This window comes from Salmo salar, unplaced genomic scaffold (genome assembly GCF_965601325.2).
Source record: "Salmo salar unplaced genomic scaffold, fSalSal1 ptg000136l, whole genome shotgun sequence".
Classification (NCBI taxonomy): Eukaryota; Metazoa; Chordata; class Actinopteri; order Salmoniformes; family Salmonidae; genus Salmo; species Salmo salar.
Window position 1 is genome coordinate 1,295,763 of NW_027675321.1, and position 144,179 is coordinate 1,439,941.

Genomic DNA, 144,179 nt, shown 5'->3' on the forward strand with positions numbered 1-144,179 from the left:
CCTTTCTGACTCCTAACGGTAATATCTACTGTAGGAATACCTTTCTGACTGACTCCTAATGGTAATATATACTGTAGGAATACCTTTCTGACTGACTCCTAATGGTAATATCTACTGTAGGAATACCTTTCTGTCTCCTAATGGTAATATCTACTGTAGGAGTACCTTTCTGACTCCTAATGGTAATATCTACTGTAGGAGTACCTTTCTGTCTCCTAATGGTAATATCTACTGTAGGAATACCTTTCTGACTGACTCCTAATGGTAATATCTACTGTAGGAATACCTTTCTGTCTCCTAATGGTAATATCTACTGTAGGAATACCTTTCTGACTCCTAATGGTAATATCTACTGTAGGAGTACCTTTCTGACTCCTAATGGTAATATCTACTGTAGGAGTACCTTTCTGTCTCCTAATGGTAATATCTACTGTAGGAGTACCTTTCTGTCTCCTAATGGTAATATCTACTGTAGGAATACCTTTCTAACTGTCTCCTAATGGTAATATCTACTGTAGGAGTACCTTTCTGTCTGTCTCCTAATAGTAATATCTACTGTAGGAATACCTTTCTGACTGACTCCTAATGGTAATATCTACTGTAGGAATACCTTTCTGTCTCCTAATGGTAATATCTACTGTAGGAGTACCTTTCTGTCTCCTAATGGTAATATCTACTGTATTAATACCTTTCTGACTTACTCCTAATAGTAATATCTACTGTAGGAATACCTTTCTGACTGACTCCTAATGGTAATATCTACTGTATTAATACCTTTCTGACTGACTCCTAATGGTAATATCTACTGTAGGAATACCTTTCTGACTGACTCCTAATGGTAATATCTACTGTAGGAATACCTTTCTGTCTCCTAATGGTAATATCTACTGTAGGAATACCTTTCTGTCTCCTAATGGTAATATCTACTGTAGGAATACCTTTCTGTCTCCTAATGGTAATATCTACTGTAGGAATACCTTTCTGACTGACTCCTAATGGTAATATCTACCTTAGGAGTACCTTTCTGACTGACTCCTAATGGTAATATCTACTGTAGGAGTACCTTTCTGTCTCCTAATGGTAATATCTACTGTAGGAATACCTTTCTGACTCCTAATGGTAATATCTAAGGTAGGAGTACCTTTCTGACTCCTAACGGTAATATCTACTGTAGGAATACCTTTCTGACTGACTCCTAATGGTAATATATACTGTAGGAATACCTTTCTGACTGACTCCTAATGGTAATATCTACTGTAGGAATACCTTTCTGTCTCCTAATGGTAATATCTACTGTAGGAGTACCTTTCTGACTCCTAATGGTAATATCTACTGTAGGAGTACCTTTCTGTCTCCTAATGGTAATATCTACTGTAGGAATACCTTTCTGACTGACTCCTAATGGTAATATCTACTGTAGGAATACCTTTCTGTCTCCTAATGGTAATATCTACTGTAGGAATACCTTTCTGACTCCTAATGGTAATATCTACTGTAGGAGTACCTTTCTGACTCCTAACGGTAATATCTACTGTAGGAATACCTTTCTGACTGACTCCTAATGGTAATATCTACTGTATTAATACCTTTCTGACTGACTCCTAATAGTAATATCTACTGTAGGAGTACCTTTCTGACTGACTCCTAATGGTAATATCTACTGTAGGAATACCTTTCTGACTGACTCCTAATGGTAATATCTACTGTAGGAATACCTTTCTGTCTCCTAATGGTAATATCTACTGTAGGAGTACCTTTCTGACTCCTAATGGTAATATCTACTGTAGGAGTACCTTTCTGTCTCCTAATGGTAATATCTACTGTAGGAATACCTTTCTGACTGACTCCTAATGGTAATATCTACTGTAGGAATACCTTTCTGTCTCCTAATGGTAATATCTACTATAGGAATACCTTTCTGACTGACTCCTAATGGTAATATCTACTGTAGGAATACCTTTCTGCCTCCTAATGGTAATATCTACTGTAGGAGTACCTTTCAGACTCCTAATGGTAATACCTACTGTAGGAGTACCTTTCTGTCTCCTAATGGTAATATCTACTGTAGGAGTACCTTTCTGTCTCCTAATGGTAATATCTACTGTAGGAATACCTTTCTAACAGTCTCCTAATGGTAATATCTACTGTAGGAGTACCTTTCTGTCTGTCTCCTAATAGTAATATCTACTGTAGGAATACCTTTCTGTCTCCTAATGGTAATATCTACTGTAGGAGTACCTTTCTGTCTCCTAATGGTAATATCTACTGTAGGATTACCTTTCTGACTGACTCCTAATGGTAATATCTACTGTAGGAGTACCTTTCTGACTGACTCCTAATGGTAATATCTACTGTAGGAATACCTTTCTGTCTCCTAATGGTAATATCTACTGTAGGAGTACCTTTCTAACTGTCTCCTAATGGTAATATCTACTGTAGGAGTACCTTTCTGTCTCCTAATGGTAATATCTACTGTAGGAGTACCTTTGACTGACTCCTAATGGTAATATCTACTGTAGGAGTACCTTTCTGTCTCCTAATGGTAATATCTACTGTAGGAGTACCTTTCTGTCTCCTAATGGTAATATCTACTGTAGGAATACCTTTCTGTCTCCTAATGGTAATATCTACTGTAGGAATACCTTTCTGTATCCTAATGGTAATATCTACTGTAGGAGTACCTTTCTGTATCCTAATGATAATATCTACTGTAGGAATACCTTTCTGACTGACTCCTAATGGTAATATCTACTGTAGGAATACCTTTCTGACTGTCTCCTAATGGTAATATCTACTGTAGGAGTACCTTTCGATCTCATAATGGTAATATCTACTGTAGGAATACCTTTCTGTCTCCTAATGGTAATATCTACTGTAGGAATACCTTTCTGACTCCTAATGGTAATATCTACTGTAGGAATACCTTTCTGTCTCCTAATGGTAATATCTACTGTAGGAGTACCTTTCTGTCTCCTAATGGTAATATCTACTGTAGGAGTACCTTTCTTTCTCCTAATGGTAATATCTACTGTAGGAATACCTTTCTGTCTCCTAATGGTAATATCTACTGTAGGAATACCTTTCTGACTGACTCCTAAATATCTACTGTAGGAGTACCTTTCTGACTGACTCCTAATGGTAATATTTACTGTAGGAGTACCTTTCTGTCTCCTAATGGTAATATCTCCTGTAGGAATACCTTTCTGACTCCTAATGGTAATATCTACTGTAGGAGTACCTTTCTGTCTCCTAATGGTAATATCTACTGTAGGAGTACCTTTCTGACTGACTCCTAATGGTAATATCTAATGTAGGAATACCTTTCTGTCTCCTAATGGTAATATCTACTGTAGGAATACCTTTCTGACTGACTCCTAATGGTAATATCTACTGTAGGAATACCTTTCTGACTGTCTCCTAATGGTAATATCTACTGTAGGAGTACCTTTCTGACTGACTCCTAATGGTAATATCTAATGTAGGAATACCTTTCTGTCTCCTAATGGTAATATCTACTGTAGGAGTACCTTTCTGACTGACTCCTAATGGTAATATCTACTGTAGGAATACCTTTCTGTCTCCTAATGGTAATATCTACTGTAGGAATACCTTTCTGACTGACTCCTAAATATCTACTGTAGGAGTACCTTTCTGACTGACTCCTAATGGTAATATCTACTGTAGGAGTACCTTTCTGTCTCCTAATGGTAATATCTCCTGTAGGAATACCTTTCTGACTCCTAATGGTAATATCTACTGTAGGAGTACCTTTCTGTCTCCTAATGGTAATATCTACTGTAGGAGTACCTTTCTGACTGACTCCTAATGGTAATATCTAATGTAGGAATACCTTTCTGTCTCCTAATGGTAATATCTACTGTAGGAATACCTTTCTGACTGACTCCTAATGGTAATATCTACTGTAGGAATACCTTTCTGACTGTCTCCTAATGGTAATATCTACTGTAGGAGTACCTTTCTGACTGACTCCTAATGGTAATATCTACTGTAGGAATACCTTTCTGTCTCCTAATGGTAATATCTACTGTAGGAGTACCTTTCTGACTGACTCCTAATGGTAATATCTACTGTAGGAATACCTTTCTGTCTCCTAATGGTAATATCTACTGTAGGAATACCTTTCTGACTGACTCCTAATGGTAATATCTACTGTAGGAATACCTTTCTGACTGACTCCTAATGGTAATATCTACTGTAGGAGTACCTTTCTGCCTCCTAATGGTAATATCTACTGTAGGAGTACCTTTCTGACTCCTAATGGTAATATCTACTGTAGGAGTACCTTTCTGTCTCCTAATGGTAATATCTACTGTAGGAATACCTTTCTAACTGTCTCCTAATAGTAATATCTACTGTAGGAGTACCTTTCTGTCTGTCTCCTAATAGTAATATCTACTGTAGGAATACCTTTCTGACTGACTCCTAATGGTAATATCTACTGTAGGAATACCTTTCTGTCTCCTAATGGTAATATCTACTGTAGGAGTACCTTTCTGTCTCCTAATGGTAATATCTACTGTATTAATACCTTTCTGACTGACTCCTAATAGTAATATCTACTGTAGGAATACCTTTCTGACTGACTCCTAATGGTAATATCTACTGTATTAATACCTTTCTGACTGACTCCTAATGGTAATATCTACTGTAGGAATACCTTTCTGACTGACTCCTAATGGTAATATCTACTGTAGGAATACCTTTCTGTCTCCTAATGGTAATATCTACTGTAGGAACACCTTTCTGTCATCTAATGGTAATATCTACTGTAGGAATACCTTTCTGTCTCCTAATGGTAATATCTACTGTAGGAACACCTTTCTGTCTCCTAATGGTAATATCTACTCTAGGAGTACCTTTCTGTCTCCTAATGGTAATATCTACTGTAGGAGTACCTTTCTGTATCCTAATGGTAATATCTACTGTAGGAGTACCTTTCTGTATCCTAATGGTAATATCTACTGTAGGAGTACCTTTCTGTCTCCTAATTGTAATATCTACTGTAGGAATACCTTTCTGTATCCTAATGGTAATATCTACTGTAGGAATACCTTTCTGTATCCTAATGGTAATATCTACTGTAGGAGTACCTTTCTGACTGACTCCTAATGGTAATATCTACTGTAGGAATACCTTTCTGACTGACTCCTAATGGTAATATCTACTGTAGGAATAACTTTCTGACTCCTAATGGTAATATCTACTGTAGGAGTACCTTTCTGACTGACTCCTAATGGTAATATCTACTGTAGGAGTACCTTTCTGTCTCCTAATGGTAATATCTACTGTAGGAATACCTTTCTGACTCCTAATGGTAATATCTACTGTAGGAGTACCTTTCTGACTCCTAACGGTAATATCTACTGTAGGAGTACCTTTCTGTCTCCTAATGGTAATATCTACTGTAGGAATACCTTTCTGTCTCCTAATGGTAATATCTACTGTAGGAGTACCTTTCTGACTGACTCCTAATGGTAATATCTACTGTAGGAATACCTTTCTGACTGACTCCTAATGGTAATATCTACTGTAGGAATACCTTTCTGACTGTCTCCTAATGGTAATATCTACTGTAGGAGTACCTTTCTGACTGACTCCTAATGGTAATATTTAATGTAGGAATACCTTTCTGTCTCCTAATGGTAATATCTACTGTAGGAGTACCTTTCTGACTGACTCCTAATGGTAATATCTACTGTAGGAATACCTTTCTGTCTCCTAATGGTAATATCTACTGTAGGAATACCTTTCTGACTGACTCCTAATGGTAATATCTACTGTAGGAATAACTTTCTGACTGACTCCTAATGGTAATATCTACTGTAGGAATACCTTTCTGTCTCCTAATGGTAATATCTACTGTATTAATACCTTTCTGACTGACTCCTAATAGTAATATCTACTGTAGGAATACCTTTCTGACTGACTCCTAATGGTAATATCTACTGTATTAATACCTTTCTGACTGACTCCTAATTGTAATATCTACTGTAGGAATACCTTTCTGACTGACTCCTAATGGTAATATCTACTGTAGGAATACCTTTCTGTCTCCTAATGGTAATATCTACTGTAGGAATACCTTTCTGTCTCCTAATGGTAATATCCTCTGTAGGAGTACCTTTCTGACTCCTAATGGTAATATCTACTGTAGGATTACCTTTCTGACTCCTAATGGTAATATCTACTGTAGGAGTACCTTTCTGTGTACTAATGGTAATATCTACTGTAGGAATACCTTTCTGACTGACTCCTAATGGTAATATCTACTGTAGGAGTACCTTTCTGACTGACTCCTAATGGTAATATCTACTGTAGGAGTACCTTTCTGTCTCCTAATGGTAATATATACTGTAGGAATACCTTTCTGACTCCTAATGGTAATATCTACTGTAGGAGTACCTTTCTGACTCCTAACGGTAATATCTACTGTAGGAGTACCTTTCTGTCTCCTAATGGTAATATCTACTGTAGGAATACCTGTCTGTCTCCTAATGGTAATATCTACTGTAGGAGTACCTTTCTGACTGACTCCTAATGGTAATATCTACTGTAGGAATACCTTTCTGACTGACTCCTAATGGTAATATCTACTGTAGGAATACCTTTCTGACTGTCTCCTAATGGTAATATCTACTGTAGGAGTACCTTTCTGACTGACTCCTAATGGTAATATCTAATGTTGGAATACCTTTCTGTCTCCTAATGGTAATATCTACTGTAGGAGTACCTTTCTGACTGACTCCTAATGGTAATATCTACTGTAGGAATACCTTTCTGTCTCCTAATGGTAATATCTACTGTAGGAATACCTTTCTGACTGACTCCTAATGGTAATATCTACTGTAGGAATACCTTTCTGACTGACTCCTAATGGTAATATCTACTGTAGGAATACCTTTCTGTCTCCTAATGGTAATATGTACTGTAGGAGTACCTTTCTGACTGACTCCTAATGGTAATATCTACTGTAGGAATACCTTTCTGTCTCCTAATGGTAATATCTACTGTAGGAATACCTTTCTGACTGACTCCTAATGGTAATATCTACTGTAGGAATACCTTTCTGACTGACTCCTAATGGTAATATCTACTGTAGGAGTACCTTTCTGCCTCCTAATGGTAATATCTACTGTAGGAGTACCTTTCTGACTCCTAATGGTAATATCTACTGTAGGAGTACCTTTCTGTCTCCTAATGGTAATATCTACTGTAGGAGTACCTTTCTGTCTCCTAATGGTAATATCTACTGTAGGAATACCTTTCTGTCTCCTAATGGTAATATCTACTGTAGGAGTACCTTTCTGACTGACTCCTAATGGTAATATCTACTGTAGGAATACCTTTCTGTCTCCTAATGGTAATATCTACTGTAGGAATACCTTTCTGACTGTCTCCTAATGGTAATATCTACTGTAGGAGTACCTTTCTGACTGACTCCTAATGGTAATATTTAATGTAGGAATACCTTTCTGTCTCCTAATGGTAATATCTACTGTAGGAGTACCTTTCTGACTGACTCCTAATGGTAATATCTACTGTAGGAATACCTTTCTGTCTCCTAATGGTAATATCTACTGTAGGAATACCTTTCTGACTGACTCCTAATGGTAATATCTACTGTAGGAATAACTTTCTGACTGACTCCTAATGGTAATATCTACTGTAGGAATACCTTTCTGTCTCCTAATGGTAATATCTACTGTATTAATACCTTTCTGACTGACTCCTAATAGTAATATCTACTGTAGGAATACCTTTCTGACTGACTCCTAATGGTAATATCTACTGTATTAATACCTTTCTGACTGACTCCTAATTGTAATATCTACTGTAGGAATACCTTTCTGACTGACTCCTAATGGTAATATCTACTGTAGGAATACCTTTCTGTCTCCTAATGGTAATATCTACTGTAGGAATACCTTTCTGTCTCCTAATGGTAATATCCTCTGTAGGAGTACCTTTCTGACTCCTAATGGTAATATCTACTGTAGGATTACCTTTCTGACTCCTAATGGTAATATCTACTGTAGGAGTACCTTTCTGTGTACTAATGGTAATATCTACTGTAGGAATACCTTTCTGACTGACTCCTAATGGTAATATCTACTGTAGGAGTACCTTTCTGACTGACTCCTAATGGTAATATCTACTGTAGGAGTACCTTTCTGTCTCCTAATGGTAATATATACTGTAGGAATACCTTTCTGACTCCTAATGGTAATATCTACTGTAGGAGTACCTTTCTGACTCCTAACGGTAATATCTACTGTAGGAGTACCTTTCTGTCTCCTAATGGTAATATCTACTGTAGGAATACCTGTCTGTCTCCTAATGGTAATATCTACTGTAGGAGTACCTTTCTGACTGACTCCTAATGGTAATATCTACTGTAGGAATACCTTTCTGACTGACTCCTAATGGTAATATCTACTGTAGGAATACCTTTCTGACTGTCTCCTAATGGTAATATCTACTGTAGGAGTACCTTTCTGACTGACTCCTAATGGTAATATCTAATGTTGGAATACCTTTCTGTCTCCTAATGGTAATATCTACTGTAGGAGTACCTTTCTGACTGACTCCTAATGGTAATATCTACTGTAGGAATACCTTTCTGTCTCCTAATGGTAATATCTACTGTAGGAATACCTTTCTGACTGACTCCTAATGGTAATATCTACTGTAGGAATACCTTTCTGACTGACTCCTAATGGTAATATCTACTGTAGGAATACCTTTCTGTCTCCTAATGGTAATATGTACTGTAGGAGTACCTTTCTGACTGACTCCTAATGGTAATATCTACTGTAGGAATACCTTTCTGTCTCCTAATGGTAATATCTACTGTAGGAATACCTTTCTGACTGACTCCTAATGGTAATATCTACTGTAGGAATACCTTTCTGACTGACTCCTAATGGTAATATCTACTGTAGGAGTACCTTTCTGCCTCCTAATGGTAATATCTACTGTAGGAGTACCTTTCTGACTCCTAATGGTAATATCTACTGTAGGAGTACCTTTCTGTCTCCTAATGGTAATATCTACTGTAGGAGTACCTTTCTGTCTCCTAATGGTAATATCTACTGTAGGAATACCTTTCTGTCTCCTAATGGTAATATCTACTGTAGGAGTACCTTTCTGACTGACTCCTAATGGTAATATCTACTGTAGGAATACCTTTCTGTCTCCTAATGGTAATATCTACTGTAGGAATACCTTTCTGACTGACTCCTAATGGTAATATCTACTGTAGGAATACCTTTCTGACTGACTCCTAATGGTAATATCTACTGTAGGAGTACCTTTCTGTCTCCTAATGGTAATATCTACTGTAGGAGTACCTTTCTGACTGACTCCGAATGGTAATATCTACTGTAGGAATACCTTTCTGTCTCCTAATGGTAATATCTACTGTAGGAATACCTTTCTGACTGACTCCTAATGGTAATATCTACTGTAGGAATACCTTTCTGACTGACTCCTAATGGTAATATCTACTGTAGGAGTACCTTTCTGACTCCTAATGGTAATATCTACTGTAGGAGTACCTTTCTGTCTCCTAATGGTAATATCTACTGTAGGAGTACCTTTCAAACTGTCTCCTAATGGTAATATCTACTGTAGGACTACCTTTCAGTCTGTCTCCTAATAGTAATATCTACTGTAGGAATACCTTTCTGACTGACTCCTAATGGTAATATCTACTGTAGGAATACCTTTCTGTCTCCTAATGGTAATATCTACTGTAGGAATACCTTTCTGACTGACTCCTAATGGTAATATCTACTGTAGGAATACCTTTCTGTCTCCTAATGGTAATATCTACTGTAGGAGTACCTTTCTGACTGACTCCTAATGGTAATATCTACTGTAGGAATACCTTTCTGTCTCCTAATGGTAATATCTACTGTAGGAATACCTTTCTGACTGACTCCTAATGGTAATATCTACTGTAGGAATACCTTTCTGACTGACTCCTAATGGTAATATCTACTGTAGGAGTACCTTTCTGCCTCCTAATGGTAATATCTACTGTAGGAGTACCTTTCTGACTCCTAATGGTAATATCTACTGTAGGAGTACCTTTCTGTCTCCTAATGGTAATATCTACTGTAGGAGTACCTTTCTGTCTCCTAATGGTAATATATACTGTAGGAATACCTTTCTGTCTCCTAATGGTAATATCTACTGTAGGAGTACCTTTCTGACTGACTCCTAATGGTAATATCTACTGTAGGAATACCTTTCTGTCTCCTAATGGTAATATCTACTGTAGGAATACCTTTCTGACTGACTCCTAATGGTAATATCTACTGTAGGAATACCTTTCTGACTGACTCCTAATGGTAATATCTACTGTAGGAATACCTTTCTGTCTCCTAATGGTAATATCTACTGTAGGAATACCTTTCTGTCTCCTAATGGTAATATGTACTGTAGGAATACCTTTCTGTCTCGTAATGGTAATATCTACTGTAGGAATACCTTTCTGTCTCCTAATGGTAATATCCTCTGTAGGAGTACCTTTCTGACTCCTAATGGTAATATCTACTGTAGGATTACCTTTCTGACTCCTAATGGTAATATCTACTGTAGGAGTACCTTTCTGTCTACTAATGGTAATATCTACTGTAGGAATACCTTTCTGACTGACTCCTAATGGTAATATCTACTGTAGGAGTACCTTTCTGACTGACTCCTAATGGTAATATCTACTGTAGGAGTACCTTTCTGTCTCCTAATGGTAATATCTACTGTAGGAATACCTTTCTGACTCCTAATGGTAATATCTACTGTAGGAATACCTTTCTGTCTCCTAATGGTAATATCTACTGTAGGAGTACCTTTCTGACTGACTCCTAATGGTAATATCTACTGTAGGAATACCTTTCTGTCTCCTAATGGTAATATCTACTGTAGGAATACCTTTCTGACTGACTCCTAATGGTAATATCTACTGTAGGAATACCTTTCTGACTGACTCCTAATGGTAATATCTACTGTAGGAATACCTTTCTGACTGACTCCTAATGGTAATATCTACTGTAGGAGTACCTTTCTGTCTCCTAATGGTAATATCTACTGTAGGAGTACCTTTCTGTCTCCTAATGGTAATATCTACTGTAGGAATACCTTTCTGTCTCCTAATGGTAATATCTACTGTAGGAATACCTTTCAAACTGTCTCCTAATGGTAATATCTACTGTAGGAGTACCTTTCTGTCTGTCTCCTAATAGTAATATCTACTGTAGGAATACCTTTCTGACTGACTCCTAATGGTAATATCTACTGTAGGAATACCTTTCTGTCTCCTAATGGTAATATCTACTGTAGGAGTACCTTTCTGTCTCCTAATGGTAATGTCTACTGTATTAATACCTTTCAGACTGACTCCTAATAGTAATATCTACTGTAGGAATACCTTTCTGACTGACTCCTAATGGTAATATCTACTGTATAAATACCTTTCTGACTGACTCCTAATGGTAATATCTACTGTAGGAATACCTTTCTGACTGACTCCTAATGGTAATATCTACTGTAGGAATACCTTTCTGTCTCCTAATGGTAATATCTACTGTAGGAATACCTTTCTGTCTCCTAATGGTAATATCTACTGTAGGAATACCTTTCTGACTGACTCCTAATGGTAATATCTACTGTAGGAATACCTTTCTGACTGACTCCTAATGGTAATATCTACTGTAGGAATACCTTTCTGACTGACTCCTAATGGTAATATCTACTGTAGGAGTACCTTTCTGACTGACTCCTAATGGTAATATCTACTGTAGGAGTACCTTTCTGTCTCCTAATGGTAATATCTACTGTAGGAGTACCTTTCTGTCTCCTAATGGTAATATCTACTGTAGGAATACCTTTCTGTCTCCTAATGGTAATATCTACTGTAGGAGTACCTTTCTGACTGACTCCTAATGGTAATATCTACTGTAGGAATACCTTTCTGACTGACTCCTAATGGTAATATCTACTGTAGGAGTACCTTTCTGCCTCCTAATGGTAATATCTACTGTAGGAGTACCTTTCTGACTCCTAATGGTAATATCTACTGTAGGAGTACCTTTCTGTCTCCTAATGGTAATATCTACTGTAGGAGTACCTTTCTGTCTCCTAATGGTAATATCTACTGTAGGAATACCTTTCAAACTGTCTCCTAATGGTAATATCTACTGTAGGAGTACCTTTCTGTCTGTCTCCTAATAGTAATATCTACTGTAGGAATACCTTTCTGACTGACTCCTAATGGTAATATCTACTGTAGGAATACCTTTCTGTCTCCTAATGGTAATATCTACTGTAGGAGTACCTTTCTGTCTCCTAATGGTAATGTCTACTGTATTAATACCTTTCTGACTGACTCCTAATAGTAATATCTACTGTAGGAATACCTTTCTGTCTCCTAATGGTAATATCTACTGTAGGAGTACCTTTCTGTCTCCTAATGGTAATGTCTACTGTATTAATACCTTTCTGACTGACTCCTAATAGTAATATCTACTGTAGGAATACCTTTCTGACTGACTCCTAATGGTAATATCTACTGTATAAATACCTTTCTGACTGACTCCTAATGGTAATATCTACTGTAGGAATACCTTTCTGACTGACTCCTAATGGTAATATCTACTGTAGGAATACCTTTCTGTCTCCTAATGGTAATATCTACTGTAGGAATACCTTTCTGTCTCCTAATGGTAATATGTACTGTAGGAATACCTTTCTGTCTCCTAATGGTAATATCTACTGTAGGAATACCTTTCTGACTGACTCCTAATGGTAATATCTACTGTAGGAATACCTTTCTGACTGACTCCTAATGGTAATATCTACTGTAGGAATACCTTTCTGACTGACTCCTAATGGTAATATCTACTGTAGGAGTACCTTTCTGACTGACTCCTAATGGTAATATCTACTGTAGGAGTACCTTTCTGACTGACTCCTAATGGTAATATCTACTGTAGGAGTACCTTTCTGTCTCCTAATGGTAATATCTACTGTAGGAGTACCTTTCTGTCTCCTAATGGTAATATCTACTGTAGGAATACCTTTCTGTCTCCTAATGGTAATATCTACTGTAGGAGTACCTTTCTGACTGACTCCTAATGGTAATATCTACTGTAGGAATACCTTTCTGACTGACTCCTAATGGTAATCTCTACTGTAGGAGTACCTTTCTGCCTCCTAATGGTAATATCTACTGTAGGAGTACCTTTCTGACTCCTAATGGTAATATCTACTGTAGGAGTACCTTTCTGTCTCCTAATGGTAATATCTACTGTAGGAGTACCTTTCTGTCTCCTAATGGTAATATCTACTGTAGGAATACCTTTCAAACTGGTAATATCTACTGTAGGAGTACCTTTCTGTCTGTCTCCTAATAGTAATATCTACTGTAGGAATACCTTTCTGACTGACTCCTAATGGTAATATCTACTGTAGGAATACCTTTCTGTCTCCTAATGGTAATATCTACTGTAGGAGTACCTTTCTGTCTCCTAATGGTAATGTCTACTGTATTAATACCTTTCTGACTGACTCCTAATAGTAATATCTACTGTAGGAATACCTTTCTGACTGACTCCTAATGGTAATATCTACTGTATAAATACCTTTCTGACTGACTCCTAATGGTAATATCTACTGTAGGAATACCTTTCTGACTGACTCCTAATGGTAATATCTACTGTAGGAATACCTTTCTGTCTCCTAATGGTAATATCTACTGTAGGAATACCTTTCTGTCTCCTAATGGTAATATGTACTGTAGGAATACCTTTCTGTCTCCTAATGGTAATATCTACTGTAGGAATACCTTTCTGTCTCCTAATGGTAATATCCTCTGTAGGAGTACCTTTCTGACTCCTAATGGTAATATCTACTGTAGGATTACCTTTCTGACTCCTAATGGTAATATCTACTGTAGGAGTACCTTTCTGTCTACTAATGGTAATATCTACTGTAGGAATACGTTTCTGACTGACTCCTAATGGTAATATCTACTGTAGGAGTACCTTTCTGACTGACTCCTAATGGTAATATCTACTGTAGGAGTACCTTTCTGTCTCCTAATGGTAATATCTACTGTAGGAATACCTTTCTGACTCCTAATGGTAATATCTACTGTAGGAATACCTTTCTGTCTCCTAATGGTAATATCTACTGTAGGAGTACCTTTCTGACTGACTCCTAATGGTAATATCTACTGTAGGAATACCTTTCTGTCTCCTAATGGTAATATCTACTGTAGGAATACCTTTCTGACTGACTCCTAATGGTAATATCTACTGTAGGAATACCTTTCTGACTGACTCCTAATGGTAATATCTACTGTAGGAATACCTTTCTGACTGACTCCTAATGGTAATATCTACTGTAGGAGTACCTTTCTGACTGACTCCTAATGGTAATATCTACTGTAGGAGTACCTTTCTGTCTCCTAATGGTAATATCTACTGTAGGAGTACCTTTCTGTCTCCTAATGGTAATATCTACTGTAGGAATACCTTTCTGTCTCCTAATGGTAATATCTACTGTAGGAGTACCTTTCTGACTGACTCCTAATGGTAATATCTACTGTAGGAATACCTTTCTGTCTCCTAATGGTAATATCTACTGTAGGAATACCTTTCTGACTGACTCCTAATGGTAATATCTACTGTAGGAATACCTTTCTGACTGACTCCTAATGGTAATATCTACTGTAGGAGTACCTTTCTGCCTCCTAATGGTAATATCTACTGTAGGAGTACCTTTCTGACTCCTAATGGTAATATCTACTGTAGGAGTACCTTTCTGTCTCCTAATGGTAATATCTACTGTAGGAATACCTTTCTGTCTCCTAATGGTAATATCTTCTGTAGGAGTACCTTTCTGACTCCTAATGGTAATATCTACTGTAGGATTACCTTTCTGACTCCTAATGGTAATATCTACTGTAGGAGTACCTTTCTGTCTACTAATGGTAATATCTACTGTAGGAATACCTTTCTGACTGACTCCTAATGGTAATATCTACTGTAGGAGTACCTTTCTGACTGACTCCTAATGGTAATATCTACTGTAGGAGTACCTTTCTGTCTCCTAATGGTAATATCTACTGTAGGAATACCTTTCTGACTCCTAATGGTAATATCTACTGTAGGAATACCTTTCTGTCTCCTAATGGTAATATCTACTGTAGGAGTACCTTTCTGACTGACTCCTAATGGTAATATCTACTGTAGGAATACCTTTCTGTCTCCTAATGGTAATATCTACTGTAGGAATACCTTTCTGACTTACTCCTAATGGTAATATCTACTGTAGGAATACCTTTCTGACTGACTCCTAATGGTAATATCTACTGTAGGAGTACCTTTCTGCCTCCTAATGGTAATATCTACTGTAGGAGTACCTTTCTGACTCCTAATGGTAATATCTACTGTAGGAGTACCTTTCTGTCTCCTAATGGTAATATCTACTGTAGGAGTACCTTTCTGTCTCCTAATGGTAATATCTACTGTAGGAATACCTTTCTGTCTCCTAATGGTAATATCTACTGTAGGAGTACCTTTCTGACTGACTCCTAATGGTAATATCTACTGTAGGAATACCTTTCTGTCTCCTAATGGTAATATCTACTGTAGGAATACCTTTCTGACTGACTCCTAATGGTAATATCTACTGTAGGAGTACCTTTCTGACTGACTCCTAATGGTAATATCTACTGTAGGAATACCTTTCTGTCTCCTAATGGTAATATCTACTGTAGGAATACCTTTCTGTCTCCTAATGGTAATATCCTCTGTAGGAGTACCTTTCTGACTCCTAATGGTAATATCTACTGTAGGATTACCTTTCTGACTCCTAATGGTAATATCTACTGTAGGAGTACCTTTCTGTCTACTAATGGTAATATCTACTGTAGGAATACCTTTCTGACTGACTCCTAATGGTAATATCTACTGTAGGAGTACCTTTCTGACTGACTCCTAATGGTAATATCTAATGTTGGAGTACCTTTCTGTCTCCTAATGGTAATATCTACTGTAGGAGTACCTTTCTGACTGACTCCTAATGGTAATATCTACTGTAGGAGTACCTTTCTGTCTCCTAATGGTAATATCTACTGTAGGAATACCTTTCTGACTCCTAATGGTAATATCTACTGTAGGAATACCTTTCTGTCTCCTAATGGTAATATCTACTGTAGGAGTACCTTTCTGACTGACTCCTAATGGTAATATCTACTGTAGGAATACCTTTCTGTCTCCTAATGGTAATATCTACTGTAGGAATACCTTTCTGACTTACTCCTAATGGTAATATCTACTGTAGGAATACCTTTCTGACTGACTCCTAATGGTAATATCTACTGTAGGAGTACCTTTCTGCCTCCTAATGGTAATATCTACTGTAGGAGTACCTTTCTGACTCCTAATGGTAATATCTACTGTAGGAGTACCTTTCTGTCTCCTAATGGTAATATCTACTGTAGGAGTACCTTTCTGTCTCCTAATGGTAATATCTACTGTAGGAATACCTTTCTGTCTCCTAATGGTAATATCTACTGTAGGAGTACCTTTCTGACTGACTCCTAATGGTAATATCTACTGTAGGAATACCTTTCTGTCTCCTAATGGTAATATCTACTGTAGGAATACCTTTCTGACTGACTCCTAATGGTAATATCTACTGTAGGAATACCTTTCTGACTGACTCCTAATGGTAATATCTACTGTAGGAGTACCTTTCTGCCTCCTAATGGTAATATCTACTGTAGGAGTACCTTTCTGACTCCTAATGGTAATATCTACTGTAGGAGTACCTTTCTGTCTCCTAATGGTAATATCTACTGTAGGAATACCTTTCTGTCTCCTACTGGTAATATGTACTGTAGGAATACCTTTCTGTCTCCTAATGGTAATATCTACTGTAGGAATACCTTTCTGTCTCCTAATGGTAATATCCTCTGTAGGAGTACCTTTCTGACTCCTAATGGTAATATCTACTGTAGGATTACCTTTCTGACTCCTAATGGTAATATCTACTGTAGGAGTACCTTTCTGTCTACTAATGGTAATATCTACTGTAGGAATACCTTTCTGACTGACTCCTAATGGTAATATCTACTGTAGGAGTACCTTTCTGACTGACTCCTAATGGTAATATCTAATGTTGGAGTACCTTTCTGTCTCCTAATGGTAATATCTACTGTAGGAGTACCTTTCTGACTGACTCCTAATGGTAATATCTACTGTAGGAGTACCTTTCTGTCTCCTAATGGTAATATCTACTGTAGGAATACCTTTCTGACTCCTAATGGTAATATCTACTGTAGGAATACCTTTCTGTCTCCTAATGGTAATATCTACTGTAGGAGTACCTTTCTGACTGACTCCTAATGGTAATATCTACTGTAGGAATACCTTTCTGTCTCCTAATGGTAATATCTACTGTAGGAATACCTTTCTGACTTACTCCTAATGGTAATATCTACTGTAGGAATACCTTTCTGACTGACTCCTAATGGTAATATCTACTGTAGGAGTACCTTTCTGCCTCCTAATGGTAATATCTACTGTAGGAGTACCTTTCTGACTCCTAATGGTAATATCTACTGTAGGAGCACCTTTCTGTCTCCTAATGGTAATATCTACTGTAGGAATACCTTTCTGTCTCCTAATGGTAATATCTACTGTAGGAGTACCTTTCTGACTGACTCCTAATGGTAATATCTACTGTAGGAATACCTTTCTGTCTCCTAATGGTAATATCTACTGTAGGAATACCTTTCTGACTGACTCCTAATGGTAATATCTACTGTAGGAATACCTTTCTGACTGACTCCTAATGGTAATATCTACTGTAGGAGTACCTTTCTGCCTCCTAATGGTAATATCTACTGTAGGAGTACCTTTCTGACTCCTAATGGTAATATCTACTGTAGGAGTACCTTTCTGTCTCCTAATGGTAATATCTACTGTAGGAATACCTTTCTGTCTCCTAATGGTAATATGTACTGTAGGAATACCTTTCTGTCTCCTAATGGTAATATCTACTGTAGGAATACCTTTCTGTCTCCTAATGGTAATATCCTCTGTAGGAGTACCTTTCTGACTCCTAATGGTAATATCTACTGTAGGATTACCTTTCTGACTCCTAATGGTAATATCTACTGTAGGAGTACCTTTCTGTCTACTAATGGTAATATCTACTGTAGGAATACCTTTCTGACTGACTCCTAATGGTAATATCTACTGTAGGAGTACCTTTCTGACTGACTCCTAATGGTAATATCTAATGTTGGAGTACCTTTCTGTCTCCTAATGGTAATATCTACTGTAGGAATACCTTTCTGACTCCTAATGGTAATATCTACTGTAGGAATACCTTTCTGTCTCCTAATGGTAATATCTACTGTAGGAGTACCTTTCTGACTGACTCCTAATGGTAATATCTACTGTAGGAATACCTTTCTGTCTCCTAATGGTAATATCTACTGTAGGAATACCTTTCTGACTTACTCCTAATGGGAATATCTACTGTAGGAATACCTTTCTGACTGACTCCTAATGGTAATATCTACTGTAGGAGTACCTTTCTGCCTCCTAATGGTAATATCTACTGTAGGAGTACCTTTCTGACTCCTAATGGTAATATCTACTGTAGGAGTACCTTTCTGTCTCCTAATGGTAATATCTACTGTAGGAGTACCTTTCTGTCTCCTAATGGTAATATCTACTGTAGGAATACCTTTCTGTCTCCTAATGGTAATATCTACTGTAGGAGTACCTTTCTGACTGACTCCTAATGGTAATATCTACTGTAGGAATACCTTTCTGTCTCCTAATGGTAATATCTACTGTAGGAATACCTTTCTGACTGACTCCTAATGGTAATATCTACTGTAGGAATACCTTTCTGACTGACTCCTAATGGTAATATCTACTGTAGGAGTACCTTTCTGTCTCCTAATGGTAATATCTACTGTAGGAGTACCTTTCTGACTGACTCCTAATGGTAATATCTACTGTAGGAATACCTTTCTGTCTCCTAATGGTAATATCTACTGTAGGAATACCTTTCTGACTGACTCCTAATGGTAATATCTACTGTAGGAATACCTTTCTGACTGACTCCTAATGGTAATATCTACTGTAGGAGTACCTTTCTGACTCCTAATTGTAATATCTACTGTAGGAGTACCTTTCTGTCTCCTAATGGTAATATCTACTGTAGGAGTACCTTTCAAACTGTCTCCTAATGGTAATATCTACTGTAGGAGTACCTTTCTGACTGACTCCTAATGGTAATATCTACTGTAGGAATACCTTTCTGTCTCCTAATGGTAATATCTACTGTAGGAATACCTTTCTGACTGACTCCTAATGGTAATATCTACTGTAGGAATACCTTTCTGTCTCCTAATGGTAATATCTACTGTAGGAATACCTTTCTGACTGACTCCTAATGGTAATATCTACTGTAGGAATACCTTTCTGACTGACTCCTAATGGTAATATCTACTGTAGGAATACCTTTCTGACTGACTCCTAATGGTAATATCTACTGTAGGAGTACCTTTCTGACTGACTCCTAATGGTAATATCTACTGTAGGAGTACCTTTCTGTCTCCTAATGGTAATATCTACTGTAGGAGTACCTTTCTGTCTCCTAATGGTAATATCTACTGTAGGAATACCTTTCTGTCTCCTAATGGTAATATCTACTGTAGGAGTACCTTTCTGACTGACTCCTAATGGTAATATCTACTGTAGGAATACCTTTCTGTCTCCTAATGGTAATATCTACTGTAGGAATACCTTTCTGACTGACTCCTAATGGTAATATCTACTGTAGGAATACCTTTCTGACTGACTCCTAATGGTAATATCTACTGTAGGAGTACCTTTCTGCCTCCTAATGGTAATATCTACTGTAGGAGTACCTTTCTGACTCCTAATGGTAATATCTACTGTAGGAGTACCTTTCTGTCTCCTAATGGTAATATCTACTGTAGGAATACCTTTCTGTCTCCTAATGGTAATATGTACTGTAGGAATACCTTTCTGTCTCCTAATGGTAATATCTACTGTAGGAATACCTTTCTGTCTCCTAATGGTAATATCCTCTGTAGGAGTACCTTTCTGACTCCTAATGGTAATATCTACTGTAGGATTACCTTTCTGACTCCTAATGGTAATATCTACTGTAGGAGTACCTTTCTGTCTACTAATGGTAGAATCTACTGTAGGAATACCTTTCTGACTGACTCCTAATGGTAATATCTACTGTAGGAGTACCTTTCTGACTGACTCCTAATGGTAATATCTACTGTAGGAGTACCTTTCTGTCTCCTAATGGTAATATCTACTGTAGGAATACCTTTCTGACTCCTAATGGTAATATCTACTGTAGGAATACCTTTCTGTCTCCTAATGGTAATATCTACTGTAGGAGTACCTTTCTGACTGACTCCTAATGGTAATATCTACTGTAGGAATACCTTTCTGTCTCCTAATGGTAATATCTACTGTAGGAATACCTTTCTGACTGACTCCTAATGGTAATATCTACTGTAGGAATACCTTTCTGACTGACTCCTAATGGTAATATCTACTGTAGGAGTACCTTTCTGCCTCCTAATGGTAATATCTACTGTAGGAGTACCTTTCTGACTCCTAATGGTAATATCTACTGTAGGAGTACCTTTCTGTCTCCTAATGGTAATATCTACTGTAGGAATACCTTTCTGTCTCCTAATGGTAATATGTACTGTAGGAATACCTTTCTGTCTCCTAATGGTAATATCTACTGTAGGAATACCTTTCTGTCTCCTAATGGTAATATCCTCTGTAGGAGTACCTTTCTGACTCCTAATGGTAATATCTACTGTAGGATTACCTTTCTGACTCCTAATGGTAATATCTACTGTAGGAGTACCTTTCTGTCTACTAATGGTAATATCTACTGTAGGAATACCTTTCTGACTGACTCCTAATGGTAATATCTACTGTAGGAGTACCTTTCTGACTGACTCCTAATGGTAATATCTAATGTTGGAGTACCTTTCTGTCTCCTAATGGTAATATCTACTGTAGGAATACCTTTCTGACTCCTAATGGTAATATCTACTGTAGGAATACCTTTCTGTCTCCTAATGGTAATATCTACTGTAGGAGTACCTTTCTGACTGACTCCTAATGGTAATATCTACTGTAGGAATACCTTTCTGTCTCCTAATGGTAATATCTACTGTAGGAATACCTTTCTGACTTACTCCTAATGGGAATATCTACTGTAGGAATACCTTTCTGACTGACTCCTAATGGTAATATCTACTGTAGGAGTACCTTTCTGCCTCCTAATGGTAATATCTACTGTAGGAGTACCTTTCTGACTCCTAATGGTAATATCTACTGTAGGAGTACCTTTCTGTCTCCTAATGGTAATATCTACTGTAGGAGTACCTTTCTGTCTCCTAATGGTAATATCTACTGTAGGAATACCTTTCTGTCTCCTAATGGTAATATCTACTGTAGGAGTACCTTTCTGACTGACTCCTAATGGTAATATCTACTGTAGGAATACCTTTCTGTCTCCTAATGGTAATATCTACTGTAGGAATACCTTTCTGACTGACTCCTAATGGTAATATCTACTGTAGGAATACCTTTCTGACTGACTCCTAATGGTAATATCTACTGTAGGAGTACCTTTCTGTCTCCTAATGGTAATATCTACTGTAGGAGTACCTTTCTGACTGACTCCTAATGGTAATATCTACTGTAGGAATACCTTTCTGTCTCCTAATGGTAATATCTACTGTAGGAATACCTTTCTGACTGACTCCTAATGGTAATATCTACTGTAGGAATACCTTTCTGACTGACTCCTAATGGTAATATCTACTGTAGGAGTACCTTTCTGACTCCTAATTGTAATATCTACTGTAGGAGTACCTTTCTGTCTCCTAATGGTAATATCTACTGTAGGAGTACCTTTCAAACTGTCTCCTAATGGTAATATCTACTGTAGGAGTACCTTTCAGTCTGTCTCCTAATAGTAATATCTACTGTAGGAATACCTTTCTGACTGACTCCTAATGGTAATATCTACTGTAGGAATACCTTTCTGTCTCCTAATGGTAATATCTACTGTAGGAATACCTTTCTGACTGACTCCTAATGGTAATATCTACTGTAGGAATACCTTTCTGTCTCCTAATGGTAATATCTACTGTAGGAGTACATTTCTGTCTCCTAATGGTAATGTCTACTGTATTAATACCTTTCTGACTGACTCCTAATAGTAATATCTACTGTAGGAATACCTTTCTGACTGACTCCTAATGGTAATATCTACTGTATTAATACCTTTCTGACTGACTCCTAATGGTAATATCTACTGTAGGAATACCTTTCTGACTGACTCCTAATGGTAATATCTACTCTAGGAATACCTTTCTGTCTCCTAATGGTAATATCTACTGTAGGAGTACCTTTCTGACTGACTCCTAATGGTAATATCTACTGTAGGAATACCTTTCTGTCTCCTAATGGTAATATCTACTGTAGGAATACCTTTCTGACTGACTCCTAATGGTAATATCTACTGTAGGAATACCTTTCTGTCTCCTAATGGTAATATCTACTGTAGGAATACCTTTCTGACTGACTCCTAATGGTAATATCTACTGTAGGAATACCTTTCTGACTGACTCCTAATGGTAATATCTACTGTAGGAGTACCTTTCTGACTGACTCCTAATGGTAATATCTACTGTAGGAGTACCTTTCTGTCTCCTAATGGTAATATCTACTGTAGGAGTACCTTTCTGTCTCCTAATGGTAATATCTACTGTAGGAATACCTTTCTGTCTCCTAATGGTAATATCTACTGTAGGAATACCTTTCTGACTGACTCCTAATGGTAATATCTACTGTAGGAATACCTTTCTGACTGACTCCTAATGGTAATATCTACTGTAGGAGTACCTTTCTGCCTCCTAATGGTAATATCTACTGTAGGAGTACCTTTCTGACTCCTAATGGTAATATCTACTGTAGGAGTACCTTTCTGTCTCCTAATGGTAATATCTACTGTAGGAGTACCTTTCTGTCTCCTAATGGTAATATCTGCTGTAGGAATACCTTTCAAACTGTCTCCTAATGGTATTATCTACTGTAGGAGTACCTTTCTGTCTGTCTCCTAATAGTAATATCTACTGTAGGAATACCTTTCTGACTGACTCCTAATGGTAATATCTACTGTAGGAATACCTTTCTGTCTCCTAATGGTAATATCTACTGTAGGAATACCTTTCTGACTGACTCCTAATGGTAATATCTACTGTAGGAATACCTTTCTGTCTCCTAATGGTAATATCTACTGTAGGAGTACCTTTCTGTCTCCTAATGGTAATGTCTACTGTATTAATACCTTTCTGACTGACTCCTAATAGTAATATCTACTGTAGGAATACCTTTCTGACTGACTCCTAATGGTAATATCTACTGTATAAATACCTTTCTGACTGACTCCTAATGGTAATATCTACTGTAGGAATACCTTTCTGACTGACTCCTAATGCTAATATCTACTGTAGGAATACCTTTCTGTCTCCTAATGGTAATATCTACTGTAGGAATACCTTTCTGTCTCCTAATGGTAATATGTACTGTAGGAATACCTTTCTGTCTCCTAATGGTAATATCTACTGTAGGAATACCTTTCTGTCTCCTAATGGTAATATCTACTGTGGGATTACCTTTCTGACTGACTCCTAATGGTAATATCTACTGTAGGAGTACCTTTCTGACTGACTCCTAATGGTAATATCTACTGTATTAATACCTTTCTGTCTCCTAATGGTAATATCTACTGTAGGAGTACCTTTCTGTCTCCTAATGGTAATATCTACTGTAGGAATACCTTTCTGTCTCCTAATGGTAATATCTACTGTTGGAATACCTTTCTGTATCCTAATGGTAATATCTACTGTAGGAATACCTTTCTGTCTCCTAATGGTAATATCTACTGTAGGAGTACCTTTCTGTCTCCTAATGGTAATATCTACTGTAGGAGTACCTTTCTGACTGACTATAAATGGTAATATCTACTGTAGGAGTACCTTTCTGTCTCCTAATGGTAATATCTACTGTAGGAATACCTTTCTAACTGTCTCCTAATGGTAATATCTACTGTAGGAGTACCTTTCTGTCTCCTAATGGTAATATCTACTGTAGGAGTACCTTTCTGTCTCCTAATGGTAATATCTACTGCAGGAATACCTTTCTAACTGTCTCCTAATGGTAATATCTACTGTAGGAGTACCTTTCTGTCTGTCTCCTAATAGTAATATCTACTGTAGGAATACCTTTCTGACTGACTCCTAATGGTAATATCTACTGTAGGAATACCTTTCTGTCTCCTAATGGTAATATCTACTGTAGGAGTACCTTTCTGTCTCCTAATGGTAATATCTACTGTAGGATTACCTTTCTGACTGACTCCTAATGGTAATATCTACTGTAGGAGTACCTTTCTGACTGACTCCTAATGGTAATATCTACTGTATTAATACCTTTCTGTCTCCTAATGGTAATATCTACTGTAGGAGTACCTTTCTGTCTCCTAATGGTAATATCTACTGTAGGAATACCTTTCTAACTGTCTCCTAATGGTAATATCTACTGTAGGAGTACCTTTCTGTCTCCTAATGGTAATATCTACTGTAGGAGTACCTTTGACTGACTCCTAATGGTAATATCTACTGTAGGAGTACCTTTCTGTCTCCTAATGGTAATATCTACTGTAGGAGTACCTTTCTGTCTCCTAATGGTAATATCTACTGTAGGAATACCTTTCTGTCTCCTAATGGTAATATCTACTGTAGGAATACCTTTCTGTATCCTAATGGTAATATCTACTGTAGGAGTACCTTTCTGTATCCTAATGATAATATCTACTGTAGGAATACCTTTCTGACTGACTCCTAATGGTAATATCTACTGTAGGAATACCTTTCTGACTGTCTCCTAATGGTAATATCTACTGTAGGAGTACCTTTCTATCTCCTAATGGTAATATCTACTGTAGGAATACCTTTCTGTCTCCTAATGGTAATATCTACTGTAGGAATACCTTTCTGACTCCTAATGGTAATATCTACTGTAGGAATACCTTTCTGTCTCCTAACGGTAATATCTACTGTAGGAGTACCTTTCTGTCTCCTAATGGTAATATCTACTGTAGGAATACCTTTCTGTCTCCTAATGGTAATATCTACTGTAGGAGTACCTTTCTGTCTCCTAATGGTAATATCTACTGTAGGAGTACCTTTCTGACTCCTAATGGTAATATCTACTGTAGGAGTACCTTTCTGTCTCCTGATGGTAATATCTACTGTAGGAATTCCTTTCTGTCTCCTAATGGTAATATCTACTGTAGGAATACCTTTCTGACTGACTCCTAAATATCTACTGTAGGAGTACCTTTCTGACTGACTCCTAATGGTAATATCTACTGTAGGAGTACCTTTCTGTCTCCTAATGGTAATATCTCCTGTAGGAATACCTTTCTGACTCCTAATGGTAATATCTACTGTATTAATACCTTTCTGACTGACTCCTAATGGTAATATCTACTGTAGGAATACCTTTCTGACTGACTCCTAATGGTAATATCTACTGTAGGAATACCTTTCTGTCTCCTAATGGTAATATCTACTGTAGGAGTACCTTTCTGACTGACTCCTAATGGTAATATCTACTGTATGAATACCTTTCTGTCTCCTAATGGTAATATCTACTGTAGGAATACCTTTCTGACTGACTCCTAATGGTAATATCTACTGTAGGAATACCTTTCTGACTGACTCCTAATGGTAATATCTACTGTAGGAGTACCTTTCTGCCTCCTAATGGTAATATCTACTGTAGGAGTACCTTTCTGACTCCTAATGGTAATATCTACTGTAGGAGTACCTTTCTGTATCCTAATGGTAATATCTACTGTAGGAGTACCTTTCTGACTGACTCCTAATGGTAATATCTACTGTAGGAATACCTTTTCGTCTCCTAATGGTAATATCTACTGTAGGAATACCTTTCTGACTGACTCCTAATGGTAATATCTACTGTAGGAATACCTTTCTGACTGACTCCTAATGGTAATATCTACTGTAGGAGTACCTTTCTGCCTCCTAATGGTAATATCTACTGTAGGAGTACCTTTCTGACTGACTCCTAATGGTAATATCTACTGTAGGAATACCTTTCTGTCTCCTAATGGTAATATCTACTGTAGGAATAACTTTCTGACTGACTCCTAATGGTAATATCTACTGTAGGAATACCTTTCTGTCTCCTAATGGTAATATCTACTGTAGGAGTACCTTTCTGTCTCCTAATGGTAATGTCTACTGTATTAATACCTTTCTGACTGACTCCTAATAGTAATATCTACTGTAGGAATACCTTTCTGACTGACTCCTAATGGTAATATCTACTGTATTAATACCTTTCTGACTGACTCCTAATGGTAATATCTACTGTAGGAATACCTTTCTGACTGACTCCTAATGGTAATATCTACTCTAGGAATACCTTTCTGTCTCCTAATGGTAATATCTACTGTAGGAGTACCTTTCTGACTGACTCCTAATGGTAATATCTACTGTAGGAATACCTTTCTGTCTCCTAATGGTAATATCTACTGTAGGAATACCTTTCTGACTGACTCCTAATGGTAATATCTACTGTAGGAATACCTTTCTGACTGACTCCTAATGGTAATATCTACTGTAGGAATACCTTTCTGACTGACTCCTAATGGTAATATCTACTGTAGGAGTACCTTTCTGACTGACTCCTAATGGTAATATCTACTGTAGGAGTACCTTTCTGTCTCCTAATGGTAATATCTACTGTAGGAGTACCTTTCTGTCTCCTAATGGTAATATCTACTGTAGGAATACCTTTCTGTCTCCTAATGGTAATATCTACTGTAGGAGTACCTTTCTGACTGACTCCTAATGGTAATATCTACTGTAGGAATACCTTTCTGTCTCCTAATGGTAATATCTACTGTAGGAATACCTTTCTGACTGACTCCTAATGGTAATATCTACTGTAGGAATACCTTTCTGTCTCCTAATGGTAATATCTACTGTAGGAATACCTTTCTGACTGACTCCTAATGGTAATATCTACTGTAGGAATACCTTTCTGACTGACTCCTAATGGTAATATCTACTGTAGGAATACCTTTCTGACTGACTCCTAATGGTAATATCTACTGTAGGAGTACCTTTCTGACTGACTCCTAATGGTAATATCTACTGTAGGAGTACCTTTCTGTCTCCTAATGGTAATATCTACTGTAGGAGTACCTTTCTGTCTCCTAATGGTAATATCTACTGTAGGAATACCTTTCTGTCTCCTAATGGTAATATCTACTGTAGGAGTACCTTTCTGACTGACTCCTAATGGTAATATCTACTGTAGGAATACCTTTCTGTCTCCTAATGGTAATATCTACTGTAGGAATACCTTTCTGACTGACTCCTAATGGTAATATCTACTGTAGGAATACCTTTCTGACTGACTCCTAATGGTAATATCTACTGTAGGAGTACCTTTCTGCCTCCTAATGGTAATATCTACTGTAGGAGTACCTTTCTGACTCCTAATGGTAATATCTACTGTAGGAGTACCTTTCTGTCTCCTAATGGTAATATCTACTGTAGGAGTACCTTTCTGTCTCCTAATGGTAATATCTGCTGTAGGAATACCTTTCAAACTGTCTCCTAATGGTAATATCTACTGTAGGAGTACCTTTCTGTCTGTCTCCTAATAGTAATATCTACTGTAGGAATACCTTTCTGACTGACTCCTAATGGTAATATCTACTGTAGGAATACCTTTCTGTCTCCTAATGGTAATATCTACTGTAGGAGTACCTTTCTGTCTCCTAATGGTAATGTCTACTGTATTAATACCTTTCTGACTGACTCCTAATAGTAATATCTACTGTAGGAATACCTTTCTGTCTCCTAATGGTAATATCTACTGTAGGAGTACCTTTCTGACTGACTCCTAATGGTAATATCTACTGTAGGAATACCTTTCTGTCTCCTAATGGTAATATCTACTGTAGGAATACCTTTCTGACTGACTCCTAATGGTAATATCTACTGTAGGAATACCTTTCTGTCTCCTAATGGTAATATCTACTGTAGGAATACCTTTCTGACTGACTCCTAATGGTAATATCTACTGTAGGAATACCTTTCTGACTGACTCCTAATGGTAATATCTACTGTAGGAATACCTTTCTGACTGACTCCTAATGGTAATATCTACTGTAGGAGTACCTTTCTGACTGACTCCTAATGGTAATATCTACTGTAGGAGTACCTTTCTGTCTCCTAATGGTAATATCTACTGTAGGAGTACCTTTCTGTCTCCTAATGGTAATATCTACTGTAGGAATACCTTTCTGTCTCCTAATGGTAATATCTACTGTAGGAGTACCTTTCTGACTGACTCCTAATGGTAATATCTACTGTAGGAATACCTTTCTGTCTCCTAATGGTAATATCTACTGTAGGAATACCTTTCTGACTGACTCCTAATGGTAATATCTACTGTAGGAATACCTTTCTGACTGACTCCTAATGGTAATATCTACTGTAGGAGTACCTTTCTGCCTCCTAATGGTAATATCTACTGTAGGAGTACCTTTCTGACTCCTAATGGTAATATCTACTGTAGGAGTACCTTTCTGTCTCCTAATGGTAATATCTACTGTAGGAGTACCTTTCTGTCTCCTAATGGTAATATCTGCTGTAGGAATACCTTTCAAACTGTCTCCTAATGGTAATATCTACTGTAGGAGTACCTTTCTGTCTGTCTCCTAATAGTAATATCTACTGTAGGAATACCTTTCTGACTGACTCCTAATGGTAATATCTACTGTAGGAATACCTTTCTGTCTCCTAATGGTAATATCTACTGTAGGAGTACCTTTCTGTCTCCTAATGGTAATGTCTACTGTATTAATACCTTTCTGACTGACTCCTAATAGTAATATCTACTGTAGGAATACCTTTCTGTCTCCTAATGGTAATATCTACTGTAGGAATACCTTTCTGTCTCCTAATGGTAATATGTACTGTAGGAATACCTTTCTGTCTCCTAATGGTAATATCTACTGTAGGAATACCTTTCTGTCTCCTAATGGTAATATCTACTGTGGGATTACCTTTCTGACTGACTCCTAATGGTAATATCTACTGTAGGAGTACCTTTCTGACTGACTCCTAATGGTAATATCTACTGTATTAATACCTTTCTGTCTCCTAATGGTAATATCTACTGTAGGAGTACCTTTCTGTCTCCTAATGGTAATATCTACTGTAGGAATACCTTTCTGTCTCCTAATGGTAATATCTACTGTTGGAATACCTTTCTGTATCCTAATGGTAATATCTACTGTAGGAATACCTTTCTGTCTCCTAATGGTAATATCTACTGTAGGAGTACCTTTCTGTCTCCTAATGGTAATATCTACTGTAGGAGTACCTTTCTGACTGACTATAAATGTTAATATCTACTGTAGGAGTACCTTTCTGTCTCCTAATGGTAATATCTACTGTAGGAGTACCTTTCTGTCTCCTAATGGTACTATCTGCTGTAGGAATACCTTTCAAACTGTCTCCTAATGGTAATATCTACTGTAGGAGTACCTTTCTGTCTGTCTCCTAATAGTAATATCTACTGTAGGAATACCTTTCTGACTGACTCCTAATGGTAATATCTACTGTAGGAATACCTTTCTGTCTCCTAATGGTAATATCTACTGTAGGAGTACCTTTCTGTCTCCTAATGGTAATGTCTACTGTATTAATACCTTTCTGACTGACTCCTAATAGTAATATCTACTGTAGGAATACCTTTCTGACTGACTCCTAATGGTAATATCTACTGTATAAATACCTTTCTGACTGACTCCTAATGGTAATATCTACTGTAGGAATACCTTTCTGACTGACTCCTAATGGTAATATCTACTGTAGGAATACCTTTCTGACTGACTCCTAATGGTAATATCTACTGTAGGAATACCTTTCTGTCTCCTAATGGTAATATCTACTGTAGGAATACCTTTCTGTCTCCTAATGGTAATATCTACTGTGGGATTACCTTTCTGACTGACTCCTAATGGTAATATCTACTGTAGGAGTACCTTTCTGACTGACTCCTAATGGTAATATCTACTGTATTAATACCTTTCTGTCTCCTAATGGTAATATCTACTGTAGGAGTACCTTTCTGTCTCCTAATGGTAATATCTACTGTAGGAATACCTTTCTGTCTCCTAATGGTAATATCTACTGTTGGAATACCTTTCTGTATCCTAATGGTAATATCTACTGTAGGAATACCTTTCTGTCTCCTAATGGTAATATCTACTGTAGGAGTACCTTTCTGTCTCCTAATGGTAATATCTACTGTAGGAGTACCTTTCTGACTGACTATAAATGGTAATATCTACTGTAGGAGTACCTTTCTGTCTCCTAATGGTAATATCTACTGTAGGAATACCTTTCTAACTGTCTCCTAATGGTAATATCTACTGTAGGAGTACCTTTCTGTCTCCTAATGGTAATATCTACTGTAGGAGTACCTTTCTGTCTCCTAATGGTAATATCTACTGCAGGAATACCTTTCTAACTGTCTCCTAATGGTAATATCTACTGTAGGAGTACCTTTCTGTCTGTCTCCTAATAGTAATATCTACTGTAGGAATACCTTTCTGACTGACTCCTAATGGTAATATCTACTGTAGGAATACCTTTCTGTCTCCTAATGGTAATATCTACTGTAGGAGTACCTTTCTGTCTCCTAATGGTAATATCTACTGTAGGATTACCTTTCTGACTGACTCCTAATGGTAATATCTACTGTAGGAGTACCTTTCTGACTGACTCCTAATGGTAATATCTACTGTATTAATACCTTTCTGTCTCCTAATGGTAATATCTACTGTAGGAGTACCTTTCTGTCTCCTAATGGTAATATCTACTGTAGGAATACCTTTCTAACTGTCTCCTAATGGTAATATCTACTGTAGGAGTACCTTTCTGTCTCCTAATGGTAATATCTACTGTAGGAGTACCTTTGACTGACTCCTAATGGTAATATCTACTGTAGGAGTACCTTTCTGTCTCCTAATGGTAATATCTACTGTAGGAGTACCTTTCTGTCTCCTAATGGTAATATCTACTGTAGGAATACCTTTCTGTCTCCTAATGGTAATATCTACTGTAGGAATACCTTTCTGTATCCTAATGGTAATATCTACTGTAGGAGTACCTTTCTGTATCCTAATGATAATATCTACTGTAGGAATACCTTTCTGACTGACTCCTAATGGTAATATCTACTGTAGGAATACCTTTCTGACTGTCTCCTAATGGTAATATCTACTGTAGGAGTACCTTTCTATCTCCTAATGGTAATATCTACTGTAGGAATACCTTTCTGTCTCCTAATGGTAATATCTACTGTAGGAATACCTTTCTGACTCCTAATGGTAATATCTACTGTAGGAATACCTTTCTGTCTCCTAACGGTAATATCTACTGTAGGAGTACCTTTCTGTCTCCTAATGGTAATATCTACTGTAGGAATACCTTTCTGTCTCCTAATGGTAATATCTACTGTAGGAGTACCTTTCTGTCTCCTAATGGTAATATCTACTGTAGGAGTACCTTTCTGTCTCCTGATGGTAATATCTACTGTAGGAATTCCTTTCTGTCTCCTAATGGTAATATCTACTGTAGGAATACCTTTCTGACTGACTCCTAAATATCTACTGTAGGAGTACCTTTCTGACTGACTCCTAATGGTAATATCTACTGTAGGAGTATCTTTCTGTCTCCTAATGGTAATATCTCCTGTAGGAATACCTTTCTGACTCCTAATGGTAATATCTACTGTATTAATACCTTTCTGACTGACTCCTAATGGTAATATCTACTGTAGGAATACCTTTCTGACTGACTCCTAATGGTAATATCTACTGTAGGAATACCTTTCTGTCTCCTAATGGTAATATCTACTGTAGGAGTACCTTTCTGACTGACTCCTAATGGTAATATCTACTGTATGAATACCTTTCTGTCTCCTAATGGTAATATCTACTGTAGGAATACCTTTCTGACTGACTCCTAATGGTAATATCTACTGTAGGAATACCTTTCTGACTGACTCCTAATGGTAATATCTACTGTAGGAGTACCTTTCTGCCTCCTAATGGTAATATCTACTGTAGGAGTACCTTTCTGACTCCTAATGGTAATATCTACTGTAGGAGTACCTTTCTGTATCCTAATGGTAATATCTACTGTAGGAGTACCTTTCTGACTGACTCCTAATGGTAATATCTACTGTAGGAATACCTTTCTGTCTCCTAATGGTAATATCTACTGTAGGAATACCTTTCTGACTGACTCCTAATGGTAATATCTACTGTAGGAATACCTTTCTGACTGACTCCTAATGGTAATATCTACTGTAGGAGTACCTTTCTGCCTCCTAATGGTAATATCTACTGTAGGAGTACCTTTCTGACTGACTCCTAATGGTAATATCTACTGTAGGAATACCTTTCTGTCTCCTAATGGTAATATCTACTGTAGGAATACCTTTCTGACTGACTCCTAATGGTAATATCTACTGTAGGAATACCTTTCTGTCTCCTAATGGTAATATCTACTGTAGGAGTACCTTTCTGTCTCCTAATGGTAATGTCTACTGTATTAATACCCTTCTGACTGACTCCTAATAGTAATATCTACTGTAGGAATACCTTTCTGACTGACTCCTAATGGTAATATCTACTGTATTAATACCTTTCTGACTGACTCCTAATGGTAATATCTACTGTAGGAATACCTTTCTGACTGACTCCTAATGGTAATATCTACTCTAGGAATACCTTTCTGTCTCCTAATGGTAATATCTACTGTAGGAGTACCTTTCTGACTGACTCCTAATGGTAATATCTACTGTAGGAATACCTTTCTGTCTCCTAATGGTAATATCTACTGTAGGAATACCTTTCTGACTGACTCCTAATGGTAATATCTACTGTAGGAATACCTTTCTGTCTCCTAATGGTAATATCTACTGTAGGAATACCTTTCTGACTGACTCCTAATGGTAATATCTACTGTAGGAATACCTTTCTGACTGACTCCTAATGGTAATATCTACTGTAGGAATACCTTTCTGACTGACTCCTAATGGTAATATCTACTGTAGGAGTACCTTTCTGACTGACTCCTAATGGTAATATCTACTGTAGGAGTACCTTTCTGTCTCCTAATGGTAATATCTACTGTAGGAGTACCTTTCTGTCTCCTAATGGTAATATCTACTGTAGGAATACCTTTCTGTCTCCTAATGGTAATATCTACTGTAGGAGTACCTTTCTGACTGACTCCTAATGGTAATATCTACTGTAGGAATACCTTTCTGTCTCCTAATGGTAATATCTACTGTAGGAATACCTTTCTGACTGACTCCTAATGGTAATATCTACTGTAGGAATACCTTTCTGACTGACTCCTAATGGTAATATCTACTGTAGGAGTACCTTTCTGCCTCCTAATGGTAATATCTACTGTAGGAGTACCTTTCTGACTCCTAATGGTAATATCTACTGTAGGAGTACCTTTCTGTCTCCTAATGGTAATATCTACTGTAGGAGTACCTTTCTGTCTGTCTCCTAATAGTAATATCTACTGTAGGAATACCTTTCTGACTGACTCCTAATGGTAATATCTACTGTAGGAATACCTTTCTGTCTCCTAATGGTAATATCTACTGTAGGAGTACCTTTCTGTCTCCTAATGGTAATGTCTACTGTATTAATACCTTTCTGACTGACTCCTAATAGTAATATCTACTGTAGGAATACCTTTCTGACTGACTCCTAATGGTAATATCTACTGTATAAATACCTTTCTGACTGACTCCTAATGGTAATATCTACTGTAGGAATACTTTCTGACTGACTCCTAATGGTAATATCTACTGTAGGAATACCTTTCTGTCTCCTAATGGTAATATCTACTGTAGGAATACCTTTCTGTCTCCTAATGGTAATATCTACTCTAGGAATACCTTTCTGACTGACTCCTAATGGTAATATCTACTGTAGGAGTACCTTTCTGACTGACTCCTAATGGTAATATCTACTGTATTAATACCTTTCTGTCTCCTAATGGTAATATCTACTGTAGGAGTACCTTTCTGTCTCCTAATGGTAATATCTACTGTAGGAATACCTTTCTGTCTCCTAATGGTAATATCTACTGTTGGAATACCTTTCTGTATCCTAATGGTAATATCTACTGTAGGAATACCTTTCTGTCTCCTAATGGTAATATCTACTGTAGGAGTACCTTTCTGTCTCCTAATGGTAATATCTACTGTAGGAGTACCTTTCTGACTGACTATAAATGGTAATATCTACTGTAGGAGTACCTTTCTGTCTCCTAATGGTAATATCTACTGTAGGAATACCTTTCTAACTGTCTCCTAATGGTAATATGTACTGTAGGAGTACCTTTCTGTCTCCTAATGGTAATATCTACTGTAGGAGTACCTTTCTGTCTCCTAATGGTAATATCTACTGCAGGAATACCTTTCTAACTGTCTCCTAATGGTAATATCTACTGTAGGAGTACCTTTCTGTCTGTCTCCTAATAGTAATATCTACTGTAGGAATACCTTTCTGACTGACTCCTAATGGTAATATCTACTGTAGGAATACCTTTCTGTCTCCTAATGGTAATATCTACTGTAGGAGTACCTTTCTGTCTCCTAATGGTAATATCTACTGTAGGATTACCTTTCTGACTGACTCCTAATGGTAATATCTACTGTAGGAGTACCTTTCTGACTGACTCCTAATGGTAATATCTACTGTAGGAGTACCTTTCTGTCTCCTAATGGTAATATCTACTGTAGGAGTACCTTTCTGTCTCCTAATGGTAATATCTACTGTAGGAATACCTTTCTGTCTCCTAATGGTAATATCTACTGTAGGAATACCTTTCTGTATCCTAATGGTAATATCTACTGTAGGAGTGCCTTTCTGTATCCTAATGATAATATCTACTGTAGGAATACCTTTCTGACTGACTCCTAATGGTAATATCTACTGTAGGAATACCTTTCTGACTGTCTCCTAATGGTAATATCTACTGTAGGAGTACCTTTCTATCTCCTAATGGTAATATCTACTGTAGGAATACCTTTCTGTCTCCTAATGGTAATATCTACTGTAGGAATACCTTTCTGATTCCTAATGGTAATATCTACTGTAGGAATACCTTTCTGTCTCCTAACGGTAATATCTACTGTAGGAGTACCTTTCTGTCTCCTAATGGTAATATCTACTGTAGGAATACCTTTCTGTCTCCTAATGGTAATATCTACTGTAGGAGTACCTTTCTGTCTCCTAATGGTAATATCTACTGTAGGAGTACCTTTCTGTCTCCTGATGGTAATATCTACTGTAGGAGTACCTTTCTGTCTCCTAATGGTAATATCTACTGTAGGAGTACCTTTCTGTCTCCTAATGGTAATATCTCCTGTAGGAATACCTTTCTGACTCCTAATGGTAATATCTACTGTAGGAATACCTTTCTGTCTCCTAATGGTAATATCTACTGTAGGAATACCTTTCTGACTCCTAATGGTAATATCTACTGTAGGAGTACCTTTCTGTCTCCTAATGGTAATATCTACTGTAGGAATACCTTTCTGACTGACTCCTAAATATCTACTGTAGGAGTACCTTTCTGACTGACTCCTAATGGTAATATCTACTGTAGGAGTACCTTTCTGTCTCCTAATGGTAATATCTCCTGTAGGAATACCTTTCTGACTCCTAATGGTAATATCTACTGTATTAATACCTTTCTGACTGACTCCTAATGGTAATATCTACTGTAGGAATACCTTTCTGACTGACTCCTAATGGTAATATCTACTGTAGGAATACCTTTCTGTCTCCTAATTGTAATATCTACTGTAGGAGTACCTTTCTGACTGACTCCTAATGGTAATATCTACTGTATGAATACCTTTCTGTCTCCTAATGGTAATATCTACTGTAGGAATACCTTTCTGACTGACTCCTAATGGTAATATCTACTGTAGGAATACCTTTCTGACTGACTCCTAATGGTAATATCTACTGTAGGAGTACCTTTCTGCCTCCTAATGGTAATATCTACTGTAGGATTACCTTTCTGACTCCTAATGGTAATATCTACTGTAGGAGTACCTTTCTGTCTACTAATGGTAATATCTACTGTAGGAATACCTTTCTGACTGACTCCTAATGGTAATATCTACTGTCGGAGTACCTTTCTGACTGACTCCTAATGGTAATATCTACTGTAGGAGTACCTTTCTGTCTCCTAATGGTAATATCTACTGTAGGAATACCTTTCTGACTCCTAATGGTAATATCTACTGTAGGAATACCTTTCTGTCTCCTAATGGTAATATCTACTGTAGGAGTACCTTTCTGACTGACTCCTAATGGTAATATCTACTGTAGGAATACCTTTCTGTCTCCTAATGGTAATATCTACTGTAGGAATACCTTTCTGACTTACTCCTAATGGTAATATCTACTGTAGGAATACCTTTCTGACTGACTCCTAATGGTAATATCTACTGTAGGAGTACCTTTCTGCCTCCTAATGGTAATATCTACTGTAGGAGTACCTTTCTGACTCCTAATGGTAATATCTACTGTAGGAGTACCTTTCTGTCTCCTAATGGTAATATCTACTGTAGGAGTACCTTTCTGTCTCCTAATGGTAATATCTACTGTAGGAATACCTTTCTGTCTCCTAATGGTAATATCTACTGTAGGAGTACCTTTCTGACTGACTCCTAATGGTAATATCTACTGTAGGAATACCTTTCTGTCTCCTAATGGTAATATCTACTGTAGGAATACCTTTCTGACTGACTCCTAATGGTAATATCTACTGTAGGAATACCTTTCTGACTGACTCCTAATGGTAATATCTACTGTAGGAGTACCTTTCTGTCTCCTAATGGTAATATCTACTGTAGGAGTACCTTTCTGACTGACTCCTAATGGTAATATCTACTGTAGGAATACCTTTCTGTCTCCTAATGGTAATATCTACTGTAGGAATACCTTTCTGACTGACTCCTAATGGTAATATCTACTGTAGGAATACCTTTCTGACTGACTCCTAATGGTAATATCTACTGTAGGAGTACCTTTCTGACTCCTAATTGTAATATCTACTGTAGGAGTACCTTTCTGTCTCCTAATGGTAATATCTACTGTAGGAGTACCTTTCAAACTGTCTCCTAATGGTAATATCTACTGTAGGAGTACCTTTCAGTCTGTCTCCTAATAGTAATATCTACTGTAGGAATACCTTTCTGACTGACTCCTAATGGTAATATCTACTGTAGGAATACCTTTCTGTCTCCTAATGGTAATATCTACTGTAGGAATACCTTTCTGACTGACTCCTAATGGTAATATCTACTGTAGGAATACCTTTCTGTCTCCTAATGGTAATATCTACTGTAGGAGTACCTTTCTGTCTCCTAATGGTAATGTCTACTGTATTAATACCTTTCTGACTGACTCCTAATAGTAATATCTACTGTAGGAATACCTTTCTGACTGACTCCTAATGGTAATATCTACTGTATTAATACCTTTCTGACTGACTCCTAATGGTAATATCTACTGTAGGAATACCTTTCTGACTGACTCCTAATGGTAATATCTACTCTAGGAATACCTTTCTGTCTCCTAATGGTAATATCTACTGTAGGAGTACCTTTCTGACTGACTCCTAATGGTAATATCTACTGTAGGAATACCTTTCTGTCTCCTAATGGTAATATCTACTGTAGGAATACCTTTCTGACTGACTCCTAATGGTAATATCTACTGTAGTAATACCTTTCTGTCTCCTAATGGTAATATCTACTGTAGGAATACCTTTCTGACTGACTCCTAATGGTAATATCTACTGTAGGAATACCTTTCTGACTGACTCCTAATGGTAATATCTACTGTAGGAATACCTTTCTGACTGACTCCTAATGGTAATATCTACTGTAGGAGTACCTTTCTGACTGACTCCTAATGGTAATATCTACTGTAGGAGTACCTTTCTGTCTCCTAATGGTAATATCTACTGTAGGAGTACCTTTCTGTCTCCTAATGGTAATATCTACTGTAGGAATACCTTTCTGTCTCCTAATGGTAATATCTACTGTAGGAGTACCTTTCTGACTGACTCCTAATGGTAATATCTACTGTAGGAATACCTTTCTGTCTCCTAATGGTAATATCTACTGTAGGAATACCTTTCTGACTGACTCCTAATGGTAATATCTACTGTAGGAATACCTTTCTGACTGACTCCTAATGGTAATATCTACTGTAGGAGTACCTTTCTGCCTCCTAATGGTAATATCTACTGTAGGAGTACCTTTCTGACTCCTAATGGTAATATCTACTGTAGGAGTACCTTTCTGTCTCCTAATGGTAATATCTACTGTAGGAGTACCTTTCTGTCTCCTAATGGTAATATCTGCTGTAGGAATACCTTTCAAACTGTCTCCTAATGGTAATATCTACTGTAGGAGTACCTTTCTGTCTGTCTCCTAATAGTAATATCTACTGTAGGAATACCTTTCTGACTGACTCCTAATGGTAATATCTACTGTAGGAATACCTTTCTGTCTCCTAATGGTAATATCTACTGTAGGAGTACCTTTCTGTCTCCTAATGGTAATGTCTACTGTATTAATACCTTTCTGACTGACTCCTAATAGTAATATCTACTGTAGGAATACCTTTCTGACTGACTCCTAATGGTAATATCTACTGTATAAATACCTTTCTGACTGACTCCTAATGGTAATATCTACTGTAGGAATACCTTTCTGACTGACTCCTAATGGTAATATCTACTGTAGGAATACCTTTCTGTCTCCTAATGGTAATATCTACTGTAGGAATACCTTTCTGTCTCCTAATGGTAATATGTACTGTAGGAATACCTTTCTGTCTCCTAATGGTAATATCTACTGTAGGAATACCTTTCTGTCTCCTAATGGTAATATCTACTGTAGGAATACCTTTCTGACTGACTATAAATGGTAATATCTACTGTAGGAGTACCTTTCTGTCTCCTAATGGTAATATCTACTGTAGGAGTACCTTTCTGTCTCCTAATGGTAATATCTACTGTAGGAATACCTTTCTAACTGTCTCCTAATGGTAATATCTACTGTAGGAGTACCTTTCTGTCTACTAATGGTAATATCTACTGTAGGAGTACCTTTGACTGACTCCTAATAGTAATATCTACTGTAGGAGTACCTTTCTGACTGACTCCTAATGGTAATATCTACTGTAGGAATACCTTTCTGACTGACTCCTAATGGTAATATCTACTGTAGGAGTACCTTTCTGTCTGTCTCCTAATAGTAATATCTACTGTAGGAATACCTTTCTGACTGACTCCTAATGGTAATATCTACTGTAGGAATACCTTTCTGTCTCCTAATGGTAATATCTCCTGTAGGAATACCTTTCTGACTCCTAATGGTAATATCTACTGTATTAATACCTTTCTGACTGACTCCTAATGGTAATATCTACTGTAGGAATACCTTTCTGACTGACTCCTAATGGTAATATCTACTGTAGGAATACCTTTCTGTCTCCTAATGGTAATATCTACTGTAGGAGTACCTTTCTGACTGACTCCTAATGGTAATATCTACTGTAGGAATACCTTTCTGACTGACTCCTAATGGTAATATCTACTGTAGGAGTACCTTTCTGCCTCCTAATGGTAATATCTACTGTAGGAGTACCTTTCTGACTCCTAATGGTAATATCTACTGTAGGAGTACCTTTCTGTATCCTAATGGTAATATCTACTGTAGGAGTACCTTTCTGACTGACTCCTAATGGTAATATCTACTGTAGGAATACCTTTCTGTCTCCTAATGGTAATATCTACTGTAGGAATACCTTTCTGACTGACTCCTAATGGTAATATCTACTGTAGGAATACCTTTCTGACTGACTCCTAATGGTAATATCTACTGTAGGAGTACCTTTCTGCCTCCTAATGGTAATATCTACTGTAGGAGTACCTTTCTGACTCCTAATGGTAATATCTACTGTAGGAGTACCTTTCTGTCTCCTAATGGTAATATCTACTGTAGGAGTACCTTTCTGTCTCCTAATGGTAATATCTACTGTAGGAATACCTTTCAAACTGTCTCCTAATGGTAATATCTACTGTAGGAGTACCTTTCTGTCTGTCTCCTAATAGTAATATCTACTGTAGGAATACCTTTCTGACTGACTCCTAATGGTAATATCTACTGTAGGAATACCTTTCTGTCTCCTAATGGTAATATCTACTGTAGGAGTACCTTTCTGTCTCCTAATGGTAATGTCTACTGTATTAATACCTTTCTGACTGACTCCTAATAGTAATATCTACTGTAGGAATACCTTTCTGACTGACTCCTAATGGTAATATCTACTGTATTAATACCTTTCTGACTGACTCCTAATGGTAATATCTACTGTAGGAATACCTTTCTGACTGACTCCTAATGGTAATATCTACTGTAGGAGTACCTTTCTGTCTGTCTCCTAATAGTAATATCTACTGTAGGAATACCTTTCTGACTGACTCCTAATGGTAATATCTACTGTAGGAATACCTTTCTGTCTCCTAATGGTAATATCTCCTGTAGGAATACCTTTCTGACTCCTAATGGTAATATCTACTGTATTAATACCTTTCTGACTGACTCCTAATGGTAATATCTACTGTAGGAATACCTTTCTGACTGACTCCTAATGGTAATATCTACTGTAGGAATACCTTTCTGTCTCCTAATGGTAATATCTACTGTAGGAGTACCTTTCTGACTGACTCCTAATGGTAATATCTACTGTAGGAATACCTTTCTGACTGACTCCTAATGGTAATATCTACTGTAGGAGTACCTTTCTGCCTCCTAATGGTAATATCTACTGTAGGAGTACCTTTCTGACTCCTAATGGTAATATCTACTGTAGGAGTACCTTTCTGTATCCTAATGGTAATATCTACTGTAGGAGTACCTTTCTGACTGACTCCTAATGGTAATATCTACTGTAGGAATACCTTTCTGTCTCCTAATGGTAATATCTACTGTAGGAATACCTTTCTGACTGACTCCTAATGGTAATATCTACTGTAGGAATACCTTTCTGACTGACTCCTAATGGTAATATCTACTGTAGGAGTACCTTTCTGCCTCCTAATGGTAATATCTACTGTAGGAGTACCTTTCTGACTCCTAATGGTAATATCTACTGTAGGAGTACCTTTCTGTCTCCTAATGGTAATATCTACTGTAGGAGTACCTTTCTGTCTCCTAATGGTAATATCTACTGTAGGAATACCTTTCAAACTGTCTCCTAATGGTAATATCTACTGTAGGAGTACCTTTCTGTCTGTCTCCTAATAGTAATATCTACTGTAGGAATACCTTTCTGACTGACTCCTAATGGTAATATCTACTGTAGGAATACCTTTCTGTCTCCTAATGGTAATATCTACTGTAGGAGTACCTTTCTGTCTCCTAATGGTAATGTCTACTGTATTAATACCTTTCTGACTGACTCCTAATAGTAATATCTACTGTAGGAATACCTTTCTGACTGACTCCTAATGGTAATATCTACTGTATTAATACCTTTCTGACTGACTCCTAATGGTAATATCTACTGTAGGAATACCTTTCTGACTGACTCCTAATGGTAATATCTACTGTAGGAATACCTTTCTGTCTCCTAATGGTAATATCTACTGTAGGAGTACCTTTCTGACTGACTCCTAATGGTAATATCTACTGTAGGAAAACCTTTCTGTCTCCTAATGGTAATATCTACTGTAGGAATACCTTTCTGTCTCCTAATGGTAATATGTACTGTAGGAATACCTTTCTGTCTCCTAATGGTAATATCTACTGTAGGAGTACCTTTCTGACTGACTCCTAATGGTAATATCTACTGTAGGAGTACCTTTCTGACTGACTCCTAATGGTAATATCTACTGTATTAATACCTTTCTGTCTCCTAATGGTAATATCTACTGTAGGAGTACCTTTCTGTCTCCTAATGGTAATATCTACTGTAGGAATACCTTTCTGTCTCCTAATGGTAATATCTACTGTAGGAATACCTTTCTGTATCCTAATGGTAATATCTACTGTAGGAATACCTTTCTGTCTCCTAATGGTAATATCTACTGTAGGAGTACCTTTCTGTCTCCTAATGGTAATATCTACTGTAGGAATACCTTTCTAACTGTCTCCTAATGGTAATATCTACTGTAGGAGTACCTTTCTGTCTCCTAAAGGTAATATCTACTGTAGGAGTACCTTTCTGTCTCCTAATGGTAATATCTACTGTAGGAATACCTTTCTAACTGTCTCCTAATGGTAATATCTACTGTAGGAGTACCTTTCTGTCTGTCTCCTAATAGTAATATCTACTGTAGGAATACCTTTCTGACTGACTCCTAATGGTAATATCTACTGTAGGAATACCTTTCTGTCTCCTAATGGTAATATCTACTGTAGGAGTACCTTTCTGTCTCCTAATGGTAATATCTACTGTAGGATTACCTTTCTGACTGACTCCTAATGGTAATATCTACTGTAGGAATACCTTTCTGTCTCCTAATGGTAATATCTACTGTAGGAGTACCTTTCTGACTGACTCCTAATGGTAATATCTACTGTATTAATACCTTTCTGTCTCCTAATGGTAATATCTACTGTAGGAGTACCTTTCTGTCTCCTAATGGTAATATCTACTGTAGGAATACCTTTCTAACTGTCTCCTAATGGTAATATCTACTGTAGGAGTACCTTTCTGTCTCCTAATGGTAATATCTACTGTAGGAGTACCTTTGACTGACTCCTAATGGTAATATCTACTGTAGGAGTACCTTTCTGTCTCCTAATGGTAATATCTACTGTAGGAGTACCTTTCTGTCTCCTAATGGTAATATCTACTGTAGGAATACCTTTCTGTCTCCTAATGGTAATATCTACTGTAGGAATACCTTTCTGACTGTCTCCTAATGGTAATATAAACTGTAGGAGTACCTTTCTATCTCCTAATGGTAATATCTACTGTAGGAATACCTTTCTGTCTCCTAATGGTAATATCTACTGTAGGAATACCTTTCTGACTCCTAATGGTAATATCTACTGTAGGAATACCTTTCTGTCTCCTAACGGTAATATCTACTGTAGGAGTACCTTTCTGTCTCCTAATGGTAATATCTACTGTAGGAATACCTTTCTGTCTCCTAATGGTAATATCTACTGTAGGAGTACCTTTCTGTCTCCTAATGGTAATATCTACTGTAGGAATACCTTTCAAACTGTCTCCTAATGGTAATATCTACTGTAGGAGTACCTTTCTGTCTGTCTCCTAATAGTAATATCTACTGTAGGAATACCTTTCTGACTGACTCCTAATGGTAATATCTACTGTAGGAATACCTTTCTGTCTCCTAATGGTAATATCTACTGTAGGAGTACCTTTCTGTCTCCTAATGGTAATGTCTACTGTATTAATACCTTTCTGACTGACTCCTAATAGTAATATCTACTGTAGGAATACCTTTCTGACTGACTCCTAATGGTAATATCTACTGTATTAATACCTTTCTGACTGACTCCTAATGGTAATATCTACTGTAGGAATACCTTTCTGACTGACTCCTAATGGTAATATCTACTGTAGGAATACCTTTCTGACTCCTAATGGTAATATCTACTGTAGGAGTACCTTTCTGTCTCCTAATGGTAATATCTACTGTAGGAATACCTTTCTGTCTCCTAATGGTAATATGTACTGTAGGAATACCTTTCTGTCTCCTAATGGTAATATCTACTGTAGGAATACCTTTCTGTCTCCTAATGGTAATATCTACTGTAGGAGTACCTTTCTGACTGACTCCTAATGGTAATATCTACTGTAGGAGTACCTTTCTGTCTCCTAATGGTAATATCTACTGTAGGAATACCTTTCTGTATCCTAATGGTAATATCTACTGTAGGAATACCTTTCTGACTGACTCCTAATGGTAATATCTACTGTAGGAGTACCTTTCTGTCTCCTAATGGTAATATCTACTGTAGGAATACCTTTCTGTATCCTAATGGTAATATCTACTGTAGGAATACCTTTCTGACTCCTAATGGTAATATCTACTGTAGGAATACCTTTCTGTCTCCTAATGGTAATATCTACTGTAGGAATACCTTTCTGTATCCTAATGGTAATATCTACTGTAGGAATACCTTTCTGTCTCCTAATGGTAATATCTACTGTAGGAGTACCTTTCTGTCTTCTAATGGTAATATCTACTGTAGGAGTACCTTTCTGTATCCTAATGGTAATATCTACTGTAGGAGTACCTTTCTGTATCCTAATGGTAATATCTACTGTAGGAGTACCTTTCTGACTGACTCCTAATGGTAATATCTACTGTAGGAATACCTTTCTGTCTCCTAATGGTAATATCTACTCTAGGAGTACCTTTCTGTCTCCTAATGGTAATATCTACTGTAGGAGAACCTTTCTGTATCCTAATGGTAATATCTACTGTAGGAGTACCTTTCTGTCTCCTAATTGTAATATCTACTGTAGGAGTACCTTTCTGACTGACTCCTAATGGTAATATCTACTGTAGGAATACCTTTCTGTCTCCTAATGGTAATATCTACTGTAGGAACACCTTTCTGTCTCCTAATGGTAATATCTACTCTAGGAGTACCTTTCTGTCTCCTAATGGTAATATCTACTGTAGGAGAACCTTTCTGTATCCTAATGGTAATATCTACTGTAGGAGTACCTTTCTGTCTCCTAATTGTAATATCTACTGTAGGAGTACCTTTCTGTCTCCTAATGGTAATATCTACTGTAGGAGTACCTTTCTGTATCCTAATGGTAATATCTACTGTAGGAGTACCTTTCTGTATCCTAATGGTAATATCTACTGTAGGAGTACCTTTCTGTCTCCTAATTGTAATATCTACTGTAGGAATACCTTTCTGTATCCTAATGGTAATATCTACTGTATGAATACCTTTCTGTATCCTAATGGTAATATCTACTGTAGGAATACCTTTCTGACTCCTAATGGTAATATCTACTGTATGAATACCTTTCTGTCTCCTAATGGTAATATCTACTGTAGGAGTACCTTTCTGACTCCTAATGGTAATATCTACTGTAGGAATAACTTTCTGACTCCTAATGGTAATATCTACTGTAGGAGTACCTTTCTGTCTCCTAATGGTAATATCTGCTGTAGGAATACCTTTCTGTCTCCTAATGGTAATATCTGCTGTAGGAATACCTTTCTGTCTCCTAATGGTAATATCTACTGTAGGAATACCTTTCTGACTGACTCCTAATGGTAATATCTACTGTAGGAATACCTTTCTGTCTCCTAATGGTAATATCTACTGTAGGAGTACCTTTCTGTCTCCTAATGGTAATATCTACTGTAGGAATAACTTTCTGTCTCCTAATGGTAATATCTACTGTAGGAATACCTTTCTGTCTCCTAATGGTAATATCTACTGTAGGAGTAACTTTCTGTCTCCTAATGGTAATATCTACTGTAGGAATACCTTTCTGACTGACTCCTAATGGTAATATCTACTGTAGGAATACCTTTCTGTCTCCTAATGGTAATATCTACTGTAGGAGTACCTTTCTGACTGACTCCTAATGGTAATATCTACTGTAGGAATACCTTTCTGTATCCTAATGGTAATATCTACTGTAGGAGTACCTTTCTGACTCCTAATGGTAATATCTACTGTAGGAGTACCTTTCTGACTCCTAATGGTAATATCTAACTTCACTGACAAGTAGCTGAGTAGTTGCTCTGATATGTGTCTCCACTGGGTACCTCTCTGTTGTCCACTACAGTTGATAGAATGTTTTGAGTATCCAATCACCTTCAAGCAGGAAGTTGGTAGACCTGGCAGGATAATCTAAACACAGGGATATAACATGATAGCTGCATGACAACAAGTCGTGATGAGTGCAGCCTTTCAGCCTATCCCTTTATAAGGCCTGTTTGGGGTATCATTCATAAGGAAGTCACGTTATGGCTTGTACTCTGTGACCGGCCATCGATGGCCATGTAAGGTCCTTTCTTTCTATCTATGCAGTCTTTCTGTGACATCAGTGTGAAGAGTTATTCAGAGGTGGTGGGGGAAATCTATGTCTGCATCTTTATCAGAGGTTTAAAAGGGGAACTTTACATGTGTGTGTGTGTGTGTGTGTGTGTGTGTGTGTGTGTGTGTGTGTGTGTGTGTGTGTGTGTGTGTGTGTGTGTGTGTGTGTGTGTGTGTGTGTGTGTGTGTGTGTGTGTCAGTTCTGCTCTGCCCTTTCTGTGTCCAACTACAGGTGACACTATTTTAAGTATCTAATCACATTCAATCAGGAAGCTGGTCGACCTTGTTAAAGGACATTGTTCCTTTATTTATTAATCTGTGACTTTGTTATTCTTATTATTGAAGTGGTTAATAATTGGTCCCACCTATTTATTTTTTTACCAAGCGTAAGCCTATGGCAAATGATATGACATGTTTCTAATAAAATAATAAATAATCATTTTACAGAGTTCAGTATGTCTACATACTCTCCTCTAAATCTAAGCACAACAATTATGTGTCTTGTTTTTTATCTCTTCTGATATTCTTGTAATTTTCTTCTTCCTCCTCTATGTCCCTCTCTGACACTAAGGCTCCTTTCTCCTCTTCTCCCATCTCCTCTCTTCCCATCTCCTCTTCTCCCGTCTCCTCTCTTCCCATCTCCTCTTCTCCCGTCTCCTCTCTTCCCATCTCCTCTTCTCCCATCTCCTCTCTTCCCATCTCCTCTTCTCCCATCTCCTCTTCTCCCGTCTCCTCTCTTCCCATCTCCTCTTCTCCCATCTCCTCTCTTCCCATCTCCTCTTCTCCCATCTCCTGTCTCCTCTCCTCCGGTCTCCTCTCCTCCTGTCTCCTATTCTCCCCTCCTCTCCAACTGTCTCCTGTCTCCTCTCCTCCTGTCTCTTCTACTCCCATCTCCCTATTAGAGGAAAAAGTCTACGGTCCTTCCCATTGGCCAATATTATCCAATGCGTTTTGAGAAGGAAGTGAAGAGACCAAGAGGATGCAAGGAGGAATCAAGGAAGGATGAATTGAGAAAAGCCCATGGGCATGTCTGTAATACCACTATTTTACCTCTATGGTGAGTTCATCTCTCACTTTAACCACTAGGTGGCTTCATCGCCCATTGAGAGAGCGAGAGAGAGAGCGAGAGAGAGAGCGAGAGAGAGAGCGAGAGAGAGAGCGAGAGAGAGAGCGAGAGAGAGAGCGAGAGAGAGGGCGAGAGAGAGATAATGACAGTGGAGACTTTGTATTAACAATGTTGTTTTCTGTCACAACAGACATTCATCAATGGGTTTAACTCAGTCCCAGAAGCCAGGTACCTCCAAATTATGCTGCGTGACAGACAGAAAGCCTGAGAGTCTATTTATGCACCGGTTGCATCAAATTAAGGAACATAATTTAAAAAAAACATCAAAATCCAATGGTGAAATTTAAAGATATCAGCTTTTACATTGACTGCGTCTCATCCACCACATCTGCCTATGTCAGCCTTCCACATCTGTGGTGGAAGGTGGCAGAGCTAAAGCATTGTTTGTCAGACCATGAGACATCTCGAAAATCGGTCTTCCCATGAAAACGTCTGTAGAGTCCAAACGGTGTGGCCTACAAACTATTATGACCCCAGTATGTAAAGGTGTATTCAAGGCTTGTATTCTCCAATGTGTATTGCGAAGGCGGCGAGGACAGTGAAAGTATTTATACTTACAGCCTGAATTGAAAATGGATTGAATTTATTTTTCTCTCACCCACACAGTGCCCCACAGTGACAAAGTGAAATCATTTTTAGAAATGTAATTTCCATAAGTATTCACACCCCTGAGTTAATACTTTGTAGAAGGACCTTACAACTGTGAGTCTTTCCACACCTGGATTGTCCACCATTTGTACATTATTCTTTTCAAAGTTCTTTAAGCTCTGTCAAATTGGTTGTTGACCATTGCTAGACAACCATTTTCAGGTTTTTCCATAGATGTTCAAGTAGATTTAATGACTGTCTCATCTCTGTACTCCACACATACAATTATCTGTAAGCTCCCTCAGTCGAGCAGTGAACACAGATGCAATCACAAAGACCAGGGAGGTTTTCCAATGCCTCGCATAAAAGGGCACCTACTGGTAGATGAAAAAAAGGGTGAAAAAAGACATTGAATATCCCTTTGAGCATGGTTGAGTTATTACACTTTGGATGCTGTATCAATACACACAGTCACTACAAAGATACAGGCGTCCTTCCTAACTCAGTTGCCGGAAAGGAAGGAAACCGCTCAGGGATTTCACCATGAGGCCAATGGTGACATTAAAGCAGTTACAAAGTGTAATGGCTGTGATAGGAGAAAGCTGAGGATGAATCAACATCATTGCAGTAACTCCACAGAGTGAAAAGAAGGAAGCCTGTACATAATACAAATATTCCAAAACATGCATCCTGTTTTCAACAAGGCACTGAAGTAATACTGCAAAAACTGGGGCAAAGCAATTCAAATTGTCCTGAATTCAAAATATGTTTGGGGCAAATTCAACACAAAACCTTAACGGGTACCGCTCTCCATATTTTCAAGCATAGTGGTGGGTGGATCATGTTATGGGTATGCTTATAATCCTTAATGATTGGGGAGTTTTCCAGGATAAAAAGAAATGGAATGAAGCTAAGCAAAGGAAAAATCCAGCGTTCTACCAGACGCTGGGAGATGAATTCACCTATCAGCAGACAATAATCTAAAACACAAGGCCAAATCTACACTGGAGTTGATTACCAAGAAGACAGTGAATGTTCCTGAGTTGCAGAGTTCTGGGCTAGGTGGCACCAAATCGTCCCACCTACGTAACAGCCAGCTGTGGCGCGATTTTCAAATACCTTAGAAATGCTATTACTTCAATTTCTCAAACATATGACTATTTTACAGCTATTTAAAGACAAGACTCTCGTTAATCTAACCACACTGTCCGATTTCAAAAAGGCTTTACAACGAAAGCAAAACATTAGATTATGTCAGCAGAGTACCCAGCCAGAAATAATCAGACACCCATTTTTCAAGCTAGCTTATAATGTCACATAAACCCAAACCACAGCTAAATGCAGCACTAACCTTTGATGATCTTCATCAGATGACAACCTAGGACATTATGTTATACAATAAATGCATGTTTTGTTCAATCAAGTTCATATTTATATCAAAAAACAGCTTTTTACATTAGCATATGACGTTCAGAACTAGCAAACTTCCGGGGAATTTACTAACAATTTACTAAATTACTCACAATAAACGTTCACAAAAAGCATAACAATTCTTTTAAGAATTATAGATACAGAACTCCTCTATGCACTCGATATGTCCGATTTTAAAATAGCTTTTTGGTGAAAGCACATTTTGCAATATTCTAAGTACATAGCCCAGCCATCACTGGCTAGCTATTTAGACACCCAGCAAGTTTAGCCTTCACCAAAATCAGATTTACTATAACAAAAATGTTATTACCTTTGGTGTTCTTCGTCAGAATGCACTCCCAGGACTTCTACTTCAATAACAAATGTTGGTTTGTTCCCAAATAATCCATCGTTATATCCAAACAGCGGCGTTTTGTTCGTGCGTTCTAGACACTATCCGAAATGGTAAATCAGGGTTACGAGCATGGCGCATTTCGTGACAAAAAAATTCTAAATATTCCATTACAGTACTTCGAAGCATGTCAACCGCTGTTTAAAATCAATTTTTATGCAATTTATCTCGTAAAAAAGCGATAATATTCCGACCGGGAATCTGCGTTTCGGTAAATAGAGGGAAAAAAAGAAAGACGGGGGCGACCAGTGCATGCGCCTAAGCCCACTGTCCCCTGATCGGCCACTTGACAAAGGCAATAATGTGTTTCAGCCTGGGGCTGGAATGACGACATTCAGCTTTTTCCCGGGCTCTGAGAGCCCATTGGAGCCGTGGGAAGTGTCACGTTACCACAGAGATCCTTTGTTTTGGAAAGAGATGTCAAAGAAAGCCAACAAATGGTCAGACAGGCCACTTCCTGTAAAGGAATCTCACAGGTTTTGACCTGCCATTTGAGTTCTGTTATACTCACAGACACCATTCAAACAGTTTTAGAAACGTTGGAGTGTTTTCTATCCAAAGCCAATAATTATATGCATATTCTAGTTACTGGGCAGGAGTAGTAACCAGATTAAATCGGGTACGTTTTTTATCCAGCCGTGTCAATACTGCCCCCTAGCCCTAACAGGCTAAGAAAAGGAATTACTTATAAAACATGTATATGTAGGATTGTTCAATAATAACGTGTAATATGTATGCATTTAGGAACTAAAGATTAAAAAAAATGTAATTTACATAGCCTGATATTTCATTCAATCTCTGTGTCTCTCTCTCTTTCTGTGTGTGTTGACAAGGATCTGTAGCGTCAGGGGGAGCTAATGACCTCTGTCACCCCCCAACATGTGGTTGTGTTGTAATGACCTGTTACCCCCCAACATGTGGTTGTGTTATAATGACCTGTTACCCCCCAACATGTGGTTGTGTTATAATGACCTGTCACCCCCCAACATGTGGTTGTGTTATAATGACCTGTCACCCCCCAACATGTGGTTGTGTTGTAATGACCTGTTACCCCCCCAACATGTGGTTGTGTTATAATGACCTGTTACCCCCCAACATGTGGTTGTGTTATAATGACCTGTTACCCCCCAACATGTGGTTGTGTTATAATGACCTGTTACCCCCCAACATGTGGTTATGTTATAATGACCTGTTACCCCCCAACATGTGGTTGTGTTGTAATGACCTGTTACCCCCCAACATGTGGTTGTGTTATAATGACCTGTTACCCCCCCAACATGTGGTTGTGTTATAATGACCTGTTACCCCCCCAACATGTGGTTGTGTTATAATGACCCCTGTCACCCCCCAACATGTGGTTGTGTTATAATGACCTGTCACCCCCCAACATGTGGTTGTGTTATAATGACCTGTTACCCCCCAACATGTGGTTGTGTGTTGGGAGGTCGTTCGGTTACAAACAGAGAAACATGCTGATAACATTATTTTCTAAGAAAGGAATTAAAGAATATGTAAACATTTAAAGGATATAAATGGCATATATGTATTAACATTTCAGGGTTATAATAAAGGGTTTTAAAAAACACAAGTGTATTTATCTTCAATGAATGACCCTTCAATGAATGACCGCTCTTCCTGTTGCCCTATGTCACTTTCTCTCTCTCTCTCTCTGTGTGTGTGTGTGTGTGGGGGGGGGGGGAGGCCTTTGAAACAACTGTCTGAAAGCAGTAGGCTGTTGCGGCCAAGGACCTCATGACCTCTGAACCTCCGAAAGACTTCTCAGCAAAAACAAATGGGGGGTCAGAAAAAAATTATAATAAAAAAAAAAAAAATGTCAGAATTGGTTCTCAGGAAGTGTCATGATGTGGTTGTTACAATCAATCAGATCATCCTCTTAAACAAAGATGATACCTGTCCCCTACTCCCCTATAAGCAGAGAGTCCCTACATTGTCTCATTGAGGACACTGGAGCTTTGCAGCTCTGAAGACAGAACAGCTAAAAGATGATCAGGGAATCCTTTATCCCCCCATGGAGAGTTCTGAAGGTGAGTTGAAATTACAATATAATGAATGCTTTTTATATTTAAATATGTCTGTTTATAAATACGTATATATTGTATATTATATAAGGAATGTTTTTCAATAAGGTATTATATAACCATATATATTTATATTAAATGAGAGGAGGGGTTATTGATACATGATTTATTTATGTGTTAAACCAGAATGGACTAGGGCCTACACAGGGGTTAATCCCAAAATATTTTGGATAAAACATATTTATCAGGCAGTTAAATAGCAATCACTAACTCAGGGAGGCTGGTGCCACCTAGTGGACCAATGGCGCCACCTAGTGGATGTTCAGTTACATAACCAAACACCACTGGTACCTGCTAGTGGATGTTCCGTTACATAACCAAACACCACTGGTACCTCCTAGTGGATGTTCAGTTACATAACCAAACACCACTGGTACCACCTAGTGGATGTTCAGTTACATAACCAAACACCACTGGTACCTCCTAGTGGATGTTCAGTTACATAACCAAACACCACTGGTACCTCCTAGTGGATGTTCCGTTATATAACCAAACACCACTGGTACCTCATAGTGGATGTTCCGTTACATAACCAAACACCACTGGTACCTGCTAGTGGATGTTCAGTTACATAACCAAACACCACTGGTACCTCATAGTGGATATTCAGTTACATAACCAAACATTACATTACTTTTCATTTTAGATGTGTGCGTGTTGAATGTAGATACAATGTCAGCATAATAATCTCTCTCGTTTTATATCTGGTAAAAAAAGGTATATATTTTTGTAAATAGATACATATATTTTATATTATTTAAAACATCTATAGGATACCCTACATTTACCCAGGTGTTACCAGCAATAATTGATTTGGATCATCAACCATCAGAAGTGATCATTATAGAAGACAATGATTTTGAGGACCAACAGACTGCAGGTGTATCTTTACTCAGTCCCACGCCATCAAGATGCTATAGACGTGAGTCAATAATAAAATGACTAATAACAGACTACAGGTGTATCTTTACTCAGTCCCACACCATCAAGATACTATAGAGGTGAGTCAATAATAAAATGACTAATAACAGACTACAGGTGTATCTTTACTCAGTCCCACGCCATCAAGATACTATAGAGGTGAGTCAATAATAAAATGACTAATAACAGACTACAGGTGTATCTTTACTCAGTCCCACACCATCAAGATACTATAGACGTGAGTCAATAATAAAATGACTAATAACCTTCATCCGTTAAGCATTAAACACATTGTGTACACTATTTTAAAAAGCTAATCTGGTGTTTACAGCTGACAGCCCCCAGACAAGAGCACCCGAGACATTATGGGCTCTAACCGTGAATGACTTCGAGGGTATTGAAAATGACGATATTCTACCGTTTTGTACGGCCGGCTTTGACAAAACTCAAAACAGCCCAAGAATAGAAGATTTATCACACATATACACACCTCCAATCAGCTCTAGGCATTAAGTATTTAATCAGGCCCTACACCATATCGTAGTCCTGCAAAGCTCCCCAGAACCCTAGACATTCAGTATTTAATCAGGTACCTACACCATATCATAGTCCTACAAGGCTCCCCAGAACCCTAGACATTCAGTATTTAATCAGGCCCTACACCATATCATAGTCCTACAAGGCTCCCCAGAACCCTAGACATTCAGTATTTAATCAGGTACCTACACCATATCATAGTCCTGCAAGGCTCCCCAGAACCCTAGACATTCAGTATTTAATCAGGTACCTACACCATATCATAGTCCTGCAAGGCTCCCCAGAACCCTAGACATTCAGTATTTAATCAGGCCCTACACCATATCATAGTCCTGCAAGGCTCCCCAGAACCCTAGACATTCAGTATTTAATCAGGTACCTACACCATATCATAGTCCTACAAGGCTCCCCAGAACCCTAGACATTCAGTATTTAATCAGGCCCTGCTGTTGTGTAGGTGGGAAGATTTCATCCCGCCTAGCCCAGAGAGGTTAATCAGGCCCTACACCATATCATAGTCCTACAAGGCTCCCAGAACCCTAGACATTCAGTATTTAATCAGGTACCTACACCATATCATAGTGCTGCAAAGCTCCCCAGAACCCTAGACATTCAGTATTTAATCAGGCCCTACACCATATCATAGTCCTGCAAGGCTCCCCAGAACCCTAGACATTCAGTATTTAATCAGGTACCTACACCATATCATAGTCCTGCAAGGCTCCCCAGAACCCTAGACATTCAGTATTTAATCAGGTACCTACACCATATCGTAGTCCTGCAAGGCTCCCCAGAACCCTAGACATTCAGTATTTAATCAGGTACCTACACCATACCGTAGTCCTGCAAGGCTCCCCAGAACCCTAGACATCCAGTATTTAATCAGGCCCTACACCATATCATAGTCCTACAAGGCTCCCCAGAACCCTAGACATTCAGTATTTAATCAGGCCCTGCTGTTGTGTAGGTGGGAAGATTTCATCCCGCCTAGCCCAGAGAGGTTAATCAGGCCCTACACCATATCATAGTCCTACAAGGCTCCCAGAACCCTAGACATTCAGTATTTAATCAGGTACCTACACCATATCATAGTCCTGCAAGGCTCCCCAGAACCCTAGACATTCAGTATTTAATCAGGTACCTACACCATATCATAGTGCTGCAAAGCTCCCCAGAACCCTAGGCATTCAGTATTTAATCAGGCCCTACACCATATCATAGTCCTGCAAGGCTCCCCAGAACCCTAGACATTCAGTATTTAATCAGGCCCTGCTGTTGTGTAGGTGGGAAGATTTCATCCCGCCTAGCCCAGAGAGGTTAATCAGGCCCTACACCATATCATAGTCCTACAAGGCTCCCCAGAACCCTAGACATTCAGTATTTAATCAGGTACCTACACCATATCATAGTCCTGCAAGGCTCCCCAGAACCCTAGACATTCAGTATTTAATCAGGTGCCTACACCATATCATAGTCCTACAAGGCTCCCAGAACCGTAGTTGAAGTACAACGAGCGGCGTCACCTCTGACCGAGAAGTACGACTGGTCTGAAAACCTTTGGATTGATGAGCTCTTTATGGATACGCCCTGTTTTTATTATAGTTATAATTTTTTGAAAGATTATCTTATAACATTTTCAAATATTGTTATTTCTTTCAGACTCCAATCTTGCCGAGTCTAGACATCAAGAGGACAACGGGGTAGGAAACAACATCGACTCCTCTGAAAAACAGGCATCAAACAACCAAAGGTAATTTAACTAAAAAAGGCCTAACAGTGAGAAACAGAAACAGGGAGTTAGGATATATTGAAATGTTAATTTATTTTAAAACGTACTGTTTAAAAAAATATATAATAATTTAAAAAAAATTAAAAGCATTTTCTCGTTTATCACTATTATTGGTTATTTAATATTATTATTATAGATATTTTATTTTTAATACACTATTTTGTATGTATTTTTCTTTCAGACTCCTCCAAGCCCTATACAAACACAGAAGACCCAATACAACAAGAGGAAGAGGAGGAAGAGGACACTGATGACATACTGAGTTAAACACCTAAACCGGTTGATACATTCAATGGTGTTAATGTCAAGGATGATGAGGTCAATGATGGTTCTGATGAAGGGTTGAGCTATGATGAGGATGATCTGTTGATGAGGACGATGTGTTGATGATGATGATGCGTTGATGAGGACGATGTGTTGATGAGGACGATGTGTTGATGAGGACGATGTGTTGATGAGGACGATGTGTTGATGAGGATGATGTGTTGATGAGGATGATGCGTTGATGAGGACGATGTGTTGATGAGGATGATGTGTTGATGAGGATGATGCGTTGATGAGGACGATGTGTTGATGAGGACGATGTGTTGATGAGGATGATATGAGGATGATGAGGATGATGTGTTGATGAGGACGATGTGTTGATGAGGACGATGTGTTGATGAGGATGATATGAGGATGATGAGGATGATGTGTTGATGAGGACGATGTGTTGATGAGGACGATGTGTTGATGAGGACGATGTGTTGATGAGGACGATGTGTTGATGAGGATGATGTGTTGATGAGGTTGAAGTGTTGATGAGGATGATGTGAGGATGATGTGTTGATGAGTATGATGTATTGATGAGTATGATGAGGATGATGTGTTGATGAGGATGATGTGTTGATGAGGATGATGTGTTGATGAGGATGATGTGTTGATGAGGATGATGAGGATGATGTGTTGATGAGGATGATGTGTTGATGAGGATGAGGATGATGTGTTGATGAGGATGATGTGTTGATGAGGATGATGTGTTGATGAGGATAATGAGGATGATGTGGATGATGTGTTGATGAGGATGATGTGTTGATGAGGATGATGAGGATGATGTGGATGATGTGTTGATGAGGATGATGTGTTGATGAGGATGACGTGTTGATGAGGATGATGTGTTGATGAGGATGACGTGTTGATGAGGATGACGTGTTGATGTGGATGATGTGTTGATGAGGATGATGTGTTGATGAGGATGATGTGGATGATGTGTTGATGAGGATGACGTGTTGATGAGGATGACGTGTTGATGTGGATGATGTGTTGATGAGGATGATGTGTTGATGAGGATGATGAGGATGATGTGGATGATGTGTTGATGAGGATGACGTGTTGATGTATGATGCAGCTAAACAGCTTGATACAATCATTTCTGAGGTAGAGCCTCTACTGATTGAAGATATCATCAATGAGGACACTGATCAGGATACAGATCTTCAAGATAGGTTTCTCACAGCCTTTTACAGGGCTCTAAAAGACAGAGAGGTCCAGTTACTAGATAGGTTTCTCACAGCCTTTTACAGGACTCTAAAAGACAGAGGTCCAGTTACTAGATAGGTTTCTCACAGCCTTTTACAGGACTCTAAAAGACAGAGGTCCAGCTACACAAACAAACGGTTGCTTTACTAAGACGTCAGTACAGTCAAGACCTATCCATCTGGCATAAAAACATACCATGCTTGATAAGCATCAATCTGATTAAAAAACACCCAAACAAACGATAAAAGCCATATGTAACATGGATACTTCTAGAATAACGCCAGAACTGATCTCCTTAATTAACCAAATTAATGAGCTCACCCCTCCTTCAACACCACCCCCCCCCCACACACAACACCCCCATCCTATAACTCATACACATGATCACACATTATCACAGGTCCCCCCACAACTGATCTCCTTAATTAACCAAATTATTTAACCAAATGAATGAGCTCACCCCTCCTTCAACACCACCCCCCCACACACATCCACATGGCCCCTACAACCCCAAATTAATGAGAGCACCCCGCCTTCAGCAGCCACACACACACATACACACACACCCAACTCCAATAACCCGTACACATGATCACACATTATCACAGATCCCCAATGAACTTATATCCTTAATTAACCAAATGATTGAGAGCACACTGTCTTCAGCCCCCCCCCCCACACTCCTATACCTATACCTATAACTCCTATACATGAGGACAATGAGCAACCACACACCTCCTATACATGAGGACAATGAGCAACCACACACCTCCTATACATGAGGACAATGAGCAACCACACACCTCCTATAACTCCTATACATGAAGACAATGAGCAACCACACACCTCCTATAACTCCTATACATGAGGACAATGAGCAACCACACACCTCCTATAACTCCTATACATGAGGACAATGAGCAACCACACACCTCCTATAACTCCTATACATGAGGACAATGAGCAACCACACACCTCCTATAACTCCTATACATGAGGACAATGAGCAACCACACACCTCCTATACATGAGGACAATGAGCAACCACACACCTCCTATAACTCCTATACATGAGGACAATGAGCAACCACACACCTCCTATAACTCCTATACATGAGGACAATGAGCAACCACACACCTATAACTCCTATACATGATGACAATGAGCAACCACACACCTCCTATAACTCCTATACATGAGGACAATGAGCAACCACACACCTCCTATAACTCCTATACATGAGGACAATGAGCAACCACACACCTATAACTCCTATACATGATGACAATGAGCAACCTCACGTTGATTTTGATGAATTGGTAAATTGTGTAATCAATCAGATGGGGGACGGTCTTGATAGAAGTGTCCATGTTTTGCATCGCAATAAATTTAACAATACAGAGATTCGTCAGTTTTCTAATTTCACATGTATGAATCAGAGCCATGATTTTGCAGTTTTTTTATGTGATGATTTTGGATAGTCTAGGATAACTTTTAGAAAGGACTACAGATTTAGCTGAACCTCAGGATGTCTTACAGCTTGAAATATGTGGTGATAGTCTGCAGAACACAGTATCACTTGTTTTACCTCACGTCTTGTTCAATCTAATTTATCCATCATAGCTGATAGGACCTTAGAACTTGTTATACAAATAATCTGCCGACCCCTAGGAGGAGGGGGTCAGAGAAGGAAACTAGATAGTCTCACGCAATCAGAAATCATAAAAAATATGAAGACATATCTCATAAACGTTAACAATCCTGGTAATCAGTTATGTTTTGCAATATGTCTATCACATTTACTCCTTCCTGGATGTACTGCTCTAGAAGCTTTACAAAAGGCTAGTGACCTCCAAAAGGCTGTAGGTCTATGTATACAGGAGCCTGTGGCTTCTCTGACATAGTCACATTAGAACATTTGATGAACATCCAGATTGTGGTTTTATACCATAGTAGAGTTAATTCAGCTCGCTTGAAATCCCAGAACAACCCTCATCCTCATATTCTGTACTTTTATGTGAAAAACAACCATTTGTTGTATGGTATTACCAACATCAGAGCTTTCTAAGGAGCTCCCTGTGTTTGTCCAACATGTCATTCAGGCTACACCAGACGGGGGGGGGGGGGGGGGGGCACTCTAGTCAGTATAACTGTTCAGTTTGTCAGGATGAAACATGTCTGATGCAAACCGTACAACTAACACCTTGTGAGGATTCTCATCTGACATGTCGTTCCTGCTACTGCTACGAAAAACACAAACTTGAAACATGGCATCCCAAGGCATGTAAATCTGTCAGCAGTTTTGACATTAACAAGAAATGTCCAAAATATCATCGCAATTACAACGTTAAAATAGACAACCCCCAACCTCACGTATGGGGTATCCTACACTGCCCTGTCTGTAAAGGTATGTGGTATCCTACACTGCCCTGTCTGTAAAGGTATGTGGTATCCTACACTGCCCTGTCTGTAAAGGTATGTGGTATCCTACACTGCCCTGTCTGTAAAGGTATGTGGTATCCTAAACTGCCCTGTCTGTAAAGGTATGTGGTATCCTACACTACCCTGTCTGTAAAGGTAAGTGGTATCCTACACTGCCCTGTCTGTAAAGGTATGTGGTATCCTACACTGCCCTGTCTGTAAAGGTATGTGGTATCCTACACTGCCCTGTCTGTAAAGGTATGTGGTATCCTACACTGCCCTGTCTGTAAAGGTATGTGGTATCCTAAACTGCCCTGTCTGTAAAGGTATGTGGTATCCTACACTGCCCTGTCTGTAAAGGTAAGTGGTATCCTACACTGCCCTGTCTGTAAAGGTATGTGGTATCCTACACTGCCCTGTCTGTAAAGGTATGTGGTATCCTACACTGCCCTGTCTGTAAAGGTATGTGGTATCCTACACTGCCCTGTCTGTAAAGGGGCTTTGAAAAGCAAAGACACTGAAGTGGTTCAGGAAGTGGAACATGAGTGCTACCTTCAGCCATTGGATGAAGATGAACATTCAGAGACATTTGTGTTTTATGACTTTGAGAGTAATCAGCAACCAGGGGTTTATCTACCAATTGTTGTATCCACCATGACTTTCAAGGGTGAAAAGTGGTCAGCAGACAGACTCAACTGTGCTAACATTTATATAACCTCGGTAATAAAACACTGTGCTCTACTCTGTCTGAAACATTTATAAAACCCCCAGTACTAAAACACTGTGCTCTACTCTGTCTAAAACATTTATAAACCCCAGTACTAAAACACTGTGCTCTACTCTGTCTAAAACATTTATAAACCCCTGCTACTAAAACACTGTGCTCTACTCTGTCTAAAACATTTATAAACCCTGCTACTAAAACACTGTGCACTACTCTGTCTAAAACATTTATAAACCCCAAGTACTAAAACACTGTGCTCTACTCTTTCTAAAACATTTATAAAACCCCAGTACTAAAACACTGTGCTCTACTCTTTCTAAAACATTTATAAAACCCTGCTACTAAAACACTGTGCTCTACTCTGTCTAAAACATTTATAAAACCTCGGTACTAAAACACTGTACTCTACTCTGTCTAAAACATTTATAAACCCCCAGTACTAAAACACTGTGCTCTACTCTGTCTAAAACATTTATAAAACCCCGGTACTAAAACACTGTGCTCTACTCTGTCTAAAACATTTATAAACCCCAGTACTAAAACACTGTGCTCTACTCTGTCTAAAACATTTATAAACCCCCGGTACTAAAACACTGTGCTCTACTCTGTCTAAAACATTTATAAAACCCCAGTACTAAAACACTGTGCTCTACTCTGTCTAAAACATTTATAAACCCCCAGTACTAAAACACTGTGCTCTACTCTGTCTAAAACATTTATAAAACCCTGCTACTAAAACACTGTGCTCTACTCTGTCTAAAACATTTATAAAACCTCGGTACTAAAACACTGTGCTCTACTCTGTCTAAAACATTTATAAACCCCCAGTACTAAAACACTGTGCTCTACTCTGTCTAAAACATTTATAAAACCCCAGTACTAAAACACTGTGCTCTACTCTGTCTAAAACATTTATAAACCCTGCTACTAAAACACTGTGCTCTACTCTGTCTAAAACATTTATAAAACCCCGGTACTAAAACACTGTGCTCTACTCTGTCTAAAACATTTATAAACCCCCGGTACTAAAACACTGTGCTCTACTCTGTCTAAAACATTTATAAACCCCCGGTACTAAAACACTGTGCTCTACTCTGTCTAAAACATTTATAAACCCTGCTACTAAAACACTGTGCTCTACTCTGTCTAAAACATTTATAAAACCCCGGTACTAAAACACTGTGCTCTACTCTGTCTAAAACATTTATAAACCCCCAGTACTAAAACACTGTGCTCTACTCTGTCTAAAACATTTATAAAACCCCAGTACTAAAACACTGTGCTCTACTCTGTCTAAAACATTTATAAACCCCTGCTACTAAAACACTGTGCTCTACTCTGTCTAAAACATTTATAAAAACCCCAGTACTAAAACACTGTGCACTACTCTGTCTAAAACATTTATAAACCCCCAGTACTAAAACACTGTGCTCTACTCGGTCTAAAACATTTATAAATCCCTGCTACTGAAACACTGCTCAACTCTGTCTAAAACATTTATAAACCCCCAGTACTAAAACACTGTGCTCTACTCTGTCTAAAACATTTATAAAACCTCGGCCTAAGCCCACAGTCCCTTGATCGGCCACTTGAGAAAGGCGATAATGTGTTTCAGCCTGGGGCTGGGATGACGACATTCTGTTTTTTCCCGGGCTCTGAGAGCCTATGGAAGACGTGGGAAGTGTCACGTTAGAGCAGAGATGCTTTGTAAAAGATAGAGATGGCAAAGAAGTTCCAGAAATGGTCAGACAGGCCACTTCCTGTAAAGGAATCTCTCAGGTTTTGACCTGCCATTTGAGTTCTGTTATACTCACAGACACCATTCAAACAGTTGTAGAAACTTTGGAGTGTTTTCTATCCAAAGCCAATAATTATATGCATATTCTAGTTACTGGGCAGGAGTAGTAACCAGATTAAATCGGTTATAGTATAATACATAGTGGATAGAGATGGTGATTGTGTACCTAAAGTGGAGTCTAAAGTGGAGTTTTACTATCATTTTACCATAAGTAAATGCAATATTTTGGTTCTGATCCGTTTTAATCTCATCCTGAATGTTTTCAAAATATTTCTTGCTTACAGGTACATCGTGTAACTTCTCATAGTTAACAGTGATTCCGTCCCCATCCTTTCCATCTATATGAACTGTTCTCAGAACTGGTACATTACTGTCTCCTACACTTTGATAGGATATGATGTCAGTATACACCAACATGTTGTTGAACCCTGCATGTATATCCACAGGGTATGTTGTTAAACCCTGCATGTAATTCCACAGGGTATGTTGTTGAACCCTGCATGTATATCCACAGGGTATGTTGTTGAACCCTGCATGTATATTCACAGGGTATGTTGTTGAACCCTGCATGTATATCCACAGGGTATGTTGTTAAACCCTGCATGTATATCCACAGGGTATGTTGTTAAACCCTGCATGTATATCCACAGGGTATGTTGTTGAACCCTGCATGTATATCAAAAATGAATTATAAATAAATATATACATATAATATAATAATATATATATAATAAATTACCACTGGTCTGTATAGCTAGCTCATCATCCCCAACATGTAGGATAAATTACCACTGGTCTGTATAGCTAGCTCATCATCCCCAACATGTAGGATAAATTACCACTGGTCTGTATAGCTAGCTAATCATCCCCAACATGTAGGATACATTACCACTGGTCTGTATAGCTAGCTCATCACCCCCAACATGCAGGATACATTACCACTGGTCTGTATAGCTCGCTCATCACCCCCAACATGCAGGATACATTACCACTGGTCTGTATAGCTAGCTCATCATCCCCAACATGCAGGATACATTACCACTGGTCTGTATAGCTAGCTAATCACCCCCAACATGTAGGATACATTACCACTGGTCTGTATAGCTAGCTCATCATCCCCAACATGCAGGATACATTACCACTGGTCTGTATAGCTAGCTCATCATCCCCAACATGTAGGATACATTACCACTGGTCTGTATAGCTAGCCCTGTGATTTGTACATAGTTACAGGCGATATTTGGGTTCTATTCAAATTTAGAAAACCATTTTTTGGAGCATCATATATTGATGATTTAAACTCTTTATACTCCCTTTCTCTATGTTTTAGCCGGGGTCCTACTTCTGATGTAAAGGTCGTCACGGGGGTGTCAGTACTGAACAAATCCATGTTTTATTTCTTTCTTCTTTAGAGTTTTCTGGGGTTTATCTCTCTTGAGGTTTCTTGTCGCTTGTAGTGTTGACAGGACAAGTCTAACACTTACTTATACTCAGGCAGACCTACCCCGGAAACGTATTTTTCATTCTGCAGATGGTCACAAGCTCACTACACAGCAGCTCCATAAGTTCACTACACACATTATTCAAACAGTTCAAATGCAGGCCTCCCCCATTCACTACAAAAATTCCCAACTGTTCCCAAGATCACCACACATCAATTATCAGGCCATTACTTTTTATTGCAAACATTTGCTTTACTGCTGCACTATCGTGTTACATAAGCACACCCTAAATAGCATGAGGACATCTGGACAGGATGGCCTTGAAAGGGCATAAACATAAGACACATAAATAGATCATCAATCACTTTCTGACACATAGCGTCTATTATATTCTCTCTCTAGCTTTTAAATAATTTATTTTCAATCTTTCTTACCATTATCTGGGTACTTGCATTTCAATGCTAGTTAACCCATAATTTTTCTGTGGGATTGTACCATGTTTATTCTGGTGATAACTGGGATCGCTGGCTGTCTCATGGAGTGTGTGAGGGTCTCATGGTCGGGATGGCCTGAACTCAGAGCCTGATAGAATACCAAGGAAAACCACAGTAACTTACAGCAAATTTGACCCTCCATTTTCCCTAAAACAAAAGGTAATTGAACCAGGACACTTTGTCCCCAGATATAACAGATACTAAGGCTGGTTTCAGTCTGAACTCATCTCTGACCAAATGTTTAGCAGCAGTTTGTAACTGTACAGCAGAATAGCTGTGTACATAATCCTAATAATATGGACAACATTTAAACACTTAAACATTATCTTATTTTAGGGTGTGGTCAGATAGACTAGTGGTTAGAGTGTTCTTTAAGCCATCAAGGTAAAAATCTGTCGGTGCCCTTAATTTAAGCAAGGCACTTACACCTAATTTGCTCCATGGGCGCCATACTACTATGGTTGACCCTGTAAAACAACACATTTCACTGCATCTATCATACTACTATGGCTGACCCTGGAAAACAACACATTTCACTGCACCAATCCGCTGTCTGTGACAATAAAACATTTTAAAAGCTAGCTAACATAGAAAATGACAGCATTGATTATTTTTAAATTACAACAGTAAATTTAACAATGCTGTTTATAAATATTGTTGACATTCATCCAAGGACAGTTTGACTTGCATTACACTCTCACTGCAGAAAAATATTCTCATGAAATCACATGACTTCTAGTTAGAGAAAAGGATTCCTGTAAACACGGCCTGCTACAAGCAGGAAACAAGTTATGGACGAAACAGAAAAATGTGACATATCTGTTTGATAGTTACCCTGAATGATGAATGTGTGAACTATCTTGTCATCTTTTTGGCTAACCACAATGGAACATTCGGACATGAACTGGCAGAACAGGTTTCAGCAAAGTATGGAGTCATTGTTTTCAGGAAGGTGCAACCATGGTGATAGGAGAGACAGGAGGCAGACTAAGGTACAAGGGAAGCCAACTACTGCCCTACAAAGACAAACAGCATCTACACAAACAGCCACCTGAACTACTGTCCTACAAAGACAAACAGCATCTACACAAACAGTCACCTGGACTACTGCCCTACAAAGACAAACAGCATCTACACAAACAGCCACCTGAACTACTGCCCTACAAAGACAAACAGCATCTACACAAACAGCCACCTGAACTACTGCCCTACAAAGACAAACAGCATCTACACAAACAGCCACCTGAACTACTGCCCTACAAAGACAAACAGCATCTACACAAACAGCCACCTGAACTACTGCCCTAGAAAAGACAAGGAGCATCTACACAAACAGCCACCTGAACTACTGTCCTACAAAGACAAACAGCAGTCTACACAAACAGCCACCTGATCTACTGTCCTACAAAGACAAACAGCATCTACACAAACAGCCACCTGAACTACTGTCCTACAAAGACAAACAGCATCTACACAAACAGCCACCTGAACTACTGTCCTACAAAGACAAACAACATCTACACAAACAGCCACCTGAACTACTGCCCTAGAAAAGACAAACAACATCTACACAAACAGCCACCTGAACTACTGCCCTACATAGACAAACAGCATCTACACAAACAGTGAATCTGAGAAAAATGGCTTTAAAGTTGTTGTTTTTTAGTCCATGCATATCAACCCTGACCACTGATCTGACCTATGACCCCTAAAATACTGATACTACACTCTGCCTTTGTAGGACCTTAAACAACTGTATGGGTAAGGAAAAAGCAAAGTGCAGTATGTAGAAATCTAAATGTGTTGATCCAGCTTTCTTGTTGTTTTTCTGTTTGATGGAAACAGTTTGAGAGTTCTAACTACATTCCAACTATTTTTAATGGTGTTATGTAGTTGTGTTGTCATGTTGTGAATGTTGTATTGTAGTAGGCCTAACCCTCACCAACAGAGACAGCAACAGACAACACAGAGAAAGTGATGGAGAGAGGCAGAGGATGGGAGTGTACAGTAGACTGGGATTCTAATTACTGCACTGTGTGTTTGTGTGTGTGTGTGTGTGTGTGTGTGTGTGTGTGTGTGTGTGTGTGTGTGTGTGTGTGTGTGTGTGTGTGTGTGTGTGTGTGTGTGTGTGTGTGTGTGTGTGTGTGTGTGTGTGTGAGAGAGGGTGTTTAGGTACTGTAGGATTCTTTAATCAATGTGGCTCATTGGACAGGTCAGAGTCTCAACACAATTGAAAACTTACCATCAAAAAAACACCAAATGATGTAATTTCTTATGGAAGAATGGTGTCACATCCCTCCAATAGACTTCCAGACAGTTGTAGAATGTTTGCCAAGGCTCATTGTAAGAGCTGTAAAGAGAGAGGGACTCGGAGAGAGAACAGGCAGAACCTGATATGTAAATGAGCAGAGCAAACGAAAGTAACTTTCAACGACCAAATGATCATTCAGACTCTGTTTCTATTGAGAGATAAAAGGTAAGACGACGATTGTTATGTGTATTAATATAGTTGATGATAGTGTTATGTGTATTAATATAGTTGATGATATTGTTATGTGTATTAATATAGTTGATGATATTGTTATGTGTATTAATATAGTTGATGATATTGTTATGTGTATTAATATAGTTGATGATATTGTTGTGTGTATTAATATAGTTGATGATATTGTTGTGTGTATTAATATAGTTGATGATATTGTTGTGTGTATTAATATAGTTGATGATATTGTTATGTGTATTAATATAGTTGATGATATTGTTGTGTGTATTAATATAGTTGATGATATTGTTATGTGTATTCATATAGTTGATGATATTGTTATGTGTATTAATATAGTTGATGATATTGTTATGTGTATTAATATAGTTGGTGATATTGTTGTGTGTATTAATATAGTTGATGATATTGTTATGTGTATTAATATAGTTGATGATATTGTTATGTGTATTAATATAGTTGATGATATTGTTGTGTGTATTAATATAGTTGATATTGTTATGTGTATTAATATAGTTGGTGATATTGTTATGTGTATTCATATAGTTGGTGATATTGTTATGTGTATTAATATAGTTGATGATATTGTTATGTGTATTAATATAGTTGATGATATTGTTATGTGTATTAATATAGTTGATGATATTGTTGTGTGTATTAATATAGTTGATGATATTGTTATGTGTATTAATATAGTTGGTGATATTGTTATGTGTATTAATATAGTTGATGATATTGTTATGTGTATTCATATAGTTGATGATATTGTTATGTGTATTAATATAGTTGATGATATTGTTATGTGTATTAATATAGTTGATGATATTGTTATGTGTATTAATATAGTTGATGATATTGTTATGTGTATTCATATAGTTGATGATATTGTTGTGTGTATTAATATAGTTGGTGATATTGTCATGTGTATTCATATAGTTGATGGTATTGTTATGTGTATTAATATAGTTGGTGATATTGTCATGTGTATTCATATAGTTGATGATATTGTTATGTGTATTAATATAGTTGGTGATATTGTTATGTGTATTCATATAGTTGATATTGTTATGTGTATTAATATAGTTGATGATATTGTTATGTGTATTAATATAGTTGGTGATATTGTCATGTGTATTCATATAGTTGATGGTATTGTTATGTGTATTCATATAGTTGATGATATTGTTATGTGTATTCATATAGTTAATTATATTTTTGGTGGACAGTGTTATAATAGTCCTACTCTCCTTAAAATGTTTTGGATATAAATTAGATGCGTGGGGTGAATTCGTTCTGTGCCCATCTGTGTGCCCCAGGGTGATCGCTCCTACACTATCTACAATCTAAAAGGGTTCTTTGGCTGTCCCCATAGGAGAACCCTTTGTAGAACCCTTTTTTTGGTACTAGGTAGAACACTTCTGGGTTCCGTGAAGAACCCTTTCCACAGAGGGTTCTACATGGAAGCCAGAAGGGTTCTACCTGGAACCCAAAAGCGTTCTCCTATGGGGACGGCCGGAGGACCCGTTTGGAACCCTTTATTCTAAGAGTGTACTGTATCATAGGTCTATAGACTTGTCTTCTCAAAACAGGCTTAAAACACAACAAGCAACAAACAAACATGTTCTCTTTATAATCTACAGTTAACTCTTTTCACTCAGGAAGGTATGTTGTGTGAAAGAGAGACTAATAAATATTGTTCGAGAGACTAACAACAACTTACACTTCCTCAAAACAGTTTGTGTGTATTCATTAGTGCCCAGCGTAGCAAAACGTTTGGCAACAGAAACCGTTTAGGTCACGTTGTACAGCGTTTAGAGTAAACGGTTTATGTTTTATTTAACATCTTAAAACTGTTGGCTGTGGAGTAAACTAATGAATACAACCCAGGTTGTTGCCTACGACTCGGCATGTTGATACCTGCCTCTTGCTGAAACCTGAACGTAGCCTGAGGGGTATACTATGATACAGGCTTGATATACTGGTTTTCTAAAGCTAGCCAGCTTCAGTTAGCTTCACATTCCAGCTCAGGCCTCACCCAAATGTGAATTATTATGTGGATTATAATTAATGGACATTTTTGTAGGGGTCACTACATTTTTTGTTAAGGGAAGCTCAAGTCTGAAATTACTAAATGGAAATTACAAACCTCAGAAGCCTTTTTAAACTTCAAATACACTACAAGTTTTACATTTCCTGGAAAAGTTATTCTGCAGTGAGGGGTGATCAAATTAAGATCCTACATCTGTACACATCATTTTACATAGTGATATGGTGCTGCTAGTTATGACAACATTTAGAGACAGAATGCAGACAGAAGAGTTTACACAAAGTTTCCCTACAACATTATACACAACTAGATTTTGGTCATTTAGTCTCTATGGGCCAGGTGGCCAGTTGGTGAGGGCCACAGCATAGTCCTTCAGTCTCTATGGCCAGATGGCCAGTTGGTGAGGGCCACAGCATAGTCCTTCAGTCTCTATGGGCCAGATGGCCAGTTGGTGAATGCCACAGCATAGTCCTTCAGTCTCTATGGGCCAGATGGCCAGTTGGTGAATGCCACAGCATAGTCCTTCAGTCTCTATGTGCCAGATGGCCAGTTGGTGTGGACCACAGCATAGTCCTTTAGTCTCCATGGGCCAGATAGCCAGTTGGTGAGGGCCACAGCATAGTCCTTTAGTTTCTGTGGGCCAGGTGGCCAGTTCGTGAGGGCCACATCATAGTCATTTAGTCTCTATGGGCCAGGTGCCAGTTGTTGAGGACCACAGCATAGTCATTTAGTCTCTATGTGCCAGATGGCCAGTTGGTGAGGGCCACAGCATAGTCCTTTAGTCTCTATGGTCCAGGTAGCCAGTTGGTGAGGGCCACAGCATAGTCCTTTAGTCTCTATGGGCCAGATTGCCAGTTGGTGAGGGCCACAGCATAGTCCTTTAGTCTCTATGGGCCAGTTGGTGAGGGCCACAGCATAGTCCTTTAGTCTCTATGGGCCAGAGGGCCAGTTGGTGAGGGCCACATCATAGTCCTTTAGTCTCTATGGACCAGATGGCCAGTTGTTGAGGGCCACAGCATAGTCCTTTAGTCTCTATGGGCCAGATGGCAAGTTGTTGAGGACCACATCATAGTCCTTTAGTCTCTATAAGTTAGGTAGCCAGTTGGTGAGGGCCACAGCATAGTCCTTTAGTCTCTATGGGCCAGGTAGCCAGTTGGTGAGGGCCACAGCATAGTCCTTTTGTCTCTATGGGCCAGATGGCCAGTTGGTGAGGGCCACAGCATAGTCCTTTAGTCTCTATGGGCCAGTTGGTGAGGGCCACAGCATAGTCCTTTAGTCTCTATGGGCCAGAGGGCCAGTTGGTGAGGGCCACAGCATAGTCCTTTAGTCTCTATGGGCCAGGTAGCCAGTTGGTGAGGGCCACAGCATAGTCCTTTTGTCTCTATGGACCAGATGGCCAGTTGTTGAGGGCCACAGCATAGTCCTTTAGTCTCTATGGGCCAGATGGCAAGTTGTTGAGGATCACATCATAGTCCTTTAGTTTCTATAAGTTAGGTAGCCAGTTGGTGAGGGCCACATCATTGTCCTTTAGTCTCTATGGGCCAGGTGGCCAGTTGTTGAGGACCACAGCATAGTCCTTTAGTCTCTATGTGCCAGATGTCCAGTTGGTGAGGGCCACAGCATAGTCCTTTAGTCTCTATGGGCCAGATGGCCAGTTGGTGGGGCCACAGCATAGTCCTTTAGTCTCTATGGGCCAGATGGCCAGTTGGTGAGGGCCACAGCATAGTCCTTTAGTCTCTATGGGCCAGTTGGTGAGGGCCACAGCATAGTCCTTTTGTCTCTATGGGCCAGAGGGCCAGTTGGTGAGGACCACAGCATAGTCCTTTAGTCTCTATGGGCCAGATGACCAGTTGGTGAGGGCCACAGCGTAGTCCTTTAGTCTCCAAGGGCCAGATGACCCAGTTGGTGAGGGCCACAGCATAGTCCTTTAGTCTCTATGGGCCAGGTGGCCAGTTGGTGAGGGCCACAGCATAGTCCTTTAGTCTCTATGGGCCAGGTAGCCAGTTGGTGAGGGCCACAGCATAGTCCTTTAGTCTCTATGGGCCAGGTAGCCAGTTGGTGAGGGCCACAGCATAGTCCTTTAGTCTCTATGGGCCAGGTAGCCAGTTGGTGAGGGCCACATCATAGTCCTTTAGTCTCTATGGACCAGATGACCAGTTGGTGAGGGCCACATCATAGTCCTTTAGTCTCTATGGGCCAGATGGCCAGTTGGTGAGGGCCACAGCATAGTCCTTTAGTCTCTATGGACCAGGTAGCCAGTTGGTGAGAGCCACAGCATGGAGAAAGAAAAATATGATCACCCTGTTACAGGAAAACTAAAACGTGTTGTGTATTTGAGTGTAATTAAGCTTTAAAAAGGTTTCTGAAGACGATAACCTTCACTTTCCATTTTAAAATTGTTCATTAATTACAATCCACATAAAAATTCAAATGTCCTGATTCTGCAGGATTATTTTCCTGCTGTAGCAAACTGGCTCAAATTAAGATCCAACATCTGTAGCAATATACCTCTCTCTAATGTATAAGGTTATATCAGGATATATATACCTCTCTCTAATGTATATGGTTATATCAGGATATATATACCTCTCTCTAATGTATATGGTTATATCAGGATATATATACCTCTCTCTAATGTATATGGTTATATCAGGATATATATACCTCTCTCTAATGTATATGACTATATCAGGATATATATACCTCTCTCTAATGTATATGAGTATATCAGGATATATATACCTCTCTCTAATGTATATGGCTCTATCAGGATATATATACCTCTCTCTAATGTATATGGTTATATTAGGATATATATACCTCTCCAATGTATATGACTATATCAGGATATATATACCTCTCTCTAATGTATATGACTATATCAGGATATATATACCTCTCTCTAATGTATATGGCTCTATCAGGATATATATACCTCTCTCTAATGTATATGGTTATATCAGGATATATATACCTCTCTAATGTATATGACTATATCAGGATATATATACCTCTCTCTAATGTATATGGTTATATCAGGATATATATACCTCTCTAATGTATATGACTATATAAGGATATATATACCTCTCTCTAATGTACATGGCTCTATCAGGATTCACTTTTGACCATTTGACATCTTTTATTTACTGTTGTTTAGGCTGGTTGAATGAGTTTCCTGTGAAAGCTACTTCATCTGCAAGAAAACAGGCGGCTGCACCAGTTATGTGATATCCTCATATGAAATTAAAAGTATGTTTGTAGCCTACGCAGTTACAAAACAGCTGTTGAAACTGTGGCACATATTTCTCGGTAACATTAAATACTGTATATGTGTTGATTTTCAGGAAAGACGGGCAGACTCTCATACTGTATGTGTAGGTTACCTACAAACTAATGTACGGTTAGGTCAACGCCAGACATTCAGAGTAGGTTTGAGCAATGATCACTTATCATGATGACAAACCTGATGGTCTCTGTGAACTGATCTGAACAGGTTTAGACTGGTCATCTATGATGTGTAGGTTATATACAGTACATTCTCTGTCCTGCTACTGGTTCCTCTCTAGGCTAGGCGGGACTAATTCGTCCCACCTACGTAACAGCCACTGCTATCCTGTGGCGCGATTTTCAAAACCTTAAAAATCCTATTACTTCAATTTCTCAAACATATGACTATTTTACAGCCATTTAAAGACAAGACTCTCGTTAATCTAACCACACTGTCCGATTTCAAAAAGGCTTTACAACGAAAGCAAAACATTAGATTATGTCAGCAGAGTACCAAGCCAGAAATAATCAGACACCCATTTTTCAAGCCAGCATATAATGTCACCAAAACCCAGAAGACAGCTAAATGCAGCACTCACCTTTGATGATCTTCATCAGATGACAACCCTAGGACATTATGTTATACAATACATGCATGTTTTGTTCAATCAAGTTCATATTTATATCAAAAACCAGCTTTTTACATTAGCATGTGACGTTCAGAACTAGCATACCCCCCGCAAAATTCCGGGGAATTCGCTAACATTTTACTAAATTACTCACGATAAACGTTCACAAAAAGCATAACAATTATTTTAAGAATTATAGATACAGACCTCCTCTATGCACTCGATATGTCCGATTTTAAAATAGCTTTTTGGTGAAAGCACATTTTGCAATATTCTAAGTACATAGCCCAGGCATCACGGGCTCGCTATTTAGACACCCGGCAAGTTTAGCACTCACCATAATCATATTTACTATTATAAAAGTTTCATTACCTTTTGTTGTCTTCGTCAGAATACACACCCAGGACTGCTACTTCAATAACAAATGTTGGTTTGGTCCAAAATAATCCATCGTTATATCCGAATAGCGGCGTTTTGTTCGTGCGTTCCAGACACTATCCGAAATAGTAAAGAAGTGTCACGCGCATGGCGCAATTCGTGACAATAAAATTCTAAGTATTCCATTACCGTACTTCGAAGCATGTCAACCGCTGTTTAAAATCAATTTTTACGACATTTTTCTCGTAGAAAAGCGATAATATTCCGACAGGGAATCTCCTTTTCGGCAAACAGAGGAAAAAATCCCAAAGGCGGGGGCGGTCGGGGTCACGCGCATAAGCTAGTGTCTCTTGATCGGCCACTTGAGAAAGGCGATAATGTGTTTCAGCCTGGGGCTGGAATGACGACATTCTGTTTTTCCCGGGCTCTGAGCGCCTATGGACGACGTGGGAAGTGTCACGTTAGAGCAGAGATCCTTAGTAAATGATAGAGATGGAAAAGAAGTTCAACAAATGGTCAGACAGGCCACTTCCTGTAAAGGAATCTCTCAGGTTTTGACCTGCCATTTGAGTTCTGTTATACTCACAGACACCATTCAAACAGTTTTAGAAAATTTAGGGTGTTTTCTATCCATATGTAATAAGTATATGCATATTCTAGTTACTGGGTAGGAGTGGTAACCAGATTAAATCGGGTATGTTTTTTATCCAGCCGTGTCAATGCTGCCCCCTATGTTTTGTTGTAGCCTCTGTTATTGGTAATGGTGAGAGGTTAGCGTGTTTTGTTGTAGCCTCTGTTATTGCTAATGGTGAGAGGTTAGCATGTTTTGTTGTAGCCTCTGTTATTGGTAATGGTGAGAGGTTAGCATGTTTTGTTGTAGCCTCTGTTATTGGTAATGGTGAGAGGTTAGCATGTTTTGTTGTAGCCTCTGTTATTGGTAATGGTGAGAGGTTAGCATGTTTTGTTGTAGCCTCTGTTATTGGTAATGGTGAGAGGTTAGCATGTTTTGTTTTAGCCTCTGTTATTGGTAATGGTGAGAGTTTAGCATGTTTTGTTGTAGCCTCTATTATTGGTAATGGTGAGAGGTTAGCATGTTTTGTAGCCTCTGTTATTGGTAATGGTGAGAGGTTAGCATGTTTTGTAGCCTCTGTTATTGGTAATGGTGAGAGGTTAGCATGTTTTTTTGTAGCCTCTGTTATTGTTAATGGTGGAGAGGTTAGTATGTTTTGTTGTATCCTCTGTTATTGGTAATGGTGAGAGGTTAGCATGTTTTGTTGTATCCTCTGTTATTGGTAATGGTGAGAGGTTAGCATGTTTTGTAGCCTCTGTTATTGGTAATGGTGAGTGCTTAGCATGTTTTGTTGTAGCCTCTGTTATTGGTAATGGTGAGAGGTTAGCATGTTTTGTTGTATCCTCTGTTATTGGTGATGGTGATAGGTTAGCATGTTTTGCGGTAGTCTCTGTTATTGGTAATGGTGAGAGGTTAGCATGTTTTGCTGTAGCCTCTGTTATTGGTAATGGTGAGAGGTTAGCATGTTTTGTTGTAGCCTCTGTTATTGGTAATGGTGAGAGGTTAACATGTTTTGTTGTAGCCCCTGTTATTGGTAATGGTTAGAGGTTAGCATGTTTTGTTGTAGCCTCTGTTATTGGTAATGGTGAGAGGTTAGCATGTTTTGTTGTAGCCTCTGTTATTGTTAATTGTGAGAGGTTAGCATGTTTTGTTGTATCCTCTGTTATTGGTAATGGTGAGAGGTTAGCATGTTTTGTTGTAGCCTCTGTTATTGGTAATGGTGAGAGGTTAGCATGTTTTGTTGTATCCTCTGTTATTGGTAATGGTGAGAGTTTAGCATGTTTTGTTGTAGCCTCTATTATTGGTAATGGTGAGAGGTTAGCATGCTTTGTTGTAGGCTCTGTTATTGGTAAAGGTGAGAGGTTAGCATGTTTTGTTGTAGCCTCTGTTATTGGTAATGGTGAGAGGTTAGCATGTTTTGTTGTAGCCTCTGTTATTGTTAATGGTGAGAGGTTAGCATGTTTTGTTGTAGCCTCTGTTATTGCCAATGGTGAGAGGTTAGCATGTTTTGTTGTAGCCTCTGTTATTGGTAATGGTGAGAGGTTAGCATGCTTTGTTGTAGCCTCTGTTATTGGTAATGGTGAGAGGTTAGCATGTTTTGTTGTAGCCTCTGTTATTGGTAATGGTGAGAGGTTAGCATGTTTTGTTGTAGCCTCTTTTATTGGTAATGGTGAGAGGTTAGCATGTTTTGTTGTATCCCCTGTTATTGGTAATGGTGAGAGTTTAGCATGTTTTGTTGTAGCCTCTATTATTGGTAATGATGAGAGGTTAGCATGTTTTGTAACCTCTTATTGTTAATGGTGAGAGGTTAGCATGTTTTGTAGCCTCTGTTATTGGTAATGGTGAGAGGTTAGCATGTTTTTTTGTAGCCTCTGTTGTTGGTAATGTGGAGAGGTTAGTATGTTTTGTTGTATCCTCTGTTATTGGTAATGGTGAGAGGTTAGCATGTTTTGTTGTATCCTCTGTTATTGGTAATGGTGAGAGGTTAGCATGTTTTGTAGCCTCTGTTATTGGTAATGGTGAGTGCTTAGCACGTTTTGTTGTAGCCTCTGTTATTGGTAATGGTGAGAGGTTAGCATGTTTTGTTGTAGCCTCTGTTATTGGTAATTGTGAGAGGTTAGCATGTTTTGTTGTAGCCTCTGTTATTGGTAATGGTGAGAGGTTAGCATGTTTTGTTGTATCCTCTGTTATTGGTAATGGTGAGAGTTTAGCATGTTTTGTTGTAGCCTCTATCATTGGTAATGGTGAGAGGTTAGCATGTTTTGTAGCCTCTGTTATTGGTAATGGTGAGAGGTTAGCATGTTTTGTAGCCTCTGTTATTGGTAATGGTGAGAGGTTAGCATGTTTTTTTGTAGCCTCTGTTATTGTTAATGTGGAGAGGTTAGTATGTTTTGTTGTATCCTCTGTTATTGGTAATGGTGAGAGGTTAGCATGTTTTGTTGTATCCTCTGTTATTGGTAATGGTGAGAGGTTAGCATGTTTTGTAGCCTCTGTTATTGGTAATGGTGAGTGCTTAGCATGTTTTGTTGTAGCCTCTGTTATTGGTAATGGTGAGAGGTTAGCATGTTTTGTTGTATCCTCTGTTATTGGTGATGGTGATAGGTTAGCATGTTTTGCGGTAGTCTCTGTTATTGGTAATGGTGAGAGGTTAGCATGTTTTGCTGTAGCCTCTGTTATTGGTAATGGTGAGAGGTTAGCATGTTTTGTTGTAGCCTCTGTTATTGGTAATGGTGAGAGGTTAACATGTTTTGTTGTAGCCCCTGTTATTGGTAATGGTTAGAGGTTAGCATGTTTTGTTGTAGCCTCTGTTATTGGTAATGGTGAGAGGTTAGCATGTTTTGTTGTAGCCTCTGTTATTGTTAATTGTGAGAGGTTAGCATGTTTTGTTGTATCCTCTGTTATTGGTAATGGTGAGAGGTTAGCATGTTTTGTTGTAGCCTCTGTTATTGGTAATGGTGAGAGGTTAGCATGTTTTGTTGTATCCTCTGTTATTGGTAATGGTGAGAGTTTAGCATGTTTTGTTGTAGCCTCTATTATTGGTAATGGTGAGAGGTTAGCATGCTTTGTTGTAGGCTCTGTTATTGGTAAAGGTGAGAGGTTAGCATGTTTTGTTGTAGCCTCTGTTATTGGTAATGGTGAGAGGTTAGCATGTTTTGTTGTAGCCTCTGTTATTGTTAATGGTGAGAGGTTAGCATGTTTTGTTGTAGCCTCTGTTATTGCCAATGGTGAGAGGTTAGCATGTTTTGTTGTAGCCTCTGTTATTGGTAATGGTGAGAGGTTAGCATGCTTTGTTGTAGCCTCTGTTATTGGTAATGGTGAGAGGTTAGCATGTTTTGTTGTAGCCTCTGTTATTGGTAATGGTGAGAGGTTAGCATGTTTTGTTGTAGCCTCTTTTATTGGTAATGGTGAGAGGTTAGCATGTTTTGTTGTATCCCCTGTTATTGGTAATGGTGAGAGTTTAGCATGTTTTGTTGTAGCCTCTATTATTGGTAATGATGAGAGGTTAGCATGTTTTGTAACCTCTTATTGTTAATGGTGAGAGGTTAGCATGTTTTGTAGCCTCTGTTATTGGTAATGGTGAGAGGTTAGCATGTTTTTTTGTAGCCTCTGTTGTTGGTAATGTGGAGAGGTTAGTATGTTTTGTTGTATCCTCTGTTATTGGTAATGGTGAGAGGTTAGCATGTTTTGTTGTATCCTCTGTTATTGGTAATGGTGAGAGGTTAGCATGTTTTGTAGCCTCTGTTATTGGTAATGGTGAGTGCTTAGCATGTTTTGTTGTAGCCTCTGTTATTGGTAATGGTGAGAGGTTAGCATGTTTTGTTGTAGCCTCTGTTATTGGTAATTGTGAGAGGTTAGCATGTTTTGTTGTAGCCTCTGTTATTGGTAATGGTGAGAGGTTAGCATGTTTTGTTGTATCCTCTGTTATTGGTAATGGTGAGAGGTTAGCATGTTTTGTTGTAGCCTCTGTTGTTGGTAATGGTGAGAGGTTAGCATTTTTTGTTGTAGACTCTGTTATTGGTAATTGTGAGAGGTTAGCATGTTTTGTTGTAGCCTCTGTTATTGGTAATGGTGAGAGGTTAGCATGTTTTGTTGTAGCCTCTGTTATTGGTAATGGTGAGAGGTTAGCATGTTTTGTTGTAGCCTCTGTTTTTGGTAATGGTGAGAGGTTAGCATGTTTTGTTGAAGCATCTGTTATGGGTAATGGTGAGAGGTTAGCATGTTTTGTTGTAGCCTCTGTTATTGGTAATGGTGAGAGGTTAGCATGTTTTGTTGTAGCCTCTGTTATTGGTAATGGTGAAATGTTAGCATGTTTTGTTGTAGCCTCTGTTATTGGTAATGGTGAGAGGTTAGCATGTTTGTTGTAGCCTCTGTTATTGGTAATGGTGAGAGGTTAGCGCATCTTGTTGTAGCCTCTGTTATTGGTAATGGTGAGAGGTTAGCATGTTTTGTTGTAGCCTCTGTAATTGGTAATGGTGAGAGGTTAGCATGTTTTGTTGTAGCCTCTGTTATTGGTAATGGTGAGATGTTAGCATGTTTTGTTGTAGCCTCTGTTATTGGTAATGGTGAGAGGTTAGCATGTTTTGTTGTAGCCTATGTTATTGGTAATGGTGAGAGGTTATCATGTTTTGTTGTAGCCTCTGTTATTGGTAATGGTGAGAGGTTAGTATGTTTTGTTGTAGCCTCTGTTATTGGTAATGGTGAGAGGTTAACATTTTTTGTTGTATCCTCTGTTATTGGTAATGGTGAGAGGTTAGCATGTTTTGTTGTAGCCTCTGTTATTGGTAATGGTGAGAGGTTAGCATGTTTTGTTGTAGCCTCTGTTATTGGTAATGGTGAAATGTTAGCATGTTTTGTTGTAGCCTCTGTTATTGGTAATGGTGAGAGCTTAGCATGTTTGTTGTAGCCTCTGTAATTGGTAATGGTGAGAGGTTAGCATGTTTTGTTGTAGCCTCTGTTATTGGTAATGGTGAGATGTTAGCATGTTTTGTTGTAGCCTCTGTTATTGGTAATGGTGAGAGGTTAGCATGTTTTGTTGTAGCCTCTGTTATTGGTAATGGTGAGAGGTTATCATGTTTTGTTGTAGCGTCTGTTATTGGTAATGGTGAGAGTTTAGTATGTTTTGTTGTAGCCTCTGTTATTGGTAATGGTGAGAGATTTACATGTTTTGTTGTATCCTCTGTTATTGGTAATGGTGAGAGGTTAGCATGTTTTGTTGTAGCCTCTGTTATTGGTAATGGTGAGAGGTTAGCATGTTTTGTTGTATCCCTGTTATGGGCAATTGTGAGAGGTTAGCATGTTTTGTTGTAACCTCTGTAACTTTCTCACTCATTATTATTGATGATTCGTTTACGACCAAACACTAATCTTTGACTACTAACCTGATCCCGGTATTGGGATTTATTGTCAAGAGACCATGGCAGGAAATTCAAATCTGCAAGAATCTAAGAATTTCAATTTCTCAAACAATCAACTATTTTTCACCATTTGAAAGATAAACATCTCCTAAATCCAACCACATTGTCCGATTTCAAAGAGGCTTTACGGCAAAATCATAAAGTTAGATTATGTTAGGACAGTACATTGAAAATAGCTGTGTGTAATCTTTTGTCAATTCAAAGACAGGCGTCACCAAAAGCAGATAACCAGCTAAAATTATGCACTAACCTTTGATGATCTTCATCAGATGACACTACTAGGACATTATGTTATACAATACATGCATTTTTTGTTCCATCAAGTTCATATTTATATCCAAAAACAGCATTTTACAGTAGCGGTGAAATTCAGATTTTTTTTCTCCCTCAAATGCTTCCGGTGAATCAGCGTTACAATTTACAAAATTACTATTCGAAAACATTGGTCAATTATAATATTGTCATTCAAAGAATTATAGATGAACATCTCGTAAATGCTACCGCATTGCCAGATTTCAAAATAACTTTACTGGGAAATCATACTTTGCAATAAACGGGGTGCTGTGCTAAGAACAATAGGCTAGGATATACAGGATAGAACCATCTAATATCAATAATACTATTGTCAATAATCCCTTACCTTTGATTATCTTCATCAGAAGGCACTTCCAGGACTCCCAGGTCCACAACAAATGTGGTTTCTTTCGACAAAGTTCATAATTTATGTCCAAATAACTCCAAGTTGTTCCATGTTGTTAGGCGTTCAGTAGGCTCCTCAAAATGTAGGGCGGGGGGGGAAAAGTCACGACGAAAAGTAAAAAAAAAATCTATTTACGTTCGTTCAAACATGTCAAACGTTGTTTAGCATCAATCTTTAGGGCCATTTTTAACGTGAAACATCAGTAATATTTCAACCCGACCTCTCCTGTGTCTTGAAAAACGTTTTTGAAAAATGTCTCGCCTCACATGCACGCGCAGGTGTGGGCAATAATGAAGTGACGACCTCCCAGGGACGTCAACTTCCCTTCCTTGTCATCCGGTCTCTGTTCATCATAGACGCTTCAATCAACTTTATAAAGATCGTTGACATCTAGTGGAAGCCGTAGGAAGTGCGAAATGAATCCTTTGTCACTGTGTGATCTATTAGCAATGACTCGAAAATAGTACAGCCACAAAATTCTCATTTCCTGGTTGTATTTTTCTCAGGTTTTTGCCTGCCATATGAGTTTTGTTATACTTACAGACACCATTCAAACAGTTTTAGAGAATTCAGAGTGTTTTCTATCCAAATCTGTTAATAATATGCATATCCTAGCTTCTGAGTTGGTGTAGGAGGCAGTTAAAAATGGGCACATATTTTTTTCAAAATTCTCAATACTGCCCCCTAGCCCGTAGAGGTTAATACACTATAAGTATATTGGTCAGAATACTTATGACTTCTTCAAATGGGGAGACAGGAAACATAAAGTGTTTTCATTTTTAAACGTGAAACAGACATGTATTAAAATACCCTCAAATAAAAGGTGACATTTTATACAGTCACCTCATATGAAACATTTGATCTCAAATCCAAAATGTTGGAGTATAGAGCCACATTTAAAATGTCAGCTTCACTTTCAAAATAGATATGGTGTGGACTGTATACTCAATACAATCTAAATCTGATACCTCACTGTCTGTCTTTTGACTGATACTGCTTTTAAACTGGTCTGGTCAGTCTACTCAAATATTTGTACTATACATGTTTCTATCTGCAGGCAATACTTTGATCATTTGTCATTTTTAATGATGATATATTAATTTACGAATAGATATGGAAGGTTTCATATGTTTAAAAAATATACTGCCACTATTTTCACCACCAAAGAATAGCAGTGTGATTTTAATATGATTTGACTCTTTGCAGGCTGTCAGGCTGTCTAGTCACAGAGGAAAGCTGTGCTTCTCTGGTCTCAGCTCTGGAGTCAAACCCCTCACACCTGAGAGAGCTGGACCTGAGTAACAATGACCTGAAGGATTCAGGAGTGAAGCTGCTCTCTGCTGTACTGTGGAATCCCCACTGTAAACTGGAGACTCTGAGGTCAGTATTCCTGTAGTTGGTCAACAAGTGATAACTGTTCACCAGATCCACGTGTTTACCAGACACACATAGTCCACAGCACATGTGTTTGGACAGTGAAGCTTACAGTTTAAAATGTGGTGCTATGCTCCATCATTTTGGATTTGAGATCGAATGTTTCATATTAGGTGACAGTACAGAATGTCACCTTTTATTTAAAGGTATTCATACATATACAGTCGTGGCCAAAGGTTTTGAGAATGACACAAATATTATTTTTCACAAGTCTGCTGCTTCAGTGTCTTTAGATATTTTTGGTCAGATATTACTATGGAATACTGAAGTATAATTACAAGCATTTCATGAGTGTCAAAGGCTTTTATTGACAATTACATGAAGTTGAAACATAACCCAAAACACAACCAAAACAAACTGCAAATCATACCAATGAGTAAACCAACCAAATCCTCAACTTGTGACTACTTTAATACACTATAAGTGAATTGGTCAGAATACTTATGACTTCTTCAAATAGGGGGACTAGATACATAAAGTGCTTTTATTTTTCAAAATGGTGAAACAGATATGTATGAAAATACCCTCAAATAAAAGGTGACATTATATACTGTCACCTCATATGAAACATTTGATCTGAAATCGAAAATGTTGGAGTTTAGAGCCACATTTAAAATGTTATCTTCACTGTCAAAATAGATATGGTGTGGACTGTATACTCAATACAATCTAAATCTGAGTCTTTTGACTGATGCTGCTTTTTAAACTGGTCTGGTCAGTCTACTCAAATATTTGTACTATACATTTTTCTCTCAACAAGCAATACTTTGATCATTTGTCATTTCTAGTAATGATACATTATTTTATGAATAGATATGGCAGGTTTCAGGACACTGATATATCTGAATATGTAGAAAAAATATATACTGCCACTATTTTCACCACCAAAGAATGTCAGTGTGATTTTATTATGATTTGACTCTTTGCAGGCTGTCAGGCTGTCTAGTCACAGAGGAAGGCTGTGCTTCTCTGGTCTCAGCTCTGCGGTCCAACCCCTCACACCTGAGAGAGCTGGACCTGAGCTACAATCACCCAGGAGACTCAGGAGTCAGACTGCTCTCTGCTGGACTGGAGGATCCACACTGCAGACTGGAGAAACTCAAGTATGTAGAGGGTTTATGTCAATGTTCATATCAGACATGTTTGACTTATCAGGCTAGTTATGACAAACATTCTTAACACCACTTGGACAAAGTTCTATGCTGACTCTGTGTGTGTGTGTGTGTGTGTGTGTGTGTGTGTGTGTGTGTGTGTGTGTGTGTGTGTGTGTGTGTGTGTGTGTGTGTGTGTGTGTGTGTGTGTGTGTGTGTGTGTGTGTGTGTGTGTGTGTGTGTGTGTATCACTCATTGACTGTCTGTTCTTCTGCTTACCGCTACAGTGTGGAAAATGGTGGAGAGAACACAATGAAACCTGGGCTTAGAAAATGTGAGTGTTGACTGCTGTGAGGAATATGACAAAGAATAAGTCCTAATTCAAGTGTGTGTGTCCTGTGTGTGTGTGTGTATCCTGTGTGTGTGTGTGTGTGTGTGTGTATATCCAGTGTGTGTGTGTGTGTGTGTTTGTGTGTCCAGTGTGTGTCCAGTGTGTGTGTGTGTGTGTCCATCCTGAAATGGACAATTATGAATGGGAACATATTGGCACCGTACGAAACATATACACGATGTCCAATACCACTCAAATGGACGGCATTTATTTCAAAGCTTATGGCAAATCTCATATGGAAAATGCCAAGTGTCACACAGCAAAAATCCATAAGATGGCAAGCGCGCTCCACAGTAAATTGTCATATTGCAAATGCACATCAAGTCAAGACCCAAGGGTCAAATTTTGAAAATGTGAAAAAAAAAACACAAAAATGTATCACCCTCTAAAAAAGTGCTCTCTAGACCGTTTTTCAAAATTCTTTCGATTTTTTTTGTCAATTATATATGTATAAGAACTGTATGAACATACCTTTGTCATATTATATTCTCATATTTTTTTTACTTGTCCATAAGGCATATGTTTTGCCAATTTGCAATATGATTTCATAGGAAGTCAAACGTCGAAGTCAAAAGTCAGTGAACCATTCCCAAATGCCATAAGAAATGTCCAAATGCAATATGAAAGTATTGAAAGTGCCAAATCAGGATGTTATGTCCATTTGCCATGTGCGATCATAGGAAGTTGGTTTCCAAACCCAAAAGTCAGTGAACCATGTCCAAATGGCATTTATACTGCCCGAATGACATATAGCCCTATGTTAAGCCATGAATCAACCTAGATGGTCTATGTGTCATGTATGATGAGGGAGAAGTGGGACTCTGTTGTTTTTAACATTTTGAAAAACGTCCAAAATGACCAGGGGCGCCCCCTATTGGATGGGCATGGGTGGGGGGTGCTCCCTACCCAACCGTAGACCCCTTGCTCCCCCTAAAGGCATTAAAAAACGTTTTTAAAATGTGCTCCTGGTAACCCATTCCAATCACCAGGTGCACGGCTGTCCATTTGCAATATGTTTTAATTTGACATGCTCAAAAATACTGCAGAAATGCAAAATTGACTGGCCCGATGAACTCGGGATGGCCGGGCAGTGCTAGTGGGTCCTCTCCATCGCTCGTTGTGTTGATTTCATCATGTCCATTTGGTGATGTTTTTTCACTGTTGAATCTTATTGCAAATGGACACAAGTCAGCCAGCAAGTCACCGTCCATCAGTCAATTAGATATCATTCTGACACCAAACTGATACATACTGACACCACACCAACTTTTTCCAATTAGTTTAGCAGCCAACTATCACATATTTCAGAGCAGTTCCATAATTCACAGCATCTTCTGTTTAACCTCTCTGGGCTAGGTGGGACGAATTCGTCCCACCTACGTAACAGCCAGTTGAATCCTGTGGCGCGATTTTCAAAACCTTTGAAATGCTATTACTTCAATTTCTCAAACATATGACTATTTTACAGCTATTTAAAGACAAGACTCTCGTTAATCTAACCACACTGTCCGATTTCAAAAAGGCTTTACAACGAAAGCAAAACATTAGATTATGTCAGCAGACTACCCAGCCAGAAATAATCAGACACCCATTTTTCAAGCTAGCATATAATGTCACAAAAACCCAGAAGACAGCTAAATGCAGCACTAACCTTTGATGATCTTCATCAGATGACACACCTAGGACATTATGTTATACAATACATGCATGTTTTGTTCAATCAAGTTCATATTCATATCAAAAAACAGCTTTTTACATTAGCATGTGACGTTCAGATCTAGCATACCCCCCGCAAACTTCCGGGGAATTTACTAACAATTTACTAAATTACTCACGATAAACGTTCACAAAAAGCATAACAATTATTTTAAGAATTATAGATACAGAACTCCTCTATGCACTCGATATGTCCGATTTTAAAATAGCTTTTCGGATGAAGCACATTTTGCAATATTCTAAGTACATAGCCCAGCCATCACGGGCTAGCTATTTAGACACCCGGCAAGTTTAGCCTTCACCAAAATCACATTTACTATAAGAAAAATGGTCTTACCTTTCCTGTTCTTCGTCAGAATGCACTCCCAGGACTTCTACTTCAATAACAAATGTTGGTTTGGTCCCAAATAATCCATCGTTATATCCGAATAGCGTCGTTTTGTTCGTGCGTTCCAGAAACTATCCGAAATGGTAAATAACGGTCGTGCGCATAGCGCATTTCGTGACAAAAAAATTATAAATATTCCTTTACCGTACTTCGAAGCATGTCAACCGCTGTTTAAAATCAATTTTTATGCAATTTATCTCGTAGAAAAGCGATAATATTCCGACCGGGAATCTGCGTGTCTGTAAAATGAGGGAAAAACAGAAAGATGGGGGCGGACTGTGCATGCGCCTAAAGCCCTTTGTCCCCTGATAGACCACTTAGCAAAAGTGCTCCTGTGTTTCAGCCAGGGCTTTGAATTACGTCATTCAGGTTTTTCCCGGGCTCTGAGACCCCATTGGAGCTGTGGGAAGTGTCACGTAACAGCTAAGATCCTGACTTTTCAATAAACAGAAACAAGAAGAACGACTCCTTGTCAGACAGGCCACTTCCTGCATGAAACCTTCTCAGATTTTTGCCTGCCAAATGAGTTATGTTATACTCACAGACACCATTCAAACAGTTTTAGAAACTTTAGGGTGTTTTCTATCCATATGTAATAAGTATATGCATATTCTAGTTACTGGGTAGGAGTGGTAACCAGATTAAATCGGGTACGTTTTTTATCCGGCGGTGAAAATACTGCCCCCTAGCACTAACAAGTTAAACCATAATAAAAACATAAAACACATAGTTACGTTCTAGCTGTGGGTCCAGTTCGGACATTATGTGTAGGCCTAGCTGAGGCGACACCGAATCCTAAGTTTCGGCTCGATAGGTCATTTGAAGCCCGAGCAGCGACCTTAATTGGTGCTGAAAATCCACATTTTCCGGGAGTTGCTACGGGGTCCTTGAATGAAACGTTAGGGTCCATCTCTATGGGCCGAGGCGGTTTCAATGCACCTAGTCTTGCGACTCTGGGACTTTTTTAAATGTCGTCATTTTTGTGATGTTATTGCAAATGTACGAGTCTGTTTCTCGGTCTGAGAACCTCCTAGAGCCACGTAACTCACCGTGCACTATCGACTTGAGCTCTAGAACAGGTTTCTAAAGTTTCAGAGCTCTAGGTCTGACGGTTCTTTGATAGTTCAAATGAAGTTAACTATTGCAGGCAGTGTATGTCTCTAAGCCCCACACTGTGTTACTATGGCCTAGATGTGTATGTGTGTTAGTTTGTTTTGCAAATCTGATGGGATAAATGACTGATTTAGAGGTTCATGAGGGTTGCCTAATCACACATATGAAGTTTTGGAAAGATGTGACTTTTTTAACCCTTCGAAACAGCCCCTATGCCCCCAATTTAAGGCACTTCCGGTTGGCACAGGAAGCTAAAAGTAAACACATATCCTCATTGGGGTAGGCTTTTACAGAATCCTGAGTTGAATACAGTGATTTTCACAAACTGCAGGTTTGGTGCATCAAAACACCTTTAGGGTGAATTTAACCACTTCCGGTTGCTCCAGGAAGCTTAGAATCAACACAGGTAGACCTCATAGTATAACATATGATCATTCAACAAGTCTCAAGTTACCTTAACTTCTCCTTTTGATACCTAGAAACATCTACATTAAATGAATTAGTGAAAAGTGAGTTAACATTCTAATGTGAATGATGATGATTTCTAATATTGTGTCTGGTTTCATCCATCAGATGTCTGTGATCTCACACTCGACCCAAACACAGTAGACAGACGCCTCTCTCTGTCTGAGGAGAACAGAAAGGTGACATGGAGGAGAGAGGAGCAGCCGTATCCTGATCACCCAGAGAGATTTGTGGGATGTAGACAGGTGCTGTGTAGAGAGGGTCTGACTGGGCGCTGTTACTGGGAGGCAGAGTGGAGTGGGAGGGAGGCTGTTATAGGAGTGACTTATAAAGGAATCAACAGGAGAGGAGAGGTTAATGACTGTTGTCTTGGATGTAATGACAAGTCCTGGAGTCTGACCTGCTCTGACAACAGTTACTATGCCTGTCACGATAATAATTCCACTACCATAGACGTCCGCTCCTCCAGCTCCCACAGAGTAGGAGTGTATCTGGACTGGCCAGCCGGCACTCTGTCCTTCTATAGAGCCTCCTCTGACACACTGACCCACCTGATCACATTCACCTCCACATTCACTGAGCCCCTCTATCCAGGGTTCTGGGTTTATAATGACTCCTCAGTGTCCCTGTAAATAATAACCTGACACACACACACACACACACACACACACACACACACACACACACACACACACACACACACACACACACACACACACACACACACACACACACACACACACACACACACACACACACACACACATATACACACACTGGACACACACACACACACACACACACACTGACACACACTGACACACACACACACACTCACACTGGACACCCACATACACATACACTGGACACACACACACACACAGTGGACACGCGCACGCACACACACACACACACACACACACACACACACACACAGATACACCCATTGAATAAACATACACACACTGGACACATTCACATACACACACACACACACACACACACACACACTGGACACACACACACACACACACACACACACACACACACACACACACTGGATACACATACACACAATGGACACATACAATGGATTCACACACTGGACACACACTGGACAAACACGCTGGACACAAATACACACTGGACACACACACACACCAGACACACACACACTAGATACACACACTGGACACACACACACACACACACACTGGACACACACACACTGGACACACAAACACACACACACACACACACTGGATACACACACACACACACACACAGGATACACACACACACACACACACACACACACACACACACACACACACACACACACACACACCACACACTGGAAACAAACACACACTGAACACACACACACACACACATACACACACTGGACACATACACAATGGACACACACACACATGCTGGACACACATATGCAAACACACACACAGACACACAAACACACACACACACTGGACACACACACACAGACACAAGACAGACACAAGTGTTCTTCTCTTCTCAGGAAGGCCAAGTCTGAATATTTTATGTCTGTTACCACTGATAACCTGAATGACCCTAGAAAGTTTTGGAAGGCTATTAAGTCTATGTCTGGTAACAGTAATGTTAATGAATTACCATCATGTGTATTGAAGGACTCTGTTGCTATATATGACAAAACTGAAATGCTGAATTGTTTCAATGAGCACTTTGTATCATCTGGTAGGCTGTTTGATTCAGTGTCCTCTGTCTCTGTACAACCTTGTGTTGATGAACCAGTGAGAGCTGGTCAAACTTTTAGCTTTTTGCCATTCTCAGTGCAGGTGGTACATAAGGCCCTGAAATCCTTAGATCAGAGAAAGCCTGCAGGTCCTGATCTTTTGGATCCCTGCTTTTTAAATCTGGCAGCTGATTTCATAGCTGAACCACTTACATATCTGTTTAATCTAACCCTGGAATGGAATGAAATTCCAAAGATCTGGAAATCAGCATTTGTCCTGCCACTTTTAAAAGGGGGAGATCCAACTCTTTTAAATAATTATAGGCCAATCTCAAAGCTGTCACCCCTGGTGAAAATACTTGAAACCCTTGTGAGTGACCAGCTAAAAGAGTTTTTATATACTAACTCTATTTTATCAATGTACCAATTGGGTTTCAGGAAGAAGCATAGCACAATTACAGCAGCCATGATGGTTTTAAATGATATCACTGAAGCTCTTGACAAAAAACAGCATTGTGTCTCACTTTTTATTGATCTCTCTAAGGCTTTTGATACAGTTGATCATGCTATACTAAGGCAGAGATTGTTGAGTGTAGGTCTTTCAGAGCATGCAGTTGCATGGTTTGTTAACTATCTGTCTGATAGAACTCAGTGCACTCAATTTGATGGGCTTAGGTCTGTTAAATTGTCTGTCTTGAATGGTGTGCCCCAAGGCTCTGTACTTGGTCCTCTCTTATTCACTATTTATATAAATAATTTAGACAAAAATGTCCAAAATGCACAACTTCATTTTTATGCTGATGATCCTGTTATTTACTGTTGTGCTTCATCTCTTACAAAAGCTTTCCAGAACTTGCAAACTGCTTTTAATACTGTTCAACATACCTTGTCTCGATTGAAGCTTATCCTGAATACTGACAAAACTAAACTAATGGTGTTTTCTAAAGCAAGAAATAGACCTCTGAACCTTTCACCTATTACTACCTGTCAGGGCAATGAGATTGAGGTTGTAACCTCATATAAATATCTTGGAATTTTGATTGATGATGGCCTCTCTTTTAAAATGCATATTCAACAACTTACAAAAAAATTGAAGCTGAAATTAGGATTTTATTTTAGGAATAAGGCTTGTTTTTCTTTTGAAGCCAGAAGGAGGCTAGTATCAGCTACATTTATGCCTTTACTAGACTATGGGGATATTTTATATATGAATGCTTCCGCTCAGTGTTTGAGATCAATTGACACCCTTTACCATGGCACTTTGAGATTTATTTTAAACTGCAAAACCCTTACGCACCACTGCACTTTGTATACCAGGGTTGGCTGGCCTTCTCTAGTCACTCGTAGGCTCAGTCACTGGTATACTTTTATTTACAAAGACATTTTGGGTTTACTACCTTTTTATTTGGGCATTTTTATTGTTCAGAAATGTGGTGGGTACTCTCTTCGTTCGCGGGACTTTATCCTGCTAACTGTTCCAAATGTCCGAACTGAATTTGGTAAAAGGGCTTTTATGTACTCTGCACCATCGTCTTGGAACGTCTTACAAAATACTTTTAAACTGGAAGAACTGGTCCTGATTGGTGTTTTTAAATCACTGATGAATGATCTGGAGACTGATTCCCTGACATGTCAATGTTTTTAATTTGCTGTTTTTGATTTTGTTATACTCTTGTGAATTCTATGGTTTTTACTAGATTACTTGTAGTTTTTCATGTTTGTCTGTAATTTTTGTAATGACTTGGCGCTGCCTATCTTGGCCAGGACGCTCTTGAAAAAGAGATTTTAAATCTCAATGAGCCCTTCCTGGTTAAATAAAGGTTAAATAAATAAATAAATAAAACTGCATCTGGCATCAATGTCCTCCATGAAGATGAGATTGATGTTCTGGCCTCTCATCTCCTCCTTCATCTCTCAGCAGGTTCACTGCATCTGGCATCAATGTCCTCCATGAAGATGAGATTGATGTTCTGGCCTCTCATCCCCTTCATCTCTCAGCAGGTTCACTGCATCTGGCATCAATGTCCTCCATGAAGATGAGGTTGATGTTCTGTTCTCTCATCCCCTCCTTCATCTCTCAGCAGGTTCACTGCATCTGGCATCAATGTCCTCCATGAAGATGAGATTGATGTTCTGGCCTCTCATCCCCTCCATCTCTCAGCAGGTTCACTGCATCTGGCATCAATGTCCTCCATGAAGATGAGGTTGATGTTCTGGCCTCTCATCTCCTCCTTCATCTCTCAGCAGGTTCACTGCATCTGGCATCAATGTCCTCCATGAAGATGAGATTGATGTTCTGGCCTCCCATCCCCTTCATCTCTCAGCAGGTTCACTGCATCTGGCATCAATGTCCTCCATGAAGATGAGGTTGATGTTCTGTTCTCTCATCCCCTCCTTCATCTCTCAGCAGGTTCACTGCATCTGGCATCAATGTCCTCCATGAAGATGAGATTGATGTTCTGGCCTCTCATCCCCTCCATCTCTCAGCAGGTTCACTGCATCTGGCATCAATGTCCTCCATGAAGATGAGATTGATGTTCTGGCCTCTCATCCCCTCCATCTCTCAGCAGGTTCACTGCATCTGGCATCAATGTCCTCCATGAAGATGAGGTTGATGTTCTGTTCTCTCATCTCCTCCTTCATCTCTCAGCAGGTTCACTGCATCTGGCATCAATGTCCTCCATGAAGATGAGATTGATGTTCTGGCCTCTCATCCCCTCCATCTCTCAGCAGGTTCACTGCATCTGGCATCAATGTCCTCCATGAAGATGAGGTTGATGTTCTGGCCTCTCATCTCCTCCTTCATCTCTCAGCAGGTTCACTGCATCTGGCATCAATGTCCTCCATGAAGATGAGGTTGATGTTCTGGCCTCTCAGCCCCTCCTTCATCTCTCAGCAGGTTCACTGCATTTGACAAACTACAGAAGAAGTACATCATTATCTGCACTAAATACAATTTACTAAATTACCTAAATTAATCAAGACTGAAATAAAATACTGAAAAAGAAACTGAAAAAAACTCCCTATTACTGCATCCCACCTTTCACCCTTTTTCATGTTCAGGAAGTGAAGCGGGTGGTCATGCTGGCAGGAAACCCCAACACGCCTGTCTCCTACAATTTCCTTGTTTTGGGTTTGGACCTGATGGCATTGCCTGCTTGAAATCCATGGCAACCCTAAAATATCTATAATAATATAAAGTACAATACAAGTATTATGTACTGAAATGCTTCCTTGCAGGTTAACCTCTTGACAATGCAACAACAATAGAACAAGTCAGTAGCTAAGTTAATAAAAAGAGTACTACAATAGTAATAAACCCTTCATTCATCAGTACCCTGAACATAGCTGGGTGTTTCTGGGATAGAGGGTTGATATTAAAGTCAGTACTACAATAGTAATAAACCCTTCATTCATCAGTACCCTGAACATAGCTGGGTGTTTCTGGGATAGAGGGTTGATATTAAAGTCAGTACTACAATAGTAATAAACCCTTCATTCATCAGTATCCTGAACATAGCTGGGTGTTTCTGGGATAGAGGGTTGATATTAAAGTCAGTACTACAATAGTAATAAACCCTTCATTCATCAGTACCCTGAACATAGCTGGGTGTTTCTGGGATAGAGGGTTGATATTAAAGTCAGTACTACAATAGTAATAAACCCTTCATTCATCAGTATCCTGAACATAGCTGGGTGTTTCTGGGATAGAGGGTTGATATTAAAGTCAGTACTACAATAGTAATAAACCCTTCATTCATCAGTACCCTGAACATAGCTGAGTGTTTCTGGGATAGAGGGTTGATATTAAAGTCAGTACTACAATAGTAATAAACCCTTCATTCACCAGTATCCTGAACATAGCTGGGTGTTTCTGGGATAGAGGGTTGATATTAAAGTCAGTACTACAATAGTAATAAACCATTCATTCATCAGTACCCTGAACATAGCTGGGTGTTTCTGGGATAGAGGGTTGATATTAAAGTCAGTACTACAATAGTAATAAACCCTTCATTCATCAGTACCCTGAACATAGCTGGGTGTTTCTGGGATAGAGGGTTGATATTAAAGTCAGTACTACAATAGTAATTAACCCGTCATTCATCAGTACCCTGAACATAGCTGGGTGTTTCTGGGATAGAGGGTTGATATAAAAGTCTATATATTCAGCAATAAAAGTCTATATATTCAGCAATATAGTAATATTCTGAGACACAATCACTTCCTATTGGTCAGCTGCAGGGAACCGCCCACGTCTCTGAGACACAATCACTTCCTATTGGTCAGCCGCAGAGAACCGCCCACGTCTCTGAGACACAATCATTTACTATTGGTCAGCTGCAGGGAACCGCCCACGTCTCTGAGACACAATCACTTCCTATTGGTCAGCCGCAGGGAACCGCCCACGTCTCTGAGACACAATCATTTACTATTGGTCAGCCGAAGGGAACCGCCCACGTCTCTGAGACACAATCACTTCCTATTGGTCAGCCGCAGGGAACCGCCCACGTCTCTGAGACACAATCACTTACTATTGGTCAGCCGAAGGGAACCGCCCACGTCTCAGGAGATATGCATTTTAGGCAGTAAGTAAAACTGCCTAGGCCTTGGAGAATCTGTCCCAAAAAGACAGACCATCTGTTTATCTGTAATGTACTTATCCTCATACAGTTTATCTCCTGGATTCATCTTTGTGTTTTCCGGTTGTGTTGGACAATGGAACATAGTGTTTAACATGATCCTATTGTGTATTGGCTTCAAGAAGATATTCACTTCATCCATTACAACAGTCTGAGCCCCTTATCTGCTGGTTTAATCACTATATTTCTAGAGCTTGGTTTTTAACCATTTGTAAGGTTAAGCTGATAAAAAAAGGTCTGGTTCTGAATTGTGAAAAGGAAGTCACATCCCTACGTATCAGAGTCTGTATAGTTTCTGACTCCAACTGAGGTTCCAAATGTGAGGGGTTTGGAAATAGTATCTGAGGAAAATCTGTTTCATATTCACAATGATCTGATAACTTCAATCTTCTATGATAGACGTGTAGATCCCCTCCGGAGCTCCTCCCAGTCCACCTGTTTAGGAGTTGGTATGAAAGTCAGTCCACCTGTTTAGGAGTTGGTATGAAAGTCAGTCCACCTGTTTAGGAGTTGGTATGAAAGTCAGTCCACCTGTTTAGGAGTTGGTATGAAAGTCAGTCCACCTGTTTAGGAGTTGGTATGAAAGTAAGTCCTCTTTCTAGAACCTCACTCTCGGCTTGGTTGAGCCCAATGGGACATTGCTGGTCAAGACCTGAAATGGGTTGTGAAGTAGTATGGACATATTGATGGAACAAGGTCACTAAACTGGTGGATAGACAGGGTAGATCCAAGAGCCTCTGCTGTCATCTAGAGGGGGTTTCTCTGTACTGCTTGACACATGGAGACTCAATGGAGGCCCAGTGCAAGTGCTCAAAGTAAGGTCCAGACAATTGTTTGTCAGGCTGGGATCTATAAAGCAGTATGTTCTTCAATTAGATGCCAACTAATATTCATACAGGGACAATAGGTGGGACAGGAGGAAGAATGGTGGTCCTGATTCATACAGGGACAATAGGTGGGGCAGGAGGAAGAATGGTGGTCCTGATTCATACAGGGACAATAGGTGGACAGGAGGAAGAATGGTGGTCCTGATTCACACAGGGACAATAGGTGGACAGGAGGAAGAATGGTGTTCCTGATTCATACAGGGACAATAGGTGGACAGGAGGAAGAATGGTGGTCCTGATTCATACAGGGACAATAGGTGGACAGGAGGAAGAATGGTGTTCCTGATTCATACAGGGACAATAGGTGGGCAGGAGGAAGAATGGTGGTCCTTATTCATACAGGGACAATAGGTGGACAGGAGGAAGAATGGTGGTCCTGATTCATACATGGACAATAGGTGGACAGGAGGAAGAATGGTGGTCCTGATTCATACAGGGACAATAGGTGGGCAGGAGGAAGAATGGTGTTCCTGATTCATACAGGGACAATAGGTGGACAGGAGGAAGAATGGTGGTCCTGATTCATACAGGGACAATAGGTGGGCAGGAGGAAGAATGGTGGTCCTGATTCATACAGGGACAATAGGTGGACAGGAGGAAGAATGGTGGTCCTGATTCATACAGGGACAATAGGTGGACAGGAGGAAGAATGGTGTTCCTGATTTCCACAATTCCTATTTTTTCTTTAGAGCTTCAGATTGAGATTGTTGTTATTCTCCAATATGTTTTTCTTCAGTGTTGCACTCTGGGTTCTCCAAGGGGAATACTCCCCCTGTTCTCCTCTTGACAGTTGTAGCTCCATGCTTTTGCTGTGAATTGTCCACTGTTGGTATCAATTTATTTGGTCCCAAAAATACAAGTTTTAGCTGAATCCCCAGTTAGAATCCATGTGGGTCATTTAAACGTTTCTAAAACGATTAAAAGTACATTTAAAAAAATGTGTTCCTGACATTTCACCACAATAGGCAATGGATAAAAAGTATCCAAACAAAGCATAATGATGAATCAAAAGCGATGAGCAGCAGCAGCATCATCAAACCCGCGAGGCTGCCGGCAAGCCCAACAGTGATGATGCTGCCGAGCTCCAGTTAGCTCCGTGTCCAGAGTCTACCCACCCTTCCACAAGCCCAACAGCGATGATGCTGCCGAGCTCCAGTTAGCTCCGTGTCCAGAGTCTACCCAGCCTTCCACAAGCCCAACACCGATGATGCTGCCGAGCTCCAGTTAGCTCCGTGTCCAGAGTCTACCCACCCTTCCACAAGCGCTGTCAGCATAATGTCTCCACAGCCCCCTCCACCCCCGACTGTTCCTGAATATCTAGGAACAGAGGAACCAGCCCAGATTAGACTAGAATCCTACCGTAGACACAGGTTTTCTGTCCACAAACCTTCATTTAATAACAACTGGTTCATATGAAGAGAGTGTCTGGAATACTTGGTTACTGAAGATGTGGCATTGCTGGAAGTTCTGTGTGGGGTCCATCTATTGTTCAACCCCATTAAAATGACCATAAAGTCTATATACAACCTTTAAGTTAACACCTCACAGATCTGTTCATGGCAAAGCAGTTCAATGAATGATACTAATTGATTCTTAAAGAATATAACTTATAAATCATCTCAAGGAGTCACCTGTGACAGTATTCATAAAGAGTAGGAGAGCTGATCTAGGATCAGTTTAGCCTTTTAGATCATAATGAATCAGATTACACGGAGAGGAGGGACCTGATCCCAGATCATAATGAATCAGATTACATGGAGAGGGGGGACCTGATCCTAGATCATAATGAATCAGATTACATGGAGAGGAGGGACCTGATCCTATATCATAATGAATCAGATTACATGGAGAGGAGGACCTGATCCTAGATCATAATGAATCAGATTACATGGAGAGGAGGGACCTGATCCTATATCATAATGAATCAGATTACATGGAGAGGAGGACCTGATCCTAGATCATAATGAATCAGATTACATGGAGAGGAGGGACCTGATCCTATATCATAATGAATCAGATTACATGGAGAGGAGGACCTGATCCTAGATCATAATGAATCAGATTACATGGAGAGGAGGGACGTGATCCTATATCATAATGAATCAGATTACATGGAGAGGAGGACCTGATCCTAGATCATAATGAATCAGATTACATGGAGAGGGGGACCTGATCCTAGATCATAATGAATCAGATTACATGGAGAGGAGGGACCTGATCCTAGATCATAATGAATCAGATTACATGGAGAGGGGGACCTGATCCTAGATCATAATGAATCAGATTACATGGAGAGGAGGGACCTCATCCTAGATCATAATGAATCAGATTACATGGAGAGGGGGGACCTGATCCTAGATCATAATGAATCAGATTACATGGAGAGGGGGGACCTGATCCTAGATCATAATGAATCAGATTACATGGAGAGGGGGGACCTGATCCTAGATCATAATGAATCAGATTACATGGAGAGGAGGGACCTGATCCTAGATCATAATGAATCAGATTACATGGAGAGGGGGGACCTGATCCTAGATCATAATGAATCAGATTACATGGAGAGGAGGACCTGATCCTAGATCATAATGAATCAGATTACATGGAGAGGGGGGACCTGATCCTAGATCATAATGAATCAGATTACATGGAGAGGGGGGACCTGATCCTAGATCATAATGAATCAGATTACATGGAGAGGAGGACCTGATCCTAGATCATAATGAATCAGATTACATGGAGAGGAGGACCTGATCCTAGATCACAATGAATCAGATTACATGGAGAGGAGGGACCTGATCCTAGATCACAATGAATCAGATTACATAGACAGGGGGACCTGATCCTGATTCAGCACTCCTCCTTTGAGACACTGCCTTTATGAATAAGGAATGCTGTTGTAAAGTCTAGTTACAGCTGGTGTTTACTGCCATCTAGTGGAAGATACCAATAAAACACTTTATTATCAGGGTGGGGAGATGGCTGAGTGCAGGATCCATGGTGAGATGACAAAAGAGGAAAACACACTATATGGAGAGAAGTACAAATAAAGTATTTCTGAACAATAAAGGACAGAGTAAGATAATGAATACCTGGAATTACATATTATTACTAGTAAGTAGATCTCTTCTGTCATCATTATTTAACCATACACCAGTGACGTGCGAATTGACGTGTTTCCTCATATGAAAATGAAAGTAACTGTGGTTACAAAATGTAGCGCACATTTCTCTGCAACATCAGAAGCAGGATAAATGTGTTGATTTGAAGGACAGACGGACAGACTCTGGTAAGTCTTGGCTACATATAACTATTATAAAGTTAGGTCGTAGTCAGACATTCAATAGACAGAGTAACCTTGAGATATGATTCTTTATCATGCTGACCAACCTGGGCCCGGTTTCTGCGATAGAATTTAGACTTAACGCTGGAAACGCATAAGAAGTGGTAAACGATAATTAACAAAATACAGTGTTGAGTAAACGCTATTTTACAAATAAAAAGGTGTGTAAGTGCGTTTACGTGTGTTTACCCTCCACCACATCCCCGTTGAGGTGGTGTGCAGCGTAGAGTGCATAGTCATTCAGTCTCTATGGGCCAGATGGTGAGGGCCACAGCATAGTCCTTTAGTCTCTATGGGCCAGATGGTGGGGGCCACAGCATAGTCCTTTAGTCTCTATGGGCCAGATGAACAGATGGTGAGGGCCACAGCATAGTCCTTCAGTCTCTATGGGCCAGATGGTGGGGGCCACAGCATAGTCCTTTAGTCTCTATGGGGAAAGAAACTGTTCAGATGGGGTCTATAACATCCAATCACATACTCCTCAAGATGAGGCTCATGATTTATAAGTTATATACCTTTTAATCTTTACATATATTGTCTTTATTTAAACCAAGGTAGTTTGAGTTAGTAGCGATGAAGTAGCAACTGTCAGCTGCTGTAAACCTGTGACAGTCTTCATAAGAGAGCTGATCTCAGATCAGTTTAGCTTATTATATCATATTGATACTGCTGTAAACCTGTGACAGTCTTCATAAGAGAGCTGATCTCAGATCAGTTTAGCTGTTTATATCATATTGATACTCCTGTAAAGTCAGGTTACAGCAGGTGTTTACTGCCATCTAGTGGAATATGTTTTATTTTTATTTCACTTTTATTTAACTAGGTAAGTCAGAACAAATTCTTATTAACAATGACGGCCTACCCCGGCCAAACCTTGACGACGCTGGGCCAATTGTGCGCTGGAACTCCCAGTCATGCAGCCTGGACTCTAACCAGGTACTGCAGTGACGCAAGAGGCGGGACTCTGCACCATTCGGGAGGCGGCTGAGCTGAAACAGAAAGTAAATATGTTATTTTGTTCAGGATCCATTTTGAGACGACAGAGCAGAAAACACTATATGGAGACTATTGAAAAATAAAGTAAGTATTTCTGAACAACAATACATTCTAAAGGACAGAGTATGTGAATGAATACCTGGAATGAGATATTACTAGTTAGTAGAACTGCTACTTGAGCTGAGTTGCTGACAGACAGCAGTTTTCAAAGTGGAAACTAATCAGTAGGTCTACATGTTATCAGTAAAACGTCTGGTAAAGATGGTGGAGGAGCTTTTACATTATATGGTTTTATGTTTATCTCAGGGTTTCTCAATCCTTTTGTTCTGACCAGCACTTACACACCTGATTCAACTAATCATCAAATATTTAAGACAGTTTAATATTTGAAGCCAACAAATGAACATTCTCAAATTAAAACCTTTTGGGTTTGTAGGCCTGTAAACAATTATTAAAGTCCTACAGTAACTCACATTTTGGAGGAAAAAACACAGCTAAACTTGGTTACGAGTAAATTATATGTTTAGCTAAAATAATGTAAGAGAGATGTCTTGAAGAAACGCGTCTGGGTTTAGAACTCTGCGTCTCAGTGCCCTGCGACAGTGGGAAGTTCGTTTTGCATGGCCCGGTGCTACAGGTGAGTGGAGTTTTATTTTAAGGAACAATGGAATGGTCTAAAATGCGTAAACTCTGCGCACCCGGGGAGCCGGGCAATGCAAAACGAATTCACCCAGTGGCCGTTACTTTATTTCCTTATATGAAATTGAAAGTAACTTTGTAGCCCACACAGTTACAAAATGTCTGTTGAAACTGTGGCTCATATGTCTCTAGAACGTTAGAACAGTGGTGGAAAAAGTTCTCAATTCTCATACTTGAGTAAAAGTAAAGATACCTTCATAGAAAATGACTCAAGTAAAAGTGAAAGTCACCCAGTAAAATACTTCTTCAGTAAAAGTCTAAAAGTTTTTGGTTTTACATTTAATTAAGTGTCAAAAGTAAAAGTAAAGTAGCAATAATTTCCTTTTATTAAGCAAACCAGACAGCACAATTTTCTTGTTATTTTAATTTACAGATAGCCAGGTTCACACTCCAACACTCAGACATCATTTAAAAATGAAGCATGTGTTTAGTGAGTCTGCCAGATTAGAGGCAGTAGGGACGACCAGGGTTGTTCTCTTGACAAGTCTGCAAATAGGACAATTTTCTGTCCTGCTAAGCATTCAAAATGTGACGAGTGCTTTTGGGTGTCAGGGAAAATGTATGGAGTAAAAAGTACATCATTTTCTTTATGAATGTAGTGAAGTAAAGGTAAAAGTTGTTAAAAATATAGATAGTAAAGTAAAGGACAGACACCCCAAAAAACTACTTAAGTAGTACTTTAAAGTATTTTTACTGAAGTACTTTACACCACTGCATTAGAAGACAGATAAATGTGATGATTTGAAGGAAAGACGAGCAGATTCTGGTAGGTAGGCTACAAACTATTATAAAGTTAGGTCGTCGTCGTCGTCAGACATTCAACAGTCACAGTAGGTTTGAGCTACAGTATGATCACTAATCATGCCGACAAACCTGATGGTCTCGGTTGGAAATGTTGTGAAAAAGTATCTGGCCTCGGCTATAAATATCTGGCATTACTCATCTCATATGTATATACTGTATTCTATACTGTTCTACTGTATCTTAGTCTATGTATTACTCATCTCATATGTATATACTGTATTCTATCCTATTCTACTGTATCTGTCTATGTATTACTCATCTCATATGTATATACTGTATTCTATCCTATTCTACTGTATCTGTCTATGTATTACTCATCTCATATGTATATACTGTATTCTATCCTATTCTACTGTATCTTAGTCTATGTATTACTCATCTCATATGTATATACTGTATTCTATACTATTCTACTGTATCTGTCTATGTATTACTCATCTAATATGTATATACTGTATTCTATCCTATTCTACTGTATCTTAGTCTATGTATTACTCATCTCATATGTATATACTGTATTCTATCCTATTCTACTGTATCTGTCTATGTATTACTCATCTCATATGTATATACTGTATTCTATTCTACTGTATCTGTCTATGCAGCGTTGACATTGCTCATCCATATATTTATATATTCTTATTCTTATTCCATTACTTAGATTTGTGTGTATTAGGTATTTGCTGTGAAATTGTTAGATATTACTGCACTGTTGGAGCTACGAACACAAGCATTTCACTACACCCGCAACAACAACTGCTAAACACATGTGACTTCATTTCTTATTAAATTGTTTTTTCCCCACTCATTCATCTCTTTACGTTGCTTATTTATATTCAGTGGCCTGGCTGCATCCAGACTGTCAAAGGCCCATCCTGGTAGATCTGAACCTAATGCAGCTTGGAGTGATCAGATGACAGAAGTCACATTTAGGTGCCAGGTCTTCAGCAGGCTTGAAACGTGATACTGATTTTCATACTAAGAGGGACCAGGAGTCTGTTGATTGGCCAGTCATTGGGTTCATTTGTTGAAATCAAATCAAGCTTTATTTATACAGCACATTTCAGACATGGAACACAATGGCTTCATAGGAAAAAACAAAAATAAACAATTATTTACCACAACAAACATAAGTGGATAAAAAACAGAAGGTTAACAACTGAAAGATGGAAATGCCATCGATTAAAATACTAAGAATTGGATGCAATATCCAACCCAAAATACCAGCTTGTTTTACTACATTGTTTGTTGTTGCGTTCCCCACCAAGAAAAATCTCAAATGTTTCTCAAACAGAAGGGGTTCTGAAAGACACTATGGGGGTGTCCACTGAAAGTTGACTAGTAACAACAACTGGGACCTAAAAGACACCCACCATGAGACCCACTAAATCTGCCCAAGAAGAGGAAAACAAAAGAAAAACCCACACCAAACTTAAAGACAGGAAGTAAACCAAAAAGGTGGAGCAACTAAAGGTGTTGACTCTCCACATGTATCAAGACAACTGGAGCACTGGGCCAGACACTCTTAAATAGAACCTGGACCAGCTCAGGTGAAACACCTTCCCACTAACGAGATGGACAAGCCAGCACAGGTGTAACACATACTGACTAACGAGGTGACACCAATCAGTGCGTTCTACGTGCTAACGAGCTAGACGGGCTAACCAGCTAGACGTGCTAACGAGCTAGACGTGGTAACGAGCTAGACGTGCTAACGAGCTAGACGAGCTAACGAGCTAGACGGGCTAACGAGCTAGACGGGCTAACCAGCTAGACGTGCTGACGGAGCTAGACGTGCTAACGAGCTAGACGTGCTAACGAGCTAGACGTGCTAACGATTTGACGTGCTAACGAGCTAGACGTGCTAACGAGCTATACATGCTAACGAGCTAGACGGGCTAACGAGCTAGACGTGCTAAAGTCCAACCTCAAAACATAAATGGAAAAACCAAAGCCTGTAACACCTTAAGACAACAAATATATCCTATATCCTAAGTTTGCTCACCACCAACAGAAAACAACTTCCATTTCACATTATAATCAACTACAATGCTTCACCTTCACCAATATAAACATGGTGTCTACTGGCTGTCAACAATTAAAAACAAGAAAAAACACGTATTTCTAAATAATAATATACAATAGGATTATTTGTTACTCCTTTTTCTTTCTATAGAATCCTAAATCCCACTAGCTTCTAGAACACTCGTCTTCCTAAAACTCACTAGATTCTAGAACTCTCGTCTTCCTAAATCCCACTAGCTTCTAGAACTCTCATCTTCCTAAAACTAACTAGCTTCTAGAACTCTCGTCTTCCTAAAACTCACTAGCTTCTAGAACTCTCGTCTTCCTAAATCCCACTAGCTTCTAGAACTCTCGTCTCCTTGGAACGAGCCCAAACAAAACTCATCTCCAATACGGAAAAACGTGCAGTCAAAAAATGTCAAAATACATTGTGATCCATGGTAACGCACTAGCTAAACACAAATCTTTTTGACTGCCCACCCTTGAGACAATCAGAAACCAAGTTGTCCTTACCACGGACATGTCTGATTTCAAGAGGAAACTCCTGCAATATCCATAGTAACTTTCCACCTCACTGCGGAGCTTCTCTCTCTATTCAGGGTTCACTAGATAGGCATGTTGTTGGAACGGGGCCCAGTCCCCAATGTCATGCTCTAGTACATTTGTGTTGGCACATCTGAGAATGAACCCTGATATTCTAAAAGCAGGGCAGCAATGTCAATATAAATTGTACCAAAAATTGTCAGTTGGTTGCATAAATAATTATGATTACTAAATCTTACATGAATATTAAACATGAAATATAAAAACCAAATGTACACCCCTTTGTTAATATGTATTAGCAATAATTCACTTAATGGTGAGGCATAAAATGTATCTTTTGTCAGGCTGAATGTTTGAGTCCTGCTTCTTCAGTAGTGGAATAAAGACAATTAGTACTTGAATGTTGTAAATAAATACTGGAGTGATGTAGGATTGTTCATATAATTGATTATTGTACGGCGACTATGTGTTTTAGGCTGTAAGTATGTTGAAATTAAATTGTTTTCTTTTCAACTTTCACTTTCAACTAAAACCAAACTTATATTGTATGTCGGGCATAGTCTTATTTTCAACGACATTTTGCTAGGTGAGATATCCCCAATGTCACAGTTTAAACGTGTCCAAATCAGTAGTACAAATGCAGAAACAGTTTGTGATAAATTGAAAACCTAAACATAAAATGTAATACATACACAAACATCTGTCACAATAATCATATTACTTGTATTATTTAAAACAAGCACCTTATAAAACTGTACAAGCACCAAAAACGCTGTTGTTTTGACAAGTAGCAATAAATCACTAATATCGATTAGGGGGGAAATCAGGTTGTACGTGCTGTTGAAACTAACACAACTAAAAAAACACATGGAAATGGGAGATATATTTTACCTCACTGGTTAGAGGACAACCTGCAGAAGACAGTCAGCTACATTTTGGAGTGATGCATTTAAATGTAGGGGTCACTAAATAAAGGAACACAACACTTATTTGTCATCACTCATTAATATCATGTTGAAATCAATTGTACGACAGGAGGGAGATGAGGTTGCACTTCCTGTTAAAAGTAACAACTCAAAAACCACATGGAATCTGGGAATAATGTGTACATCCCTGGTTAGAGGACAACTTGTAGAAAACAGCTCGCTACATTTTGAAGTGTTGCATTTTGATTCCAGTGGGTCACCAACGTGGTAAGTGTAACACAGCTCTTTTTTTGTTAGTCACTTTTTGTTAAATCTCATAAATAGTAACTCTTCCATTTCAGAGCCTGGATTTTCCCCCCTGAGGCTAATATCCATATCATGTTGAAATCAATAGAACAGGGGACAAACGTTTAGGGTTCTACATTGTGACATCATTAAAATACTCCTTCTACAATGTTCAAACATTCCACATTTTATTTCACTGATATCATGAAACAACTCCTTCATGAATTTTCTGATGTTTAATCAGAGATCTTTTATCAGAGTATCTCTTCCCACATTGATTACAGCTATGAGGTTTCTCTCCTGTGTGTGTTCTCTGGTGTGCTGTCAGCTCTCCAGATCGAGCAAAACTCTTCCAACATTGATCACAGTTATACGATTTCTCTCCTGTGTGTGTTGTCTGGTGTTGAGTCAGATGGCAAAATTGACCAAAACTCTTCCCACATTGACCACAGCTATAAGATGTCTCTCCTGTGTGTGTTCTCTGGTGTAGAGTCAGAGTGCTAGATGCAGCAAACCTCTTCCCACATTGACCACAGCTATAAGGTTTCTCTCCTGTGTGTATTCTCTGGTGTGAAGTCAGATGGCCAGAAGTAGTAAAACTCTTCCCACATTGACCACAGCTATAAGATTTCTCTCCTGTGTGTGTTCTCTGGTGTACAGTCAGAATGCTTGATGTAGTGAAACTCTTCCCACATTGATCACAGCTACAAGGTTTCTCTCCAGTGTGTATTCTCTGGTGCATTCTCAGAGTTTCAGATTGACTAAAACTCTTCCCACATTGATCACAGATATAAGATTTCTCTCCTGTGTGTGTTCTCTGATGCATTTTAATGCCTGATGAGGTGAATATCTTCCCACACTCAGAGCAGCAGTGAGTTATCTTCCCTGTGCATCTCTGCTGGTGTTTCTTGAGGTGTTCTGATGTGGAGAGACTCTTCTCTGCCTCGTCAGCATCATGAGGTTGTTGAGGCTCCCCAGAGGATCCACGATAGTTCAGTATCTCTCCTGTGTGAACAACAAAGTCAGACAGATGATTAAAGGCCCACAACAGCGGTAATCCACTGTAAAAGGTGATGCCAACAGCGGAGCCATGATGTTGTACAACAATTGACATCTGTAATGAATGTTAAAATTATTTGACATTTGTCTTAAAATGAGCAAGAAGTCATATTTTGTCTTGTTTTCACTATAGTAGTGACATTAAGATTGTAGGCTAGAAATAAGTTATTCATGTTGTTGAAACTCTAAGCAGTGTGCCAGACAACTTTTGGTCTCCAATATAGGCCCCTTTCTGTGTTTGCTAAAATTGCGGCACGAGGGCGATGCACATGCAATTTAGTTGTAGAAACTCCTCCCTGCTAATGAGGAAACCACTAGTTATGGATGTAGTATGTCTGGTAATGAGGAAACCACTAGTTATGGATGTAGTATATCTGGTAATGAGGAAACCACTAGTTATGGATGTAGTATATCTGCTAATGAGGAAACCACTAGTTATGGATGTAGTATATCTGGTAATGAGGAAACCACTAGTTATGGATGTAGTATATCTGGTAATGAGGAAACCACTAGTTATGGATGTAGTATATCTGCTAATGAGGAAACCACTAGTTATGGATGTAGTATATCTGGTAATGAGGAAACCACTAGTTATGGATGTAGTATATCTGGTAATGAGGAAACCACTAGTTATGGATGTAGTATATCTGGTAATGAGGAAACCACTAGTTATGGATGTAGTATATCTGGTAATGAGGAAACCACTAGTTATGGATGTAGTATATCTGCTAATGAGGAAACCACTAGTTATGGATGTAGTATATCTGGTAATGAGGAAACCACTAGTTATGGATGTAGTATATCTGGTAATGAGGAAACCACTAGTTATGGATGTAGTATATCTGGTAATGAGGAAACCACTAGTTATGGATGTAGTATATCTGGTAATGAGGAAACCACTAGTTATGGATGTAGTATATCTGGTAATGAGGAAACCACTAGTTATGGATGTAGTATATCTGGTAATGAGGAAACCACTAGTTATGGATGTAGTATATCTGCCTGGAGCAAAAATGGTGAGCAAAGATTTGAGTTTTTCACAATGTATTCTGAATGTGAACGGGGGGAAACTCAGGGGAGAAACCTCCATTTCCAGGTTGATGATGAGTTAATTTCACACTACTTTGGATTATAATTGTAAGGCTCGTTTGAATGTCCTGCTTAATATAATGTTTGTGTCATCATCGCAAATAAACCACTTTGTACTTAAAAAACACTTCAACCAGTAAAATGCTCTTTGGCTTTTCCATCAGCCTGACAATGAGGGTTTGTACACTAAGTGTTTGCCAAATTGGCCCATAACTTCACCTAACAACAACATAGACCTACTGTAGGACCCATAACTTCACCTAACAACAACATAGACCTACTGTAGGACCCATAACTTCACCTAACAACAACATAGACCTACTGTAGGAACCATAACTTCACCTAACAACAACATAGACCTACTGTAGGACCCATAACTTCACCTAATAACAACATAGACCTACTGTAGGACCCATAACGTCACCTAACAACAACATAGACCTACTGTAGGACCCATAACTTTACCTAACAATAACATAGACCTACTGTAGGACCCATAACTTCACCTAACAATAACATAGACCTACTGTAGGGCCCATAACTTCACCTAACAACAAATATAGGAAAATATCTCTGTGTGTTGTACAATAGCCTATCCATCAAGGAACAGTTCTCTACACATTATGAGCTAAGTATCTCTGTGTCCAAACAGACTAACGAGACCCTACTGTAAATCAAGCAGACAATAACGCATTATAAACATCAATTTGTTAGGGATGTTGGATCCAACATGGAGCACGGCATAACTGTCTTTACCAGAGTAATGAATGAAGAAGCACTTTGGTTGTTGTTGCATGTCCTGATGTTTGTCATGTGACTGTCATTCAGAAAATGATTTCCTGGATCAGCTGATGATAGTTGAACATGTGACTGTAACTAAACAGCTACAGTATTATGTGTAATTATTGAAGAACCACATTAATGACAGTATCCATTTGGGTGTTGTCAATAAAGTTAAGGTGACTCTCGGTTAGAACCATTGGATTTAGCAAACTCTGAAATTATTTAGGATTTCTGTTCCCATGAAAACTGTTTTCCCAGCGTAACATAAGGAGACACTAAATGTTAAGTAGGTAGAGAGCATTTCAGAGATCTGAATACAAAAAACTGTCCTAACAGGACAATAACCTAAACCACAAGGCCAAATCTACACTGGAGGAGCTTACCAAGATGACATTGAATGTTCCTGAGTGGCCTAGTTACAGTTCGGACTTAAATCGTCTTGAAAGTCTATGGCAAGACTTGAAAACGGCTTTCTAGCAATGATCAACAACCAACTTGACAGAACAGGAAGGATTTTCAAAAGAATAATGAATATTCACATGAATATCAGTCTCCTATTGGATGACATCACGACTTCCCATCAAGCCAACTCCTTGAAGGCCTTACTATGACATCACTCACTCCTTCTAGTTTGCAGTTGTTAAAAAAACACTATTTTGCTCAAAACATTTATTTGTTTCCCATTAGTGTGTTTATACTTTACTGTATTTATATATCACTTTTCAACAGGAAAAGTTTAAAAATCCCTGGAGGACTTCATGGACAATTCATACCGTACAAAAATATATTCAAGTGTAGAATGCCCTTTCAAAAAGCACACATTAGTTCAACAACTGCAGAGTTTGTGTCCCTGTTTTATAAGATAGTACTCACTGTGTTTACTGGTGTTAATCAGATCAATGTCCCTGTTTTATTAGATAGTACTCACTGTATTTACTTGTGTTAATCAGATCAATGTCCCTGTTTTATTAGATAGTACTCACTGTGTTTACTGGTGTTAACCAGATCAATGTCCCTGTTTTATAAGATAGTACTCACTGTATTTACTGGTGTTAATCAGATCAATGTCCCTGTTTTATTAGATAGTACTCACTGTATTTACTGGTGTTAACCAGATCAATGTCCCTGTTTTATAAGATAGTACTCACTGTATTTACTGGTGTTAATCAGATCAATGTCCCTGTTTTATTAGATAGTAATCACTGTATTTACTGGTGTTAATCAGATCAATGTCCCTGTTTTATTAGATAGTACTCACTGTATTTACTGGTGTTAATCAGATCAATGTCCCTGTTTTATTAGATAGTACTCACTGTATTTACTAGTGTTAATCAGTTCTCCAGTCTTCTCTTCTTCGTCCTCCTCTAATGTAACAGTCATCTCCCCCTCTTCATCTTTCACTCCAAAAACTGCATCTTCCTCCTCTTCTTTTACTGTAACATCCTCCTCCTCTTTCACTCTTTAGGCGTCTTCCTCTTCTTTCACTGTAACGTCTTTCTCTTCTTCTTTCACTGTAACAGCCTCACCCTCTACTTGTTTTTGTATTGTAACAGCCACCTCTTCCTCCTCCTCTTTCACGAGAGCTTCTTTCTCCGTCCAACAGCCCTCTTCTTTAGCAGGAGGAGAGTAGCTTAGTGAACTCATGGTCGGGGATGTTAGCTAGCTAGGCTAGTGCTAACTTAACCAGCCAGCTAGTTGACTTACAACGTAAATATTACATTAAATGGGGTAGCTAGTTGTTTCCACATAAGTATGTTTAAATCATAGTGACAAATAAACCACGAAATTGTCTAAAGAACTTGAATGCTCCGACTTTGTTGGCTAGCGAGCTACCGAGGTGGCTGCAGTTGTTGAAGAAGCGTTCCGTCCACTAGATTATACGTCACACTAGAAACATCGCCTGAAAGACACATATCGCCATCTGCTGTCTGGAGGGAGGAAACGCAGTTGAGGAGGGAAAACTATTTTTATTCTTCATTGAATTATAATATTATAAAGCAGTTTAGGGAAACGTTTTTTTCCTCTCCATTAAATATGAATATTATATCAACACGTATAAAGAGCAACAAGTGTTGTTTGATTAGTTCAGATTTTTTCTGAGAATTTAAAACAAACTCTACATCTACTCCACATCTGTATTTCTGATTCAGTCAAATAACTAGATATCAAAATAAGCACCTAGTTATTGATACCCTTGATAAAGATGAGCAAAAATTACTGTATAAAATAAATAAATAAACTTTACCCACTACCAGGATATTTTAACCCAAAACCTGGTCACCTCTCTGCTAGGAGGCTGAAACTTGGCCATAAGTGGATCTTCCAGCAAGACACATCAACATCCACAAAGAAATGGTTAATTGGGCACAAAATCAACATTTTTAATGGCCATCTCAGTCTTCGGACTTGAACTCCATTGAAAACCTGTGGTTTGAATTGAACAGGGCAGTCCATAAGACAGACTAAATAAATCAAGGACCTGGAGAGATTCTGTATGGAGGAATGGTCTAAGATACCACCCAATGTGTTCTCTAATCTCATAAAACATTTCAGTGTTGTTTTCCTCCCAAGGGGAGGGTGCTGGAGTATTGAAAACATGGGTGGCAGTAATTCAGACCCCTACCTTTTGAGAATTACATGTTAAATTAAATATATTTTTCTGAACAATTGTATTAGTTTAAAATAATATAGGACTAGCTATAGGACTAGGTCTATACTGCTCCTACATGGTGTAACAATACATCATGTAGATGTATATAATGAACAGACTAGGTCTATACTGCTCCTACATGGTGTAACAATACATCATGTAGATGTATATAATGAACAGACTAGGTCTATACTGCTCCTACATGGTGTAACAATACATCATGTAGATGTATATAATGAACAGACTAGGTCTATACTGCTCCTACATGGTGTAACAATACATCATGTAGATGTATATAATGAACAGACTAGGTCTATACTGCTCCTATATGGTGTAACAATACATCATGTAGATGTATATAATGAACAGACTAGGTCTATACTGCTCCTACATGGTGTAACAATACATCATGTAGATGTATATAATGAACAGACTAGGTCTATACTGCTCCTACATGGACTAACAATACATCATGTAGATGTATATAATGAACAGACTAGGTCTATACTGCTCCTACATGGTGTAACAATACATCATGTAGATGTATATAATGAACAGACTAGGTCTATACTGCTCCTACATGGTGTAACAATACATCATGTAGATGTATATAATGAACAGACTAGGTCTATACTGCTCCTACATGGTGTAACAATACATCATGTAGATGTATATAATGAACAGACTAGGTCTATACTGCTCCTACATGGTGTAACAATACTTCATGTAGATGTATATAATGAACAGACTAGGTCTATACTGCTCCTACATGGTGTAACAATACATCATGTAGATATATACTACCGTTCAAAAGTTTGGGGTCACTTAGAAATGTCCTTGTTTTTTAAAGAAAGCACATTTTTCATCCATTAAAATAATAATAAAATGAATCAGAAATACAGTGTAGACATTGTTAATGTTGTAAAAAAAATTAAGAAACAAAAAAATTAAACAAATTCACCTTTATTTAACCGACACAAACAACAACTTGTTCTTTAACAAAGCTTTTGTAAACAGTGTTGTTGCATAACAATCAGGCAGTAGAACAACAATAATCATCACCCTCTTGACCAATCTCCCCTCCCCTTAACATTGGGTTGATTCAGACCCTGTCAGTGTACCAGGTGGACATTGGGTTGATTCAGACCCTGTCAGTGTACCAGGTGGACATTGGGTTGATTCAGACCCTGCCAGTGTACCAGGTGGACATTGGGTTGATTCAGACCCTGCCAGTGTACCAGGTGGACATTGGGTTGATTCAGACCCTGTCAGTGTACCAGGTGGACATTGGGTTTGATTCAGACCCTGCCAGTGTACCAGGTGGACATTGGGTTGATTCAGACCCTGTCAGTGTACCAGGTGGACATTGGGTTGATTCAGACCCTGTCAGTGTACCAGGTGGACATTGGGTTGATTCAGACCCTGTCAGTGTACCAGGTGGACATTGGGTTGATTCAGACCCTGTCAGTGTACCAGGTGGACATTGGGTTTGATTCAGACCCTGTCAGTGTACCAGGTGGACATTGGGTTTGATTCAGACCCTGTCAGTGTACCAGGTGGACATTGGGTTTGATTCAGGCCCTGTCAGTGTACCAGGCGGACATTGGGTTTGATTCAAACCCTGTCAGTGTACCAGGTGGACATTGGGTTTGATTCAGACCCTGCCAGTGTACCAGGTGGACATTGGGTTGATTCAGACCCTGTCAGTGTACCAGGTGGACATTGGGTTTGATTCAGACCCTGCCAGTGTACCAGGTGGACATTGGGTTGATTCAGACCCTGCCAGTGTACCAGGTGGACATTGGGTTTGATTCAGACCCTGTCAGTGTACCAGGTGGACATTGGGTTTGATTCAGGCCCTGCCAGTGTACCAGGTGGACATTGGGTTTGATTCAGACCCTGTCAGTGTACCAGGTGGACATTGGGTTTGATTCAGACCCTGTCAGTGTACCAGGTGGACATTGGGTTTGATTCAGACCCTGTCAGTGTACCAGGTGGACATTGGGTTTGATTCAGACCCTGCCAGCATGGCCAGAAATGTATTCCAAGGTCAGTAACTTATAACCACAGAACCACCACAGACCTTTCATGCATGACTAAAAACACCTAAGTATTAGATTTACTGCCATGGTCTAGTATGTCACTGCATCAGACACCATTCACAATGCTGGCTGAGGTACGAGTAAAACATGACATATTATTTCCTAACCATTCACAATGCTGGCTGAGGTACGAGTAAAACATGACATATTATTTCCTAACCATTCACAATGCTGGCTGAGGTACGAGTAAAACATGACATATTATTTCCTAACCATTCACAATGCTGGCTGAGGTACGAGTAAAACATGACATATTATTTCCTAACCATTCACAATGCTGGCTGAGGTACGAGTAAAACATGACATATTATTTCCTAACCATTCACAATGCTGGCTGAGGTACGAGTAAAACATGACATATTATTTCCTAACCATTCACAATGCTGGCTGAGGTACGAGTAAAACATGACATATTATTTCCTAACCATTCACAATGCTGGCTGAGGTACGAGTAAAACATGACATATTATTTCCTAACCATTCACAATGCTGGCTGAGGTACGAGTAAAACATGACATATTATTTCCTAACCATTCACAATGCTGGCTGAGGTACGAGTAAAACATGACATATTATTTCCTAACCATTCACAATGCTGGCTGAGGTACTAGTAAAACATGACATATTATTTCCTAACCATTCACAATGCTGGCTGAGGTACGAGTAAAACATGACATATTATTTCCTAACCATTCACAATGCTGGCTGAGGTACGAGTAAAACATGACATATTATTTCCTAATTGTAAAAAAAATCCCCACTGTTTAACCAGAACAACATGAGTTGTGTCCTTCAAAGTGTTAGTCCATAATCATATTCAGCTACTTAGATGTCATGTATTGTCATGTTCTCTATAATGAAACATCACCACTGTAGATGTCATGTATTGTTATGTCATGTTCTCTATAATGACACATCACCACTGTAGATGTCATGTATTGTTATGTCATGTTCTCTATAATGAAACATCACCACTGTAGATGTCATGTATTGTCATGTCATGTTCTCTATAATGAAACATCACCACTGTAGATGTCATGTATTGTCATGTTCTCTATAATGAAACATCACCACTGTAGATGTCATGTATTGTTATGTCATGTTCTCTATAATGAAACATCACCACTGTAGATGTCATGTATTGTCATGTTATGTTCTCTATAATGAAACATCACCACTGTAGATGTCATGTATTGTTATGTTCTCTATAATGAAACATCACCACTGTAGATGTCATGTATTGTTATGTTCTCTATAATGAAACATCACCACTGTAGATGTCATGTATTGTTATGTCATGTTCTCTATAATGAAACATCACCACTGTAGATGTCATGTATTGTTATGTTCTCTATAATGAAACATCACCACTGTAGATGTCATGTATTGTTATGTTATGTTCTCTATAATGAAACATCACCACTGTAGATGTCATGTATTGTTATGTTCTCTATAATGAAACATCACCACTGTAGATGTCATGTATTGTTATGTTCTCTATAATGAAACATCACCACTGTAGATGTCATGTATTGTTATGTTCTCTATAATGAAACATCACCACTGTAGATGTCATGTATTGTTATGTCATGTTCTCTATAATGAAACATCACCACTGTAGATGTCATGTATTGTTATGTTCTCTATAATGAAACATCACCACTGTAGATGTCATGTATTGTTATGTCATGTTCTCTATAATGAAACATCACCACTGTAGATGTCATGTATTGTCATGTTATGTTCTCTATAATGAAACATCACCACTGTAGATGTCATGTATTGTCATGTCATGTTCTCTATAATGAAACATCACCACTGTAGATGTCATGTATTGTTATGTCATGTTCTCTATAATGAAACATCACCACTGTAGATGTCATGTATTGTTATGTTCTCTATAATGAAACATCACCACTGTAGATGTCATGTATTGTCATGTTCTCTATAATGAAACATCACCACTGTAGATGTCATGTATTGTTATGTTATGTTCTCTATAATGAAACATCACCACTGTAGATGTCATGTATTGTCATGTTCTCTATAATGAAACATCACCACTGTAGATGTCATGTATTGTCATGTTATGTTCTCTATAATGAAACATCACCACTGTAGATGTCATGTATTGTTATGTCATGTTCTCTATAATGAAACATCACCACTGTAGATGTCATGTATTGTTATGTTATGTTCTCTATAATGAAACATCACCACTGTAGATGTCATGTATTGTTATGTCATGTTCTCTATAATGAAACATCACCACTGTAGATGTCATGTATTGTTATGTTATGTTCTCTATAATGAAACATCACCACTGTAGATGTCATGTATTGTTATGTTATGTTCTCTATAATGAAACATCACCACTGTAGATGTCATGTATTGTTATGTTCTCTATAATGAAACATCACCACTGTAGATGTCATGTATTGTTATGTTATGTTCTCTATAATGAAACATCACCACTGTAGATGTCATGTATTGTTATGTCATGTTCTCTATAATGAAACATCACCACTGTAGATGTCATGTATTGTTATGTTCTCTATAATGAAACATCACCACTGTAGATGTCATGTATTGTCATGTTCTCTATAATGAAACATCACCACTGTAGATGTCATGTATTGTTATGTTATGTTCTCTATAATGAAACATCACCACTGTAGATGTCATGTATTGTTATGTTCTCTATAATGAAACATCACCACTGTAGATGTCATGTATTGTTATGTCATGTTCTCTATAATGAAACATCACCACTGTAGATGTCATGTATTGTTATGTCATGTTCTCTATAATGAAACATCACCACTGTAGATGTCATGTATTGTCATGTTCTCTATAATGAAACATCACCACTGTAGATGTCATGTATTGTTATGTCATGTTCTCTATAATGAAACATCACCACTGTAGATGTCATGTATTGTTATGTTCTCTATAATGAAACATCACCACTGTAGATGTCATGTATTGTCATGTCATGTTCTCTATAATGAAACATCACCACTGTAGATGTCATGTATTGTTATGTCATGTTCTCTATAATGAAACATCACCACTGTAGATGTCATGTATTGTTATGTTCTCTATAATGAAACATCACCACTGTAGATGTCATGTATTGTTATGTCATGTTCTCTATAATGAAACATCACCACTGTAGATGTCATGTATTGTCATGTTCTCTATAATGAAACATCACCACTGTAGATGTCATGTATTGTCATGTCATGTTCTCTATAATGAAACATCACCACTGTAGATGTCATGTATTGTTATGTCATGTTCTCTATAATGAAACATCACCACTGTAGATGTCATGTATTGTTATGTTCTCTATAATGAAACATCACCACTGTAGATGTCATGTATTGTTATGTCATGTTCTCTATAATGAAACATCACCACTGTAGATGTCATGTATTGTTATGTTCTCTATAATGAAACATCACCACTGTAGATGTCATGTATTGTTATGTCATGTTCTCTATAATGAAACATCACCACTGTAGATGTCATGTATTGTTATGTTCTCTATAATGAAACATCACCACTGTAGATGTCATGTATTGTTATGTTATGTTCTCTATAATGAAACATCACCACTGTAGATGTCATGTATTGTCATGTTCTCTATAATGAAACATCACCACTGTAGATGTCATGTATTGTCATGTCATGTTCTCTATAATGAAACATCACCACTGTAGATGTCATGTATTGTTATGTTATGTTCTCTATAATGAAACATCACCACTGTAGATGTCATGTATTGTTATGTTCTCTATAATGAAACATCACCACTGTAGATGTCATGTATTGTTATGTCATGTTCTCTATAATGAAACATCACCACTGTAGATGTCATGTATTGTTATGTCATGTTCTCTATAATGAAACATCACCACTGTAGATGTCATGTATTGTCATGTTATGTTCTCTATAATGAAACATCACCACTGTAGATGTCATGTATTGTCATGTCATGTTCTCTATAATGAAACATCACCACTGTAGATGTCATGTATTGTTATGTTATGTTCTCTATAATGAAACATCACCACTGTAGATGTCATGTATTGTCATGTTATGTTCTCTATAATGAAACATCACCACTGTAGATGTCATGTATTGTTATGTTCTCTATAATGAAACATCACCACTGTAGATGTCATGTATTGTTATGTCATGTTCTCTATAATGAAACATCACCACTGTAGATGTCATGTATTGTTATGTTATGTTCTCTATAATGAAACATCACCACTGTAGATGTCATGTATTGTTATGTCATGTTCTCTATAATGAAACATCACCACTGTAGATGTCATGTATTGTTATGTTATGTTCTCTATAATGAAACATCACCACTGTAGATGTCATGTATTGTCATGTTCTCTATAATGAAACATCACCACTGTAGATGTCATGTATTGTTATGTCATGTTCTCTATAATGAAACATCACCACTGTAGATGTCATGTATTGTTATGTTCTCTATAATGAAACATCACCACTGTAGATGTCATGTATTGTTATGTCATGTTCTCTATAATGAAACATCACCACTGTAGATGTCATGTATTGTTATGTCATGTTCTCTATAATGAAACATCACCACTGTAGATGTCATGTATTGTTATGTCATGTTCTCTATAATGAAACATCACCACTGTAGATGTCATGTATTGTTATGTTATGTTCTCTATAATGAAACATCACCACTGTAGATGTCATGTATTGTCATGTCATGTTCTCTATAATGAAACATCACCACTGTAGATGTCATGTATTGTTATGTTCTCTATAATGAAACATCACCACTGTAGATGTCATGTATTGTCATGTTATGTTCTCTATAATGAAACATCACCACTGTAGATGTCATGTATTGTCATGTTATGTTCTCTATAATGAAACATCACCACTGTAGATGTCATGTATTGTTATGTCATGTTCTCTATAATGAAACATCACCACTGTAGATGTCATGTATTGTTATGTTATGTTCTCTATAATGAAACATCACCACTGTAGATGTCATGTATTGTTATGTTATGTTCTCTATAATGAAACATCACCACTGTAGATGTCATGTATTGTTATGTTCTCTATAATGAAACATCACCACTGTAGATGTCATGTATTGTTATGTCATGTTCTCTATAATGAAACATCACCACTGTAGATGTCATGTATTGTCATGTCATGTTCTCTATAATGAAACATCACCACTGTAGATGTCATGTATTGTCATGTCATGTTCTCTATAATGAAACATCACCACTGTAGATGTCATGTATTGTTATGTTATGTTCTCTATAATGAAACATCACCACTGTAGATGTCATGTATTGTTATGTTCTCTATAATGAAACATCACCACTGTAGATGTCATGTATTGTCATGTTATGTTCTCTATAATGAAACATCACCACTGTAGATGTCATGTATTGTCATGTCATGTTCTCTATAATGAAACATCACCACTGTAGATGTCATGTATTGTCATGTTATGTTCTCTATAATGAAACATCACCACTGTAGATGTCATGTATTGTCATGTTCTCTATAATGAAACATCACCACTGTAGATGTCATGTATTGTTATGTTCTCTATAATGAAACATCACCACTGTAGATGTCATGTATTGTCATGTTCTCTATAATGAAACATCACCAAGTGAAATAAAGTTGATCAGATATTCTTAATAGACATTAAATAAAAAATGGTTGTTCAGAAATCATTAATTATCATGTTGCTCTGATGAAATGAACTAAATATTTCACAATCATTACCACTGCTGATATTCACAGAGAATAATTACAAGGATCATATTTCACAATCATTACCACTGCTGATATTCACAGAGAATAATTACAAGGATCATATTTCACAATCATTACCACTGCTGATATTCACAGAGAATAGTTACAAGGATCATATTTCTCAGTTGCATTGACCTGCAGACATCAGACACCACCTCTCCCTTATGCACATGTGACTGAAATGGAACCAATCACACAAATCACTGACACAGCTTTGATGGCCCAATAAAAACGAAACTGCACGTTTCTGCCAGCCAATGGGATAATTCCAGTGCAGTACATGTGTAGAGGGATAATTCCAATTCAGGAAGTTCCTACCGTTTAACTTTTTGTCTGAACATTATAATATACATTTTACTCAACTGCGTTACCCACTCCAGTCAGCAGATGGCGGTCTGGGAATTTAAGGTAATGCTGTTGGTGTGACGTAAAATCTAGTGGACGGAACGCTTCGTTCAACAGCAACAACAGTTAGTCAGCCACCTCGGTAGCTTGCTAGACAAAATAGCCAAACCAATAAAGCTCTTTAGATGCTTTCGTGTATATTAGCCACAGTGTTTTAAACCCACTTCTGTCGTCTAGTTAGTTATCAGATTTAATTTCATATTTACGGTGTTGTTGTTATTATTCAGCTAGCGGGCTGGTTAAGTTAGCATTAGCCTAGCTAGCTAACATCTCCGACCATGCGCTCACTAAGCTACTCTCCTGCTAAAGAAGATGAGGACATCACAGTAAAACAAGAAGTAGAGGGTGAGGCCGTTACTGTGAAAGAAGAAGAGAAAGTTGTTTCAGTAAAAGAAGAGGAAGATGCGTTCAGAGTGAAAGAGGAGGAGGATGTTACACTAAAAGAAGAGGAGGAAGATGCAGTTTATGGAGTGGAAGAGGGGGAGATGACTGTCACATCGAAAAAGGAAGAAGAGGAGGAAACTGTATATCTGGGCCCGGTTTCCCAAAGGCATGATAAGGCATCCAATGGTTTTAACGATGAACGGGCCCTGATAAACACTAGTAAGTACTGTCTTAAATACAGAGTCACAAACTCTGCAGTTGTTGAACTGATGTGTGGTGTTAAAGGGGAAATCTGCAATTGCTACATCCATATTGTGACTTTATAATTATTAATTTATAGCCATTGATTCTTGAAGAATATAACACATGCCTCATGAGCTTAGTTCAACTGTTGAACCCCCAAAGAAACTTTTTTTACTCCAATGTTTAGAAACAATGTAATCAACACTGTATAGCCTCAACATAGTTAAAACTATAATGTTGATATCATGGATGGTCAGTCCTTGCATCCATAGGTCTGTCTATGAATTTGAAAGTAGTTACATTTCTCCAACCCCATAATCATCTTATAACCAAAACAGTGGTGGAATTACAGCTTTGTTATTGTTTGAACTGCAGATTGGTTGATTGATTGTGTGGCTTTTTTAAAGGGGCAACCTAGTTTTAAAACAGAAACAAAATGGCTGCCCAGAGGCTTGGTTTGGTAAACAGCTGAGGGATGGGGAAAGGAGAAATGTAACCACTCTCAAATTCATAGGGACCTCGTCAAGAAGTTCAGACATCTTGGCGTAACAGTTATAAGGTGTTGGCTTGACAGTCACTGGACCCAGGTTTGAGTTCAGCTCAGGGCCTCCCCCTGAATTCACTACACTATGAATACAAGGACTGGCCATCCATGAGGTCATAATGATAGTTTAACCAGGTTTCTAGGCTATATAGTATATTCTAGAATTCATCCATGATGTTATAATGATAGTTTACCCTGTTTGGGATAGGGGGCAGTATTTTCGCGTCCGGATAAAAAACGTACCCGATTTAATCTGGTTACTACTCCTGCCCAGAAACTAGAATATGCATATAATTAGTAGATTTGGATAGAAAACACTCTAAAGTTTCTAAAACTGTTTGAATGGTGTCTGTGAGTATAACAGAACTCATATGGCAGGCAAAAACCTGAGAAGATTCCATACAGGAAGGCCCTGTCTGATAATTTGTTGTCCTTCTGCATCTCTATCGACATTACAGCATCTGTGCTGTAACGTGACACTTTCTAAGGCTTCCATTTGCTCTCTAAAGCCACCAGAAAGTGGAATGGGGTGTCTGCTGTCTCTGGGCAAAGTACAGCAGCTCTGTTTGTGATCAGTCAGCCTGGGGACAGTGAGACTGAGATGCGCGTTCACGAGAATTCAATTTTTTTTTCTTTCAGCCTTTGAATGAATACAACGTTGCCCGGTTGTAATATTATCGCTATTTTACGAGAAAAGTAGCATAAAAATAGATTTTAAACAGCGTTTGATATGTCACAAAAACCAAAACCACAGCTAAATGCAGTACTAACCTTTGATAATCTTCATCAGATGACACTCCTAGGACATTATGTTATACAATACATGCATGTTTTGTTCAATCAAGTTCATATTTATATCAAAAACCAGCTTTTTACATTAGCATGTAAAAAGCCCATAGAGGTTAACCTCTATGGGCTAGGTGGGACGAATTCGTCCCACCTACGTAACAGCCACTGGCAGCCTGTGGCGCGATTTTCAAAACGTTAAAAATCCTATTACTTCAATTTCTCAAACATATGACTATTTTACAGCTATTTAAAGACAAGACTCTCGTTAATCTAACCACACTGTCCGATTTCAAAAAGGCTTTACAACGAAAGCAAAACATTAGATTATGTCAGCAGAGTACCAAGCCAGAAATAATCAGACACCCATTTTTCAAGCCAGCATATAATGTCACCAAAACCCAGAAGACAGCTAAATGCAGCACTCACCTTTGATGATCTTCATCAGATGACAACCCTAGGACAATATGTTATACAATACATGCATGTTTTGTTCAATCAAGTTCATATTTATATCAAAAACCAGCTTTTTACATTAGCATGTGACGTTCAGAACTAGCATACCCCCCGCAAACTTCCGGGGAATTCGCTAACATTTTACTAAATTACTCACGATAAACGTTCACAAAAAGCATAACAATTATTTTAAGAATTATAGATACAGACCTCCTCTATGCACTCGATATGTCCGATTTTAAAATAGCTTTTTGGTGAAAGCACATTTTGCAATATTCTAAGTACATAGCCCAGGCATCACGGGCTCGCTATTTAGACACCCGGCAAGTTTAGCACTCACCATAATCATATTTACTATTATAAAAGTTTGATTACCTTTTGTTGTCTTCGTCAGAATGCACACCCAGGACTGCTACTTCAATAACAAATGTTGGTTTGGTCCAAAATAATCCATCGTTATATCCGAATAGCGGCGTTTTGTTTGTGCGTTCCAGACACTATCCGAAATAGTAAAGAAGTGTCGCGCGCATGGCGCAATTCGTGACAATAAAATTCTAAATATTCCATTACCGTACTTCGAAGCATGTCAACCGCTGTTTAAAATCAATTTTTACGACATTTTTCTCGTAGAAAAGCGATAATATTCCGACAGGGAATCTCCTTTTCGGCAAACAGAGGAAAAATTCCCAAAGGCGGGGGCGGTCGGGTCACGCGCCTAAGCCCAGTGTCCCTTGATCGGCCACTTGAGAAAGGCGATAATGTGTTTCAGCCTGGGGCTGGAATGACGACATTCTGTTTTTTCCCGGGCTCTGAGCGCCTATGGACGACGTGGGAAGTGTCACGTTAGAGCAGAGATCCTTAGTAAATGATAGAGATGGAAAAGAAGTTCAAGAAATGGTCAGACAGGCCACTTCCTGTAAAGGAATCTCTCAGGTTTTGACCTGCCATTTGAGTTCTGTTATACTCACAGACACCATTCAAACAGTTTTAGAAAATGTAGGGTGTTTTCTATCCATATGTAATAAGTATATGCATATTCTAGTTACTGGGTAGGAGTGGTAACCAGATTAAATCGGGTATGTTTTTTTATCCAGCCGTGTCAATACTGCCCCCTAGCCTAACAGGTTAACTTCGGCGATGTCATTTTCAAAATAGCCTCCAACACTCTACTCAGCAAACTGGATGCAGTCTATCACAGTGCCATCCGTTTTGTCACCAATGCCCCATATACCACCCACCACTGCGACCTGTACGCTCTCGTCGGCTGGCCCTCGCTACATATTCGTCGCCAAACCCACTGGCTCCAGGTCATCTATAAGTCTTTGCTATGTAAAGCTCCGCCTTAACTCAGCTCACTGGTCACCATAGCAACACCCACCCATAGCACGCGCTCCAGGAGGTATATCTCACTGGTCATCCCCAAAGCCAACACCTACTTTGGCCGCATTTCCTTCCAGTTCTCTGCTGCCAATGACTGGAACGAATTGCAAAAATCGCTGAAGTTGGAGACATATATCTCCCTCACTAACTTTAAGCATCAGCTATCTGATCAGCTTACCGATCGCTGCAGCTGTACACAGCCCATCTGTAAATAGTCCATCCAACTGCCTACCTCATCCCCATGTTTTTATTTACTTTTTTGCTCTTTTGCACACCAGTATTTCTACTTGCACATCATCATCTGCACATCTATCTCTCCAGTGTTAATTTGCTAAATTGTAATTACTTCACTACTATGGTCTATTTATTGCCTTGCCTCCGTACTCCATTTGCACACATTGTATGTAGATTTTTCTATTGTGTTATTGACTGTACGTTTGTTTATCCAACGTGTAACTCTGTTGTTTTTTTGTCGCACTGCTTTGCTTTATCTTGGCCAGGTCACAGTTGTAAATGAGAACTTGTTCTCAACTGGCCTACCTGGTTAAATAAATAAATAAAATCTTAACTTTATTGACAACACCCAAATGGATACTGTCATTAACGCGGTTCTTCAATAATTACACATAATTCTTAATGCTTTAGCAAGCATTATATTAAACAGGACATTCAAATATCCTTACAATTATAATCCAAAGTAGTGTGAAATGAACTCATAAGCAACCTGGAAATGGAGGTTACTCCCCTGAGTTTTCCCCCATTCACATTCAGAATACATTGTGAAAAACTAAAATCTTTGCTCACCATTTTTGCTCCAGGCAGATATAGTACATCCATAACTATCGGTTTCCTCATTAGCAGGGAGGAGTTTCTGCAATCAAATTGCATGTGCATCGCCCTCATGCCACAATTTTAGCAAACACAGAAAGGGGCCTATATTGGAGACTAAAAGTCGTCTGGCACACTGCTTAGAGTTTCAACAACATGAATAACTTATTTCTAGCCTACAATCATTGATGTTACTACTAATGTGAAAACAAGACAAAATATGACTATTCTTGCTCATTTTAAGGCAAATATCAAATAATTCTAACATTCATTACAGACGTCAATTGTTGTCCAACATCATGGCTCCGCTGTTGGCATCACCTTTTACAGTGGATTACCGCTGTTGTGGGCCTTTAATCATCTGTCTGACTTTGTTGTTCACACAGGAGAGATACTTCACTATCTTGGATCCTCCGGGGAGCCTCAACAACCTCATGATGCTGACGAGGCAGAGAAGAGTCTCTCCAGATCAGAACACCTCAATAAACACCAGCAGAGACACACAGGGAAGAGAACTCACTGCTGCTCTGACTGTGGGAAGAGATTCAACTCTTCATCAAACCTTAAAATACATAAAAGAATTCACACAGGAGAGAAATCATACGGCTGTGATCAATGTGGGAAGAGTTTTACTACATCTAGCTATCTAACAATACACCAGAGAACACACACAGGAGAGAAACCTTATAGCTGTGATAAATGTGGGAAGAGTTTTGGTGTATCTGGAGGGCTGACAGTGCACCATAGAACACACACAGGAGAGAAACCTTATATCTGTGGTCAATGTGGGAAGAGTTTTGCTGCATCTCTTAGTCTGACTCTACACCAGAGAATACACACAGGAGAGAAACCTTATAGGTGTGATCAATGTGGGAAGAGTTTTACAGGATCTGGCAATCTGACTCTACACCAGAGAATACACACAGGAGAGAAACCTTATAGCTGTGGTCAATGTGGGAAGAGTTTTGGTCAATCTGGCCATCTGGTATCACACCAGAGAATACACACAGGAGAGAAACCTTATAGCTGTGATCAATGTGGGAAGAGTTTTGGTCGATCTGGAGTGCTGACAGTGCACCAGAGAACACACACAGGAGAGAAACCTTATAGCTGTGGTCAATGTGGGAAGAGTTTTGCTGCATTGAGCACTCTGACTCTTCACCAGAGAACACACACAGGAGAGAAGCCTTATAGCTGTGATCAGTGTGACAAGAGATACTCTGATAAAAGATCTCTGATCAAACATCAGAAAATACATACATGAAGGAATTGTTTCATGATATCAATGAAATGAAATCTCACAATGTAGAATGTTTTAACATTGTAGTAGGAGTATTTTAATGATGTCACAATGTAGAACCCTAAACGTTTGTCCCCTGTTCTATTGATTTCAACATGATATGGATATTAGCCTCAGGGGGAAAATCCAGGCTCTGAAATGGTAGAGTTACTATTTATGAGATTTAACAAAAAGTGACTAACAAAAAAATAACGGACAAAAAAAGAGTTGTGTTACACTTACCATGTTGGTGACCCACTTGAATCAAAACGCAACACTTCAAAATGTAGTGAGCTGTTTTCTACAAATTGTCCTCTAACCAGGGATGTACACATTACTCCCAGATTCCGTGTGGTTTTTGAGCTGTTCGTTTTAACAGGACGTGTAACCTCATCTTCCTCCTTTCGCACAATTGATTGCCAGCAGCATACCACCCTGCATCCCACTGCTGGCTTGCTTCTGAAGCTAAGCAGGGTTGGTCCTGGTCAGTCCCTGGATGGGAGACCAGATGCTGCTGGAGGGCCAGTCGGAGGTACTCTTTCCTCTGGTCTAAACAATATCCCAATGCCCCAGGGCAGTGACTGCCCTGTGTAGGGTGCCGTCTTTCGGATGGGACGTTAAACGGGTGTCCTGACTCTCTGAGGTCATTAAAGATCCCATTGCACTTATTGTAAGAGTAGGGGTGTTAACCCCGGTGTCCTGGCTAAATTCCCAATCTGGCCCTCATACCATCACGACCACCTAATCATCCCCAGCTTACAATTGGCTCATTCATCCCCCTCCTCTCCCCTGTAACTATTCCCCAGGTTGTTGCTGTAAATGAGAATGTGTTCTCAGTCAACTTAACTGGTAAAACAACGGTAAAAAGAAAAAAAAATCCACATGACATCGATGAGTTATGACAAATAGGTGTTGTGTTCCTTTGTTTAGGGACCCCTACATTTAAATGCATCACTCCAAAATGTAGCTGACTGTCTTCTGCAGGTTGTCCTCTAACCAGTGAGGTAAAATATATCTCCATTTCCATGTGTTTTTTGTTTTGTTGTGTTAGTTTCAAGAGCAGGTTCAACCTGATTTCCCCCCAAATGGATATAAGATTTGTGTTTTGCGTTTAGCTAGTGCGTTGCTATGGATCTTTATTTATTTTGACTGCATGTTTTTCCGTATTGAGATGAGTTTTGTTTGGGCTCGTTCCAAGGAGACGAGAGTTCTAGAAGCTAGTGGGATTTAGAAAGAGGATAGTTCTAGAAGCTAGTGGGATTTAGGAAGAGGAGAGTTCTAGAATCTAGTGAGTTTTAGGAAGACGAGAGTTCTAGAAGCTAGTGGGATTTAGAAAGAGGAGAGTTCTAGAATCTAGTGAGTTTTAGGAAGACGAGTGTTCTAGAAGCTAGTGGGATTTAGGAAGACGAGTGTTCTAGAAGCTAGTGAGTTTTAGGAAGACGAGAGTTCTAGAAGCTAGTGGGATTTAGGAAGACGAGTGTTCTAGAAGCTAGTGGGATTTAGGAAGACGAGAGTTCTAGAAGCTAGTGAGTTTTAGGATTCTATAGAAAGAAAAAGGAGAAACAAATAATACTATTGTATATTATTATTTAGAAATACGTGTTTTTTTCTTGTTTTTAATTGTTGACATCCAGTAGACACCATGTTTATATTGGTGAAGGTGAATCATTGTAGTTGATTATAATGTGAAATGGAAGTTGTTTTCTGTTGGTGGTGAGCAAATTTGTCCAAAAGAAATGTAGGATATATTTGTTGTCTTAAGGGGGAAGGTGTTACAGGCTTTGGTTTTTCCATTTATGTTTTGAGGTTGGACTTTAGCACGTCTAGCTCGTTAGCACGTCTAGCTCGTTAGCACGTCTAGCTCGTTAGCCCATCTAGCTCGTTAGCACGTAGGACGCACTGATTGGTGTCACTTCGTTAGTCAGTATGTGTTACACCTGTGCTGGCTTGTCCATCTCGTTAGTGGGAAGGTGTTTCACCTGAGCTGGTCCAGGTTCTATTTAAGAGTGTCTGGCCCAGTGCTCCAGTTGTCTTGATACATGTGGAGAGTCAACACCTTTAGTTGCTCCACCTTTTTGGTTTACTTCCTGTCTTTAAGTTTGGTGTGGGTTTTTCTTTTGTTTTCCTCTTCTTGGGCAGATTTAGTGGGTCTCATGGTGGGTGTCTTTTAGGTCCCAGTTGTTGTTACTAGTCAACTTCCAGTGGACACCCCCATAGTGTCTTTCAGAGCCCCTCCTAAAACCCACCTGTTTAGTTGTGGTTGTTGTCAGTGACTCTTTGTTAGTTCCTCTTCTGTTTAAGGGACATTTCTGGTTTCCTGCTGGGGAACGTAACAACAAACAAACTTCTATTTTGGGTTGGACGTTGCATCATATTGTTAATATTTTAATCAAATGGCATTTCCTTAGAATGTTCATTAGTCTTCCATTTAATCTTGTTTTTTATCCTTAAGTTTGTTATGTAGTAAATGTGAGTTTTTATTCATTTTTTTCTTTCCGTGAAGCCATGTCTGAAATTTGCTATATAAATAAAGCTTGATTTGAATATATTGCGAAATGAATCAACCCAATGACCGACCAATCAACAGACTCTTGCAAAAGCAACACATATTTTGGGCAGCAGGTAGCCTAGTGGTTAGAGCGTAGGGCCAGTAACTGAAAATTTGCTTGATTGAATCCCCAAGCTGACAAGGTAAAAATCTGTTATGCCCCTGAACAAGGCAGTTAACTCACTGTTCCCCGGTAGGCCGTCATTGTAAATAAGAATTTGTTCTTGCCTAGTTAAATACATGTAATTTTTTTAAACAAAAAATATATATCTTGGTCCATCTTAGTATGAAAAACAGTATAAATGATGTATATCAAAAATAGTGTTGAAATCAACAAAGGATTCAACTATTAAACATTGAAACAAACAAATGGATCAACCAGATCAATCCCACTTTTCCAGCCTGCTGAAGGCGTGGTGGAGTGGTAAACACCACCCCCGGCTCTACCAGGGGCTTGAGGTGGTCTCCCACAGCTCTGCTTATGTCATGTTCTGTGGCCTTGCTGTTCCATTTCTTGACTGTCCCTGCAACACAGAAACACATTTAGTTATATTATATAAAACACTCAAAGTAATGGATATGGAGCATCTATGGCCTCAGTTACACCTGGCACCTACATGTGACTTCTGTCATCCGATCACTCCAAGCTGCATTAGGTTCAGATCTACCGGGATGGGCCTTTGACACAGTCAGGCCACTGAATATACATAAGCAATGTAAAGAGATGGGGTGAATGAGGGGAAAAGTACATTTGACACAAATGACCTTCATAATATCAAAGAACAAATGTGTGTGTCTGAGGGGAAATTAACTTTCATACAGCCAAAAGGAGTGAGAAATTACACCAATATCAGTGGACAATTTGTACTAATGTAAATAAACATAGATGATGGAACATATTCCCTTTTGCTGACATGATGAACCACTAAGGGGACATAAATATTTACCATCTAAACCATGTGTGACCTCTCACCTCTCTGGCTGTAGAAGTGTTCTTCCTAACCAGTCCCTCAACAGCTCTCTGACTGAGCTCCACCCTCACTGGGTCTTCAGAGGAGAGGAAGGCTGAGGAGGGATGGAAGGATGAATGGATCAGTCAGTCAATAAAGTGTAGAGCTGCTGTCTATGCTGTCTGACTAAATCACTATTTTAGTAGTTCATTAAAGTAAATAAGGCTTTATGACTGCTGAATACCAACTATCAATCACTTAGATCATGTATTTTCAGGTAGAGATACATCCTTGGGACGTCCATAGCCCGTTGAAGTTGACATTTAAAATGGTTAAGGTAGGGGTTAAGGTTAGGGTTAAGTTTAGGGTAGGGATGTCCCAAGGATCCCAGATAGCATTGACCATTGTGCATTCTTCTGTCTCTTTTACATAGCAGGTGATGGGTTCTGAACTTGAAAATATGAAATATCCTTATTCATGTCACTGTTTGAGAGAAGGGGATGTAGAACGTTTACATTCTGTCAGAATGTGTTATTGTTAGACGTCAGGGATCCTATGGAAGGAGAAGGACCACAGTCTGGAACAAGTCAACAGGACAGCCGTGAGGTGGGGAGGAGAAGGACCACAGTCTGGAACAAGTCATCAGGACAGCCGTGAGGTGGGGAGGAGAAGGACCACAGTCTGGAACAAGTCAACAGGACAGCCGTGAGGTGGGGAGGAGAAGGGCCACAGTCTGGAACAAGTCAACAGGACAGCTGTGAGGTGGGGAGGAGAAGGACCACAGTCTGGAACAAGTCAACAGGACAGCTGTGAGGTGGGGAGGAGAAGGACCACAGTCTGGAACAAGTCAACAGGACAGCCGTGAGGTGGGGAGGAGAAGGGCCACAGTCTGGAACAAGTCAACAGGACAGCCGTGAGGTGGGGAGGAGAAGGGCCACAGTCTGGAACAAGTCAACAGGAAAGCCGTGAGGTGTGGAGGAGAAGGACCACAGTCTGGAACAAGTCAACAGGACAGCCGTGAGGTGGGGAGGAGAAGGACCACAGTCTGGAACAAGTCAACAGGACAGCCGTGAGGTGGGGAGGAGAAGGACCACAGTCTCGAACAAGTCAACAGGACAGCCGTGAGGTGGGGAGGAGAAGGGCCACAGTCTGGAACAAGTCAACAGGACAGCCGTGAGGTGGGGAGGAGTGAGGAATTTAGGCCGAGGTCAGGTCAGATGAAGTGAGGAAGAACTGATATCACTAAAGTTCTGCCTAGCAACAGAGGTGTAAGGAGGAGACTCAGCATAAAGGGTTAATACCAGTAAGGAGGAGACTCAGCATAAAGGGTTAATACCAGTAAGGAGGAGACTCAGCATAAAGGGTTAATACCAGTAAGGAGGAGACTCAGCATAAAGGGTTAATACCAGTAAGGAGGAGACTCAGCATAAAGGGTTAATACCAGTAAGGAGGAGACTCAGCATAAAGGGTTAATACCAGTAAGGAGGAGACTCAGCATAAAGGGTTAAATACCAGTAAGGAGGAGACTCAGCATAAAGGGTTAATACCAGTAAGGAGGAGACTCAGCATAAAGGGTTAATACCAGTAAGGAGGAGACTCAGCATAAAGGGTTAATACCAGTAAGGAGGAGACTCAGCATAAAGGGTTAATACCAGTAAGGAGGAGACTCAGCATAAAGGGTTAATACCAGTAAGGAGGAGACTCAGCATAAAGGGTTAATACCAGTAAGGAGGAGACTCAGCATAAAGGGTTAATACCAGTAAGGAGGAGACTCAGCATAAAGGGTTAATACCAGTAAGGAGGAGACTCGGCATAAAGGGTTAAATACCAGTAAGGAGGAGACTCAGCATAAAGGGTTAATACCAGTAAGGAGGAGACTCAGCATAAAGGGTTAAATACCAGTAAGGAGGAGACTCGGCATAAAGGGTTAATACCAGTAAGGAGGAGACTCGGCATAAAGGGTTAATACCAGTAAGGAGGAGACTCGGCATAAAGGGTTAATACCAGTAAGGAGGAGACTCGGCATAAAGGGTTAATACCAGTAAGGAGGAGACTCGGCATAAAGGGTTAATACCAGTAAGGAGGAGACTCAGCATAAAGGGTTAATACCAGTAAGGAGGAGACTCAGCATAAAGTGTTAATACCAGCAAGGAGGAGACTCAGCATAAAGGGTTAATACCAGTAAGGAGGAGACTCAGCATAAAGGGTTAATACCAGTAAGGAGGAGACTCAGCATAAAGGGTTAATACACGGCAAGGAGGAGACTCAGCATAAAGGGTTAATACCAGCAAGGAGGAGACTCAGCATAAAGGGTTAATACCAGTAAGGAGGAGACTCAGCATAAAGGGTTAATACCAGTAAGGAGGAGACTCAGCATAAAGGGTTAATACCAGTAGCTTGTGTGAATATGTCTTGGTCTTATGCAGCTGTGACTCAGTGGGTGAATAAACTTGGTTTGAGCTTTACTTATCATATGAGTTTTTACTCTTTATTTAGAACTTAACGCAGGTGTAAAAGAAACACAGACAAGACAAGTAGGCGCGCAGTGGATTATGGTCATTGTAGTTAATTAGAAAGTTTTATGCCCTAAACTATGTAGAATATTGACCTGTTGGAAACTACAACTCTACTACATCACACAGTTCAGTCTGGATCTGATTTATCTCTAGAGAAACTACAACTCCCTACTACATCACACAGTTCAGTCTGGATCTGATTTATCTATAGAGAAACTACAACTCCCTACTACATCACACAGTTCAGTCTGGATCTGATTTATCTCTAGAGAAACTACAACTCCCTACTACATCACACAGTTCAGTCTGGGTCTGATTTATCTCTAGAGAAACTACAACTCCCTACTACATCACACAGTTCAGTCTGGATCTGATTTATCTATAGAGAAACTACAACTCCCTACTACATCACACAGTTCAGTCTGGATCTGATTTATCTCTAGAGAAACTACAACTCCCTACTACATTACACAGTTCAGTCTGGATCTGATTTATCTCTGTGCAATGTTGTGAGGGAAAAATCTATGTTAACCTCTTTAAGTTGATATGACTTCTAATGTGTTGAAGGATCTCTTTAAGGTTGAGAAGTTTATGTGTATGTTTGTGTGGGTCTGCAACCACACACCCTCTGGACAGACAGGCCAAAGGAGCTTGGCCCAATTCAGGGAACCGTTGATCTACTTCAGAGGAACTGTGTCTAGAGTGATTTCCTGTTGTTTTGACACCTCACTGGAAAACTAGAATAACTAGCTGTTGCTACAGAACGAGACGACCAATTCACAGTTAGTCTGTGTCTCGTTCTCCACACACGTACACATACCAAGATCATGTGTTTTCTATATGCACAAGATAGTTTGACTATATAAGGCTTCTGTACTCCTTGTGTCATCGAGCTCTCGGCCTTCCACCTCAGAGTGTAGGGCTGACCAGCTACATTATTGCAATTCTTATCAAATAAAGGTTGATTGTTTGAAGAAATGACAAAGTCTCTCCTGATTGGTTAGAATTTCCACCACAATGTGCAGTAGGCTTTTTCAATACCAACAATGAAAGACCAGACTCATATCAGTTCACCGTCTCACCTCATACTGTATTGGAGCAGCAGCAGCTGACTGCCCGGTTCAACATCAGTTCACCGTCTCACCTCATACTGTATTGGAGCAGCAGCAGCTGACTGCCCAGTTCAACATCAGTTCACCGTCTCACCTCATACTGTATTGGAGCAGCAGCAGCTGACTGCCCGGTTCAACATCAGTTCACCGTCTCACCTCATACTGTATTGGAGCAGCAGCAGCTGACTACCCAGTTCAACATCAGTTCACCGTCTCACCTCATACTGTATTGGAGCAGCAGCAGCTGACTGCCCAGTTCATCATCAGTTCACCGTCTCACCTCATACTGTATTGGAGCAGCAGCAGCTCACTGCCCAGTTCATCATCAGTTCACCGTCTCACCTCATACTGTATTGGAGCAGCAGCAGCTGACTGCCCAGTTCACCGTCTCACCTCATACTGTATTGGAGCAGCAGCAGCTGACTGCCCAGTTCAACATCAGTTCACCGTCTCACCTCATACTGTATTGGAGCAGCAGCAGCTGACTGCCCAGTTCAACATCAGTTCACCGTCTCACCTCATACTGTATTGGAGCAGCAGCAGCTGACTTGATCGTTGATACTAATCATCATGTTTGAATCTGAGAGTAAATAGAGCCGACTACACTCTAAAAATGAAGGGTTCAACTGGAGTTGTTCTCAGATCCCCTAAGAACCGTAGGGTTCTTGGTCAATGAAAAACAGCCCCAAAAGGTTCTTCAAAGAACTTGTTAGAAGGTGGGTTCATCGAGGAACCTCCGTTGTTGCTGGACTTCTTCCGGGAACTTCGCAATTACAACTGAAAACGATGGTGACCAGTTTGGATGCGACAACAGTTAAAAAGGTTAAGTTGGGTTGATGTTTGGCTCTGAATATGTCTCGAAAAAATTTATTATAATAATATAACATACTAATAATGAATAACGAAGACAATGATGGTTTTCTGTGAATATCTTCCATAACGTTACTATAGTTAATGAACGTTAATATTAGAAAGCCGGGTTTGACCGTCGGCGTTGTATGAGCTACAGTACAGTACCGTTAGCTAGCTAGCTAACGTTATGTCCTAACTAGGCACAACTAGGTTTGGATTATTTCCTCAACTATATTCTTTCCCATATATTGTATATCGTTTCCATAAAGACAACATGGCTTTACACTCATTAACGTAAGTTTCCAATCTGGAGCAGTTCTCATTTTTGTGATAATGAACTAGCTAACGTTAGCTTCGTTAACTAACTAACTAACTAACTAACTAACTAACTAACTAACTAACTAACTAAGGACGGTGACCTGTCCAGACGAGATGTTACAACAAACTGAATCGTCAATGGAGGTCTTCCTGTTTATATAGGCTGCTACAGCATGCAATACTATTAACTCACAAGGGGGCATAACGTTACATGGACAATACTATCCCATTTTGGAAACGTTACATGTACAATACTATCCCATTTTGGAAACGTTACATGTACAATACTATCCCATTTTGGAAACGTTACATGTCCGCCCCCTTGTGGAGGGAAATTAATATCTTAGATGGTAGCTGTAGATGGGATTCAAATGCATAATGGTATTAATACAGTGTCTAGACTACCTCTTTTGTATAAATGCTCTTCAGAATCCAAACACAGTATTGCCACGCAGCAAAATGTTGTGTATAATCTTTCAAGTCAGCCTGATAAAATATTGAACAATTTGTGTACAAAGATATCTTGAAATGTGATATTATGCCTGTATGGCAGTACTGTTACTGTATGGCAGTACTGTATTGGCTAGTGCTTTCTCCAATATGTTCTTCTATTTTACATTACATTATTTGTCGATGCCTATAATCTTTCAATATTTATTTAATATATATATATATATATATATATATTAATGCTTGTAAGACTATTCTTTGACACATTTTCTCTTCCTTTGAAACTCTTATAGGACAGAACATGGACACAATGCAATTGGGATCAAGAAGAAGGTACAGATATGTTGTAGGACAGCTGCATTTGAAGTGTACATTTAACCTACATAGCAGTCAATACAAACTGACATCTATTAGCATACAAATGTGTGCAAATGATCTTTTCAGATCTTCTCAGAAATGAATCAAGTCCATGGAATGGATATAGACGAAAATATAATTCAAGGACTATCAGAGGTAGAGAGGCGAGGCAGGGGTGAGGACATCATCCTGCTATTTTGACAGTCCCTGAAGGACAATACAGAAGAGGGATTTGCTCTTATTCCTTCCCTTTCTCTAATGTATTTTGTAATAAAATTAGCAAGTGTAGTAAGATCATTGCTTTACTTTACTAGGACTGGAGACCACAGCAGCGATTCTGCTCTTGCCCTACCTCTTCAATGAGGACCCGAGTGGCCTTTATGTCCGTGACAAGGTATGTCTATGCACCAATCATCTGTTTCTTCATAAACATAGGTGTGCATGCTTATATAAAACTACAGCTGAACATTTGTTATGTTCTTTGTTAATTGTTTGTGTATTAATCTTTTCTTACTTTTGTTGACACAGATTTCACCGCTCTTCACTCCTTTACTGCACATCGGTGGAAATCCATTTCACCATGAGAGTGAAATCCCGCTGGCCTTTGATGGGGAGAACATCCAGGCCCTCGAGGACGTCCCCCATGGGACTTGGAGCTCTGCTACGACTGGATTTTTTATTTTCCCTTAAATTTCCCAAAAATGTCAGAAAAACAGTTATGTTAAGTTACTGTGTTCTGGGGATCAGAGAAGTTGGGGTGAAGTTAACAGGGCCGGTCATAAAGATGGAAAACTTCCTAACATAACTAAGTGGATACGATATACACACTAAAGCTGAAAAATCTGTATTTAGCATCAAGTCTACAATATTGTTAGTTGACCTATGATTCATTTTTAATGTTATTTTTATTGTACATCATTATTTTATACATTTTAAATGTCATGAAAAGTCACTCTGGATAAGAGCGTCTGCTAAATGACTAAAATGTAAAATGTAAAAAAAATGTCATGAAAAGCACTATACAAAGTAAAAGTATTATTTATTATGGTCTGACATGTCTGCAGAAATGTTTCAATTTGGTAATGTGTTTTGTTTGGTAAATGGTTTTGTAAATATTAATTCACAGTTGTGGTGCCACTAAATAAACAATGAATTATTTAAATCAATATTGTGAATATTATTATTATTATTATTATTATTCAAATGTTTTTATAATGGAGGGAGGGTGGACAGGGAGTTAAAAAAATTAACCCCAAAAGGTTATTTGAGGAACCATGATAAGGGGTTCTTCAAAGAACTTATAGGGGTTCCCACAAAATGTTCTTCAAATAACTTATAGGGGTTCCCCCACAGTTCCAGTTTGAAGAACCCCTAAAGGATACTCCAGGAACCTTTACTTTTTAGAGTGTATATTGATAAAAGTCACCTGGTCCGAGAGACATTTAAATAGTTATACACAGCCCAATTTGAGTTTGTGTGTGTTCTCTGGTGTGATATAAGGCTGTGTGAATGAGTAAAACTCTTCCCACATTCATCACAGCTACACGGTTTCTCTCCTGTGTGTGTTCTCTGGTGTGATATCAGGTTGCATTGCTGAGTAAAACTCTTCCCACATTGACCACAGCTATAAGGTTTCTCTCCTGTGTGTGTTCTCTGGTGTGATTTCAGGCTGTGTGAATGACTAAAACTCTTCCCACATTCATCACAGGTATAAGATTTCTCTCCTGTGTGTATTCTCTGGTGTGATATCAGGCTCTGTGACCAAGTAAAACTCTTCCCACATTGAGTACAGCTATAGGATTTCTCTCCTGTGTGTGTTCTCTGGTGTGATATCAGGTTGCTTAGCTGAGTAAAACTCTTCCCACATTGATCACAGCTATAAGGTTTCTCTCCTGTGTGGATTCTCTGATGAATTTTAATGCCTGCTGAGGAGGTGAATCTCTTCCCACAGTCAGAGCAGCAGAGAGTTCTCTTCCCTGTGGATCTCTGCAGGTGTTTCTTGAGGAGTTCTGATCTGGAGAGACTCTTCTCTGCCTCTTCAGCATCATGATGTTGTTGAGGCTCCCCAGAGGATCCACGATAGTCCCGTCTCTCTCCTGTGTGAACAACAAAGTCAGACAGATGATTAAAGGCCCACAACAGCGGAAATCCACTGTAAAAGGTGATGCCAACAGCGTAGCCATGATGTTGTACAACAATTGTCGTCTGTAATGAATGTAATGATTATTTGACAATTGTCTTAACTTCTCTAGGGTAGGGGACAGTATTTTGACGTCCGGATGAAAGGCGTGCCCGTAGTAAAATGCCTGCTACTCAGGCTCAGAAGATAGGATATGCATATTATTAGTAGATTTGGATAGAAAACACTGAAGTTTCTAAAACGTTTTGAATGATGTCTGTGAGTATAACAGAACTCATATCGCAGGCAAAAACCAGAGAAGAATCCAACCAGGAAGTGTGGAATTCTGAGATCTGTAGTTTTTCAACTCATTGCCTATCAAACATAGTGACTTAGGGTTCATTTTGCACTTCCTAAGGCTTTATGATATTTGTATTTGTCAAAAGGGCAGTTGAGCATCGTGTCACCAGAATAAGACCCTCGATATTTATTGGAAAGGAGCACCAAGCTCATCACCGTGCACTTTCAACACTGTGAAATTCATCATAATATACTTAATCTGTTGCCTAAGAAACTGCATGGTTTCCTGAGTAGTAGTGGGAGGGCCACACTCAATATCATCGCGTGACAAGTTTACTTCGATATGATGGAAATGACATAAAGATTTGAGCATAAAGGCGTTTCCACCGCCATTTCTCGCATAATTAATTTTACAGACAAAAATATCCCACCATGTCGAACGAACAAATTAAAAACTGTTGATAAAAACGTGGTTAATGTAGTTAATTACGACATTTCTGCGCTGAACTAGGTTGAATATTTGGTTAATGAAAACTACAACTCCCTTCAGCCCAGTGTCCCACATAGTTCTTGACTTGATTTCTCTCGTGAATGATTTGATTTCTCTCTGGAGAAACGGCGCGTTGGGATCACAGAAATAACGAACTAAATGGAATTCAAGTCATTGAACCCACATCGGTCAATTAGTTGTTGAATAACCGGAGAAAAAAAATACGAAATTTCGGTTAATCGCTCAGCACTTGCCCCCTCTCCAGTGCTTAATTTTAGCCGGATCCTACTGGAACAGGATCTGGCACCTCTCCGTCTTGGAACAGTTTCGTTTTGTCCGGATCCGGTACCTCTTCTGGCATGAAAAATAATTGTCACTTTTTGCAATGTAAAGATTCTAATAAACGTGATCAAAGTTCTTTGGAGTTGCCTCTTCTTTAATCCCCCCCCCCCCATCTCTCACTACAATGAGATTCACTTTCTATTATCTCTCTCTCCCGCTCTCTACTCCGATAGACATGAGCCTGCAACTCTCATCTCTCCAGCATTGCAATTCATAATGTCCTTATAGAGCCGCGCAAAGGGTTGAAATACATTTGACAAAGTTATGGTTACTGCTGTCTGTTGAGAAATAAATTAAATAGGCCTAGGCTATTGATGGATTCAATGTCGTTTTCATTGATCTCAGATTCTCAGTTTGTCCGTGTCTAAATTGCCTGTCATTTCGATCATTTTGTGCTTTCAAGACAACTTGGAACTCGAAAACAAAAAAGCCGAATCATGATGTCAGTGATCGTCAGGTCGGAAAGTCGGAGATCTAGAAGAGGCCAGAGTTCCCCATGTGGAATTTCAAATTGGATGACCATCCAAAACAAATTTTTCCAGTCTGAGCTCGTTATTTCCCCAATTTCGCAGTTGTCTTGAACGCACTGAAGTCTGAAGTCGTAGATTGCCCAGCTCCGAGTTCCCAGTTGTTTTGAACGCAGCATTAAAAAAAGATCGTGCCAAAATCTCCAATCGTAAAATGACGTAGAATTGCATTAAATGCGTTTATAAAAAGGCCAAACATTTTCTGGACCCTAGGCCACAAACCTTTTTTCCCCATGTGGGCAACTTCTGTAAATGCCTCTACTTACTGCTCTATGCCACTACGCAAATGTGATGATATGCATGCAATGCAGGTCACCCCCCTCTCGTGCTCACTTGTTCCGGCAACTCCTGATTTACAAATTAGGCACTGTCTAGCTCTTTTTTTCTCCCTCAGTCAGTCTTTTTCCAGTAACTCCACAGTCAACAACTCCACAGTCAACAACGTCTAGCCTAGGGGTGTCAAATTCGATTCACAAGTGTCTGCGGGTTTTTGGTTTTTCCTTTCAATAAAGACCTAGACAACCAGGTGAGGGGAGTTCCTAACTAATTAGTGACCTTAATTAATCTATCAAGTACAAGGGTGGAGGGATAACCTGCAGACTCTTGGCCCTCTGTGGAATGAGTTTGACACGTGACTAACCCTTACCTAGCTCTCTCTCTCTCTCTCTCTGTGGCTTGTATTCTTTCCCCTGGCTTCCTTGTTTGGGCACTCTCTCCCTCCCCTACTCGCTCTCTCCTCTTCCCCCTTTCTCTCCTTTCTCCCCCTCTCTACTCTGTTCCTCTCTCATTCTTCCACCCCTGGCAGTGCACTCTTAATCCCCCCGCCAGAGTCCATGCCCTTGTAGAGCAGAGAGCATACGCTGGCGACCGTCAGCCCAGCTCCAGTTGATGAGGTAGCAGCATATCGCTTAGGGGCCCTGGCATGGGTCACATCCTGCCACGGCCCTGCCGCAGCCTTCAGGGAGGCACCATCCTAGTCAACTCCCCCCTCCACTATCACTGCACTTCATGTGTAAGCACTGAGCATTCATGGCTGCTTCACCCAATCATAATAACTTATCACAATAAAATAACAACAGCTTGCAGTCAACGGTAGATCCACCTAGCCAGGTAAACACTTCTTTAATCACTAGATTGTAATACTGGGGTGGTGAACTATTAATGACTTACCACATAATTGTTAACAATATATAAATGAACGTCATATAAATGCACACACTCAATCTCATAGCAATATAACAAGGTCATTCTTCTTTCCGATTTGGATAATCTGGCAACGTCAAAGCATTCCCCCTAGCATGTCCATGTTTGTCTTGTCTTATAATGCATTTGTGTGGTATGGAGTCCACATACCTACAAATCCAGAAGGCTAAATTAAAATGGCGTGCTGACTGTTAATGGAGTGGGACAAACATATGACTTCACTGTCTGTTGTAGCTTCAAGCTCATGTAATGAATAATACAACAGTCTCCACCTGTATCAGTGCAGTCAATGGGCCTGACAGTTGCTATTTATATGTATATTTTCAGCACAGTGTCTTCCCTCCACGATCACACTCAGTCAAATTGTCCTTGAATTACACAGACAAGATAGCAAAACAATACCCAGAGAAAAGACTGTTTATTATCCTCTTTTAAAAGCTAATCAGCATGTAGTGACATAGCCTGATGCAAAATAGAAATTCCAGGAGAAAAACTCTCCATGTAACTAAATTATGCTCTGAATGAAAGTAAGCTCACCCATGCGGTTAATTTGACTAATTTTCTGAAATGACTTTTGTTTCTCATGAGGCGATGTAGCTAGCTAATGAGTTTGTCGGTCCACTCCAGCTGAATAATATGTATAGAGATCCTATTAAATAACTATTCTAGTATTCTAATTCATAATTCTATGGTCATATGACCCACAATGAGAGACAACTGGGGAATGCAGCTGATCGGTAGATTACTACGCTGACATCACAATGTCAGACCTGGGAAGCACTGCTCCCATTGCCTTCCCATGCCCTCCGCCCATTTTCTCGGTCAGTCACAGCACCCCACCCACCCTTTTCCCCACCCCCTCCCACTTAATGACCCCATACCTCATTATGATCTGCAAAGTCCCTTGGTGTCCTCTCACCATATTTATTTTTAATTGAACCTTTATTTAACTAGGTAAGTCAGTTGAGAGCAAATTCTTATTTACAATGACGGCCTACCAAAAGGCAAAAGGCCTCCTGCAGAGACGTGGGCCTGGGATTAAAAATAAAAAATAAAAACAATATAAATATAGGACAAAACACACATCAAAACAAGAGAGACAACACAACATATGGTCCCCCACAGCACACCCTATCTCTTTAAAGGTACGGCACTCTGGTAAGAATGTACTGTATTTTCAACCACATGGCTGTCAGGTAGAGTCATAGCATCTGTACTGAGAGTGGTGTTATTGATATTTTTGCTACGAGTGCTTTACTATGTAGATTCTCCTCTTGTCATTTGTGAATTATTCCATCCTGTCTCAGAAGCACTCTGATGTAGCCAATGGTAATGTGCAGTTTGAACCATAACAACGTTTTAGTAAAGGGATGAGGGATGGCACTGGAGAAATGAAACCACTTTCAAAATTATAGACAGAGTTATGAATGCAAGGACTGACCTTCCACGGTATCAAAGTTATAGTTTTAACCATGTTTTGAGGCTATACAGTGTTTGTTTACATTCACATTGTTTCCAAACAATGGAGTTAAACAAGATTATATTTTGCATTCTGATGGGGTACAACAGTTAAACTAAGGTCATAAATAGATGTATTGAAAAGTTGTTGACAAGCAGCCAGCAGCCAGTCCTCCAGACTGCTGCCTGAGCACCTTTGTCTGCTCACACAAGCTGTGCTCTGCTTTGATACCAACACAGAAATATATAGAAAGTCACTGATTTAATATTTCATATTTGTAACGAACATCTAACAACAGATGTCTGTTTGTATGTGGTCTGACAGAGGTTTGAGGACAGTGAAGGTCAAATGCGTAAGCATCATAAATGATTGCACTCTGAAGCAACAAATCTATAAATTAAACTGTTGACAGGATTATATCTTTGCCCCTTGGTGGAGTCAATCAAACTAAAAGACGTCAAGAAAAGTCAAGAAAGTCCACAGCCCACTTGCCTGACTCCTGCTATTCAGAAGAGTACAATTTTTTATTAAGGGTCTGGAAAAATACACAACACTATTTACATAGATAGAGAGGCTCCTCAATGGGAGCAGCACTTGTGAATACAATTAATTCAACTGAAATACAATGAACTCTTATGACTCAGAGCAATGGATTTGAAATATTCTTTCAAAATAAAATATCAAAGAAATGAATGACGTCCAGAGTTACAAAATTCCTGTAGTTGTCATTCAAGGCTATGTGATAACTTGTTGATCTCAGGAGGTTTTGAATGTTATATGATCACATATGACTCAGGCATTTGAGTCACCTGGTTCAAAGGGACAGTTCACCATCCTCTGATTGGCAATCAGTGTGTGGTGTAAACCTTTGTTGATTCCGTATTGAATAGCAGTGATTGAATCAACGTGAATAGCTTGAAACATTCATCACTAAGACCTTTGTATAGACAGACATAGCTATCCTGATTTGTGCTGCAGCGAAAATAGAGAGGATGCATAGTACAGTAATGCATAGTACAGCAACGTGAAAGTGCAACCATACAGCTGAAGAGTAAAGGCTGGTAACAGTGCACCAACTCGTCTCTTTCTCCTGCTTTAAAAACCTTTTACTGCAGAGGACTACATCAGTGTCACACAGAGTGTTTCTTGGTAGTCAAACAAATCTACTTTGAAACAAAAGTACTCCACTCGTAGGAGTGGTTTGTTCATAACCATCCTCCTTTTTGAGGCCACTAGGTCATTTGACTGCAGGAAAGGGCTACAGCTGGAATCCTTAATTGGTGAAACTGCCACATCCGTTTGGGATTACAACAACAAAGAAGTTACTGCAAACAACCAACACTGTTTTTCCCTCTGACATTATTGCATGCGTGATAGAACAGCACAATATGTACTGCAATTTTCTGACGTCGCTGCCGGAGTCTCCTCTCCTCTGTTTCAACAACAAAACAAAAACAATAACAAAGAAGACACACACACACACACACACACACACACACACACACACACACACACACACACACACACACACACACTCACACACACACACACACTACACACACACACACACACACACACACACACACACAGACACACACACACACACACACACACACACACACACACACACACACACACACACACACACACACACACACACACACTATACACTACACACACACAGGATACACACACACACACACAACACACACACACACACACACACACACTACACACACACACACACACACACACACACACACACACACACACACACACACACACACACACACACACACACACACACACACAGATTTGGTCCTCAGATACTCAAGAAGTTCTAAAGCTGCACCAATGAGAGCATCTTGACTGGCTGCTTCGCCGTCTGGTATGGCAACTGCACCGCCCTTGACCACAAGGCTCTACAGAGGGTGGTGCGGACAGCCTAGTACTTCTCTGGGGCCGAACTCCATGCCATCCTGGACGTTTATACCAGGCGGTGTCTAAGGAAGGCCCAGGAAATTGCCAAAGACTTCAGCCACCTAAGCACATGGACTGTTCTCTGTGCTACCGGAGCAATGGGTCTCAGACCAACAGGCTCCAAGATAGCTTCTATCTTGAAAGCAATTAGACTGCTGAATAGCTTCTCAGACTATCTGTACTGACTCTACCTGCACTGGCTATATACACATACACATGTCTCGATCCACACACACAACACACACACATAACACACTCACGCATACTGATGTCACATACACACACACACACACGCCACCACAGACTCACACCCAGCATATGCACTGCTGCTACTTTTCACTCTTATTATTATATTTATATATATACTGCTCAAAAAAATAAAGGGAACACTTAAACAACACATCCTAGATCTGAATGAAAGAAATAATCTTATTAAATACTTTTTTCTTTACATAGTTGAATGTGCTGACAACAAAATCACACAAAAATAATCAATGGAAATCCAATTTATTAACCCATGGAGGTCTGGATTTGGAGTCACACTCAAAATTAAAGTGGAAAACCCCACTACAGGCTGATCCAACTTTGATGTAATGTCCTTAAAACAAGTCAAAATGAGGCTCAGTAGTGTGTGTGGCCTCCACGTGCCTGTATGACCTCCCTACAACGCCTGGGCATGCTCCTGATGAGGTGGCGGATGGTCTCCTGAGGGATCTCCTCCCAGACCTGGACTAAAGCATCCGCCAACTCCTGGACAGTCTGTGGTGCAACGTGGCGTTGGTGGATGGAGCGAGACATGATGTCCCAGAGGTGCTCAATTGGATTCAGGTCTGGGGAACGGGCGGGCCAGTCCATAGCATCAATGCCTTCCTCTTGCAGGAACTGCTGACACACTCCAGCCACATGAGGTCTAGCATTGTCTTGCATTAGGAGGAACCCAGGGCCAACCGCACCAGCATATGGTCTCACAAGGGGTCTGAGGATCTCATCTCGGTACCTAATGGCAGTCAGGCTACCTCTCAATTTAGAACACACATTTAGAACCCTCGTTTAGAACGCTCATTTAGAACGCTCCTTTAGAACCCTCGTTTAGAACGCTCATTTAGAACCCTCGTTTAGAACGCTCATTTAGAACGCTCTTTTAGAACCCTCATTTAGAACCCTCATTTAGAACGCTCGTTTAGAACCCTCATTTAGAACCCTCATTTAGAACCCTCATTTAGAACCCTCATTTAGAACCCTCATATAAACGCTCTTTTAGAACCCTCATTTAGAACCCTCATATAAATGTTCCTTTAGAACCCTCATTTAGAACCCTCATTTAGAACCCTCATTTAGAACCCTCATTTAGAACGCTCATTTACAACAACAATCAGCGTTTGAGCTGGACACACTTTTTTCAGAAACTATTTACACAAAAACACACACAGTCCTTACAAAGTTTATCTCCAGAATGTGAGCAGTTTATTTTTGGATGCAAATGGTTCATATATTCACAGAAGTATATATATTTAATCACTGAACAGTAGCAGACCTAACTTCATCTGTTCCTGACTCTGGATAGTGGATTGAAAAGACCACCTGTTGTTACATCAACACCAGACATCATGATTCATGGAAATGGACATTGGATTTTATCAAATATGAAAACCTTAAATCTCTTCAAATTCAAATCAGTCAGAAAATAAGGATTGTACATAAAACAGAGCAGAATAAATCATCACATCTGGGGACCATCACCACCAGCATGACTAGTATCTATGTGGACCCTACTACAGTTTAACCAGCTCAGCTATAGACTACACCAGCATGACTAGTATCTATGTGGACCCTACTACAGTTTAACCAGCTCAGCTATAGACTACACCAGCATGACTAGTATCTATGTGGACCCTACTACAGTTTAACCAGCTCAGCTATAGACTACACCAGCATGACTAGTATCTATGTGGACCCTACTACAGTTTAACCAGCTCAGCTATAGACTACACCAGCATGACTAGTATCTATGTGGACCCTACTACAGTTTAACCAGCTCAGCTATAGACTACACCAGCATGACTAGTATCTATGTGGACCCTACTACAGTTTAACCAGCTCAGCTATAGACTACACCAGCATGACTAGTATCTATGTGGACCCTACTACAGTTTAACCAGCTCAGCTATAGACTACACCAGCATGACTAGTATCTATGTGGACCCTACTACAGTTTAACCAGCTCAGCTATAGACTACACCAGCATGACTAGTATCTATGTGGACACTACTACAGTTTAACCAGCTCAGCTATAGACTACACCAGCATGACTAGTATCTATGTGGACCCTACTACAGTTTAACCAGCTCAGCTATAGACTACACCAGCGTGACTAGTATCTATGTGGACCCTACTACAGTTTAACCAGCTCAGCTATAGACTACACCAGCATGACTAGTATCTATGTGGACCCTACTACAGTTTAACCAGCTCAGCTATAGACTACACCAGCATGACTAGTATCTATGTGGACCCTACTACAGTTTAACCAGCTCAGCTATAGACTACACCAGCATGACTAGTATCTATGTGGACCCTACTACAGTTTAACCAGCTCAGCTATAGACTACACCAGCATGACTAGTATCTATGTGGACCCTACTACAGTTTAACCAGCTCAGCTATAGACTACACCGGCATGACTAGTATCTATGTGGACCCTACTACAGTTTAACCAGCTCAGCTATAGACTACACCAGCATGACTAGTATCTATGTGGACCCTACTACAGTTTAACCAGCTCAGCTATAGACTACACCAGCATGACTAGTATCTATGTGGACCCTACTACAGTTTAACCAGCTCAGCTATAGACTACACCAGCATGACTAGTATCTATGTGGACCCTACTACAGTTTAACCAGCTCAGCTATAGACTACACCAGCATGACTAGTATCTATGTGGACCCTACTACAGTTTAACCAGCTCAGCTATAGACTACACCAGCATGACTAGTATCTATGTGGACCCTACTACAGTTTAACCAGCTCAGCTATAGACTACACCGGCATGACTAGTATCTATGTGGACCCTACTACAGTTTAACCAGCTCAGCTATAGACTACACCAGCATGACTAGTATCTATGTGGACCCTACTACAGTTTAACCAGCTCAGCTATAGACTACACCGGCATGACTAGTATCTATGTGGACCCTACTACAGTTTAACCAGCTCAGCTATAGACTACACCAGCATGACTAGTATCTATGTGGACCCTACTACAGTTTAACCAGCTCAGCTATAGACTACACCAGCATGACTAGTATCTATGTGGACCCTACTACAGTTTAACCAGCTCAGCTATAGACTACACCAGCATGACTAGTAACTATGTGGACCCTACTACAGTTTAACCAGCTCAGCTATAGACTACACCAGCATGACTAGTATCTATGTGGACCCTACTACAGTTTAACCAGCTCAGCTATAGACTACACCAGCATGACTAGTATCTATGTGGACCCTACTACAGTTTAACCAGCTCAGCTATAGACTACACCAGCATGACTAGTATCTATGTGGACCCTACTACAGTTTAACCAGCTCAGCTATAGACTACACCAGCATGACTAGTATCTATGTGGACCCTACTACAGTTTAACCAGCTCAGCTATAGACTACACCAGCGTGACTAGTATCTATGTGGACCCTACTACAGTTTAACCAGCTCAGCTATAGACTACACCAGCATGACTAGTATCTATGTGGACCCTACTACAGTTTAACCAGCTCAGCTATAGACTACACCAGCATGACTAGTATCTATGTGGACCCTACTACAGTTTAACCAGCTCAGCTATAGACTACACCAGCATGACTAGTATCTATGTGGACCCTACTACAGTTTAACCAGCTCAGCTATAGACTACACCAGCATGACTAGTATCTATGTGGACCCTACTACAGTTTAACCAGCTCAGCTATAGACTACACCAGCATGACTAGTATCTATGTGGACCCTACTACAGTTTAACCAGCTCAGCAGTACTATTATAATAGAGATTAAACCCAGGATAGAGGGGCTGAGTGAATGTGGTCTGGACTCTGTGGAGGAGGGTCATTGTGTCAGAGACACTGTAGAA

The 144,179-nt window shown here is 39.2% G+C and overlaps 2 protein-coding genes and 1 long non-coding RNA gene across 3 annotated transcripts in view; 1 reads left to right on the forward strand and 2 right to left on the reverse strand.

The window, feature by feature from the left end:
* The first annotated feature begins 51,995 nt into the window (after positions 1 to 51,995).
* LOC145866916 (stonustoxin subunit beta) lies at positions 51,996 to 89,400 on the forward strand. The gene is made up of 5 exons (XM_082970989.1): positions 51,996 to 52,011; positions 55,183 to 55,273; positions 81,583 to 81,756; positions 82,032 to 82,078; positions 85,926 to 89,400. The coding sequence occupies exons 1-5, from the start codon at positions 51,996 to 51,998 to the stop codon at positions 86,447 to 86,449; spliced, it is 852 nt and encodes a 283-aa protein (XP_082827115.1). The 3' UTR covers positions 86,450 to 89,400.
* A 10,524-nt stretch (positions 89,401 to 99,924) lies between these two features.
* On the reverse strand, positions 99,925 to 107,461 carry LOC145866945 (uncharacterized). The gene is made up of 2 exons (XR_014383176.1): positions 106,945 to 107,461; positions 99,925 to 103,705 (listed from the first exon to the last, which is right to left on the reverse strand). It is a non-coding gene; the product is annotated as an uncharacterized LOC145866945 (long non-coding RNA).
* Positions 107,462 to 141,492: 34,031 nt separating this feature from the next.
* The window catches only part of LOC145866946 (tripartite motif-containing protein 16), an 11,752-nt gene continuing 9,065 nt past the window's right edge, over positions 141,493 to 144,179 (reverse strand). The window contains exon 6 of the mRNA XM_082971008.1: positions 141,493 to 144,179. This exon is cut by the window's right edge and continues 395 nt beyond it. Coding sequence (XP_082827134.1) covers positions 144,060 to 144,179 — 120 coding nt within the window. The 3' untranslated portion in view covers positions 141,493 to 144,059.

Excerpts from the sequence above, each read along its gene's own strand:
- LOC145866916 (XM_082970989.1), top strand. Across the intron at positions 55,274-81,582 it reads CAGGCATCAAACAACCAAAG|GCTGTCAGGCTGTCTAGTCA; the intron begins GTAATTTAACTA and ends GACTCTTTGCAG. Across the intron at positions 82,079-85,925 it reads GAAACCTGGGCTTAGAAAAT|ATGTCTGTGATCTCACACTC; the intron begins GTGAGTGTTGAC and ends TTCATCCATCAG.